This window comes from Mercenaria mercenaria, chromosome 2 (assembly GCF_021730395.1).
Source record: "Mercenaria mercenaria strain notata chromosome 2, MADL_Memer_1, whole genome shotgun sequence".
Lineage (NCBI taxonomy): Eukaryota > Metazoa > Mollusca > Bivalvia > Venerida > Veneridae > Mercenaria > Mercenaria mercenaria.
In genome coordinates, this window is record NC_069362.1 from 105,489,118 (window position 1) to 105,606,570 (window position 117,453).

The 117,453-nt window shown below is 35.4% G+C and overlaps 2 protein-coding genes across 5 annotated transcripts; one reads left to right on the plus strand and one right to left on the minus strand.

Moving 5' to 3' along the window:
- Window positions 1-13,699: 13,699 nt before the first annotated feature.
- LOC123564806 (uncharacterized) lies at window positions 13,700-21,472 on the minus strand. The gene is made up of 5 exons (XM_045358626.2): window positions 20,730-21,472; window positions 20,152-20,310; window positions 19,442-19,759; window positions 18,816-18,906; window positions 13,700-16,854 (listed from the first exon to the last, which is right to left on the minus strand). The coding sequence occupies exons 1-5, from the start codon at window positions 21,291-21,293 to the stop codon at window positions 14,969-14,971; spliced, it is 3,018 nt and encodes a 1,005-aa protein (XP_045214561.2). The 5' UTR covers window positions 21,294-21,472; the 3' UTR covers window positions 13,700-14,968.
- A 17,158-nt stretch (window positions 21,473-38,630) lies between these two features.
- On the plus strand, window positions 38,631-115,025 carry LOC123564807 (Golgi-specific brefeldin A-resistance guanine nucleotide exchange factor 1-like). 4 transcript variants are annotated; one of them, XM_053537429.1, is made up of 37 exons: window positions 38,631-38,912; window positions 54,417-54,590; window positions 58,433-58,564; window positions 64,956-65,074; window positions 65,949-66,057; window positions 66,651-66,760; window positions 67,352-67,669; window positions 70,080-70,256; window positions 70,779-70,880; window positions 71,549-71,792; window positions 72,418-72,638; window positions 73,464-73,562; window positions 75,476-75,670; window positions 76,733-77,006; window positions 84,008-84,132; window positions 84,790-84,992; window positions 86,161-86,284; window positions 86,813-86,938; window positions 87,538-87,620; window positions 91,421-91,484; window positions 92,225-92,400; window positions 93,311-93,410; window positions 94,021-94,197; window positions 94,695-94,952; window positions 95,961-96,076; window positions 96,415-96,812; window positions 97,483-97,646; window positions 98,356-98,572; window positions 100,205-100,395; window positions 100,996-101,149; window positions 102,243-102,373; window positions 103,524-103,625; window positions 104,515-104,628; window positions 104,916-105,084; window positions 105,565-105,684; window positions 106,240-106,524; window positions 112,595-115,025. In XM_053537429.1, exons 2-37 carry the CDS (start codon window positions 54,422-54,424, stop codon window positions 112,825-112,827), a joined length of 6,099 nt encoding a protein of 2,032 aa, XP_053393404.1. In that variant the 5' UTR covers window positions 38,631-38,912; window positions 54,417-54,421; the 3' UTR covers window positions 112,828-115,025. The 4 variants fall into 4 exon arrangements, with proteins under 4 accessions (XP_053393404.1, XP_053393406.1, XP_053393405.1 ...); XM_053537431.1 differs by having other exon boundaries at window positions 106,240-106,293; XM_053537430.1 differs by having other exon boundaries at window positions 106,240-106,559; window positions 112,595-112,812.
- The last annotated feature ends 2,428 nt before the right edge of the window (window positions 115,026-117,453 follow it).

Sequence of the window (117,453 nt, forward strand, 5' to 3'; positions counted from 1 at the left end):
TGACATCAGGTTCTTAGGAGATCAAGCATTTTTAGATGCCTACACTGTTCTAATGAGGAGAAGGAAATGGTATTGAAATAGGATGTTGTGTGAAAAGAAATGATAAACTGACCCAGTTTACTGTTATACATTTTATTGTCATATGTTAAACACTTAAAAGATGTTTAGATGGACGCATGTAATAGTTCATATCTCCGATCTATATGTAAGACTGATGATAATGACGCAACATGAAAATAGAATTAACTCCCTTTCGCTAAAGTGAATATCAGATTATATAAAAAATATGCTCGAAACAAAATTGAATGACTTCCATGAGAACATCGTTAAACATTGAAAGCCTTCGATATAGCAAACTGAAAGATTACTGAAATCTGCTTGGTAACTATTCAGGTGAACGCAATGAAGTTTTGAATAAAGTATCACTGGAAGCTTTCCATGAACACTTTCGGAAATTAATCAGTGATGATTCTGATAGTGCTTTCGCTCCATTTGATATTGAATCAGTTTTTACCTGAATCAACCGTTTACAGCCTCTGAAGTATAAAATATATGTCCAAATCTTGTGAAGGGTTGTCTTTTCTTTCAAATCAGGTAAATGAACAATTTAGTAATATCGATGTCGGAGTGTAATTCAAGATGTATCTGTTATTATGTGCAGATGATACTGTTATATTTTCTGAAAGCAATATGGGACTTCAACAGGCACTGAGTTATATGCATGACTATTGTAAACTGTGGAATTTGTCTGTTAATACTGACAAAAGAACAGTAGTAGTGTTTTCTCGTGGTAAGATAAGAAATAAACCAGAAAGCAAGCTATGTACACTCTGTAATAGATTGCGAAGGGGATAAGAATCACACTATCTTTTTAAGTGTGACAATTTTGTTAATGACAGACAAACTTATATCCCGCAAAATACTTTTCAGAACTCTAACATTGTGAATTAACATAAGCTAATGTGTAGCACCGGTAAATAAAATCTGAAAATTTGATCCCTCGGAAAGCACCGAGAACATGGCAACCAGTGAAAATTGCAGACTCAGTTTGACTGAGTCTGTTCGTCAGCAGTAATGGAAAATGCAACACTGGCCACGCCCCGTTGCACCGGCTTAAGTAGTATTCAATCTTCAAATCTAAATGAGTTGAAATCGATAACCCTGAAGGACCAGAAAATATAACAACACTAGGATGAATTCGAGGCGATTTTTTACTTAAGCACTTAACACCCGCTGTTGTGAAGTAAATAAAAATCTGAAAAGTAGATCCCTCGGAAGCACCGAGAACATGGCAACCAGTGAAAAAAAAACACATAAAAACAACTTAATTAAATAAGGCCAATTTGTAAAATTCATAATGCAGAAATTTTAAGGAACTATCTTCCTTATATATGTCATTTAGCTGAAACTACAAACTTTTAGCCACTCCATAGTTTGTATATTATATTCCATGGTAATCCTGAATTGTTATTGTTATATACAAATTAGTGAACACTGAATACATAAATGATCCAGGATAGCTCGGGATGCAAAATGTTACCAAAACTTTATGTAAATTTATTTAAGATGCGATGTATCCTACCCATGTGTTTGCGATGATGTGTACACGGTTTGGGGTTCTTGTGCGTGAGTGTTGGATCATGAGCCCATAACGGCGATTGAACAAGTCTCAAGTATCTGGCCGGCCGGCCGTGTGTGGGCGTCCTTCGGGGCACAGGTGGAATATATTATTTTTATTCTGATGTGACTCTCCTTAATCGTTAATCTAAGACAAATGTGAAAACTGGCAATCTATTATTCTAAAAGATAAAGTTCAGCTGTTACATTTTACAAAGCAAAAAAAAATCTAATTCTAATTGAGGGAAGATGAATTGCACAGTGGAATAACTTAAAAACCTTAACGTTTTTTTTTATTCTTTTTTTTTTCTCTTTGGGAACTAAATGTGTGGATCATGTCAGAATATCTTTTGTATATTGTTCTTGACACGTTTTGCTATACAGTATTTGTTATTTTATGTTTGTAGTCTCTTATGCCGTCTCGGGCCATTAGATCAAAATAAATCTTGAATCCTGATTTACTGAATACAATTAAACATGAAGACTTGAAATGTTTAATTTTTTTTACTTTTATAGTTTATTTCCGTTTTAGATGATAAAGTATTAAAACAGTGACGAGAAAAGAATAGCAAGGTAAGCTTTTCTATGTTGTCTTCATCAGTTCATTTCTTAGTACCGTGAAAATAGTTTCAAACAGGCTAGACTTTTGATCAGTTTTGTTTTATCCGTTTAGAAATTTGATAGCCCGTTATAAATATTCAGGTCTGTTTACTTTCTAAATTTGATAAAAAGGCAGAATATTAACGTGCATGAACACGAGGGACAAAATAAATCTATGTCAGCCACGATTTCAATTTCGAATGACTCTTTTTTTTAAAAAAAATGTAAGTTTTCCTGTGAATTACGCAATTTACGTGGATTTCGGGACTTGAGTACAATATAGAAAAAAAAACTGTTGCTTTTTTGAGGAGGAGGTGGAGTACTTTAGAAACCGAATATGACAGTACTATATATATGAAAAACTACCAATTACGCTACAGTCCAATTTGTAATCATAAAGCAGAAAACAAGGATATACATGTACATTGTTTGCATTTTTCGGGTGTAAAATAATCATTCTTTTATGTTATATAACTTTCTTCTGTACAATCAGGATAAATTCGGACAGTTTAATATATCTGAAGTCCAGGGTACGAGTCCAGTATATCAAGTATTGTATTGTACAGTGTAAAATAACTTCCTCATTCTTGCTTACTTAGAACTAAAACAGTTCTAAATGGATGTGCGTGAAATTAGCCAGAGCAGCCAGAGTAGCCAGAGTTTAGCCAGAGTAGCCAGAGTTCAGCCAGAGAAGTCATAACTCTGGTTACTCTGGCTGGCCAGAGTAACCAGAGTTCAGCCAGAGTAGCCAGAGTTCAGCAAGAAAAGCCAGAGTTTCTAGGATGTTAAAATGTTCTGGCTACTCTGGTCAGCCATAGTATCCAGAATAGCCCGAGTTGCCTGGATTTTATTTGCTTTGGTTAGTCTGGCTGGCCAGAGTAGCCAGAGTTTCTAGGATTTTAAGAGTAGCCAGAGTAACCTGTTTCACAAAAAAATTTCCGTCTTAGCTAAATTTGATTATGAAACTTAATATGTTATTTCTATCTAAATAGCATGCTTAAACTGAATTTCAAGTTAATTAATATTTTCAAGTAGCTATTTAGAGTAGCCAGAGTAGCCAGAACTCTTGTTACTCTGGCTGGCTGGCCAGGGTAGCCACAGTTCAACCAGAGTAGCCACAGTTCAGCCAAAGTTCAGCCATAGTAGCAAGAGTTTCTAGGATTTTAACATGTTCTGACTACTCTGGTCAGTCAGAGTATCCGGAGTAGCCCGAGTCACCAGGATTTCATTTGCTCTGGTTACTTTGGCTGGCCAGAGTAGCCAGAGTTTGTAGGATTTTAACATGTTTTTGCAACTCTGGTCAGCCAGAGTAGCCAGAGTAACCAGGTCCCATGTTCACAAAAGTTTTTCAGTCTTAGCTGAATTTGATTATGAAATTTAATAATTGAGCCGTGCCATGAGAAAACAAACATAGTGGCTTTGCGACCAGCATGGATCCAGAACAGGCTGCGCATCCGCGCAGTCTGGTCAGGATCCATGTTGTTCGCTTTTAAACCGAATCGGACTTGGAGAATCTGTTAGCGAACAGCATGGATTCTGACGCGCAGGCTGGTCTGGATCCATTCTGATCTCAAACCCACTATGTTGGTTTTCTCATGGCGAGACTCATATGGCATTTCTATCTATATAGCATGTTTAAAACTGAATTTCAAGTTAATTTTTTTAACTATTTTCAAGTGGCTATTTAGAGTAGCCAGAGTAGCCAGAACTCTGGTCACTATGGCTGGCCAGAGTCCAGCCAGAGTTTAGCCAGAGTAGCCAGAGTTCAGCCAGAGTAGCCGAGTAACCAGGATGTCAGTTGCTCTGGCTACTTTGGCTAGCCAGAACAGCCAGAATTTCCGAGATGTCCATTGGTTCAAGCTACCCAGGCTAGCCCGAATAGCCAGAGAAAATACTGTAATACCTATTGCGAAATGACCCTTTTGGTTCTCTCAGGTTTGATTTTTTAGTGTTTTATATGTATCAAGTGATTCATAAAACGGACTTCAAAAAATTGTCTTTTTTTTTCAGACAGCAGCCAGAGTAGTCAAACGTTCTAGGATTTTAATATGTTCTAGCTACCATGATTTCATTTGCTCTGGCTACTCTGGCTAGCCAGAACAGCCAGAATTTCCGAGATGGCCATTGGTACTAGCTACCCTGCTAATCAGAAATAGCCAAAGAAAATACAGTAAAACCTGTTGCCAGAGTAGCCAGAATAATCAGAACTCTGGTTACTGTGGCTGACCAGGTCAGCCTGTTTCATAATTTTTACATAGTCTGGCTACTCTGGCTGGCCAGAGTAACCAGAAATAACTGAAATGCGCACGGGTTCTGGTTACTCTGGCTGGCCAGAACAGCCAGAGAAAATACAGACAAACATGTAAACTAGAGCCATTTTTAAAATGTATGACCCTTTTTCATAAAAAATCATATTATACATGATTAGGTTGCACTAACTGTTGTATATAATTATAATGTAAATAAAAAGTTAAACCTGTTGCGTGTTGTGTGTGTGGTATATGAAGGCTGAAATTCACAAAGATTAAAGCGAACAGGTCTATATATGTCTGGTAGATTGAAAATCTTTAAAACAAGCCTAAAAATATCAAATACAATAACAACAACAACAACAAAGAAACAGTAAGACGTCATGATTTTCGAACAAAGTTAAGAGGAACACGAATCAGAAAATGACACTTTCAAAAAAAAAAAAAAATAAATAAACGGGTATATGCAAAGGCTGTTTGTTTATATACATTGTAAATAATGCTTAGTGTTGAGATGAGCCTAGAAAGAAAATGTTTTTCTGAGAAAATATCAGTGTCAGTATAAAGAAAATAATATTACTACAGATTATTTGATCTCAACAGACTTTGTAAGTCTACACTGGACTGTGATTTAGTGCAGTGCGACCTGGCTGTCATGGTCTTTTGTTTTGCATTGACCCATTCTGGATCTTATTCATGGCATATTTTATCCCCAGTGTATTGTCTCACATTCCTTCTGTTGAAAAAAAATGGCACCAAATTGAAAGTAAAAAACACATGTACCTGAAATATGACATTAAGTTTCATAATTAAACTTAGCTAAGACTGAAAATATTTTGCGAACATGGTACCTGGTTACTCTGGCTACTCTGACTGACCAGAGCAGCCAGAACATGTTAAAATCCTAGAAACACTAGCTACTTTGGCTGAACTCTGGCTACTCTGTTAGAAACAGCCAGAGTAACCAGAGCAAATGATATCCTGGTGACGCGGGCTACTGTGGCTACTTTGGCTGACCAGAGTAGCCAGAACATGTTAAAAATCTAGAAACTCTGCCTACCCTGGTTGAATTCTGGCTACTCCGGCTGAACTCTGACTACTCTGGTCAGCCAGAGTAACCAGAGCTATGACTTCTCTGGCTGAACTCTGGCTGAACTACTTAACATCCCTTACTACTTTCGCACAAGAGAATTTATTGCCGGAAGCAAGAGCAAATATAGCCGCAGTTGCCTCTGAGAGAAAGGGAGTATCTTGTACATGTATGATAGTAAGACCCCCACACATTGCTACAACCGATAAGAGGATCCGCAATCGTTTAATTATAAATTACCTTTATGTTTCGTTTATTTATAATACGTAGATATCGAGTATTTCACACGGACCATCTGCGGCAGGGTGTTCAGTCGTGATTTAGGAAGCATTGCCAATGTTCTTTGCTCACCACTATTCGTGCTTGCCAAGTAATTGCATATATTGGTGTCATACCATAGAACATTCTTTTTAATATACGTATAATGATTTAGGCCTTTTAACAATCTAGTGGGTCGATATCCTGACCGGATTAATAGAGACAAAATTTAACGTTGCATTTAACTTTTTAATTTATTGCACATTAAAAACAATGGAATGAAACTTCGTCCCTGGATAATGAGACGAAATTGAATAGACATATACACAGTTAGAAATATGATGATCTTTGTTTTGAAATAGATATTCCGAAATGGTGATGCCTTTAAAAATATCAAATTCTTATGTTCAGCCTCTGAAAATAGTTCCGTGTCTGTCAGAGTTTGTTTGATTATTTCTTCCTCGGTTTTCGAAAATCATTAATGACTTTCAGTTTTACTGGAACTAGTTTTTCATTTTATGAATGTTGTTTCTAGTAGTGACCATCTAGTAGGTGGCTGGGTAGACTGGCTGTACGGTCTTCACTGGACGGATCGGGTACACGGGTTTCACTGGGTTAACAGGGTAGACTGGTTGTACTGACTTCACTGGACGGATTGGGTACACGGGTTTCACTGGGTTGACGGGATAGATTGGTTTAACTGGTTTCACTGGACGGATTGGGTAAACAGGTTTCACTGGCTTGACGGGGTAGATGGGTCTTATTGTATCGATAATTTTGCCTCCGCAATATCTTCTTGTACATATGGTAGGCTGTAAATACAAGCGAAAATTCAAATACAACTGAATCCATGTGTAAAGGAAAAATGTCTTTCGGAGCATGTCGTTTACCTAATCAACGAGCAAGCTTTTTTATTAATTTTGAAGTAAATTGTATCTAAAATATTTAAAAAGTAGTAAATTACTGTAGAATGAATAGAACTTTCTATATATAAATTAATCTACAGTATTATATCACAAACAAATAGTTGAGTGCTCTAATTTAAATTCTTATTGACCTTTTAAAAGAACACATTTTTAATGAAAATAATACGAGCTTGTGAAACGTGTTCATTAATAATTATTCAGAACTATTTCACAACACAAGCTCACAACACTAGGTCAAATAACAAAATTTCTTCATTTATTTCATAATTCTGTAAATTACAAAAAGTTCGCAAGTTGGATTACTAGTTAATAAATAGTTGTTATGCTTTCCAGTCGGGGTGTTAGTTGTAACAGCCTGTGGTCCGTATGCTTGAAACAGTAAGTGCAAAATTTTGCGGGTTAGAATTGAAATAATAAATTAGATGCGTTCCAAGATTATATAAGAGTACATTAATTATTTTTGCTACATTCAGGTGCTACAGAGCTCATGACAATCTATTTCAATTGCTGCGAAAGTAAAACAGTATTTAGACATACCCTGCCGTATGGACCACAAGTACACGTGTTGCATCCATCATAGTAGCTCTGGCCAGGGTATACCGGGCGTCCCGTATAGTCATAGCAGTAAACTGTAAATAAATAATAGAAAATTAACATATAAATTTGCTTAAGGGTGAATACGTTCTACATGATTTCGACCATGTACCTTTTGGTACACATGTTGCATCCCTCATAGTCAGGGGCGATTCAAAGATTTGTTAAGGGTGTGAAGTTTCTAAGGATGTCTGGGGTAAGCCCAACACTTCCCCCCCCCCCCCACCCCCACCTCGGAAAATATAATGGTAAGTATACCTCAAATGCCGCTATCAGACGTATATTTAACATATTTGAGAATGAATATCTAAGACAATATCATCTTTTAAATTTGTAAATTTTCGGTGAAAGTAATTTACTAAGCTGGACTGCCAATTCTGCTCCAACCACTTCAGTAATTATAAATACCATTTATATAAAGTATGCAAACAGAGCGAGCAGAAAATTTTATTAAAACGACTGACACTTCAATTTTAGGATATCAAAAAAGATCATGCTTGCCGGATTTTAGGTTGGCGCCGCCTGCGCCCACAACCCCCCTTGAAACCGCCCGTGATAGTAGCTAATTAAGGTATAATGGGCGTTCCTCGAAGCAAATAGATATAATATAAAACACACCGAATTTCAATTTTATTTAAAGCTGAATTTGTTTTGCATAATTTTGGAACATGTTCATCTTGACAGACTCCTCCCTGTAGTATTCATGTAACTACTAGTATGAATCGAAACGGAGATATGATAAATTCAAAATCTTGCACTTTTACTGTCGGTGAGACATTGTGTCATTGCCTCGTTTCGAAATACTTGTAGATGTTTTATATAATCTTTTTAGTTCAGTTGGTTGATTTTTGAAGCACGTTATCCATATACAATCTCAATGTAACTTCCTGTTTTGAACCAGACGACAAAGAAAGTAGATATGATGTATTGAATACCTCATAGATCAACACAGAAATTTGCTTTTTTTTCTTGTTTAAAGAAAACTTTTACATATTTACACTTTATTCCGGGAAAATTTGTCTTGCGTTTATCATTGACAAACATTTTAGAAAGTAAATATGTAATCTGCTAGAAGCCCAGACAGGGACCGAGCAAAATAACAGCAGGCTCGGTTTGATCATGCACATAATTATGCGAGGTAAATGAGCCACGCTCACGCCCCCACCCCCACTCCCTAACCCCTCAACATCGACTTAAACTCATAAAGAAGAAAAGTTAAATGAACTCCATTATTCCAAAGACCCAAAAGATATATATAGGCCAAGTAAATAGCAAAATAATTTCATGATGTAAAGACCGACCTTCAAGCATTGTTAAATTGTCTCGTATGTATGTAGAACCTCTCCAACAGCCGATAACACTTACAATAAGTTACCGAGAATTTACATTTAACATTAACGTTTAGAAACCGGAAGAAATTGCACTCACCTTGCTTGATTGATCGTTTTTGCTTCACATACACTGAAAACAAAGAAAGTAAAAATCGTTATTAAAATGTTGAAGTATTGCTGTGTATTCTTTTATTTATAAACATTAAAACTGAAATTCTATGGAGCGCTTTCTGGTATGTCTGCTAATAGTTACAGAATTTATGTTATTTATAATCAAATTTTAGGTAGATGGTATTAATAGAATTACACTTGATAAAACAAAACAAATATTAAAATTAATTTCATGTTTTTCTGTGGTATATTGAAATTAAACAGTGAATGTTTTCCTAATAATTTCACTGCGAGATTATTATTAACCAAATAATAATAATACTTACAGGCTTGCGCTAATACAGAACAGCCAAAAAAGAAGCAGACGACAGCAAAAGTATTCATCTCTCGTAAGAAATTTGGAAATTTACGAAGTAATAAAACGAAGTGAAACTAAATATCCAGTTTTTGAAGACAAAAGTGAAAATGAACATCTCAACTTCATATTTATACCCATATTGAGGGGAAAGTCCAAACATGTTTTCCTCAATACGTAGTTAATACGTAAGCTGTCTGACTGAAAGAAGAAGGCAATAAAAACTAGCGTGGTGTTTTTTTAAGTGACCAATGACATCTGATATTAACGTTGCGGTCATACGAAAGCTGTCAAAATTGTGTCTGTATTAAACGTCACCGTTATAACGTGCAATAGAACAAGCGTTATAACAATTATACTGTCTTTATGAATTTGTTAGGTCGTAAAGTTGCAAACGCATACATTAATTACACTACATCGGTTCGTTTCGGCTTTTTTGTATCGGTTAGGGTTTTTATTCAGTTATTACTTAAAATGTCGTGGTGAGAGTACAGTATACTTTTTGCATTGGTTTGGATTTACATTTTTATTTACTTATTACTTGAGATAGCGTTGTACACACGACAGAGTTTAGTTTCAGATTTAATAAAGAAACTATTTTTATGTCGCACTTCAGGTTCGGGATCACGAAAAAGATAACTTTGACCAAACATCTGGGATCTAGTCACTTCATCGGGCAACGAACTCCAACAAAATTATCTTTATCCTTCCATATGAAAATAAAAACAGAATACGTTTGCCTAGTACAGTACGATGAATAAATACTAAAGTAGAAAAACGTATAATTACACACATACAGTCACGCAAACATCCCATCCTCATCACCACCCCTAGATATTTAATTATAATTATAAAAATGTCATGATCATGCACAAAACTAAATGAACTGAAGTTGTTCATTTAGTTTAATTGAAAACAACACTAAAGAAAACTTATGATTGGTTACGGTTCCAAATCGCAAATATATATTTAGTATGATTCTTCATATGAGTTTTGCTTTAAATAATGTTTTTGTCACTTGATGGAAACTAACATAATCGTTTGCAGACTAAAATTATATTACTTTAAGAGTTACCGTTCGTTGAATAATTCCATAAAACTAGCTGCCTGCTTATAATATATAATATTGTAGATTCTGTTTAAACAAGTAATACTATATTGGACAAACCAAACATTTCTTTATATAATTACTGGGAATTTTTTCAGGGGCATTTACCTTCAAGTTATATGAAAAAGGTTGAAATTTCAATTGATGTGTTTGAGCAAAACCTGCTTGTAAAACTGAGTTTCTGCCTACACAATATCTGTACTGAAAGCGCTAAATCAATTTTTAAATGATTATTCTAACTGGAATTATTATAACTGTTGAATTGTTCAGTGTTTGAAGAATTGTATATAATATTTTGGCACAAGTGACGTCTGTAAAGTACTGAACAAAACACTGAAGGCATCTGTCCTGTTGGCATTAACCGGAGTATATGAAATATTTTTATTTGGGATTGTCTACTTTCACATTGTTGGGATACATCCGCATGTTGCATATGACAATGTATCATGAAATTTGCTCAGTTCACTATATTATCACGAAAAGGCACATGGGTTTATAATGTCTCAACACCGTAAAAATAAACTTATATTAAGATATATTTTCTCTCGATACTGTGTGATTTCTCTTCGAAATTGACAATGTTGTGCAATTTATTTCGAAATATTATGGGAAAACATAAACAAAGTAATGCAGCTGTATTTTTGCACAAACGTTCCCTCATATCAAGATGTTTAAGTCGTTGAAATTCGTCAAATTCAAAGGATGTACTTATTTTCTTTATACATTCTCTATAATTGGCAGTTAGAATGTTCCTCACTTAAGTCACTTTTTTTCCATTTCGTTGCTTGGATGACACTCGTTATCGCCATTTTGATTGTTGAAAGGTACGGTCACCAAAGGCGTGTATGTATATCATGGAAAATTTGAAAGTCTTATTTTCAAATATTATTGCTTCGGAGAACTTTTACCAAAATGGTTCATTCAAACATGGTCGAAAGTGGGCTTGGTAAATTTCCTTGTGTTTTTATCGTTGACATTCAGAGAAGTGGTCTAGGTCCATTATGCCCCTTTTGATTTGCTTCTTTGTTTTGGGTGAAACGCCGTTTTTCAAAAGTATTTCAAATTAACTCCTTAGTCACAAAAGACAGTAATAATAACAACGAGTCAGAGGAGCATTTCACGAGTTCACCAAACCCATAAGATCATTTGGCAGCAAAGAAATCCTAATTTTGCACAAAAATATTGCAGATTCGGGTTGATTGTGTTTCATAAGAGGTAGTAAAACGTGTAACATTACTTAAACCTCACTCTACCATACAGTAGATCTGAATGGACTCCACGATCCCTAAAATAATAACATCGAGTCGAAGTACGACATGGCCAATTACCACGTTAGATCAAGTCTATAAGAAAACTCTTCGGAAACGTAGAACGCAGTCTAGCAATCATAGCATATTTATTCAGGAAAGTACAAAAACACTCACGCTTTCCCTAACACCGGCATCACAAGGTTAGCTTGTGTAAAAAGCTAGTCAGCGGCCCGTTTTTTCTGTTTATGTTTGACGTAACTAAGAATGGAAGATCTGCCATGTACATATACTTGTATACCATTGACCAGTTACGCAAAAGGAAAACTAATTTCTTATAGTAAGAGTCTCTTTTGGTTTATATTTTACAAGCTGGTATTCAGCTGGTCGATGCATTTTGCAATTGCTCACATGGAAAGCAAGGTGAAAAAATCATCCATGGGATTCGCAAGCTTTGGTCTCTTTCGTTGTTTTTGAACAAAAATCCTGGCGTAATACCGTCCCGTTGAGACGGACTAGAATATTTACGTCCCCACATTTATGCGGGGGCATACAGCGTTACTGCTGTCCGTACATCCGAACGTTTGTCCGTCCGTACGTCCCAAAATCTTTGTGTCCAACTTCTCCCACATTATTAACATGATTTGCTTCATACCTGCTTGATGTGCAAGTGACCATAAAAGAAGGAACTTTTGTTGTGACTATTGTTACCGCAATTATGGCAATTTAATAGTTTTGCTTTATAGAGAAAGATTTTAAGTCTCCAACCCCACAACCCCTTTTGAAAGGGTATGCTTGAAAGTTTCACATATGAAGGACTTTGATGTGAAGATGACCATAAATAATGGAATTTTTCTGTGGCTATTTTTTCTGGAATTATGACCCTTTCTTGATTTCGCAATGTAGACCGTAGTGATAAATTTGTTGTGTTCAACTGCTCATACACTTTTTAAAGGATTGATTCAAAGGTGCTCAGATGCACAACGCTATTTGAATACAATTTGATTGAAACTTTTTTTCGAACATCCTTCATGCGAAGATGGTCTGAACTAAACACTTTGCTATTTAGAGAATGGCACAGTATGTAGGGGCATCCGTGTTCTATGGACACAATTTTAGTTTGATGAAATACCGTAATAGAACATAAGAATCCAATAGTAGTTATTAGTATTATTAGGGTATGACATATGTCTTGTCTTTTTTGTGCCTAGGAAAAATATAGAAACTTGGATAAGGGAGGTATTTGAAATAAAACTGTCTCCGTTACACTGTTGTTTTATGGGTTTTTATTGTATATTATATTTTCTCAACAACAAATAATATGTAACAAAACAAAAAAAAAACAATTTAAATGACATTATTTTTATTAATTTCCGACATACGGTCACAACTTTCACATAGTTATTTGCATTTTCTTTAAATTCCCATTAACATCAGTAAAGAAAAACACGATAAAACGAGTACCCGCTAACAGACAAGTGTTTAACTGAACTGCGTGTGGTCTATACTGAACATAGCTTACCCGCCAATTAACAATATATCGTTCTTAGCGTTCTCTATACTTCAAAAGTATTTTTAAGACATGCAGTTCAAACTGTATACTGTATCATATCACAACTATTCTCATATCATTTATCTCCCTTGAATAAATAAATGCATGTGAAATAATTTTCAGTTAGATGTTTTGAGAGTAATATTATATGTTCCGTATCCTGTACATTCCCATTCTTGACTTGTAAAAACTGGAGTAGATTTTATTTTTCGCTCTGTATCTTCAAACCTGATTAAAGCTTCAAGAAGTTTCACAGTCTGCAGCTGACCTTTACAAGGCAAACGCTGAACAAATGTTTGCCAATGGTGTTCATTATCATCCAAATATGCCCCTTTCAACACATACGTTTTCAAATTAGGCAAATCGCATAAATTTATTAAAGGCATCCAAGATTCGTCCTCTCCACTCAGCATTATATATTCTATTTCTTTGAGTTTTGGAATTGTGGCATAAAGGTTGGTAAAATGATATTCCTGTGATCGTTCAATTGTTAGCTTTTTTAGCGTTTCCAAGTTTGGAAGGGAATTCATTATATCAGTACAGTCACAACCAATCCATTCTAAGATCTCCCAGTCATCAATCACTAGCTCATTGAATCCTAAATTTGGAAAACTCTCTGCCATTGCCAATGATACATTTTTAGACAAACCTTCTATGTAAATGGTTTTTAACTTTTTAATCCTTCTTAAGCATAAGAACAATGACTGGTTTTCTAGAATTTGCCAGATGAAACATGATAGTCCAAGCTCCTGAAGATGAGGAAGTTCTGTGAAGCATTCTCCTGCCAAGGTGAAGTTTTCTTCTGTAAAGCCCTGACATTTCAAGCATCTAAGATTAACCATTGATCGCATTGAAAAAAACACAGCACTAGGTAACACATTTGCACAACATAATTTCTCCATCACTTTAACGATACCGTTTACTCTTGCATCTGAAAATTCGTTTTCTAGATCCTTTGCGTCCTTATCGTTTTCTTCCTTATATTCCACTGGGTGATAGATAACATCCGTGAACCGAGCCTGATAGGCATTTGAAGACAGTTCTAGAGTTTCAGTGTTGCATAGATTTGACGTTTTTGTGCTACAGTTCTCTAAAAACTGTTTATTCAAACCGTGAATTTTTAAATGCTTTATTCCATGAATATTTGGCTTAATGTTAAGATTTTTCAGTGGTTCTTTAAAGTCTGTAATTTCGAGAGTCTGAAGAAAATTCGTTGTTTCTATTATATTCAGAAGTTTTAAAAATACTTTTGTAGTAAATCCAATACAGTGTAAAGATATGAGGCTCTCTGAATAATTTAATTTAGTTAAAATATCATAATACAAGCCTTCGTTTTTTAAATCCTTTGCTTGATTTAATATTATACACTGTACTTTCCCCCATGGTATATTTGGAATCATATCTATATTGAGCAAACATACACTTTGAATTACAATGCCGGCACAAACCTCGATTTTACATTGTGTATTTTTCTTACAAACTAAAGACGCAACATCTGATGACTGATTACTAAGCATTTTAGTGACTTGTCCATTATGGCAGATGTCAACGAGATACGCGTTGAACATATGGCATTTTTTGACATTCAAAGACTTCAACGTGAAATTAGTAGAGCTCAGTATGAAAGAAGAATTTTCCAGGTTAACACAGTCAATTTCTTCTGAAACATATTTTTCTCCCTGCCAAAGAATCCTTTCGTTAAATGAATGTATGTGTATTACACATAAGCTCATATCTTCAAGTTTCATATCTTTCAATTTATAATCTGTGAAAACCATTATACAAGACACAAATTTATGTACATAGACTTTTTCCAAGTTTATACACTCTGAAAAATCGAACAGTACATATCCAAGTTTGTGGTCCTTGGAACCTTCTGAACATTTGCAGCTGACAGAAGTTATGTCTAGTTTTTTCAGATTGCAAAGACTCATGGCCATACGTGTATTAGTTTTTGTGCAGCAGTACTTAACTGCATATCTAGTGTCGTTAAGTTAGAAAAATCATATTTTCCGGCAGAAAAACAATCCAGCAACCTGGTCTTTTCTGTTGCTGAGAGACGATTCAAGTGCATCGTAATACATCTTACCCTGTTTGTATTTGTCTTTAACAAATCGAGACAATCTTCAAAATCAGGCGGGTCTACAAAGTCGATTACGTTCAATGGCACACTTGGCACGAGAGTCCCAGATTTTACATTTCTGAACTCTCTCAAGCATTTCAAACGAAATAAGAAAGAAAATTGCCGATTTGTATTGAAGCACATCCTACTATGCTCAAAGTTGGCAACATGTTTCAACATGTCAATGGCAAGTCTGGTGTCTACTCCACAGGCAAACAATATCACATTTTCCGCTTCATCGATTCTGTTATACGTTTCACAGTATTTTTCAAATATTTGAAATGGATTAACTTCGTTGTCATTATATGCAGCCAGATAAATGGCAGCCAGATACTCCTGCAGAGTTTTATGCAAAAACGAAAGTTTAGACGTTTCTAATGAAATACTACCAATGACATTTGTCTTTAATAATACACCAGATTTTACCGACACTTCCAATTCTTCCGGAGTAAGTTTGCTTAGTAGAGCATCCTCACTGAAAACCACTGTATTTATTTTATTTTCAAAGAGTCCTTCAAATGCAATTTTACCAAGCTTCAGAATAAGTTTGCTGTACTGTAAGGAAATTGGTCGTTTCTTTAAACATTCCGGAAGCATATCGGCTTCCTTTGACCATTCAATCTTGACTTGTTCTAGATATGGCACACCGGAGAGCCTTCCATCATATTTTCGTTTCTGTCCATATTTTGGTATTATATTTCGATACCCTTCCTCGTGGTCTAGAATATTTTCCAACAAAGAGGAATAGTTACCAGCCATGGTACTTTCCAACGAACCATCTTTAAACCATTTAAGAACCATAAATATCGCAATAAGAGGAATTTTCATCAAATCTGGAAGACCAGATTCTACATGGAAGCGGCTTTTTACTTCCAGCACAAAGTCTTCCGCACTTTTCTTATTTGAGTCTGTTTGATGAGATTCGTTTTGATTGAGCTTGCTAATAACTTTTCTCGCCAAATCACCAACGTTTCCAGTACTTTTGATTCCTTTTATAATAATGGCTCGATCAATAGTTGCATGACTTGGCCTGATGTCATCCAACTTCCACGGTCTAGTAGTGGTGAGAACAGTACAGTGGTTCATGTCTTTCCGGCCTGGAAATGAAGGGTCCTGACCGAGAGGTGACGACAATGAAGATTCCGGAGCATTCCATTCATCAAGACCATCAATAACAACTAAACACTTTTCGGGCTCTTCCTTTAAAATTTCCTGTGCGTATTCAAATAAATTAGGTGTCTGGGGAAATATCTGGTTTCGAATCATTTCAGCAATGTCTACTTCCTTTGATGCATGTCTTAAAGAAATAAACAACACAATATCAAACTCGTGAATCATTTTTTCGTCTGCGTTTAATTTTGTTTGCGATCCACTTTCTTGTTTCTTTATGCCATTAATCCACGAATATATCAGTTTCAAACACCACGTTGATTTTCCTACACCTGCGTCTCCTAAAACAAAAATGTTCTCAACTCTTTTGTTTTCTTTGTAAAAAATAGCACGATAGTTTGAAACAATATTATTATAGCCCTGTTCGGTGGTTCCTTTTCTTCCCTGTTCATGTACCAGCTGATCACAGACGTTTAATTCCATATAAAAGTCATCCACTCTTGCGTCAAGTTGCTTCAGTAACGGAGATATTGGTATTGTTGACAAGTGTTTCGAATACAAACTGCATAACTCGTTTTTCAAATCTGAAAACGGCATTATACAATGTTCAATTTTAGATATATTGTAATATACATGTATACAGAAAATGAGAAGAGAACATACAGCAGAATTTCGCAAAAAATATTATATGTACACGAATCCGGAAAGTATGTCTATATCTATACATATTAGTTCGATACCAGGGAAAATATTCAGCTTTCTGAATAAAACGCGTACTAGTCTGTGACAGAGGAATGTCTGACTTTAAAATGTATCATTTTCTTTTTATTGTTTGCTGTGTCGTTGATAAAATTCGTACAAATTACAATTAAACTTTGCATGAATGTGCATGCTGCAGTTACATGCAGCCCAGCAAGCCTTTACTAAAAACGAAGTTGTAGACAATGTATATTTGCTGTTCTTTAGCCCAAGTTACAAACTTTCAAGCTACTGTACAACATTTTGGGTAAAAGTATTCAACATGTTCATTGCCACCAAGTTTGGTATAATATGTATATATGACCACTGGCACCGGAACAGAAAGAAAATGCCTCTGTACATGTTATACCCTACCTCTAGGTATTCTATAAGAACCATGGTCATGAACGGGAAAATATACTAACCCGTTTCAATCGTAAATTTCTCAACTTAAACGCACAGTTCGGTGAATGGGTATCTAGTATATTGAACAAGCGATAATTTATCTACCATCGTGCACCAGTCACATTGTCTCGATATTCCATATTGCTGAGTTTATCAACATATTTTATGCTTTCGTCAACGTTACAGAAAAAACTTGCTTGACCTTCCCTATTGAACATCCGGTCTAGAGGTCACGGCAGTGTGCACATGTTTGGCGAAATGTAAACAAACAAAAACAGAATTAAAAAAAAACACATTTTTACAATAAAACTCGAAATGATGAATGAAATTCATCTTGTATATGGTCTTTAATTTGAACTCGTACATTGGTCTGCATCTGTTCTGGGTTTTTTATGCATTTTGCACATTTATGCTGCATTTTCACATTTTAGCGAACACGTGTACTAAAATGACGATTGACATACATTTTCACATTAGCCAATCAGAACGGTTTTGTAATCTAGAACGGAACTTCACCAGGGAAGTTCAAGCAAGATTTTTGTATAACGTTGAAATAACTATAAACTACGCGTTGTTTTTCTAAGATAAGATGTATTGAAGAAATGTGACCGGTACACAATGGAAGATAAATTACCACTTGTTTGATATCCATAGTACACATTTACGGAACTGCGTGTTTTAGGTATGAAATGCGCGATTGAAACCGGTTAGTATATTTTTCCCTTCATGACCATGGTTCTTATAGAATACCTAGGGGCAGGGTATAACATATACAGATGCATTTTCTTTCTGGTCTGGCGCCAGTGTATATGACAATGAAAATGTTAAACTGTGATAAAAAGAGTGTTAGATATTGCTTAATAAGACAAGACTAATGTTAATTGTCTCCATTATTGCAAAAGTGTTGCAACGGTTTACTGCTTTCTGCATCATATATGTCAATATGTTTTTACCACTGGTCACTTTGAGAGTACCAACATTTTATGGATTTTCGGGAGAAAATATTCCTCCTAAAATATGCGAACTAGTCGCTTCAAAAGTTGATAAATATGGCCTCTTCTCAGAATAAAACCAGTGGCATCTGATGTTGTCTTAATCTTATCTTAAGTTGTGGTTATGCAAAACCACACTGCTATGTTTAAAGATCAAAATTACAAGAATGCTTTTAACCTTTACCCTACTAATTTTCTAAAATGGATTGGTCCATCATTCAATTTGGGCAGTACCATTTGTTTAGCAAAGGGGTGATCACTAAAAATTCACTGACTGAATAGCGAACAGTGCAGACCATTATCATTATTAGCACTGGTAGCAAAGGCAGACTCACTTGCCGCCAGCAGGCTAAAGGTTAATATATCAATTCTAAGAATTATGTTAATGTCTGACAATACTTTAATTATACCTTTCTTGTGTTTAAGGTAGGTAAGCCTCTTCTTGTGAAGCAACGTCACTTCATCTGATGACGTTAGTTTCGTTTTCAAATTTGACAACTTCTGCAAGGAAAATATACATGTACATGTACACATTTTCAAAACAAATGTTGGTTCTTCATTTAGATAATGAATAATAATATTTGTAAACACATATACGTTATCTTATATATGTGTAAATAACCCGCCAAAGGCAATTATAAATATAACTAACAAATAACAATTACTGAGAAGGTTAAAAAAGTAAGAATACTGTATGTCACAGTTCAGATCGCATGGCATTTTTCGGTTTTAACGATGACGGACATCTTTCTGTATTTTTCACGGTACAGCGCCTGTATAACAGTCCTTAGATTTGAACTACCTTCGAACTTCCAATAACTTTGTGTAATCAAAGAATAAATATCAACAAGACAGCAAGAAAACTATCTAAATTATAGCTACAAACGAATTTGCATAAACATTTCAGTTCAGTTTGAACATTCATATTAATTAAATGCATTTCAACCACTATAATAGTCAGATACATAAACAAAATGTATACAGTTTCTTAAACGGACATTTCAGCGTATATTTTCGTTTCAATATGAAAACACACCTGTTGGAAATCTATTATTTTCTTTGCTGTATTAGACTGTAACTCCTGCATCTGTGTCATGGTACTTTCTAACAGTGTCTGTCTCTGTTCTAAGATCTCTTGTCTATTTGACAAAGACTGTGTCGTTTCTGAGGATGTTTTCGACAGTTTGTCTAGTGCTTCTTTAAGTTGTTCAATTTGGAGTTTCTCTAGAATTTCTTTTTGTTTCTCATCCAGTTCATCAAGCGCTTCTTGTCTCTTCTCCTGAACCGCTTTCAACGCTGATTCACGAATTTCCCATTCGTCTTCAGTACTTATGATTAAATCTGTTTTCTTCAGCTGAAAATTGCATAATCGTGCCAAAATTATTAATTCATGCTGCCATGTTTGACTTGAAATATCTATAAAGTATGCAGCTTCGTGCTTTAAATAACATGCATCCTTAGTTTGCAGATATAAACATTTAACTTTGGTATAACACCAGTGAGACGATTTCAAAACGTATATATACGTATTGATAACACAAAACAGTCACGTCATTGGTGAAAAACTGTGTCTATATATAACATGCATTCGAACTGGAATTGATATACATTTCACTCTTTTCTTGGTCATTTCCTGCTGTAATGCACTGAAGTTAGTATAAACTAAAGATGATGTTAGTAAGATATCATCGGCCCGCAAAAGCAGGTACTGATATCAAAATATAGTGATATTTAATAGAACCATACTTGTCTGAGTTTAGATATTGCTTGTTTTGCATTTTGGCGTGTGTGTAGTTTTCCTCCGTCTCCGAGCAACTGTATCATAACATCGACATAGCTGTTTAGTTTTCCGGCTGGGAGCTCGAGCGATGCAAGGTGAAGAATCTCATTCCTAGCCTCCCTACTCTGTATTGAGAAACTTTGATTTTAAGTAATCTATATATGTATATGTTAGACTATACGGTTTACGTGAATGCATTAAAATTGTCTGGCTTAAATTACTTTCAATTTTTCATTCTTTTTAAACGTTAGTGATCTGAATCTAGATATCAAGAATATAAAAAAATACTTTAATGTTGATATATATTAATCTCAAACGATTAAGTAATAAAACCTTAAAGGAAATACGTCAAGGAGCGCTGCATTTACTTAAGAAAACAGTAGATGGCAGTATTTGATACCTCTATCCCGTGTTCTTTGTTATTTTGTGATGGTATTAATGCAAAAGGTCAACTGACACATATTTCATTTGTACTGCCAAAAAAAATAAATGACCATTTGGTGATCTTTAATATAAATGTGTACAACACGTTTAAAAGAATTACCTTAGAGAAAACGTCGGTTTTCGGTTCGAATTTGTCAATCGGTGTATCAACACTTTTTTGTATAAACATGTTGTTTGTTACAATACTCAACAGACCCTTGCAGTCGGTGTCGGCGGCGCTAACATTTTCCACATATCCTCCACCATCTATGAAACTCTTTGCAATCTCCCAGTGACTCGTGCACCATTTTGTAGAGTCCGTGTTTCCCCAGGACGGTCTACCATTCATGTGTTGCTGGGCGATTTTATCAAATATTGTTCCACAGACATCATTCGGACAGGGTCTTCGCCTATGTTGCGGGTCGTAACGACAAAAGCATCGATTTCCCTGTCCGCAAGTGCCACGTTTATGAGCTGGAAGTAATATATCAATGGAACATTGATTACAGGTGGCGTCAGGCCGTCTAAGTTCCTTCCGGACCTCCTCTAATATGTTCCTCCATTGAGCTTTGACCTCATCATCTACGAATTCCTGTATTCCATCTTTAAGATATTTTAAAGCAAGACCCGCCTTCACCCAGTCTCTATATCTCGCATTTTTCAACTGCTGTTCGTGTGAATCCATACTAAAACAATGTTCTACGTGTTCATCAACCAGGATCAATATCTTGTAATTTCCGTAAAATCGAGAACATTTTGGTGTTTCTTGTTTTCAAATTATTAATAAAATCTAAAACTGATAAAATATACCAATACTCCGTTATCCGTTCACCCTCTTGATCACCCTATGATCTAAAATAAGCACCAAAAAACCGTTCCGTTACTATATCGATCTCGGGAAAACCCACTTGTCGGTGATATAAATAGACAAACTATCGATCCGTATAATCTGTAATAGAACTAAAGAAAGAACAGATTATGTAGATTTGCCAAACAAGTTTGATTTGTTTAAACATAACGTATTGAAAATAAAACAAAATATCCGAAGTCATTCATAAAATAGAAAAATGACACTGAAGTGTAAGATTAAAAATTTATGGTGCATTTTATAGCCAGAAGCATGTTATTCTTGGGGTTTTATAAAATGTTTTGCAGACTTAAATTAATATTTTTACACAAAAACAAAGGGACAACCAATAACATACTTTATACCGTTAAGATAATTTGATTGCATCATTATTCATTATTATTATAATCGTAGAAAATCAGGCATGAAAGGGATTAGTATATAGTATAGTAGTCGCAACTTGACCGCGATGGTTGACCTTAGGCTGATTATTCATATCGATTATTTCATTAGTATGAATAAGGGGTGCTTAGGGTATCCATGTATATTTATATGCAGTAAGTTTGTATACAATGCACTCCTTTTGAATAATAGGTTGTGCCTCATTATGTATTATAATACAAAGTTCAACCATCGGGGTCAAATTGCATCCACTATAGCCATTGTCATCTGTCCGATACTTTCTCTTCGGCATAGGTGCTTACGGAAATACCCGATTTCCACTTGGAATATTCTGGTCGGGTCTCCTTGGTTAAGGCTGATCACAACCAAAACAAATGTAAGCCTTCGCAGGTCGAAAGTAGTCCAAATATAAATAGTGCTAATCTTTTTACCTTTTCTAGTGCCTTTCTCAATAGCAACGTGTTTACTTTCACTCTACCGCGTTTCAGTATGTATCACTTGGCATTCTGTCGAACATGTTGAACAATTCTCCTCTTTGGCGATCTTATCAGTACATCTACGGCACAAAATCTGATAAGCCATCAGACAGCACAACTGATAAAACCTATTCCTATACTTACATTGATTTATATGGGAAAATGATACATTTACCATAGAAAATGTCATAAATTACACATTTCTGTTTATTTTATTACACTATCCCGGATATTTCCTTAAAAAACAATTTAATACCTTTACGATGGAATATTTTCCTTCAAAATAAGTCAATATTTGGTTGCTTCAAAATTCGTTTGAAAAATGTCTCTCAAATTCAATATACTGTCTATACATATTTGGAAGAATTACACGATAACCCTGTTTTTACTAAGTATTTTTGAAGGAAAAGTTAAAGTTAAATTATCATCCCGTATATATTTGGAAAGTCCTAGTCGTGCACATTCTAGATATATATTTTATTATAAAATAAGTTATTTCTTTCAAGATTGCTTCAAAATTCCTTTAAAGACAGGGTTTCAACGCTTTCTGTATATTGACAAAAACGTGCTAAGTTTTATGATAAGACAGAGCCGTTTTGGAATAGGAATACATATGTATAATCATATAACAGAGTTTAGCATGATTTTTAGGTGTGTTTCGTCCGACAAAAGTTCTTTTAAAAGTTTTTAAAGTTTTTATCCTTTGAAAATACTGAGATATGTTTTAAAAAATTCGAAAATAAAAGTGAAAGCAGCTTTGTTGTTGCATTATAGTAATAACCAAAATAATAATACTAAATATTTATTATGACTTCATGATTTTGACATAGTGATTGGGTGTTTCAGTAAATTAGTTAAATTTGAATTAAGATTTTTAAAAGTGTCAGTTTGGCCAAGTAGCATCCTGTTTCTTGTATACATGTATATCATCGTGGCACGGGACAAGATATTAGCATTGTAAGTTTTATGGTCATGTGCCTAAAATCAGTGTACGCAGAATTTAAATTGTGTTAATTAAATTTTAAAGTGACACGTTTGTTGCCACTGTAATCACGGCATGCATGAATGAAGGTATAACATCGTGACACGTGCCGATGTATGACATAATTGAATTTGAATTTAAACGCGTGATTTATGTCAAAGTAGCGGATTGTATCAGTGTATTAGAATTAAAATGACATTAAGAAAATTGACAAGATATTGGCTATGATTTGTAGTTTTTTTTTTTATTATACGCACCTTGTAAGGAGTTCCAGTTATTAAATAAGATTTAACCATGGAACAACCACTTGTAAAAAAATCTCGCAAAGAAAGAGTTGACTACAAAAAACTTAGTGAAGGAAGTGCTTTTCCAATACATATTCAAAAAAGTAGAACAAGTGTCAAACCAAAAGTGTTGCCACAAACATATACTGTGGAAAGGATTATATTCAAGAAGAAAACACCAGACGTAAGTAGAAAATTTATAATAATTGTCACGTTTGAAACGGATTGCAATAATTGTGAGATAATTTAATGTACACAGTCAAGATAGATCCTTCCTTTACTCATGTGTTTAGAAATAAATGACATGACATAATTTATTGCAGGGTTATTTTGATGCTCGGTGAAATAAGCAGCTTAATCATCATTTCCAAATTGTCTGAAATGTTCCTACATTTTCCGGAGTCTAAATGGCTATGATTATATTATTATGCAGTTCTAAACTTAAATGCCGTTTAAAGAATTAATATGAGATTACAAAATTGACAACAGTTTTCTAGTGCGTGCCGTTTTATGCCAAAAAGATGTTTATCTCTTAATTAGATGTATTAATTAATAGTGGACAGATGCACATGTGTTTCATAATGAATGGGGAATCGACACCTAATAATAACCACCTGTGTTCATTTGGGCCAACATTTTAGGTTTTATTAATTTTTTCATGTTTTACCCTTTTATTATCCTCCCGCCAAAGGCGAAGGGGATATTAGAAATGCTCTCCGTCCTTGCGTGTGTGCGTCCGTCCGTGTATCCGCAACGATCTTTGTCCGGAGCATAACTCCAAAAGTACTGGAGGGATTTTCTTCAAACTTCATACACTGATAGAACACATTGGGAGGAAGTGCAGTGTGCAAGAACAATAACTCTACCTTGCCTATTTTTTGAGTTATTCCCCTTTATCATATTTTTTTAAAATTGTGTCCGGAGCATAACTCCAAAAGTACTGGAGGGATTTTCTTCAAACTTCATACACTGATAGAACACATTGGGAGAAAGTGCAGTGTGCAAGAACAATAACTCTATCTTGCCTATTTTTTGAGTTATTCCCCTTTATCATATTTTCTTAAAAAAATTGTCCGGAGCATAACTCCAAAAGTACTGGAGGGATTTTCTTCAAACTTCATACACTGATAGAACACATTGGGAGGAAGTGCAGTGTGCAAGAAAAATTACACTACCTTGCCTATTTTTTGAGTTATTCCCCTTTATCATATTTTCTTCAAAAAAAATTGTCCGAAGCATATCTTCTTCATGCATAGAGGGATTTTGACATATCTTGGCACAAATGTTCACCACCACGAGGCGGAGTGTCGTGCGCAAGAACCAGGTCCCTAGATCTAAGGTCAAGGTCACACTTAGAGGTCAAAGGATACAAGAATGAAAACCTTGTCCGGAGCATTTCTTCTTCATGCATAAAGGGATTTTGATATCATTTGGCACAAATGTTCACCACCACGAGACGGAGTGTCGTGCGCAAGATCCAGGTCCCTAGGTCTAAGGTCAAGGTCGCACTTAGAGGCCAAAGGTCAGATACAAGAATGACTTTGTACGAAGCATTTCTTCTTCATGCATGGAGGGATTTTGATGTAACTTGGCACAATTATACACCATCATGAGACTCATTATACGCTTCCCTTCTTTAGAATTACTTCCCTTTGTTGTTACTTTAAATAGCTTTTATTGTAACTTTTTCATTACTAGTCGTAGGGAAAAATCGAGACCACTTTTCTGTAGTACAACATGCATGCTACATCCAATTTTGAGGTGTATTTTGACCAATCTCTACCTGGTAAAGACTTTTGTGTGGACTTACAATTTTTTTTTTTTATTTTTTTTTTTTTTAAGATTAACTTCCCTTAGTTGTTACTATAAATAACTTATATTGTAACATTTTTATAATTGACCGTAGGGAAAAAACAAGACCACTTTTCTGTGGTACAACATAGATGTTACTTTCCTGTTTTAGGTGTATTTTAAGGTATCTCTACCTGGTAAGGAGTTTTTTGTGGACTTAGAAAAACAAAAGACTTACAATGATTACTAAACAACCACAAAATTAAAATTCCATTTGCAAATACAGCTGCTAGAGTAAAGAAATTTGCTGTGACGGGCGTATATTGTGACATTCTGGCACTCTTGTTCCCTGTTAGCTTTCCATTCCTTCTTTTTACAGTAGCCATATAGAAAAACATCATAGCTATACTGTTCATGAAAATTAATAAAATTTAGCAGTAAACCACCTCACCACTGACATTCTTTCTTCCACATCTTTAAAACCCCTGATGCGGACCACAACTAAACGGTTCTTCAAAGCTTTACCCAAAATTAATACTTTCAGACACTAACTGCCTTCAATTATAATATGCCCGGCGGGGGGATTAGCCATGTCTAACATGGCTCTTGTTAAAAATAAGGAGGAAAGATAATAATTCTAAAATTAAACTGTATATATAATAATGTAATTCCGTAAGTATTGACCTGGCACTCATGAATATTCCGCATGTTTCCGTAAATTAATTTTCGGTGTCCGAACGTAAACATTAACGATATAACTATTGAAAAGCCATTTATATACCATCGTATCATGTGCAGATATAACTGTGCGGACATAGCGTTTTGCCACTAACCTTATTTATAGGGTTGCGTGTTCGAGTCCTCTGTCTGGCCAATTTGTTTTTATTATTATTATTAATATTATTATTTTATCTGTAAAAGACGGAAAACTTGATACACTTGTCATGATTAATCAACGAAAATCTCTATTATCTATTACCATTCTTCTACGTACATATAACCGTTCTACAAAAAGTCGTTAAAAATCTTCAGGACCGGACAAGCATTCATTCCATTTAACGGACAATTCATAAAATAATATAACCATAGAAACAAACATAAGGAATTATTTTTTTCAAAAATGGTTAGAAAAGAATTCGAAACCATGGTAACGTGTTCTCAAGTCAGAGAGCTTACACGACACCACTGTGCCGTTGGTTATCTAAATTGATTTTTTTGATAAATCTAGATATTTTCAGGACACAAATATCGCGTAAAATAACAAAAACGCCCGAAAATATTAGCGAAGATTAATGAGTGCAAGGTCAATACTTACGGACAATATATAGGTTTTATTACTGATCGGCATGTTCCTATCGCATATAGCGATAACGTGATAAAGACAAAGTAAAGGGAGGTAAAAATCAAAAATGTGTATTTTCTTCTTGACATCCTATATTATTGAAATTATTCCATTATCAGCAAAGCGATTGCATTTATTACATTAAATAAGTCAATGTAAACTTTGTGTGTTATTATCAGTATTTATCTTTTTGGTTTAATTAAAAGGGAGATAATTACAAAATGTGAGAAATATATCCAGATATTTTAGAATGAACATTCACACTGTACCAATTTTTCTCCATTTTGGAACTTCAGTTATGATATATAATGCTTTAATATAAAACTTTTAACTTGAATAGAATAAATAGGAAATACCGGGAAGTAATTTTAATATAAATTATTGTTATTATTATCAAATGTTCACTTTGTGGTGTTATACTTTTATTAAATGGCAGCTGTCTCAGAGCAATGCATGACTGAGTGCTTGAAAGGCCTTCCTTTACGATTCAAAACTGGACATTGACTTTCAAATCACTTTGCCACCACTTATGTGGGGTTAGAATCCTTCAAGTCACGTAAAATTCTTTCAGTTATGTTAGCAAAGCAGCTGTTAACCGAAGATTATTGGTTCTACCCGGGCATCTGCCCATGCCTATAATGGTGGGCGCCTGTGAAAATGTGCCACATTCCTAAATTGTTTTGGTGGGACATAAACCCTAAAATTAAACAAAACTTCATGGCTTACTTCTTGAAGACACTCTTATGTTGTACATAATTATATATGTTAAACGTTTTACATCACATTGACACAGTGTAGGATAAATGGCAACTTTCTATCTGTAAATTGTTGAGGAAGACTCATGTGCCCTTCTTGGCATTATTTCGGGCATATGTGGGCACCTGGTTGAACCGCTGACCTTCCGCAAGCAGGCTGGATGACTCACATGATGACCAAAGCAGGGCTCGAACCCTTAGAGACTATGGTCTAGTGATTTGATACCGACATCCTTCTTCACTTGGCTACAGAGGTACCTTGCTAACTGTACTAGAAGACCAGTTAGATTGTCAAAAATAAAACACTATTTACATTTCTGTAAAATGTAATGTGTTATTCAATGAGTTGATTATGATATTTTTTTTTAAAATAAGGTTCTATATAAATAGAAAGATATTTCCCTTGCTTTTCTTGCATTAATGGTTTCCAGTTTTTAATACACATGTAGTAAATTATTTACATATAACTGAGTATTTAATTTGTATGTCAATAACATCCTTTTAAAATGTAGAAAAAGTTCAACATTAACTGGACCACGATGAATGATATATAATTACAAAAGAGGACCAAAGGCGTTGAATTTGGAAGAATTAAGTAAAGTACCAATGTAAAACTCGGTGATGCTCAGCCAGAGTCAATTTTAACTAGAAATGAAAATATTTATACATATTAGCATGTGTAGTAAAACTTTTCCTCATCTCAGGAATTTCATACACTACTAAAGACACCTTTTAGATATGGTTGCTTACCATTTCTTAATACCACAAGAGGTCAAGGAAGTAAAGGCACTTCAGTTTTGTTCTGTGGCATTTTCTTTCTGGTCACTAGAGATAGTTGACATTTCAAGTAATAGTGAAACCAAACTGGTAAATACAAGATAGAAAGGAAGTAGATTTGAAGATTAATTCCCCTACAAGCTTACTAAGGTCTGACAATGTTATTGCCATATCTACGGTCGACAAGCCATTAATTAACAAATAATCAAGGCCTTCGAGTGGTTTATCGTCTGATTTACCACGGTTCAGAGTTCTGATGCGTAGGTTAAATACCGAAGCATCTGAACGATGAACCGTGGTAAATGAGAGTATAATTCACAAGAAGGCATTGATTGTTTTCATTCTGACATGCTTATTGACATATCTTAATAAATATTATGCTGGACTTCATGTTACCGAGGAGTAATTATCGAACGTCATGTGGCAATTTGACGTCATAGATGACGTCATAATGCTCTCTTATCGTCAACCGTTGTTTATCGCAGAATATACAGAGCTTGATTTCCTTCTTTGTTTAACTGGAAACCAAACCTAGTCATGTTAGAATCTTGCTTTGTTGAATAAATGTTTATATGTATTTAATTGTAAGTGGTAGCGCTCAAAAATGAAATTTTTCTTCAAGAAATGTTATAATAAGGCCTTTTAAAGGACTCTTTCATCGGGTGATTGTAGTACTTAAGTTCCCCTTTTGCAACTGTTAATACTCAGTTGTCTGAAGATATTGGATTAAATAAGACTGAACTCATCAGATCCCGAAAGAACACGTATCAAATGTTTCTGTGAGTGAAAAATATATCTTTTTGTAGTTAAACTGCATATTTTATTTGTAGCAGGCGTTATGTATTAGATTTTGGAAAAGCTGTACTTTTACATGTATAGAGTGTTCTAGTTACAATGATGATGTTTAAATGAAAAGAAAATCAGATAACAACTCTAATTTCGTCACCATTAGCTATATTTGTGTTTTCTTACGCTATAATAGGTATTCACTGCAGCAGTGACTTTTTTCTACATCCTGTCAATTAAGATTTATAAATACAATGTCTTTAAATAATTTATACTATGTTTATAATAATAAGATGAATGTCTTAAGCATGTATTTGGATAGATATACTATTTCTTTTAAAGAATGACCACATTTTACCATTTAAAAATTAGATGTATAAAAAAGACGATTTTCTACCTATAATTTCATTTGAAAATTGTTTTTCATGTATATAAAATCAATACTTGAATAAAACTTTATAGAAACCTTATAAATACAATCCTTTACTATTTAGAAATATAAATTTCCATTTCTTAATTAGAAAAAAACAGGTTTATTTGAAGGCTAGATGAATATATAAGGGCATACTAACTGAAATATAGCAGCCATTTTTAAATTCAAGATGGCTGCCACACCGATGGCCGAAAAAAATGTTACCAATGGAATTCTTAAAAAGTATCACATAAGATTTCATAAAAACATAACGTTTCAAAATATAGGGGTAAAAATCACAGGATTACAATTTGCCACAGACTAAACGCTTTGTTCCAGGCGGATAATAGCGAATAATCGCCGGGGAAAGTTTGGTTAGCCAAACACTAGTAAATTACAGATCAACTTTATATTTCATTACGTTATAACTTTACTGCGTTATGGACAGGTAAATGAAATTCATCTAAATATTAATTTCGTCAGTTTTCACTTTAAAAAGAAAAACTAGTCCACTATACGATCTCGGGGCTCTGCCTGGACGGGATTCGAACTAATACCAGAGTTTATGTAAAGCCTAAACCCCGTGCACCACAATTAGACTAGGTTAATGTAAACATTATTTTCAGAAAATGATACAATAAACTCTGTTCCTAAGTGTCTGTTCATGTTCCTCAATTTAGTGCATGGTGGCCAAGAACCTCCGAATAAAGAATCTGTCTCTACGGATCCTGAATCTGATAAACAAAACAAAAAATTAAGTGTTACACATTGTTTATGGAGTGAGTGATGATAAAAATGGACTCCTAAACACATTGGTCTTGCAAGTACATTGTACCAGATGCTATGTCAAAACATTGAGTTATTGTTTTCATAGTGCAGAGCATACACTGAGCTACAGAGACATACTTAAAGAAGACACATCTTTAGCTGAGAATTAATGGATCCAGAATCTTGTCACGTTATTCTGCTGAACCTTACTGTCACAGTGTGAATGTGTTAATGCATTTAATATACTGCAGATAATGTTGATATGTGATTCAACGCTGGATGGAAAAGATACTTTCCATGCTAAACAAGTTGTTACCTGGTAACAACGATAACTTAACTCTTGCACAATTCAGTACGTACGGAAGTCCGGCAGCTAATGGATGATATTTTTACTTGCTAACATTAGTGATAACGTTGAATTAAAAGCATTTTTCATCAAAAGAATGTGACATAAAACCAACAAAACAAGCGAGAGTTATCTATATGACATCTCATCTGTATCAGAATAACACAAATATTCGTCGAACGTGGTCAGCTTTCAACCAGTCTATAAGTGGAACTGACCCACTATCACTAAGGTTCATCACCAGCCTTAACATTTATTAGAACTACAGCTTTGAAATTGTGTTCACTTATTTAACATCATTAAATTTGTAAGAATTTTTATAGCTCTTTACACTAACTAACTAAAGTCTTGTCAATGTTGACTCTTCTATATAGCAACATTTACTCAAAGTACTTCTTCTCTATTCATACAGATGGCAGGGGAAAAGCTTTACCATTAAACACAACAAACTCTTTACTGTCTTGTAAGATTAACACTTCTGTTACTGAAGGGATCTGCTGAAACCTGGAAAGAAAGCTGGTCATACGGAGAAATTTAAAGAGATGATAAAGTCAAATTCAAATGTGACAGTACCCTAAAATAAATATTAAAACTCGTTGAATGTGCTTGACAGTAGATAAATTTAAAAGGGTATGTTGTGGTTTTAAATGTAGAATATGGTATGTACTTTGGTTGTTATATGTATGATATATGATGCATATTTGTTGGTAAATGTAGGAAATATTGTTGTCTGATACTTGATATACTGTATTTGTATGTATTAAATCGTTGAATATTGAATACAATGACTTACAGAAACTCAGGCTAACTATATTGATCATTCTAGAAAACATCAAGTTGTCAGTTAAAATCCCTAGTAGAGACAAAAGTCATGCTTTTGTAAACCCCTAAATGAGTCTTCGATAGGATTCACATTTGTGATAGACCTTGATTACAATATTCGTACAATATATGCCAGTCCATGGTCATGTATTGCAAACTGGGTAATTTCCTCTTTATTTCTTCTTTGCAATTTGATAAATTAATAAACAAATTTGATTCCCAAATGCAAAATGAATTGTATAAAGAAAAAACAACAAGAGCTGTCACTATTGGTGACAAATGCCTCCGAAGCGTGCCCAAGAATGCTACAGTTCTCTGCGGAAAAAAATCAAACATCATTTCATCAATGGCAGAGTTATGGACCAGACAAGAAACAGACCATGTTAACCTTTAACCTCTAAGTGTGACCTTGACCTTAGAGCTAGGTCTGTGTCTTGCGCATGACACGTCGTCTCATTATGGTAAACATTTATGCCAAGTTATTTCAAAATCCCTTCATCGATGTAAAAGTTATGGACCGGACACGAAACAGACCCTGTTAACCTTTGACCTCTAAGTGTGACCTTGACCTTGGAGCTAGGGGTCTTAGTCTTGCGCATAACACGTCGTCTCATTATGGTAAATTTTTATGCCAAGTTATTTCAAAATCCCTTTTAGATAGCAGAGTTACAGCCCAGACAAGACTTTACACTGACGCACGCACGCACGGACAGTGCGATTTTAATATGCCCACGGGGCATAAAAACTTGCAGTACGAGCAAAATAAAAAGCCATCAATATCTCTGATTTATTAACAGATCATCAACTTGATTGTATATTTCTGTTAGCAATGTGAAAATAAACAAAACATGACAGCTTCTTCTATTTTCTTAGAACAGCCTTGTATTCAGATTGCTTAAAGATATTGGATGTCAATGATTTTTTCAATTTTAATTCAGTTTGGTGATGTAGTCACTAAACCTACCAGTATGTATAAATACCAAGCCTTAACTATACTTCGGATGAAACTGACAACATCTCCACGTGAAATATGGTTGTAACACACAATGGTTTTGGTCAATCAATTGTCTCAAAAGTATTAGCCTTGCCTTAATAATAAAATTTGCAAGAAAGAAATCTTCTATTGAGCTAAACGGGAGGACAAGAGTTTTATAGACATTGTTATAAACACCCCCAGGCCCCAAACGCAATTGTTCCGTCTGGACAGTGTAAATTTAAAACCATTTAATAAAGAGAATGTATCTTTACTGATAGATGGAAATAAGAGGAAGTGCAGAGTGCAAAAAGCATAACTATTTTGAAGAATTTCAGAGATGTTCCCCCTTCTTTTACTTTACTGTTATACAATTTTGGCTGTACAATTGCTTTTGAACTACTATATTAGAAATGTAAAGAAACTTGTCATGATGATAAGCAGATATGAGAGGAAGTGCAGAGTAGAAGAACCATCATTTTGAATTATCTTATTTTTTAACAGACAGTTCGTTTCAGCCACTGAAGTGATACTAAAAAAGTTTGTCGTAGAAGAAAGGTAGAGCACTCTATTCTAAGTAAATATATAATCGTCGCCCTTATTGCATTTACTTCTTCTTTTATGCGATAATTCTGCATCTATTGAAGGGATACTAAAGATACTTCACATAATGATAGTTATGAGAGGAAAAACAGTATGCAACAACAATAACTGATCCTGAATAATTTGTTTCTCTAATTTAAATCCTCTTTGTACAATAATATTTATCCATCTGAAAAGGAGGAGAGATAAAGACTTTGCATAATCTGTCAGTTTGGGGGTCTTAAGTCTGGTCTGGTCTGTCTGTCTGTCTGCCCTATAGCCAAAACTTAACGACCGTTAGTCACAAAATAGCATGGCGAGAGTAATTTCCCTTAAATTGATTAAAATTTGCAGTGTTTGTCCTTTAAGCCGAGATTTAATGCGGATGTTTCTATTTAATCATGTCTATAATAGCATGATCAGGGTTGGTGTCCTTTAATTATTCAAAAACTGCAATTTTGTCGTTCTGCAGCTATGTCTTAGTAATGATTCATCACATTAAATTAATATTTGGTATGAGTGTTTGTATTTGTATTTACTCATATCTATATCCCTGCAATATTTTTTGAATATCAATCTAGTATGACAAGAGTTACAGCCCTTTTATTAATTAGAAACTTCTTCTCTCTTTTTTTGTCCTTTTACAGCCATATATTGGTAATGATTGATTTCACTGATCGAGTTGGTATTTGGATCAGCGTTTTTATTTATTCAAATCTACATTTCTGCCAACTTTTCGAGAACAAATCAGTTTGATGAGAGTAATTGTTCTTTGATTAATTAAAAGCTCCACTTTTGTACTTTTGCAGCAGTACATGTATTTTTGCAACGGCAAGTCAGACTGAGTTGGCATATGTTGTGAATGTTTAGGTATACTCATATACTGTTCCCCTGCAAACTTTGTTAAAATCAACATTGTGTTACTGCCCTTGATATTTGTTACTGATGTCAATTTCATAGTTACTGTATATGAGCTTTAGTGGGTACTATTTTAATGTATATGTGAACTGGGTGAGTGTTTTCAGCAAAATGAACTCTTTTGAATCGTCTTCACATCAGAGTTACTATTCTTAATTTAACTAGAAAACCTACACTTTCTGTCCCTCCAGTGCCAAATCTAGTTATATGAATGGTTTTATATATCAGAAAATACATCACAGCAAATGTTTTCCAATTTGCCCTATTCATATGACAGTGATAATCCCTGAAATATTTATAAAAGTAGGACAACTTTTCACCTACAATTAAGTCTGTATATATTTATTATTTTCATTTCTGTGACCAGTTAAATCAGTAGTGACATAAATTTCTATAACTGACTGAAACCAGGGATACGTCATTTTTCCGCGTATAATGATTCGCTGAATTTGCTTGTTGTTGCAACTGAATGGAATGAAATAATGAATTGATAGCTGGGATGGATGGCAGTGCAAACTTCATTGAAGACTGATTTATCTTAACTTCTTGACTATATCCACTTGGCTTTGGTCATTATTTTTTCTAATCAACATAAAATATATCAAATTCTTGTCAGCACATGTTACATCACAGATTTGACAGAAGTTTGAATATATGATATACATAGTAGAAAGTATTACTGAATCCATTCTTTATATTACCTCCCTATATATGGCTCAGGCAGTATTAGTTCATGTGCAACAATAAAAGTAGTGCTTTTCAAACTATGTAGTTATGCATATTCTCTATTTGGACAGCTGCTAAACACTAGACTCAATTTAATAATATATTATTTGTATAAGTAGATTATAATAAAGATATGTAGATTTGTTTTTTAAAAAAAAATATTACAATCACTTGCTTGTTTAATTATATTCTGATTTCTTGAGAAGATACGATATGACAAAAATCATTAATTTCTTGCTATTAAGGTTAGAAGGGTGTAAATGTTTCGCATTGTATATAGACGTTTGTGCGTGTTTGTGTGCATGTATGTCTGCGTGCATGCGTGTGTGATACATCTTTTTATCAGCTTTTCCAGTATTTCGCTTTTTACGGGACTACTCTGATCTATAGACTGAATGATGAGATGCCTCATTATTAAAAACAATTACCTGTAATAATAATAATAGTTTGTAGACTGTATGAACGTGAGACTTCAAAGTAATTTGTTTTTATGTGATTTTTTTTTTCGTTTATACTTATTTATTTAGTTTGATTGTGATCAATGTTTGAAACTTTTTTGAGTCACTCTCAGGAGTCCACTTTATGGAAAAGCCAGTTGGGTTTGAACCCATGACCTTGGGGTTGAGCTACCAAAATGTAGCCACTAGACCTCAACTCAAGAAGTTGCCCCCTTTCCTGATATTGTTCTGTGTCTGCGCATGTATGATGCAGAACCATTTCTTGCATAAGGCTAACTTAACGCCCTTCACTGCTTCAATACATGCAACAGTCTCTTCCAATTTATTCCATTCCTATGCATTGCTTTCTATCTATCTATCTATCTATCGTTTACTGTCACGAGTGTTATGGTAGAGAGAATGTGAAATAAAAGCAGATAGCATGTTAAGTATGAAAGAAGGTACATTTAAGAGAAAGTTACAAGTATTAAAAACACCCCTAATAGTACAATTAAATTATTCCAGTCGTATTTATCTAACAGGAAACAGCTGATCAAAGTTGGTAACTTCAGATCCGAACAAATGACCGTTACTTCCGGCGTTCCACAAGGGTCAATTCTCGGTCCCGTGTTATTTTTACTTTATATCAATGACATAGCATTATCGACAAACGAAGGTAATATTTATCTATACGCTGACGACTCGACAATATATGAATCTGCTTATGATATGAAAATTGTTGAAATTAAACTCCAAGAAAACTTTTTAAAAAATCGAAAAATGGTTTTTTTTCTAACAACATGCTGTTACATCCATCAAAAACAAAATGTATGCTAATATGTACAAAACACAAACAACGCAACTGCAGCAATTTGAACTTAACTATTGGTGGATCTGTCATAGAAAATGTAAAAGTTCAAAAAGTTTTAGGAATTTATATCGAAAATACACTCTCGTGGGATACACAAATAGATAAAGTATTTTTAAAAGTTAACTAAAAATTGCACTTTTGAAGAGGATTGTTTATTTTTTAACAGAGGATATGAAAAAATTACCCTACAATGCATATATTTTGTCTGTTTTAGATTACTGCTGTACAGTTTGGTATACGGGCAGTAAAGGTTCATTGAATAAGATTTTTGCACTTCAAGGAAGAGTTGCTAGAATTGTTTTGAATAAAGAACTGCAAACAAGTAAATCTGAAATGTTAAAAGAACTCGGATGGATGAAATTTTCTGAACGATGCAAATACCATAATGGAGTAATGATATATAAAACTACAAAAAATCTTGTACCATCTTACATATCTGGTATTTTAGCATTTTCCAGCAATGAAATTTACGGCCTTACATCAGTTGTACATAATGATATTTTAATACCTAAATATCGTACAAATTATATGAAAAGGTCATTTGGCTATAATAGTGCTAAAGTATGGAATATCATTCCACAGAATATCACTTACTTTTTTCAAAAACAAATATAAAAAATATCTATAACACTAGTACATAGGATCTGAATAAGCTGCAACTTTTTTTCTGCCATTGCTATTTATTTATTTATTTATTTTCTTTTGTGTGGGTGAATGTTTATCTGAGTGATTTGACATTTTATTTTTTTTTATGATTGTTATACAAGTATACATATTTTTTCTAATTAAATGGAGTGTTTGTCAAGAATGAATGTTGTATTTAAATGTTTATCACTTAAATTCTGTCTTTTTATTATAATTAGATAATCAGTTTTTATCTATTGTTTGTGTGTTTAACAGTTGTATTAATTTTACAGAATGCCACATTTAAACTTAAGATGTTTAATATGTTCTAACACTGTTAAATATATCTTTATGTAGAGGAATATCCATATTCATGTACTATGACAAATACTTTCTTAAATTATTCATATGTGTTATTACTATGTTTCAGATCCCCATCATTCTAGATGTTCAATAAAGATATCAAGAAACAGTAGTTAATATCCATATTCCTCTATTATGTGTTACCTTCTTTAAATAAAGTTATTATTATTATTATTATTTATTACCTAATAATTTTATTTTGAAAAAGCCTGCTTGAAAGCGTCAAAGCTAGGCATGACAGCAGTGTGATGAGGCAGACCATTCCAGAATACTGTAGCACTTAAAAAAGAGAATTTGAAATAATTTGTGCCAACATGAATCTGGCGGAGACAATAAGGATGCATAAGGCGGATGATCCTAATAGAAGGCTGGAGATAAAGGGGAAGTTGTGTAGCGATCAAGTTATTGTAAATTTTATGAAACATAAAATAAGCCTTGCCTTTAAACATAAACCGGTTTAAGCTCCCCAGTGGTGTTTTTGCCACTGACCGTTCCAAGGCGGTGCCCCACTGTGTTCCTTTGTTTGTTCGTTTTGTCCTCGTGTGTTGGCTTTGTGTGTGCGCGCGCGTGTGTGTGTGTGTGTGTGTGTGTGTGTGTGTGTTTGTGGTGTGCTCGTCTGCGTGCTGTAGGTTTCGTTTTGGGGAGGCTGCGATTTTGGTACGTGGCATTCCCTGTTTGATATTTGTCTTTGTTTTTTTTTGCATCATTTCTACAGTGATCAATGTACCTCCAACTTAAACTTAATTAATTCTAGATACCGTTCAAAAGTTGCAATGTTTCCTTTGTAACGGTTTGAATGTTTTTTTTTCTTCAAGATTCTTTTTTATGGATTTTTTTTTTATACTAATATCGGATTTTTCAATGTCGACTATTCTCTGCCCCCTTCATAGAGGCATACAGACACTAAATAGGAAAATGGCGCGAAAAAAAAGTTTCAAATAGTCCTCAGGTTTTTTTTTGTTTTTTTTTTTTTTTGCTTTATAGAGCTATTTTCCTTACTTTCTTTGCATTTTTTGCTGAAATCACATGACAGATCTATGATTGAAATTCAAGTAGCATTTTCATAATGAAATAATACCATGACCGATTTTGTCATGGAAACTTAGATCGTACACCACCACTACAATTTGGGGTCTCATTTTAGCTGATTTTGCAGTTTGTGTGTTTGACTGAAAATATTTCCTTGCATCAAACATGACCCCGCTTGTCTTCTATTCACCGCTGACAATATTCTTCAAGAAAATATAAAATGCTGCCATGTCATTTTTATGTTTCTTTTCATGTGCTAATATGTATGGTTTGTTTTATATACTAGATCTCCCTGATTGTACAATGCTGTTATAATGTTCTGTCTTTGTGCTAGATGTAATTTTTAGGTTAATTTGCAACAATAATTATTTTAATGTTCATATGTTTTTTAACCATGTCCTTCTTTTACAGCTAGTTTTACTTTTGTTCCTTATTAATTTGTTAACATATAGTTGTATTGTTACTTGTCTTGCCGACTCAAAATAAAATTTATCTTTATCTTTATCTTTATCTTTATATCGATACGTTACAGACACTTAAAATGGGTCCTGATGTGTGCTGCAGCTATTGGAAATATGCCAATTTGATAGAATAAAGAAGAACAGCTATTTAGTGTGTTGTAACCTAAATAAGAAAATTATTTAGTACTATATAACCTTCAGTGAGATGCATAGTTATCTCCCATTCCAGCTCTTTGGTTCTTGAGATAGTAAAGGCCGTTCACCACGTCATTTGTCAAAAGCAAATTTTGTACTGCTGTCACACAAATTTTGTCAATTTTAGCCATTATTTGGATGCCTACTTTCACTTCACTTGCATCAAATAAAACTCGAATAAGTATTTAAATAAGAAAATGTCTTACGGAAAGACATAACAACTGCTAACGACGTGTTAGCCGACACTAAATGTAAATCATATAAATTTTACAGCCCACGCAAGAAGTTGAAGATCTACAGGAAAACTTAATAGAATTTCCTCTTTGCTTATTAAGGTAGGCTTCCTTTTTCCTTATGTTTGTGTATGTGATTGACATTGTATCTGTTGACGCGTCTCGCAGTGACTGAGTCAACTCGTCAATATATCGCTATCAGTTCAACCTCCAGTAGCTTTCTATTTGCCATTTTTGTCTACTCTGTATTCGTCAGTTTGTCCTGCCATTTTATTTCAATATTTGTCATAAATTTTACTATTCCTTGCATTTCTAATTTCTAATATTTGTTAATATTTGAACTGTCAGTTGACAGTCCAATCTAAATCAGGCTGGTCAAAGTGCCCATTGAATCAAGCTATTATCCTGGATGTACCAATTACCGGTGTATTAATGATTGATATTCCACAATACATGACATTTGATTCATATGCTTACTAAAATTAAACTCATTTTCAAGAAAAAAGTATTTTCCTTTCATTAAAAGTTAATTTTATTCACCTGGGAACTAGGGCTGTCATTGATTGGGTCTTAGGCGTATCGGCGATACCGATATATCAGAAGACAAATATCGACGATACATCGATATATTGATTATTAAGTTAGATTAACGACCTATTTGTTCATATGCATACTATATACCTTCCTGTAAATGCTATTTGTAGTTTTATTGCCTACTTTCCATATTTCTGTTTGATTGTGTTGTATTTGTATTTATAAAATAAAAGAAATACATAAAATTAATAACATCTTTCATTTTTATTTTGCCTTCACTCCTTTTTTTGCATTTATCCAAATTTACAATTTTGTGAACTTTAGTTGTTTTTTAGGGTCTGAGTGTTTATTTGGGTAGTTTTTTCTCTCTGTAAAATATCGATTTTTGAAAATGGGAATCGATAATCGATCGACAAAAAAATATCGTTGATACATCGATATCGTTTCTATCGATGACAGCCCTACTGGGAACAGAATTATCGTCAATAATAGGTTATGTTTTGACCTACCATCTTGGATGTTTACAGTTACCTATTATCGGTGGAATTGTGGGAAATAATGCTACTGCATTAAACTTCCATCCAGAAACACAAAAATAGCAAGTAAACACAGCTTAAAGTTCTGGCTACTGGATTATTTAATCTGCTGTGGAGAAGAACAGTATATTATAACATGAATAAAATAAATGAATAATATCACAAACAGCACTTTGTCACATTTTTGTGAAAATCACAGATAAACCAGAATTACCACATTCAGTGGTGATTTAAAGAACTCATCATGACTCCTTAAAAACTTCACAGCACAGCAGTATTTCAGGTGTGTCCAATGACCACACTTATCACACTTTAGCTTGTAACTGTAATGAAATAAACAAAAAACCTTACCACATGCATAACATGCACACAATATTGAATGAAATTTGATTTCTCAGTTCTTAACAATGAAAAGTCGGAAGTTTAGTCCAGTAGTATTGTTCATCAAAAAGGGCGCCAAAAAGCGCATGTGTGAGGCAGTGCTTGATGACGTCATTTACAAGAGGAAACTCCTTCTGTCACTTATTTTCTGGGGAATTATTCATAATTCATCGAGTGTTATTGAAGTTTATCAGTAAAGTACACTGGAAAAACATATTTTCTATCAATTCATATAGAATAAATAAGTAACTTACCCTTAGGAAGGACATATTTCACGGAAGATACACTTGACGAATAGTCGTGTAATTTTGTAAACAAAGGATTCCGGAAGTGCTCTTCAGGAAGTAAATATTCGAGATTTCGGATTGCACCGGTAATAGGTAACCACCGGTAATAAGTGATGTGGGGATACTGCCCATTCGGGCTTAAATTTATGAAAAGAACTTTCAGAGAAGTGTGAAATGATAGTTATATTACATACAATAAAGTTCTAAACTTTGTACATTTTGACTATGTAAGTACATTTATGATAAAAAAAAAATCTTTAAAAATTACCTTGTTTAATGCGCAGATATGTTGGATAATTATTGTTTTTTGCACAGGTATTATGGCCAGTTACCATCGATTCATGCCTTAACATCAAATTCGTGCCCAAAAAACGCAAGAAACATGTTTAAGGGGGAATGGTACTTTGTCAAAATTTAAGATTTGCTGATTGTCTTATATACCAAAATAAACTTGAAGATATTTCCAATTGATATCATCATCTTTTAGAGCAATAAACATTCGTATGACGTTACCATGACGTCGCAAACATGACCCGTTTTCGCGCTTTTTACGTCCGTTAATGGTAGCACTAAAATAGTATAAAACTCGATACTACAAGCGTATTGTTGGCGTCAATGCATTAGATATATATCAAACGACAGAATAAAGCAATTTCTTAGTGATTATTAACATGAACAGGTATTTTCTATCTGAATTTTCGAAGGAGGTTCGAAAACAGACATTTGGTTGTTTAAGAAAATTCAGGAAGAAAATCGATTCTGATCCATTTTGCAAAAAATTGGCCCGTGGAATTTTTGCCAAATTTTTGTATGTGAAAATTCATTATGTTGTTAATATCTATGCCAAAATAGAAAAAGTTCACCGAAGCGTTTTTGTAGTAAAACCGTTTGAACTTGACTACTGCAGCGTCGTTTAAAAGACATGTAATCGTTATGTAACGTTACATGTGTTTATTTTAAATGGCTTGTCATAATTCTACCTGGAAACCTATAAACAAGCAGTTATGAGACATGAATTAAATATTTCAATCTAATCGTAAAAATATTACACATTCATAACATGCAGTATTCCAAAATATTTTCATTGAAAAGTGCGTATCTTTTAAATTACTAGAAGTTCTTGATGTTCATTTCAATAGCCACTTCATGCACCTTTTTCAAACTCAGCTGCTCTCTAAAATAAGTCGCGATAAAATACGGACAGTTCAAAAGGGCTAGAAAAGTTAAGTTTTTGAAGAAAGGGAGTGTCGGGAGTGATAATAAAACGGAGAAAAGCAAAATAGAAGAATCGTCGATTATGCATATTTTGGTAATGTATTTGACAATGGTTGCAAAATATGCGGAAAAAGACTTTACTGAAGCCCGCCCGCTTAGCTCAATAGGTAAGAGCGTTGGTCTACGGATCTCGGGGTCGCGAGTTCGATCCTCGGACGGGGCGTATGTTCTCCGTGACTATTTGATGAACGACATTGTGTCTGATATCATTAGTCCTCCACCTCTGATTCATGTGGGGAAGTTGGCAGTTTACTTGCGGAGAACAGGTTTGTACTGGTACAGAATCCAGGAAAACTGGTTAGGTTAACAGCCCGCCGTTATATGACTGAAAAACTGTTGAAAAAATGCGTTAAACTCAAACAAAGACTTTACTGGAAAAAACCTATTTTCCGAAACTAAGTATGGTCTATATAGTGTACTACATTTTAAAATGTAAAATCTAAAATGCTACGGCATTTTTACGGAACCCCTATTTAATAAACTTGCAGCTGCATTAGGTAAGCATGGGATAATTAAAATACAGATTCAGATTCAGATTTTTTGGGCATATCGGCATATACAATATACCTTTGGCCATTTACAGAAATAAAAAGGATGGCCAAGATATCACAAAATATACAGTAAAAAAAACAACTATAGGTTCTAAATATATATATTAATCATTAAGAAGCAGCAATATCTGTAAGTTTTTCCTTTCTTAATTGCATAGCATAATATACCTATTTGGCTGTATTTCTTATATTTTTATTATTACTTGAAGATAATGTCCTTGCAAATTTATTTATACATGGAAATGACTGAACAATACCATACTTTTTGACGAAGATTTCTATAAATTGGACAGCATACCAGAAAATGATATTCAGATTCTACATTTTGTGTACAAAGTTTACAAACACGTAAGTTTCTTTCAACTCCAAAAATCTTCCACTTTCAATTTCAAGATTATGAAACAAAGCCTAAAACGAGACATTTCTTTTCTATGTAAATCGTTACCTACTACATCTAAATATTTTCAAATTTGTACACCTTTTAAACTTTCTATAAAAACAATTTGGACTGGTTACTTATCACATCATTTCCAGTCTTGTACATACTGGTCACGTAATCTTTGTTTTAACATTGGCATATAATTAATATCATAGTTCTGATTATTCCACAAATAACTATATCCTAAGATATCCATTGTCTTTAACAGCTGAAGCCCAAGTAGATTCAATATTGTTATTTAACAAATCACACTGTTCTATAAAAAATTTTGTGTACAAGTGACTGGGAGTTTTCATTATATTTAACCAATACTTTAGAGATCGCTCTTTACATATAACAGAAAGAGGGAAACGACCAAGCTCACCAAGAACAGCAGCATTGGAAGTCTGGGGACGAACTCCTAGAATGATTTTACAGAACCTTTTCCGCACAGTTCTATCCAATGTGAATTTCGTTTAAATTGTATTAATGATACAATTAAAGGCAGATTTATAGAAACGGTAATAAGACTGTTAAAAAAGTTGATTAATTTTCTGAATCAAGTTTTTACGCTCGTTTCAACAGTATGGCGGGTAGTTTCCTTAAACATCGTTCCTGGGAACGACCAGTACTAAACCCCTAACTTCCGACACAAACTACCAAGTGTTCTCACATAAAGAGCCATGTTCGGTAGCGGGGCTCGAACTTACAGTCCTCCATCAGTGAGAATCTCAGTGAATCAGACCACGTAGGCAGTCCTAAAAGTTGACAGTTTATATATATACGTTATTTTTCTTTTGCAAGCAGTACAACGGAATTTTAAAATTCGAATGTTACGTTAGAATTTTAAGATTCCGCCGTGTACTGTTTGCAAAGATTACACGTCAAAACATTTACATAATGGATACCGTTCTACCTGTTTTAACATATGTTATTTGAGCCGCGCCATGAAAAAACCAACAAAGTGGCTTTGCGACTAGCTTTGATCCACACCAGCTTGCGCAGTCTTGTCAGGATCTATGTTGTTCGCTTTTAAAGCCTATTGCAATTTAGGAAACCGTTAGCGAACAGCTGGATCCTGACCAGACTGCAAAGCCACCGTATGTTGTTTTCGCAAGGCGCGGCTCATTTCATTTAAATATTTCTGTTATTAGTTATTTGTTGCACAGGACGGGGAAAAAAGCCTGAATAGAAACGACTAAATTATGAATTTTAAACATGCCATCACGGACATGCCCCTTCCGTTTACATGACGACATAACGATATAGAATGATAATGTTCGTCCATATGCCGTCCGCGGCTTGTTTCACAATATTGTCTTTCCTAAAATTCAATAAAAAATATATTAAAGTTTGCAATGTTGATCCAAAAAGAAACTAGCAGTATACACTAGGATCCTGGATTATGTACTGAGCTTTTATTTTACACGTATTTTAGAAAGAATAAGTTTGAATAGAATGGCTGTATAATAGGTCTTAATAAATTAAGAATGCTTATATTTTTAATAAAAAAACAGCCAATGAGCGGCAGTAAGCTTGTCTACCTGCCTGACATAACTGAAATACTGAAAGGGCCGTAAAACAGGATTCTATCAATCAAAAAAAACAATAATATGAATTCATTTGGAATTTCCATATAAGCCGACAATCTCGCATGTTATGCGCCCTTTTCCGAGGTCACCGTACCGCGCTACTGGGTAATTTCCTGACAAGTCAACACGATGCTGGTACAAATCATAATTTAGGTTGTGTTTCTGTAATAAGAATGTATATAACGCCGTACTAATCAGTATCTGTTGTCTCCCTTGGCTATATTTTTGCATGAAAACAAAAATGGGATAATCTCGTAAATATCAGCACTAAAGAAATATTATCAATAAATCAATCTATAAATAATAAATTTGCCATCAAAATATTATGTTTGTTTCAAAGCAACTTATTACATAAAATAAATACACATAAAAAATAATATATATGTAAATTTAACACACCCGTGTGAGTGATAATTATCTATGACTGCTATATAAGTTAATAATTTTCTAAAAGTTAGAGTGAAAAAGAGCAATATTTTTATTGAGTTTTTTGTCAATTATTTATGTTAATTTCGTTTTGAAAATTATATTATTATTGACCCTTGAGCCATTGGATATGCTATGGTATTCACTGGAAGAGGTCAATATTGTCCTCCTCCGTTGAATATCACATCATATCCGATGGCTTAACAGTCAATAACTGTTTTATTATATGGGTTCAAGTTTATAAATAAGTAACAAATATTGTTGCAACATATGTAATGTTTGAAAGTAACATAACTGTGTGAAAACTTATCAAAGTTTACACGAAAACAATTAAATATGGTCAACTTCACAGATGCCAAAAAAATGGAGCAATTCTGTAAAAGCTATGGAGCCCGATATTCGTGCTCAGTTGCATAAAGAGGCAAGCAATTCTGGACTGATTTTACAAACATATTTTTACTCTACATTTTAATTGTCCTGAATATTTTTTTTTTTTTAAAAGAACAATTAACAATAGAAAATAATTTCCATTGCAAGCTTGTTTTCCCCGTGCAAAGTGAGTTTCAATAAATCTTGAAGAAAAAGGAGAAGCTGAATTAATACAGGCGCTAGAAAGCATAGTTCCACATATGTATGGAGAGCACCACTTTGCAACCACTGGTGTAAAAATAAGGCTAATAATGTAAATATTCACGTGCTTTCGTCATGTCTTAAGCGACGTTGTTTACTGCGTCACAATGCTCTAATTCAAACGTTGTACTAGAAAAACGCTTCGGTGAACTTTTTTCTATTTTGGCACAGCCATTAACAACATAATGAATTTTTACATACAAAAATTGGCAAAAATTCCACGGGCCATTTTTTTGCAAAAAAGGATCAGAAGCGATTTTTTCCCTGAATTTTCTTAAACAACCAAATGTCTGTTTCGAACCTCCTTCGAAAATTCGGATAGAAAATTACCTTTTCATGTTAATGATCACTAAGAAATTGCTTTATTCTGTCGTTTGATATATAATCTAATGCATTGACGCCAACAATACGTTTGTAGTATCGAGTTTTATACCTTTTAGTGGGTAACCATTAACGGACGTAAAAAGCGCGAAAACGGGTCATGTTTGCGACGTCATGGTAACGTCATACGCATGTTTATCGCTCTAAAAGATGATGATACAAATTTGAAATATCTTCAAGTTTATTTTGGTATATACGACTATTAGCAAATCTTAAATTTTGACAAAGTACCATTCCCCCTTAAATAGTACTATTACAACAATACCCTAATACCTCAAGCTTTTAATATGTTTAATTATGTCTAAAACGGCCCATAAATCCTTAAGTTTGCATAGTTTACAATCTTACGCATTCTAACAACATGGAGACGCTTGACACACTCAAGACTTCAAGTCACGTGATAATGATTGTGGAAAATTACCTGTATCATATACTTACACCGAAAAGTTGCGCTACGCATTATCGTACAAAATGCCAATTAAAATCCAATTATGGATTGAAGTCTGTTCAAAGTAAATTCTTATATGCTTTGAGGTTTCTGTCATTAAATTATGAGGCAGAGTTCCTATGCCTAAACTGTGACCAGCAGTAATGTCAAACTACATCAAAATATCAAAATTGTAAAAAAATCTTTAAAAAAGTAAGAAGGAAATGTTGATGTTCATAGTTCAGGTTTAAAACTTTGCCTTTAAAATTTTGTAAGTAGTTGGGCAGTGTTCTTAGTTATTTGCATTAATTACCACAATGCCTTTCAAAACTTCATGAAATTAACATTAATCCACAGTGATATGAAGAAACTTTTGTTGTGTAGTATAGAACTGGTTTCCCTGATCATAGAGACTGTTGTAGAAAGCTGGGAACCAAGGGGCACAAATTTGATGATAAGCGTTTCAGCGATCCAGACTGTCAAGGCTGGCTGACAAAGATGTGTTTATTTTAAGAAACCTTTTGGATTCTTTCAGTTTTTTGTTGTTCAAACAAAGATAGAAGTGCAGTTGTTGCAGAAAACAGAAAACTGTTAAGTTTACGTGACACGTCTATTTCATAAAGGAGTAACATGTAATTAACCACTAAGGGGCACAAATATATGGTAACATGGCATATTTTGGGGCGTGACTTCTCACAAAAAATTTGTAGAAATCATAATGAAAATACTAAAATGAGAGAAATTCTCTCATCAAAGTTTTTAGTCATTATCTTTCCTGATAAATATTTTTTTCGGAATAATAGATTAATTCCTGCCCCAATGAACAAGTCAACCTTCTAAAACAATTGGGAATTCCTATAGTTTTATTTTTAAACTTAATGTCTTATGTGTGACGTAAACAACCAGTTGAAATTTCTGGTATGTACTACGCCCAATCAGCATGCTTGATACACAATTTAATAATGGCTAATGGCTGCGCCCATGAACGATTCAGGCCTGTATTGTTTCCAAAGTTTAAAAGTTATTTTGATGAAAGATGCAACAGCATTCAAAGTAGTGCTTTCCTGGAAAATGGACAATTGTCAGTGATACGCAGTTTGTGTTTAAGTACGGGTGCGTTTATGGTAACTTTCGCCCCGATAGCGCAATGCTTATTACAATGATTCTATGCACCACTTGTTACGCAGACTTAAAGGCAATTTTTTCCCAAAAATGTTATTTATACCCATAATGATGACAGTACTTGATGATATAAACTGATACAGGGGACTTCTTTTCCAATGTTGTTGTGCAGTAGATGTGTCAGATATGGGGGATAAGATTCTTCCTACATGTATCTGTTGTTTTAACACAAGCAGTGTTTAACATCTGACGGCTATGCCTTCACTCATTTTTAGCTCACCTGAGCAATGCTCAGGTGAGTTTTTCTGATCGCTCGATGTCCGGCGTCCGTCGTCCGTCGTCTGTCGTCCGTCGTCTGTCAACATTTAGCTTGTGTATGCGATAGAGGCTGTATTTTTCAATTAATCTTTATGAATATTGGTCAGAATGATAACTTTGATGAAATCTAGGCCGAGTTCGAAAATGGGTCATCTCGGGTCAAAAACTAGGTCACTATACATCGATATCGTTTCTATCGATGACAGCCCTACTGGGAACAGAATTATCGTCAATAATAGGTTATGTTTTGACCTACCATCTTGGATGTTTACAGTTACCTATTATCGGTGGAATTGTGGGAAATAATGCTACTGCATTAAACTTCCATCCAGAAACACAAAAATAGCAAGTAAACACAGCTTAAAGTTCTGGCTACTGGATTATTTAATCTGCTGTGGAGAAGAACAGTATATTATAACATGAATAAAATAAATGAATAATATCACAAACAGCACTTTGTCACATTTTTGTGAAAATCACAGATAAACCAGAATTACCACATTCAGTGGTGATTTAAAGAACTCATCATGACTCCTTAAAAACTTCACAGCACAGCAGTATTTCAGGTGTGTCCAATGACCACACTTATCACACTTTAGCTTGTAACTGTAATGAAATAAACAAAAAACCTTACCACATGCATAACATACACACAATATTGAATGAAATTTGATTTCTCAGTTCTTAACAATGAAAAGTCGGAAGTTTAGTCCAGTAGTATTGTTCATCAAAAAGGGCGCCAAAAAGCGCATGTGTGAGGCAGTGCTTGATGACGTCATTTACAAGAGGAAACTCCTTCTGTCACTTATTTTCTGGGGAATTATTCATAATTCATCGAGTGTTATTGAAGTTTATCAGTAAAGTACACTGGAAAAACATATTTTCTATCAATTCATATAGAATAAATAAGTAACTTACCCTTAGGAAGGACATATTTCACGGAAGATACACTTGACGAATAGTCGTGTAATTTTGTAAACAAAGGATTCCGGAAGTGCTCTTCAGGAAGTAAATATTCGAGATTTTCGGATTGCACCGGTAATAGGTAACCACCGGTAATAAGTGATGTGGGGATACTGCCCATTCGGGCTTAAATTTATGAAAAGAACTTTCAGAGAAGTGTGAAATGATAGTTATATTACATACAATAAAGTTCTAAACTTTGTACATTTTGACTATGTAAGTACATTTATGATAAAAAAAAAATCTTTAAAAATTACCTTGTTTAATGCGCAGATATGTTGGATAATTATTGTTTTTTGCACAGGTATTATGGCCAGTTACCATCGATTCATGCCTTAACATCAAATTCGTGCCCAAAAAACGCAAGAAACATGTTTAAATAGTACTATTACAACAATACCCTAATACCTCAAGCTTTTAATATGTTTAATTATGTCTAAAACGGCCCATAAATCCTTAAGTTTGCATAGTTTACAATCTTACGCATTCTAACAACATGGAGACGCTTGACACACTCAAGACTTCAAGTCACGTGATAATGATTGTGGAAAATTACCTGTATCATATACTTACACCGAAAAGTTGCGCTACGCATTATCGTACAAAATGCCAATTAAAATCCAATTATGGATTGAAGTCTGTTCAAAGTAAATTCTTATATGCTTTGAGGTTTCTGTCATTAAATTATGAGGCAGAGTTCCTATGCCTAAACTGTGACCAGCAGTAATGTCAAACTACATCAAATATCAAAATTGTAAAAAAATCTTTAAAAAAGTAAGAAGGAAATGTTGATGTTCATAGTTCAGGTTTAAAACTTTGCCTTTAAAATTTTGTAAGTAGTTGGGCAGTGTTCTTAGTTATTTGCATTAATTACCACAATGCCTTTCAAACTTCATGAAATTAACATTAATCCACAGTGATATGAAGAAACTTTTGTTGTGTAGTATAGAACTGGTTTCCCTGATCATAGAGACTGTTGTAGAAAGCTGGGAACCAAGGGGCACAAATTTGATGATAAGCGTTTCAGCGATCCAGACTGTCAAGGCTGGCTGACAAAGATGTGTTTATTTTAAGAAACCTTTTGGATTTTTTCAGTTTTTTGTTGTTCAAACAAAGATAGAAGTGCAGTTGTTGCAGAAAACAGAAAACTGTTAAGTTTACGTGACACGTCTATTTCATAAAGGAGTAACATGTAATTAACCACTAAGGGGCACAAATATATGGTAACATGGCATATTTTGGGGCGTGACTTCTCACAAAAATTTGTAGAAATCATAATGAAAATACTAAAATGAGAGAAATTCTCTCATCAAAGTTTTTAGTCATTATCTTTCCTGATAAATATTTTTTTCGGAATAATAGATTAATTCCTGCCCCAATGAACAAGTCAACCTTCTAAAACAATTGGGAATTCCTATAGTTTTATTTTTAAACTTAATGTCTTATGTGTGACGTAAACAACCAGTTGAAATTTCTGGTATGTACTACGCCCAATCAGCATGCTTGATACACAATTTAATAATGGCTAATGGCTGCGCCCATGAACGATTCAGGCCTGTATTGTTTCCAAAGTTTAAAAGTTATTTTGATGAAAGATGCAACAGCATTCAAAGTAGTGCTTTCCTGGGAAAATGGACAATTGTCAGTGATACGCAGTTTGTGTTTAAGTACGGGTGCGTTTATGGTAACTTTCGCCCCGATAGCGCAATGCTTATTACAGTGATTCTATGCACCACTTGTTACGCAGACTTAAAGGCAATTTTTTCCCAAAAATGTTATTTATACCCATAATGATGACAGTACTTGATGATATAAACTGATACAGGGGACTTCTTTTCCAATGTTGTTGTGCAGTAGATGTGTCAGATATGGGGGATAAGATTCTTCCTACATGTATCTGTTGTTTTAACACAAGCAGTGTTTAACATCTGACGGCTATGCCTTCACTCATTTTTAGCTCACCTGAGCAATGCTCAGGTGAGTTTTTCTGATCGCTCGATGTCCGGCGTCCGTCGTCCGTCGTCTGTCAACATTTAGCTTGTGTATGCGATAGAGGCTGTATTTTTCAATTAATCTTTATGAATATTGGTCAGAATGATAACTTTGATGAAATCTAGGCCGAGTTCGAAAATGGGTCATCTCGGGTCAAAAACTAGGTCACTAGGTCAAATCAAAGAAAAACCTTGTGTATGCGATAGAGGCTGTATTTTTCAATTCTTCTTCATGAATTTTGGTCAGAATGATTGCCTTGATGAAATCTAGGCCGAGTTCGAAAATGGGTCATCTCGGGTCAAAAACTAGGTCACTAGGTCAAATCGAAGAAAAACCTTGTGTATGCTATAGAGGCTGTATTTTTCAATTGATCTTCATGAATTTTGGTCAGAATGATTACCTTTATGAAACCTAGGCCGAGTTCGAAAATGGGTCATCTTGGGTCAAAAACTAGGTCACTAGGTCAAATCAAGAAAAACCTTGTGTATGCGATAGAGACTGTATTTTTCATTTAATCTTTATGAATATTGGTCAGAATGATAACTTTGATGAAATCTAGGCCGAGTTCGAAAATGGGTCATCTCGGGTCAAAAACTAGGTCACTAGGTCAAATCAAAGAAAAACCTTGTGTATGCGATAGAGGTGGTATTTTTCAATTAATCTTCATGAATATTGGTCAGAATGATAACCTTGATGAAATCTAGGCCGAGTTCGAAATGGATCATCTCGGGTCAAAAACTAGGTCACTAGGTCAAATCAAAGAAAAACTTTGTGTATGCGATAGAGGCTGTATTTTTCAATTCTTCTTCATGAATATTTGTCAGAATGATAACCTTGATAAAATCTAGGCCGAGTTCGAAAATGGGTCATCTCGGGTCAAAAACTAGGTCACTAGGTCATATCACGTAAAAACCTGTGTATGCTATAGAGGCTGTATTTTTCAATTGATCTTCATGAATTTTGGTCAGAATGATTGCCTTGATGAAATTTAGACCAAGTTCGAAAATGGGTCATCTGGGGTCAAAAACTAGGTCACTAGGTCAAATCAAAGAAAAACTTTGTGTATGCAATAGAGGCTGTATTTTTCAACTGATCTTCATGAAATTTAGCCAGAATGATTACCTTGATAAAATCTAGGCTGATTTCGAAAATGGGTCATCTGGGTCAAAAACTAGGTCACTAGGTCAAATCGAAGAAAAACATTGTGTATGCAATAGAGGATGTATTTTTCAATTGATCTTCATGAAATTTGATCAGAGTGATTGCCTTGATGAAAACTAGGTCAATTTTGAATATGGGTTATCTGAGGTCAAAAACTAGGTCACTAGGTCAAATTAAAGAAAAATCTTGTGTATGCGATAGAGACTATTTTTTTCAGTTGATATTTATGAAATTTGGTCAGGTTGATTGCCTTAATGAAATCTAGGTCGAATTTGAATATGGGTCATCTGAGGTCAAAAACTAGGTCACTTGGTCAAATCAAAGAAAAAACTTCTGTATGTGATAGAGGCTGTATTTTTCAGTTGATCTTCATGAATTTTGGTCAGAATGATTGCCTTGATAAAATCTAGGTCGAGTTTGAACATGGGTCATCTAGGGTCAAAAACTAGGTCATATCTAAGAAAATGCTTGTTTTATCGCAAGAGACCAAATTTTTGGTCCAATCTTAATGAAAATTGGTCAGAATATTTGTTTCCATGAAATCACTAGGTCAAACATGTTTTACACTGTTATGGAGTGTTTCTTAGGTGAGCGACCTAGGGCCATCTTGGCCCTCTTGTTTAATTTAATATGTGAGAATGAATGTAGATTTTATGGAGGATAGTGTTGTTCCCTTCCAAGAGTAATGTTACAGCTAACTGCCTAGCTGTATATCACTGTAATTTTACAGAAATTTCTTCAAAGAAAAATAAATTTTCTCAAGCATCTACGACAAGCCCTAAGGTTCATTTTTTAACTAAATATAACTTTACCAAGGTCACAGATAGTTTTGAAAGAGACAGCTTCACTGAAAAAGTGGTTAAGGATAGAGGGAAGTCTCAGGATATCTGAAACTTAAATTAATAAATGCTTTTATATGTAGTTAGAAAAATATGAAATGTTTATTCAAATTTAATTGTACACAGTTACACTCACTATATTATCTCTCCTGAAAAAATTAAATCTCTTACTAAAATTTGCCAAGTGAGAGCATTTCTCTCACTTAAGATATTGGCCAAAATAATCTCTTTTGCATATAAACTTATAACAACTAGACTAAACTATGATATCTTTGCAAATTCTGAACCGATTCACGCATTTTTTCAGTAGACCGCCATCTTGACTTTTCCAGGTTATGTTGCAATATTTATGACTATTCTAACATGAATATATATCGTAAGCATTCTTTTGTGTTACCAATTAATACGGACTGTGCCAAAATTATTTACTATACAGTGTTTTTTTCCCCACTAATTTAGGAATGGGGCCGGGGCCTTTACAACTGGGAAAAATGCGTTGATAAATGCCTAAATTGGGAATCGTTAAAAGTCATATTTTTATGCCCCCGAAGGGAGGCATATAGTTTTTGAACCGTCTGTCGGTCTGTCAGTCTGTCCGCAATTTTCGTGTCCGGTCCATATCTTTGTCATCGATGGATGGATTTTCAAATAACTTGGCATGAATGTGTACCACAGTAAGACGAAGTGTCGCACGCAAGACCCAGGTCCGTAGCTCAAAGGTCAAGGTCACACTTAGACGTTAAAGGTCATTTTTCATATAGTGCATTCGTGTCCGGTCCATATCTTTGTCATCCATGGATGGATTTTCAAATAACTTGGCATGAATGTGTACCACAGTAAGACGACGTGTCACGCGCAAGACCCAGGTCCGTAGCTCAAAGGTCAAGGTCACACTTAGACGTTAAAGGTCATTTTTCATGATAGTGCATTCGTGTCCGGTCCATATCTTTGTCATCCATGGATGGATTTTCAAATAACTTGGCATGAATGTGTACCACAGTAAGACGACGTGTCGCACGCAAGACCCAGGTCCGTAGCTCAAAGGTCAAGGTCACACTTAGACGTTAAAGGTCATATTTCATGATAGTGCATTGATGGGCGTGTCCGGTCCATATCTTTGTCATTCATGCATGGATTTTAAAATTATTGGGCATGAATGTGTACCACAGTAAGACGACGTGTCGCGTGCAAGACCCAGGTCCGTAGGTCAAAGGTCCTAAACTCTAACATCGGCCATAACTATTCATTCAAAGTGCCATCGAGGGCATGTGTCATCCTATGGAGACAGCTCTTGTTTATTAAAATGTCACATTTAAGAAACAAATTGCCATAATTTATCATTAAGCATTATGTTAGCAAACTGTCTAATGTGTTTCAAATGTCTAAGGGTTCAGTCTTGTTTGTAAAGGTTAAAAAAAGACATAAATTTAACTTTGGGAATTTTAGCTTTGAAATTGGGAAAAAAAACATACTATTTCATTTTGCCATTGGGATTGGCCATAAAAAAAAACACTGCTGTAATTTTGTTTGTTTGTTTTGGGTTTAACGCCGTTTTTCAAACAGTATTTGAGTTATGTAATGACAGGCAGTTAACCTAATTAGTATTCCTGGATTCTGTACCAGTACAAACCTGTTCTCCGCAAGTAACACTGCACTAATTTAACATAACTGGCTGTTAAAATGCAGCCTTTTGATATATATTGTTCTTAAGGACAGTCAAACAGCACTTAGTTTATATATATAAATATGGTAACATATATTTTTTTTATCCAGAGGGCATGACTTCTCCCAGCAATGGTATCTATATCATCCAGGGAGAAATCTCCCTGGTTGTTACAGCCATGAGAAGAACTTCCAGATGGAGTTCTCATTCTCAGCGAGATGACGACGGCGATCCACTGTTCAGTAGCTTTTCGCAGCTGAAAGATGTACTCAATACCATTACTGGTAAGTGTGATCACTCTTGACAGTTCCAGTTTGGGACTTGAGTTACCTCCATAGATTCACCTGTACACAGATTGTATAAGTACATTCTGTCATATCAGAGGTCCACGTTTTTATTTGCCTTGAAATTATTGTTGACCTGAAAGTGAACCTGTAAGGCCACCCTTAAAAATATGTTCGTTTGCCGCTTCCGACCCAGTACTTCAAGGACTAGGTCGGTAGGTCGGTAATTTTTTTTTTTTTTCAAAATAAGAAATAAGTGAAAGAATCGTCATTATCAGCCTGTTGCTGTTTAAACATTAACATCCTTTCTTTTTGGATGCTCAACACATCAATGAAATATTAAGAACTCGAATGAAAAATATATACTAAACCATTTCAGAAACGGCCGCTGGCCTACAGAAACGAAATAGATTCAAGCTCTGAAGCATGTATTTTCATTTTTTTTTTTATTATTATTATTATATACCACATTTATATAGCACTCTTTTCATATAAAAATACGTTCAAAAGTACTTTACATAAAAACATTTATATAATGTTCAATAAAAAAATGGGAATTGAACTATTATAGAAGAAATTAAAATTACATTACGGTAATAAGATACCAAGCATTTTAAATTGGAAGGTAGGCAGATCAAAACATGAAACAAAAATACAATATCATAAAACATTAACTGACCTATCAAAGACACAGGTCAGAGCAGAATAGAACAGAAGATATCTTACATTTTGAACAGACAGAATTAAACGGTATGATGTCTGCGAAATGCATCACAGCATGCAAACCGTCCCGGATGATTGGGCCAATCCCTACCTAAACGGTCCGGAGAACATCCATGATACATCCCACAGAAAAAAACACCGCCAACATTATTCTGTCTCACTGGAGTTCTTAATTAAAGTAATTAATTGGCCGGCAAAGTACCTACATTTGGTTGTAGATCGTGAACATTTTGTTTACCATTCCATAAAATTTGAACACGACTGCTGACACGAAAATATAACGCATTACACTAAATTTTCTGTAAACACGCGGCCATCATGGAAGGCACGTGCAGTTTTCCCACCAAAATAATTGAAGAAACGTCAGCTTCCCGTTTCATTTGGAAATCCATTATGGCGTATAAGATGGTCCGATATTTAATACAAATTTATAACGCAAATACTAAATTTTCTGTAAACTCGTGGACAATACCAAAGAACATCATGGAAGACACGTGCAGATTTCCCGCCAAAATAATTTAAGAAACGTCTGCTTCCCGTTCCAATTGGAAATCCATTCTGACGTATAAAATGGGCCGATATTTACGCGTTTTCATTCGTTAAGACTGGCTCTTTACAACTTGCGCCCACATTCAACCAAATATTCGGAAAGTCTACCTACAAAAATGTATACTTAGACGATATATATGGATCTAGCAATACGGTTTTGGAAAAATCCTGTTTAGTCAAGGGCATTTTTATTTTAAAACGTACATGTATCATCGGCATGTCCCGACGCCAACAAGGCTTGCCATTTTTTTGACCACGATTTATCGAAAATTAGTCACGAGTTTTTAGAATAATGATATCACGCAGTACATGTTTTAGTAAACATGTTTTCAAACACTTTTAAAAATGATAAAATGAGAAAATAACACACTGTGATCATTTTGGTTACATACGACATTTGTACTTAAAGCCGGACTAACAGTTATTAAGACAGATATGCTTTGGAAACGATAACAAGTATTTCGCAAGTCTCATCTTTTTTTTACAACATCGTAAAACAGCTGAATTTGTCAGTGGTGATTTAAAGTAAAAAAAAGTTGCAGGGCTACTTATCATTTTCTTTAATCTGACGACAAACTAACAGCAGAGTTCACCCTGCAATTCAATTAATGTTTTTTCAATGCTCATGGAAATATAATGTTTTCTTTATGTAAATATTCAAATAAAAAGGATGTTCACGATCTTTAGAATTAGCATTGCACTGATTTATATCCTTATTGATCCTTGATTTTGGTAATCTTACCAAACAATTCGGCAGAAAAACAGACAAAACACGTGCGCAACAGCTTAAACACATGTTGGGCTAGCAATTTCGTGCCATACCTTTGCAAAGAAAACGAGGGTAAAAACTGCAGTCAGTAAGTAAACTGTTTAATAGAGGACTGTCAGGGATCATTATGATACGAGGTTTCCTAGCGACTTATATATTTTCTTCAAAAAAAAACAAAAACGTTTTGGAATGGGCTAGTGCCCTCACAAATATATGAAAGAAATTCCTGTGTCTATGGATGTCGATGATATGTTACTGATACAATGGCACTACGTCGCCGCCGGATAATGAAATGGGTACATGTGATTTATAAACATGCGAATCACAAGGATTCTGTACAATTGTTTTACTACATTGTATTTGTATGGGCAAAGAAAAATTCGACTCGTTTTAAGGAAAAGTAATCTCCATACAGACAATTTGTTCTCAATTCAAGCACGTTTTCGTTTCAGCTTCGTTTTCATTCTGCAACTCTCGTTAGCTGCAATGCATTCTATTTCTTTTCCCTGTTCACTTTTGGTGCATATGCAAAACCATTACAAGTATATGAAATTATTGTCCGAAAATGTCTATATAAATTTGTCTATCAATGGCACGCTGGCGTAGTGGTAAGCTCTCCAGCTTTTACGCACGTCAGCATGGGTTCGAATTCTGCTCAGACCATTAATACTAATTCTATGTAATGTAATTGTATCCATATTACCTGTATCTTTTTTCGTGTACAGGTGACCGTTTTTTTTAAATGTCCGTTTATTGAATAAAACACTTGTCCTACTCGCGAAAATTTTACTATTGACATTTCGTAGAACGGTTTTGCGGAACTATTATGCATGAACAAAGAAGTATAAAATATTTTTATAGCATTTTGGCATGAAAAATAATATTAATGTTGAGTAGTAGGGTAGTTTTTCACGAAATTGAACGAAAATCATGATATTAATGCGTGACAATTTTCCCATCGTGAAATACGAAATGTTATGGTAACACAGAGGACTTCTTCTTACAACAAAAGGGATGGATCTGCGCATGCGATATTAATTAATAAATTAAATGATTATCGTTATTTAATTCATTCACTAAAAAATTAATTACGGAAACACACGGAATATTCATGAGTTCTAGGTTAGTGCATTAAAACGCCACGTGCCAGTTGGATACATGGCGGGAGAAATGGAAGAATTAATCGGTCTCCGCGGATATTATCGACATCTATGCGTGTGCGAGATACAGTAAATAATCGGTGGCACAATTACATTACGTCGGGACATCTTGATTGACATCATTCTTTCGGCGATCAACGACGCTCTCATTGCTATTTAAAGCATGATCCAGACTGCAAATTCAACGAGAAGATACATGACAAAAAGAATATTTAATGAACAGAAATAAAAAAAAAAGATCATACTTTTTTGGTCAAAAATTTTTTTGGACCGGCGCATTTCTTGTGGGTCGGGCGGAAGCGGCAAACAAACAAAATTTTAATTTAGGCCTAAGCTCTTCACACTAACAGTATGAAAATAAAGTATGTGCTTTAATGAAAATGAGTTGTACTACTTTTGAAAGGACAGCTATTGTTATGCTTGTGTACCAGCTAGAGCTGTAATAATGTTTTATTATTTGTACAGTAGTGATTTGCTACAAAACACTGGGAGTGAAAAAATATTCTAAAGTCGCAGTGATTGTTGTTTCTAAGATAGTTTTTGTAAGAGTTTATTTCAAACTTGGAAACAAAATATTTTATAACACTTTATAGTAGATTTATTGATATGCAGTATGTACCAAAAATTTTAATTATTTTCAGAACTCAGTGAAATTGAACCTAATGCATTTCTTGGACCATTTCTGGAAGTAATACGTTCAGAAGATACCACTGGACCTATCACCGGACTAGCACTTACCTCTGTCAATAAGTTCCTGTCTTATGGACTTGTAGGTCAGTATCATCACATTTCTTTGAGAATGCAGTCATAGATATTTTCAAATTCAGACTTTTATGTTCTGTCCAGTTGAAGAGTAAACCTGCCCTTTAATGCCAGTACACATGAAATCATTTTGTATATTTAACATTTCCTTCATTATTTGGTGAAATTGATATATACTTTCGTAGATGTTCACCTATGCTGTGTACCGGTACATATTTGTAAAGAAAGAGCTTTTTGAATGGCCTATAATTGCTATAAATTTGTATTTAGTTATTTCATCTATTTTTGGATAGACTGCAGTGCTATTTTAAGGGAGCACCTGGGTCACATTGACACATTTCTAATACTTCACTAACTTATGAAAAGTCTAGGAGCTAAATATTGTTCCAGACCTTTTATAGTTAAAAATGTTTCGTATTTTAGTGGCAGCTGATCACAGCCATTTCATAAGTCAAAGTTCTCCTCATTTTTAGCTAGACTTTTTGAAGAAAAAGCAGAGCTATTGCACTTGCCCCAGTGTCGCCATCGCTGTTGCTTAAAGTTTTTAAAAAAGTCAAATATCCCTGTTAGTATCAAAGCTTTTGACTTGAAACTTAAAATAGTTAGTTACTATCAAAGTCTACACCAGGAGAAACAATCCCCATCACTCTGATTTGAATTTTGACAGAGTTATGCACCTTTTTAACTTAGATTTTTTTTTTTGTTAAAGTTATATCTCTGTTACTATCAAAAACTTAGAATTTTTTTGTTAAAGTTTTTGATAAAGTCAAATATCTCTGTTACTATCAAAGTTTTTGACTTGAAACTTAAAATAGTTATTTACTATCAATGTCTACACCAGTAGAAACAATCCTCATAACTCTGATTTGAATTTTGACAGAGTAATGCCCCTTTTTAACCTAGAATTTTTTTGTTAAAGTTTTTACCAGTAAATCTCGAATTCAGAGTCAAGCACTGAGAAAAGCTGAGTGTGCTGTCTTACGGACAGCTCTTGTTTTGTTTGTATTTATGTAAGTTATTTAGCTGCAGAATTGTTGAGACTTAATCGAGTGTTTAACTAAACTTGTTTTGTGCATGTTGCATGTATTTTTTCTGCTGAGATGAAAGATAAGTGACTATGTCACTGAACAGAGGATATATTTGTGCTTTGTAGAACCGTGGACTTGATTTAGAATATCAGCAGTATTTCTCTGAACTTCAAAGGCTAAAATTTCAGTAAGAATGTATGGGGCAAGTTACTACTCACATAATTTATAATTTAACATCCAGAAAAAATATCTAGTCCCAGCTTAAAAAGGCAACAAAAGGTGTTCTATTGCTTTGTTGTGTACCACTTAAATCGAATGGGGATTTATATGTATTTTAATTGCATAATTCATATTAGTTTGAGTTAGATATCAAATAAGGCTGTTAAATGTGTACCTTTTTTGCATGTGTTCAACACTCAACAGTCATCTACACATTTCTCATTAAAGATGACATACTAGTATAACACAAGTGTTCAGAGGAACATGCATCCGTAATACAGATTTTAATGAGATTCAACACTTACGTATCAGGGTTCTAGCCAGGATTTTTTGAAGGCATGTTGCTGATGGGTATTTTTGAAAAGAGCGCCGACGACAAAGGGGTGGGTGCGGGATGGATACCCACTCCTGGTGGGGGGGGGCCACCCCCAGAAAATTTTGTATTACTACAACTCATTTTGGTGCATTCTGGTGCATTTCAGAGTGAAAAACACAGTGTTATTTTCAGTGTTTAATAAGCATCATATTACATGCTCAACAAGAACAAATAGAGATAATGTGTCATTAAAAAAATCCTCTGGAGTTTATTTGCTGAATGACAATGTAAACTTATCCATTTTAAGTTTCTGAAAATGTTCAATATTTATTTTACTTACAACAACACAATTTTAGCACTGCACATTAAAGTTTCAGTCTTCTATTACTGTGGAATTTATTTGCTGAATGACAACGTAAACTTATCAATTTTGTGTACTTGGCGTTATCCCCCTTCTCCAGACTATTTAGAACATCCACTCCTAATGTCTTAGCTACATCAACTAAAGGTTTGTGTTTGGTGGTGTGGGGAATTTCCTCCATCAAGAAAAGTAAAGCAGTGTCATAGATGCTGTCGTTACCTCAAGGGTTCACATGTTTTCTTCCCTCGCAAAACAAGCCTCGATCCCACCCCCTGTTTTTGCTTCTGCAACGTCAAATACCACTGCTTTCTTATGTGAGTCTGAGTCTTTATGATTTACTAAAGTTTAAGATGATCGCCTTTATTAAAGTACACTTCTTTGGCCTTCTCTGGTGCTTTACACATACTGAACACAACATACCTTGGCCTGAAATAAAGAATTTAAAACAATTTTGTTTTTTGCATAGCCAAAGGGATCTGTCACTGCTATGATAAGAGATCTAAATGTTTTTTTAATTAATTCAAGAACTTATATCTAAAAAAAAGACACAAACACATAAAATATAGCCCTGTGTGTAAAGCCATGACAACTTAATTTCTAGTAAGTCATCAGCTCTTCCTCCCTATTTTCTAAGTATGCATGTCCAATATTTTTTCCCCAAAGGAATCGGATTTGAAATATAAAATGTGGTCTTCTTATAATTTGTTCAACAACTGATAGTTTGCACTTTTTTTAAATACGTTCACAGATCGCTTGATACATATGATATGATACATTCAATAGACCGTTCAGTATTTTTGGGATTACTTAAAAATGATTTAAATTACCGTTCTCTGAGACTGTCATCCAGGGAAACGCTTGTTTCCATTTTGGATCAATGCCTGATTTCCTTAGGTCATCCGGCGTGGCTGGGTGGGATTCTGAATTTGTGACCGTTTTCTCAGGTGTACCTGGTCCAGGAAGAATGTCATTCACAGATTCGTCTAGCTTTTCACATCTCACTGTCTCCCTCTCCTCTATTACTACTGAGTCACTAACACTGTTCTCCTCCTTCTTGAAACAGTTCATAATTTAACAATGTCCCACTCTGATTTACGTTTATTTCCAGACATTATCAGTAATTAAGTAATACATCCACAATATTTCAAACTTTTCTCTACAAGTTCTATTTTGAAAGTGACAACAGAAAACATTAATTCTGGCATTGTCTTTTCGATATTCTACCCGAGAAAACACAATCCATACATGTGAAAAACATTAATATTACGCCGAGAATTGTTCAAAATCATTTTAACGTGTTGCACAATTTTTGACTAAGTACGTCCCATTGTCTTTTCTAGATTGCGAAAAACATTCGGACAATAATTGTTGAAAGTCATCTGTCATTTCTGATTACATAAAAAATCTTAAAACACCTTCATGTACACATCACAAGATGATTTAAAGGCAGAGCTACGATGAAATTTACGTCACACGTTTCTACATAGGAAGCTGTCATTGGTTTATCGTATATCTTAACTGATATCGCTTTACCTGAACTATCAGGTGAGCACGTGGTAAACTTTCGAATACACTATCGGATTAATCGAGGTACTTATTGGAATGCCTTTAAGACATGTCGCTTTGGCAATTAAGGGATGACGGGGGAAATAAGGGATGTTGAATATACAACTCTAAGCCTGAAGGCATGTTGCACACGACAGGCGATAATAGCCTGGCTAGAACCCTGTGTATACAACAGCTAGATATCCAGCTAAAAAGCATACTGTAGAATCTAGTAAATAAACGCAAATTCGAATATAAGGGCATATCAAAAGTAAGCGCATACGGCCTTACCCATATTCCGTATGGGATAATAAGCACATGTCATGCCCTTACCATAATTTTGTCTCGAAAGTAGGCGCATATCCGATTACTGGTAAACAAACAACAGATGCAGCACAAAGACGTAATTAACGGTTGTATACCGTGATAATTGTTTATTATAAATACAGGCGACAAGTGTTCTTACCTGTTAAATAGCCAATAGGTGTTAAAAGATTTTAACATCTATTGTCTGATAAAACGATAATTGTTTATGATAATCATGCTTTTTGAATAGAAAATGATTTCAGTAAATGAAAGTAAAAGTTTGAATAACAGATAAGTTGTTTGCCTTGTCATAACAGTTTGTCATTCTTTTGTAAATCTGTGAAAAGAATATACATGTAGATAAAATGCTACAATCTTAGTGTTGAACAATAATTGAATGGTCCAAGAGATTAAACATTATTTGTAAATTATGTATTCATTATGCTTTCATTATGTCTTATTATTCTATACCTATTTTATCTATCCAATCGCGAACGTTCATTTGCAACACGTGACCGTACAATATATTACGGTATTTGGATGCACGTGCGTACAAAAATCCTGTATTTTCTGTATTTGGACGCACGCGCGTACAAAAAATCCTGTATTTTCTGTATTTGGACGGTTCAACAGTCCCATGTTAAACATACGATAAAGCCCAAAACGCGTGAAAATGTTCCGAATGTAAATCGGATGAAGTAGGCGCTCTGTGTACAGAGTTTGATTATGCGTCTTGAAATCTGGATTTAATTTGAGAGTGTTTTTTTTTTGTTTACAACACATAAAAACGATTCAAGGGATAACAATGCTATCTGATTTAGATATTAAAACTTTCGTTAATAATCAAAAACTTAGCAATACAGTAAAAAGGATCATCAGATGTTGGAATATTTGAAAAGTCGCTAAAAGAAGCCATTCCGGACGAAACCTAAAAATTGGTATCACCCCTGACTATCTGAATAGCTACCTTAGCATTTTTTGTTCAACGGTTAAGAAACAAAATGGAGAAGATTATGAATGGCAGCGGACGGGCGGTCAGCATCCAAAACATGTCTGCTCTATAATTCAGTTTTCGTCGGCTCTTCACCAAACTTGCTGACAATGTTTGTGGGCATTACATCTCGGCCAATTTCGATAACCAGCCAAATTGTACCAGGCACTCTTTGATTATAGTCCTTGAATTACTCGAAAAACGGGGAATTTAGCCTTGTCCGCTCTTTTAAGTCGAACAGTTTTCATCCGGTCTTCACCAAACTTGCTGACAATGTTTGTGGGCATAATATCTCAGCCAAGTATTATTACCACCCAAATCGCCAAATGGCTGTTGTAGGGAGGTTGCACCATATACGTTTTTTAATGATGATACGCAGAAAAAACAACATTCAATGAATTACGTATATTACGTATGAAGTGAAATAAATATAGAATAAAAAGGTTATTTAAGGTCTAACATTGTTCTGTATAATATATATTTGCACTCATACCAGGCTGGGAAAATACTAGAAAAGGCAGGAATACAATATTCAGTGAAACATTTTTAATTTAAACTATTATTATAGGAAGATAAAATAGATATAGAATAAAAAGGTTATTTAACATTGTACTGTACAATACGAGATATATTTGGACTCGTACCCAGCTGAGAAAACCATATTGAACTCGCCTAGCAGCTCGTCCAATATGGTTTTCTCAGCTGGGTACTCGTCCAAATATATCACCGTATTGTACAGAACAATGTTAAATAACCTAATAATAATGTATGCAATAAAAGGAGGTAGTTCACTGCGCACGTCCATGACCATGTTTTACTTTCGTTTTCTCAACCAAGGTAAGCACTGTCAATAGTCTCAATATATCAAAAATAGGCGCACACGGCTTGTCCTTAAGTGCATATCAAATATAAGCGCATAGTTTTGGCTTAAATATAAGCGCTTATCAAAAATATGCGCATAAAAGTGTCACTAAAATTATTATAAGCGTATACGCTTGGTTTAAACAATATTTATTAATCAAATAGCATATAATTACAATACATATTTACAAAAACTAGGGATCGAGTAGAAAGCTAATAAGCTTTTTTAGAAACTCTTTCCCGAAAACATGTATATATTAAGTTAATACGGTGACAACAATTCATTGTAAAATTCATGCATGCTTGCAGACAATTCTTTTCAAGTTTTAAATATTATATAGTATACGCTTATTTACCAGGTTTTACAGTATTTGTTTTTACTAATGTTATGCACATGCTTGTTAAATTCTGTGTAAATGAAATTCATTTACATACATCTTAGTATTTTTTCACAAGAGACAGTCATTTAGATGTTAATTTTAGTATTCATATATGGCTCTGTTTTACATAAATACCATTCACTTTATGTTTTCCTTTTGTTAACATAATCATATATGTAGTTGAATGGAAAAACAAACACTAAAGAAATTGTTGGTCTTTTTATTACACAATCTAACATTAAAATTACTTCACCATGGTAATACATTTTAGTAGTTATTTAGCATGTGCTGAGAAAAAGAAATATGTGAAGAAAGTTACAATTCATTTGTCAACAAATCCATTGAAAAGAAACTTGTATGTATAAGTGTAAACCCTGATTGATATATATTTTCAGACCCTAGTTGTGAAGAAGCGTGTCCTGCCATAGAGAATATTGCTGATGCTGTTACCCATGCCAGGTTTGTCGGGACCGACCCGGGCTCTGACGAGGTCGTACTAATGAAGATACTCCATGTAAGCATAATGGTAGCTTTAGTGTATTAATTTTAGAAATTTCAAAACAGAGGTGTGAAATCATTGGTAAAATATACTGAATCTGCTATAAGTAAGCCAACCAAAGTCAACTAATGAAAATATCATTATTCTTGCTGAATTTATTGCATGTAGCTTTACTGCAAAATTATTTGATATTATAGCATATTTGAGCCATGCCATAAGAAAACCAACACAGTGGCTTTGCGACCAGCATGGATCCAGACCAGCCTGCGCATCCGCACAGTCTGGTCAGGATCCATGCTGTTCGCTAGCGGTTTCTCAAATGCATTAGGCTTTGAAGGCGAACAGCATGGATCCTGACCAGACTGTGCGGATGCGCAGGCTGGTCTGGATCCATGCTGGTCGCAAAGCCACTATGTTGGTTTTCTCATGGCGCAGCTCATTTCTGTATGAATAAGTGAGCTGTTTCTGTTTACATTTCAGAGACATTATCATTATAAAAGACACATAAAAAAGCATTTAATCTGTAATAAGAGAAAGACTGTTGAAATTGAGTGAAAAATGTATTTCCTGTTTCTACAAAACAGTCTATAACTATCATGACAGTAAGATACAAATATCTACTAGGTACTTGCAGCTATCTGACAGATGCAGATAAGTTGGAGGGACAGATTCAGATGCAAGGGATCCTGGGAAGAGCCAATATTGGCCTCTTAGTCAGGTGAAAGAGCATCTCAGAATTTCCACTCAGAATTTCCAGTGCCTGGAATGGGATTTGAACTCAAAACCTCCCAAGTCTGTAACCATTGTACTATCTGGCCACCCATAAATCTATTAATTATTACATATAATATATATGACGTTTGATCTTTCATGTGTTTTTTCTGTTCAGGTTTTGCGAACACTTCTATTGTGTCCAGCAGGAGTTCTCCTCACCAACGAGTCGGTGTGTGAAATAATGCAGTCATGCTTCAGAATCTGCTTCGAGATGAGACTTAGTGGTAAGATGTTATACAGTGTGTTTATCACAGTATCGTTGGCAATTTCTTTGCTTGATGAGTAAATTAAGGTAGTTCTGCACATAATGAGTGACATTTGATAATTCGAATGTGACGGCTTAACATCATTTTTCTGGAAAACCTAGAGTAATACCTGGTAGCCCTTACAATTACTTACCTGTCCAAAGAAAAGAAAATTTTGACATGTCAAAAGAATCTTCCCTTATCTACTTTATATAACAGTTTCATCGATTTTTGACAATATGTGAAGAAACGACAGCAATTTTCAGTTATTTATTGAACACCCCTTGTATTATCTGGTGGAAGTTTTTGGCTATCCCTCATGTAGGCAAAAGGCCATTGATACTGTACTTCGGTTGACTTTACATTATTTGGTAGACTGTAGCTGTTAATTTTATTCTTGTACTGCTAAGAATTCACGATGGTGAAAAGAAACATAGTCATAAAAAAACTACTCTTTGATCCACCTTTTTATTAACGAGGGTTCTCATTGATACAGTAAAGACTGTTTACAGTGACCAACCTTTGTATATATGTATAAATGTATATAATATTAATTTTACTCACAATTTCAGAGTTACTAAGGAAGTCAGCAGAGCATACATTAATGGATATGGTTCAGTTACTGTTTACTAGATTGCCACAATTTAAAGAGGATCCAAAATGGACAGCAAATATGAAAAAGGTAATAATTAATTTTTGTTACCCCTTCAGAGGAAAGGGGGGCATATTGTTTTACTCATTGTCCGCTTGTTGGTCTGTAAGTTGGTCCCTTCGTAGATCATTTGGTTTCCAGTCAATAACGAGAGGAATGGTCAAACTTCATAGAATGATTGCATGTGGTTAGTGGATGACCCCAATGGTTTTAGGGGTCAGTAGATCAAATGTAAGGTCACAGTGACCGCTAGACTGAAAACAGTTTCTGCTCAATAATTAAAGAATGCTTGGGTTGTCAAGCTAAATAGGTTTTTGAAGTCATCTTGTCAAAAGTCAGGGTCACAGCACACAGAATTACATACTTGCCTCTGAAAGGCCATCATGCCAGGCATATGTGTCTACCAAACAGCTCTTGTATAACAGCGTACTGAGCCACATCTAGGCTCAGCAGGTTATTGTTTACAGTAATTAGAATTTATTTTCTGGGTATGGTACAATGATTAAAAAATTTGGAACAGTTGTAAATACTATAGCTAAGATGTGAAAATAATGCTAAAATTTTTCAACACAGAACTGTCAAAATACTGTATGTAGAATGTGATTGCAACTTATTTTACAGTTAAAGATGAGAACTGGTGGGGTAGACCAGGCTAGGATGGGCAGGAGAAAGAGATCACCTAAACCAAAGCAAAAGAAGAACAAACCTAGTCTTACACCTCAGTCAACACACAGTTCTTCACAAGGTAGTTCCCAGGCAGTGCCTGCTGCTTCAGGGGACTCGCAGACACAGCAGGGTTCTGGGCTGGATTCTCAAGATGGTGTGAAAGAAGGACAAGTTGATGGGGTGAAAGAAGGACAGGTTGATGGAGTGAAAGAAGGACAGAAGGAGGCAGAGATTGAACAAGCAATGAACGAAGAATTAGAGAAGTCTACAGAGGTATTAATCATTTATAAAATTTTGTACACAAGATTCATATTTATCGAACTTCTTAATCAAAAATTCAAAATTCCATGTTTGCTATGGATTTGTTATTAGCTCACCTGAGCACAAAGTGCTCAGGGTGAGGTATTGTGATCACTCACCGTCCAGCGTCCGTCCGTCTGTCCGTCGTCCGTCCACACTTTCCTTTAAACAACATCTCCTCCTAAACCACAAGGCCAATTTTGATGAAACTTCACAGGGGTGTTCCATGGATGGTCCTCTTTAAAAATTGTTCAAAGAATTGAATTCCATGCAGAACTCTGGTTGCCATGGCAACCGAAAGGAAAAACTTTAAAAATCTTCTTCTCAAAAACCAGAAGCCCTAGAGCTTAGATATTTGGTGTGAAGCATTGCCAAGTGGACCTCTACCAACCTTGTTCAAATCATGACCCCGGGGTCAAAATTGACTCACGCCCCAGGGGTCACTTGATTTTACATAGAAAAATCTTAAAAAATCTTCTTCTCAAAAACCAGAAGCCCTAGACCTTAGATATTTGACATGTAGCATTGCCTAGTGGACCTCTACTAAAATTGTTCAAAGCATGACCCCGGGGTCAAAATTGACCCCGCCCCAGGGGTCACTTGATTTTACATATGAAAATCTTCAAAAAATTTCTAAAAATAAACCAGAAGGCGTAGAGCTTAGATATTTCACATGTAGCATTGCCTAGTGGACCTCTACAAAATTTGTTCAAATCATGACCACCGGGGTCAAAATTGACCCCGCCCCAAGGGTCACTTGATTTTACATAGGAAAATCTTAAAAAAAATTCTCCTCAAAAAGCAGAAGCCCTAGAGCTTAGATATTTGACATGTAGCATTGCCTAGTGGACCTCTACTAAAATTGTTCAAATCATGACCCCGGGGTCAAAATTGACCCCGCCCTAGGGATCACTTGATTTTACATATGAAAATCTTCAAAAATTTTCTTAAAATAAACCAGAAGGCCTAGAGCTTAGATATTTCACAGGTAGCATTGCCTAGTGGACCTCTACAACATTTGTTCAAAACATGACCCCCAGGGTCAAAACTGACCCCCGTCCAGGGGTCACTTGATTTTACATAGGAAAATCTTCAAAAAATTTCTAAAAATAAACCAGAAGGCCTAGATCTTAGATATTTGACGTGTAGCATTGCCTAGTAGACTTCTACAAAATTTCTTCAAATCATGACCCCCTGGGTCAAATTGACCCAGCCCCAGGGGTTACTTGATTGTACATAGGGAAATCTTCATAAATTTGCATAAAATAAACCAGAAGGCCTAGATCTTAGATATTCGATATGTAACATTGCCTAGTAGACTTCTACAAACTTTTTTCAAATCATGACCCCCGGGGTAAAATTGGCCCAGCCCCAGGGGTTACTTGATTGTACATTGGAAAATTTTCCAAAAAATTTCTAAAAATCATCAGTTTGACATTTGAAACATGTAGCTCATATTACTCTGGTGAGCGATCCAGGGTCATCATGACCCTCTTGTATTATATGCATTTGCACTTTTAAAATATTGCAGAAGCTGTTCATCAGCAGTTTTTATGCCCCCAAAGGGAGGCATATAGTTTCTGAACTGTCTGTCCGTCCGTCGGTCTGTCAGTCTGTCCGCAATTTTCGTGTCCGGTCCATATCTTTGTCATCGATGGATGGATTTTCAAATAACTTGGCATGAATGTGTACCACAGTAAGACGACGTGTCGCGCGCAAGACCCAGGTCCATAGCTCAAAGGTCAAGGTCACACTTAGACATTAAAGGATAGTGCATTGATGGGCGTGTCCGGTCCATATCTTTGACATCGATGGATGGATTTTCAAATAACTTGGCATGAATGTGTACCACAGTAAGATGACGTGTCGCGTGCAAGACCCAGGTCCGTAGCTCAAAGGTCAAGGTCACACTTAGACATTAAAGGATAGTGCATTGATGGGCGTGTCCGGTCCATATCTTTGTCATCGATGGATGGATTTTCAAATAACTTGGCATGAATGTGTACCACAGTAAGACGACGTGTCGCGCGCAAGACCCAGGTCCGTAGCTCAAAGGTCAAGGTCACACTTAGACGTTAAAGGTCATTTTTCATGATAGTGCATTGATGGGCGTGTCCGGTCCATATCTTTGTCATTCATGCATGGATTTTAAAATAACTACGCATGAATGTGTGACACAGTAAGACGACGTGTCGCGCGCAAGACCCAGCTCCCTAGGTCAAAGGTCCTAAACTCTAACATCGGCCATAACTATTCATTCAAAGTGCCATCGGGGGCATGTGTCATCCTATGGAGACAGCTCTTGTTCATAAAAAATTTCTTTCCGTGTTGTTTTAGAATTTGAAATTTGATAATAGCAATTTGCAATTTGCTTATTTTTAAGGTATCGCAGGATTCTGGCATGGTGGATACGGTATCTCAGACAGCGCAGGAGAATGCAGGTCAGGAAAGTGATGGAAATGTAGATCCTGGGATGGCGTACGTCAAGGCATCCAGGGAAAGTATTGCCACCACACCTGTAGAGGGAACAAACATCATAGATATTGTACAAGGATTCCAGGTAGGAAATGGAAAATTATTACATTTTGTCTGCAAATGGGAAAATTGCCAACAAGAATACAATGAAAAATTGGTAAAATATCAGAAATTAGACATCTTTGTTTTATTAATTGATTTTATTGGAAACTTTACCTTTCTAAATACAGTCCAATGTCCTTTGCTTGAACTCAGCTGGCCTTTGGTTACGTTGGTTTGCTGATTTTTCAATAAGTAATTGAATTTAACTTACCTGAAAAGCATCAGCAAGCATAAATATTTAATGTAACTACTTACATTTACTACATTTTTAAATCATTTCATAATAATTCAATTATTTGGTCCCTTTTTGCAGTGTTAGCAAATACTATTCTTAAAATATAAACCATCTGTTACAAATCTTTTAATTTAGAATCTGACCTTGTTTTAAAGTTTTAAATTGACGGACAATCTGAGGATTTTTAAAAAAAATTTAAGCTTAAATAAAGCACATAGATTATAGCATGATGTTGACATAGTTAGTCAGCCTTGAGCTTTGTTATTTAAGGATGCAGCACAAGATGATATTGAGGTCATTGGTGCTTCTCAAGCTGGAGAAATTAGTGAAGAGGGTCTCTACTGTACATCGGGTTCAAACACAGACTTAAAGGTATGATAGAGCTTAGGTGCTTGGGCTTCTAGGGCCATAATTATAGCCCCAATATGTAGGTCAGTTGTGATAATTGGCCTGCAGATACACGGCTTATGTACTTTGAAAGACAGGCATGATATTTCATTTTGAGAAGTCAAAGGATACAAGAAGAACTGATAACTGGCAGCTGGAAAATGTTACTCATGAGGTTCAAATTTATGGCAAAAGATTCTATCAAAGTACACAAGAGAAAGCTGTTTCCCCATACATGTTTTAACCCTTAAATGTCAACGGGGGAAACTCCTCACAGTCCCAGCCCTTTGTGACCCCAGTCTCTACTTTCTATGCCCCTGTAAGAGAAATGTTTTGGAAATAAAAAATTAAAGTGCTTATACAGTAGTGATTCTCTCAAAGAATAGCCTAGTTGCAGCCATTTCTAGATGTTTAGATTGTATTTACGTAACTATGTCTGTTTAATTATAAGAGCTGAAATAGTTGTATATTAAAAGCGTTTTGTTTGTTTTCTCAATGACAGTCTCACTGACAGCTGTTACGCACTAAACAGAATGCTTTTAAGGGTTGTATTCTTGTTTGTTTGTGGAAATTGTATGATCTTACAGGTTTAATTAATGATATAAGATGAAAGAATCGGACTTTGAATTAAACAAGATTGTTGATTTTTCTAGGACCACATCTTTCTGACGATTCCTGGCGAGGACAGTTTGGTACGTTCAGCAAGCGAAGTAAGTTTACCTCAGTCGGAGACGTGGGAAGAGGATTCTGTCACGTCTTTCCCATCTACAGCTGACACATCAGCACCATCACCAGCTGAGGGTTTAGCTACAACACCAACTGATGCTCCAGATGGTGGTAATTTTGTGAATCCAAGAGGTGTAAGGTTTATACCCCACCATCATCATGGCCATGAAGGTAAGGATATGGAGGTTTGTTTACCTTCACAGAAAGTTATTTAGATATGTATATTGGTAATTGATTCTAATTTATTTTAGATATTGTGAAACAATTCTTTCAGTTTACATTAATCGCTGTGGATAACATGGCCACAAGGGTATGAAAGAAGAGAAGTGAATTTCCTTTTTAATGCTGATTGCCAAAATAGGGGAGCTGCTGGTGCCATTTTTCAGTCTTGAGTATGATTTGGCCAGGAGTGAACCCACAACCTCCTGCACCAAGGTGGTATAATATAGATACTGGTACTTCATGAATAGTGAAGCAAAGACAAAAGGGAATTTATTATCTCTGTATTATGATATAAGTATAATAACGTAGGAAGATATCACTTCTCACCTTTGTATTGTACCACTCATATCATATGATAACTGTGTTGGGTTGCATTTGTTAGAATACCATCATTGTAATGTGTACTACAGTGTCAAATGCTCACATTGTATTGACTTAACTTGGATTTTAGAAAAGTTGGTTTATGTCACTCTTAGTTTGCGGATATATGTTAACGGGTTGACACATTTCCAAATCATGTGTTGCATGTTCGAAAGTGATATATATACATATATGCATGTATGATTAATTTCAGGGTCAGTGCCCCTCATACCATATGGTTTGCCATGTGTACGAGAGTTGTTTAGGTTTCTTATCTCCCTCACAAACCCACTGGACAGACACAATACTGATGTGATGATACACATGGGTCTCAGCCTGTTGACCGTTGCCTTGGAGACAGGGGCTGACCATATCGGGCATTTTGCATCACTTGTATATCTAGTCAAAGACGACATGTGTAGATACCTTTTTATGGTAAGAATTTTCATACACCGGCCCAATTTTTCCAATTATATAAGCTTTGCTTTTCATATTCTTGGTTGTCTGCATACAGATAACAGCTGAACAAAGTCTTTTCATTATGATATATGTTTGCGAGCAAATACAGACCATACAGTATGCATCCTGACTGTAGAAAAATTTCCATGTAAAATATTGTAAAAGATTGATTCTTTACAGATATTAACAGGTTGTATTAAAGCAAAATAATGCAATAATGCATTTCTTGTCATTGCTTAAGACTGCTTACAGAAATATTGGCTCTGTTGTTTGATCCAGCTTTTGATTTTTCCTTAATTTCTGTTTAAATATAAGGCATTATCATATATATTTTGCATCATTGTAAAGAATTAGAAGGGCAGCAATAAAAAAATATCAAAAATATCTTCATTAGTTTTTAGTTTACCATTTGAAAAAAATTATTCCGGTATGTTATTTCATTGTAAATTTCTGTTTGAACACCAAAAGTATTAAAATTCCTAATCTGATTTTATATAATGATACATTGTTGTAAAACATTTAGGATATCCTACTTAGCATAAAAACTATCTACATAAAAAATACAGAATTTAAAAAAAAAAAAGATCCTACTACCACACTTAGAGACCTTCAGAATAATATACTTTTATCTGGTTCTTACAAGATAAAGCTACAGTTTGCCAAAACTAAAAAAAAAAAAAATACACTGGGAAGAGATTGATGGATCAAACAATAGTCTAAAAAAGTAGCATTCTTAAAATTCTTATACATGAAGTAATTCTGATTTTCTTAGGTTTAACTTGAGAATTTCTGTATTTTCAGCTTGTCCAATCAGAGAGGCTGTCTCTGTCTTCTGCAGCATTGAGGGTGTGTTTCCTGTTGTTTGAATCAATGAGAAGTCATCTTAAACTTCAGCTAGAGGTAGGAGTTTTGTAACATGTTTACTGTGAAGCCTCCGTGGCTGAGTGGTTAAGGTTGCTGACCTTGAATCACTTGCCTCTGTGGTTCGAGCCTCTCTGGAGGAAATAAATTCTTCCTGTAAAGAAGATATCCAGCTGGCTTACGGAAGGACAGTGGTTTTACCAAGTTGCCTGCCCATGATGATAATTTTAAATGCAGAGATGGGCACCTGGGGTCTTCCTCCACCTTCAAAGCTGGAAAGTCACCATATGACCTATAATTGTGTTCTTGCGATGTTAAACCCAACAAAAACAAATAAACAAAAATTGTGCCACTGTAGATTTATTAATATTCATTATGGTTTTATTAGCTCACCTGTGACGGAGTGACAAGGTGAGCTTTTGTGATCGCACTTCGTCCGGCGTCCGGCCATAAACTTTTACTTTACACGACATCTCCTCATAAACCGCTAGGCCAATTTCATCCAAACTTCACAGGAATGTTCCTTGGGTGAAGCTCTACAAAAATTATTCAAAGAATTGAATTCCATGCAGAACTCTGGTTGCTATGGCAACCGAAAGGAAAATTTAAAAAAATCTTCTTGTCCAAAACCACAGAGCCTAGGGCTTTGATATCTTGTGTGTAGCATCATCTAGTGGTCCTCTACCAAAATTATTCAAATTATCCCCCTAGGGTCAAATATGGCCCCGCCCCAGGGGTCACATGGTTTATTTAGACTTATATAGGGAAAACTTTGAAAATCTTCTTGTACAAAACCACATGGCCTAGGGCTTTGATATTTGGTTTGTAGCATCATCTAGTGGTTTTCTACCAAGATTGTTCAAATTATCCCCCTAGGGTCAAATATGGCCCCGCCCCGGGGGTCACATGGTTTATATAGACTTATATAGGGAAAACTTTGAAAATCTTCTTGTACAAAACCACATGGTCTAGGGCTTTGATATTTGGTATGTAGCATCATCTAGTGGTCCTCTACCAAGATTGTTCAAATTATCCCCCTAGGGTCAAATGTGGTACCAAGTTTTACATAGACTTATATAGGGAAAAAAGTTAAAAAATCTTGTCTGAAACCACAACACTTAGACCTTTGATATTTGATTTGTAGCATTGTCTTATGGTCCTCAACCAAAATTGTTCAAATTGTACCCCTTGGGTGAAAAGAGGCCCTGCCCTGGGGGTCTCAAGTTTTATATAGACTTATATAGGAAAAAACTTTAAAAATCTTCTTGTCTGAAACCATACGACCTAGGCTTTTGATATTTGTTATGATGCATTGTCCATGAATGTGACCTACTGACTTTCTTAATATTTTATCATCAGTTTGACATTTGAAACATGTAGCTCATATTACTCAGGTGAGCGATCCAGGGTCATCATGACCCTCTTGTTTCCACTAATATTCAGGAATAATGCCACTAGCGAATTCACAATATTTGTGAATATTAAACTGCGACTTGTCCTAAACACAAACACTCAGCAAATAAGATGCTATGAAATAGCTCAATAAATCACATGCTAAAACTGACCAATCTATGGTACATTGACACCTAAACAAGAAAAGATTACGGTCGATGGTTCCCAGGTGCCTGCTGATGGTGAAATAATGCCAGTTAATAAATGTAAATTGGAGATAGGAGAGGAAAAATTTTCAGGCTATCATTTTCAATTGAGCCGTTAGTTACGGTTTGGTGAAAGTATTTAATATTGCTAGCATTACATTCTCATGCTTAAATGGCTACTTTAAGGGGGATGTGATAATTTTTTTGAAAATTAAATAAATGGAAAGTTTATTTGTTCATTTGGATTTAATTTCACGGTTTCATGCAGCCACATAATCCTCACATATTAATTCTGTACAAATACTAATGTTTTAACAGTATGAAATTATGTTTCGCTTTTCTCTGTGTTTGCAGATGTACCTCACAAAACTATGTGATGTTATTACATCCGATCATCCAAGGATAACATATGAAGTGAGAGAACTTGCCCTTGAAGCCATTGTTCAGTTGTGGAGGATTCCTGGACTGGTTACAGAATTGTATCTCAACTATGACTGTGACCTCTACTGCACAAATTTGTTTGAGGATCTGACAAAACTTTTATCAAAGGTATAATTCTAATACTGGGTTGAAACATTTCAATCAATTCTTAATATTCTTTGGTTATAGGCTCATGTTGTGGTAACAATAATATAGCTAGGCTGAGCCACTCTAAGGCAGTTTCTTCAGTGGTATTTGGAGAATAGATGAAAAAACTAAAACATTTTCGTTTAAGGGAGTATACCATTGGATGGTTTCAAAAGTTCTGCTGTGGTGAATTTTAGTTTGTTGCTAAGCTCTTGCTGAAATGTAAGGAGCTGCTTTGGCAAAATGGTTAAAGTCGCTGAGTTAGAATCACTTGCTCCTCTCTACCATTTGTTTGAAACTTTGCTTGATGTGTAGAATTCTTTCATGTGAGAAAGCTATCCAGTGGTTCTACCCAGATACCTGCCCATGACTAAAATAAAGCCTGTAAGGGCACCTTGGGTCTTACCCCACCATCAGAAGCTTGAAAGTTTCCATTTGAACTATAATTGTGTTGGTGTGACGTTAAACCAAAAAAGAAAACTTGCTGAAAAACAGAGTTTAACGCTAGCAAGAATATGTGACATTGAAAATTTTGATGGCCTGTGATAACTTTTCAAAACTAAAATACCTTTAAGATTGAAGATAAGTCTTAATGTTGGTAGTACTGTGCTGAACTGACCTATTATAGTTAGTGGAGTTTTACATTTAAAAAAGATCAGGTACAATTTATTGCATGATTTTGACTGAATTCCAGGTAAATTCAAGATTGTAAATCTAAAAGTTTAAGATTTATGTAAATAACAGGATTAAAGTTTTGTAATTGTTTTGTACCTGAAATTTAACTCCTGCTTTTTAAATGCCCTGTGCTTGAGATAAACTGATGAGACTGTCAAACCTGTATATAGACATGATTTTGAAAATGGTCTATTTGCTAGTAGTCTATAGTCAAAGGTTATTTCATTGTAAATATCTTAATTGAAAATGAAACTGAAGTCTTTAATGATCTTTCTGTCCAGATGTCTGTGTTCATATATGGTCTTTAGCACAGTGTTGATTGTACAGACTTGAACTGTTACAACTGATGTATAATTATTTCAATTACAGAATGCATTCCCAGTGTCGGGCTTATTTTCCACACACCTGTTGTCTTTGGATGCTCTGTTAACTGTGGTAGACAGTATAGAGCAGCACTGTCATAGTCGCATCCTCAAGGCCACTACCACTACCAGTCATACAGTAGACCAGACAAAGAAGGGCACAGATCAGGAGGGGTCTGTCCCAGGGGAGGGGGAGAAGGATGAATCTGGAGTTGTAGCTCCTCCAGCAGTAGGCTCCACCCCTGGTCAGAAAGCAGCACAAAGTAAAGACGTAGCCTCAGGTAGGTAGGATACTGGCAGTGAGTAATGTTTAATATGGGAAAAATTAGTGAAGGCACAGTCTACTAATGTGTGTTCTAGAAAACCAAGATATATATTACATGCAAAAGAGAATTATGACTCCCTTGCTTAATTACTGATGATAGTTAATGAGTGTTAAAAATTCCAAAGCTATAGCTTGACAATGTATAATTGGACTATTAGTGAACAAGTCATTTCAAGACAGACACTGATGCTGATGGTCAGGTGATACTGGTAACAGTTCTGTGTTGATTTTTCAAAAAAAAAAAAAGATTAAATAAACTAATGAAAAGTTGGGCGGTTTTTTGAGCCTGCTTGCGGTGAGCTCGATATAGTCGTCACTTTGACATGCATGGACCAATCTTTTTTATATTTGGCATGAATGTTTACCTCAATGAGAAGGAGTGTCGTGTTCAAAACCCATGTTCCTATCTCAAAGGTCAAGGTCACAATTGGAGGTCAAAGGTCAAATTGAAGTTTGTCCAGAGCATTTGTTCTTCATGCATGGTGGGATTTTGATGTAACTTGGCACGAATGTTCGCCATTATGAGACGGAATGTCATGCGCAAGAACCAGGTCCCTAGGTTTAAGGTCAAAGTCACACGTGACAGCTGGCAGGCTCTACATTCTGCCTGTGGGCGTACTTGTTATGTCTCCCACCACACAGTGGTGTGTGAGACATATTGATTTACTCCAGTCTGTCTGTCTGTGTTTGTGTGTGTTTGTCTGTCTGTCACCAAGCTTGTCAGCACTCTGTCGAACATTTCTCATCCGATTTGCACCAAACTTAAACAAAATGTGTTTGACCATAAGACCTCACCCAAGTTCGATAACTAGTCAATTCGGTCCAGGTGTATTGGAGTTATGGCCCTTGAATTACCAAAAATTGGCCTTTTTACTCTTGTCCGCACTCTAAGTCGAACATTTTTCATTCGATCTTCATCAAACTTGACCAAAATGTGTTTGACCATGAGACCTTGGCCAAGTTTGATAACTGGCCAAATCGGTCCAGGCATTTTGGAGTTACAGTCCTTGAATTACCGAAAAATCGGCCTTTTTACTCTTATCCGCACTCTAAGTCGAACATTTCTCATTCGATCTTCATCAAACTTGAACAAAATGTGTTTGACCATGAGACCTCGGCCAAGTTTGATAACTGGCCAAATCGGTCCAGGCATTTTTGGAGTTACAGCCCTTGAATTACCAAAAATTGGCCTTTTTACTCTTGTCGGCACTCTAAGTCAAACATTTCTCATTCGATCTTCACCTAACTTGAACAAAATGTGTTTGACCATGAGACCTCGGCCAAGTTCGATAACTAGCCAAATCCGCCCAGGCACTTCTGATTTATGGCCCTTGATTTACTGATTGGATCCACTCGTCCAGACCATATAATTGGATCCACTCGTCTAAACCATCTAGAGAAACTAGACATTTTTCATAGGGGCAGTTGTGGGAGACATGCGCTTTTCTCAAAAGCATCTCTAGTTATGCCCCCCTTCAAAGAAGGAGGGGTATATTGTTTTGCAGATGTCGGTCGGTCGGTCGGAATGTAGACCAATCCGTTTCCGGATGATAACTCAAGAGCGCTTGGGCCTAGGATCATGAAAGTTGATAGGGAGGTTGATCATCACCAGCAGATGACCCCTATTGATTTTGAGGTCTATATGTCAAAGGTCAAGGTCACAGTGACCCAGAATAGTAAAACGGTTTCCGGATGATAACTCAAGAACACTTGGGCCTAGGATCATGAAAGTTAAAAGGGAGGTTGGTAATGACCAGCAGATGACCCCTATTGATTTTGAGGTCAGTATGTTAAAGGTCAGGGTCACAGTGACCCTGAACAGTAAAAAGGTTTCCGGATGATAACTCAAGATCGCTTAAGCCAAGGGTCACGAAAGTTGATAGGAAGGTTGGTCAGGACCAGCAGATGACCCCTATTGATTTTGAGGTTAGTATGTCAAAGGTCAAGGTCACAGTGACCAGGAACAGTAAAATGGTTTCCCTGCAATAACTCTAGAACGCTTGGGCCTAGTGTCAGGAAAATTGATAGTTAGGTTGGTCATGACCAGTATATGACCCCTATTGATTTTGAGGTCATTAGGTCAAAGGTATAGGTCACATTGGCCAGGAACAGTTAAAACGGTTTCTGATCTTCTTATCCAAAACCATAGGGCCTAGGGCTTTGATATTTGGTATGTAGCAAAATCTAGAGGTCCTCTACCAAGATTGTTCAGATTATTTCCCTGGGGTCAAATATGGCCCCGCCCCGGGGGTCACATGATTTATATAGACTTATATAGGAAAAAACTTGGAAAAAAAACTCTTGTCCAAAACCACAGGGCCTAGGGCTTTGATATTTTGTATATGACATCATCTAGTGGTCCTCTACTAAGATTGTTCAAATTATTCCCCTAGGGTCAAATATGGCTCCGCCCTGGGGGTCACATGGTTTACATAGACTTATATAGGGAAAAACTTTAAAAATCTTCTTGTCCAAACCACAAAGGCTATGGCTTTGATATTTTGTGATGTAGCATCATTTAGTGGTTCTCTACCAAGTTTGTTCAAATTATCCCTCTAGGGTCAAATATGGCCCCGCCCCAGGGGTCATATGGTTCATATAGACTTATATAACTTACATCATTCAAATTTGGACCACATGTATAGTTTTGAGTGGCAAGATGAACCTTGACATGAGTTGACCTTGATCTTGACCTAGTGACCTACTTTCACATTTTTGAAGGTACAGGCTTCAAATTTGGACCACATGCATAGTTTCTTGTTCCAAAATAAATTTGACCTTGATTTTGACCTAGTGACCTACTTTCACATTTCTCAAGCTACAGCCTTCAAATTTGAACCACAAGCATAGTTTTGTGTACTGAAATGAACTTTGATCTTGAGATTGACCTAGTGACCTTCTTTCACATTTCTCAAGCTACAGCCTTCAAATTTTGAACCACATGCATAGTTTTGTGTACCGAAATGAACTTTGATCTTGAGGTTGACATAGTGACCTACTTTCACATTTTTGAAGCAACAGGCTTCAAATTTGGACTGCTTGCATATTTTTGTGTTCTGAATTGAAATTTGACATTGATTTTTACCTATTACCTACTTTCACATTTCTCAAGCTACAAGCTTCAGATTTGAAGCACATGCATAGTTCTGTCTACCGAAATGAACTTTGACCTTGAAATTGATCTAGTGACCTGCTTTCACATTTCTCAAGCCACAGCTTTCAAATTTGGACCACATACACATTGTTTTGTACCGAAATGAAATTTGACATCGATTTTGACCTTGAGCTAGTCTTGAAATTTGGAACATTCAAAAATGGCTCAGTGGATGGTACCAAGATCACTGTTAGTTAATAGGTTAAATGTCAAGGTCAGATTAAACCAGAATGGTAGAACTTTTGATTACAGTGAGCATATAATTTCTGTTCTTTGCGAAATTACTGAATGCATCAAGGGGGGCATTTCGTGTTCGACGAGCTCTTGTTTTCATCTAGAGTTTCAGTGAAAAAAATTAATGTCTCTTTAAATGTTCAGTTTTATTTATCAGGTATTCTGTTTGGGTTATTTTTAGCTCACCTGTCACAAAGTGACAAGGTGAGCTTTTGTGATCGCGCGGTGTCCGTCGTCCGTCGTCAGTCCGTGCGTCCGTCCGTAAACTTTTGCTTGTGACCACTCTAGAGGTCACATTTTTCATGGGATCTTTATGAAAGTTGGTCAGAATGTTCATCTTGATGATATCTAGGTCAAGTTCGAAACTGGGTCACGTTCCATCAAAAACTAGGTCAGTAGGTCTAAAAATAGAAAAACCTTGTGACCTCTCTAGAGGCCATATATTTCACAAGATCTTCATGAAAATTGGTCAGAATGTTCACCTTGATGATATCTAGGTCAAGTTCGAAACTGGGTCACGTGCCGTCAAAAACTAGGTCAGTAGGTCTAAAAATAGAAAAACCTTGTGACCTCTCTAGAGGCCGTATATTTCATAAGATCTTCATGAAAATTGGTCAGAACGTTCACCTTGATGATATCTAGGTCAAGTTCAAAAGTGGGTCACATGCCATCAAAAACTAGGTCAGTAGGTCAAATAATAGAAAAACCTTGTGACCTCTCTAAAGGCCATATTTTTCATGGGATCTGTATGAAAGTTGGTCTGAACGTTCATCATGATGATATCTAGGTCAATTCGAAACTGGGTCACCTGCGGTCAAAAACTAGGTCAGTAGGTCTAAAAATATAAAAACCTTGTGACCTCTCTAGAGGCCATACTTGTGAATGGATCTCCATAAAAATTGGTCAGAATGTTCACCTTGATGATATCTTGGTCAAGTTCGAAACTGGGTCACGTGCCATAAAAAACTAGGTCAGTAGGTCAAATAATAAAAAAACCTTGTGACCTCGCTTGAGGCCATACTTTTCATGGGATCTGTATGAAAGTTGGTCTGAATGTTCGTCTTGATGATATCTAGGTCAGGTTCGAAACTGGGTCAACTGCGGTCAAAAACTAGGTCAGTAGGTCTAAAATTATTAAAATCTTTTGACCTCTCTAGAGGCCATATTTTTCAATGGATCTTCATGAAAATTGATCTGAATGTTCACCTTGATGATATCTAGGTCAGTTTCGAAACTGGGTCACGTGCGGTCAAAAACTAGGCCAGTAGGTATAAAAATAGAAAAACCTTGTGACCTCTCTAGAGGCCATATTTTTCATGAGATCTTCATGAAAATTAGTGAGAATGTTCACCTTGATGATATCTAGGTAAAGTTCAAAACAGGGTGACGTACCTTCGAAAACTAGTCAATAGGTCAATAATAGAAAAACTTGTGACTCTCTAGAGACCATATTTTCATGGATTTATGAAATGGTCGAATTTTATCTTGATAATATCTAGTCAGTTCAATGGGTCACTGCGTCAAAAACTAGGTCAGTAGGTCAAATTAAAACTTTTGACCTCTCTAAGGCCTATTTTCATGGATCTTATAAATTGTCTGAATGTTCACCTTGATGATATCTAGGTCAATTCGAAACTGGGTCACGTGCGGTCAAAAACTAGCAGTAGGTATAAAATAGAAAAACCTTGTGACCTCTCTAGAGCCATATATTGCACAAGATCTCATAAAATTGGTCAGAATGTTTCACCTTGATGATATCTAGGTCAAGTTCGAAACTGGTCACGTGCCATCAAAACTAGGTCAGTAGGTCAAAAATAGAAAAACCTGTGACCTCTCTGAGGCCGTATTTTCATAGATCTGTATAAAATTGTCAACGTTACCTTGATGATATCTAGGTCAAGTTCAAAAGTGGTCACATGCCTCAAAACTAGGTCAGTAGTCAAATAATAAAAAACCTTGTGACTCTCTAAAAACCAATTTTCATGGATCTGTAGAAAGTTGTCTGAACGTTCATATGATGATATCTAGGTAATTCGAATCTGGGTCACGTGCGGTCAAAAACTAGGTCAGTAGGTCTAAAATTAGAAAAACCTTGTGACCTCTCTAGAGGCCATATGTTTCATGAGATCTTCATGAAAATTGGTCAGAATGGTCACCTTGATGATATCTAGGTCAGGTTCGAAAGTAGGTCACGTGCCTTCAAAAACTAGGTCAGTAGGTCAAATAATAGAAAAACCTTGTGACCTCTCTAGAGGCCATATTTTTCATGGGATCTGTATGAAAGTTGGTCTGAATGTTCATCTTGATGATATCTAGGTCAAGTTCGAAAGTGGGTCACGTGCCTTCAAAAACTAGGTCAGTAGGTCAAATAATAGAAAAACCTTGTGACCTCTCTAAAGGCCTTATTTTTCATGGGATCTGTATTAAAATTGGTCTGAATGTTCATCTTGATGATATCTAGGTCAAGTTCGAAACAGGGTCATGTGCGGTCAAAAAAAACTAGGTCAGTAGGTCTAAAAATAGAAAAACCTTGTGACCTCTCTAGAGGCCATACTTGTGAATGGATCTCCATAAAAATTGGTCAGAATGTTCACCTTGATGATATCTTGGTCAAGTTCGAAACTGGGTCACGTGCCATAAAAAACTAGGTCAGTAGGTCAAATAATAAAAAAACCTTGTGACCTCTCTTGAGGCCATACTTTTCATGGGATCTGTATGAAAATTGGTCTGAATGTTCGTCTTGATGATATCTAGGTCAGGTTCGAAACTGGGTCAACTGCGGTCAAAAACTAGGTCAGTAGGTCTAAAATTATTAAAATCTTTTGACCTCTCTAGAGGCCATATTTTTCAATGGATCTTCATGAAAATTGATCTGAATGTTCACCTTGATGATATCTAGGTCAGTTTCGAAACTGGGTCACGTGCGGTCAAAAACTAGGCCAGTAGGTATAAAAATAGAAAAACCTTGTGACCTCTCTAGAGGCCATATTTTTCATGAGATCTTCATGAAAATTAGTGAGAATGTTCACCTTGATGATATCTAGGTAAAGTTCAAAACAGGGTGACGTACCTTCGAAAACTAGGTCAATAGGTCAAATAATAGAAAAACCTTGTGACCTCTCTAGAGACCATATTTTTCAATGGATTTTCATGAAAATTGGTCAGAATTTTTATCTTGATAATATCTAGGTCAGGTTCAAAACTGGGTCACATGAGCTCAAAAACTAGGTCACTATGTCAAATAATAGAAAAAACGACGTCGTACTCAAAACTGGGTCATGTGGGAAGAGGTGAGCGATTTAGGACCATCATGGTCCTCTTGTTTCTAGTACAGCAAAACGCTAATTAATCTAGAACACAAGGGGATGATCAAAGCTCTTGAATTATCCAGGGTATTGAGATCTCAAAACATAGAAAATATCAGGAAGACAGCGGGGAACCATATGAAATGCCTGAGTGAGCACATGTGCTTGAGACATCAATGCTCGGGCTGGCAATGCTCCATTATTTCTGTCTTTAAAGTCATACTTGTGTATATTTATTCTATTGATAATTTTCTCTGTTAACAGATAATAAACCTGGAAGCAAACCACGAGAGACGAGAAAAGGTCCATTTATCAGACCTAACAGAATGAAGGTTACATGCAATCTACCAACACAAGAGGATCTGTTTGCACTCAAACAAAGAAAAAGGGTAAGATTGATTTTTCAACTGTTTTGTCTTCGTTAGTGGTTTAATTATGATCCTATGGAGTTTGGACGTGCTGTATTTCAGTTTAGGAAGGGTCAAAATCGAAAAACGTGTAAAAATGATGTTTTAAAACATTGTTTGAAGTTGAATATAATTTGTAATCCTGTGGAACCATTTAATGTCATGGTTTTGGCCATAACAGTTAATTTGTGGAGATAAAAAATTCATGGATTTTAACTTTTGAAAAATATAATTAATAGGATTTTTTATTACGTGAGTTCATGCAGCAATGAAATTCATGAAAAATTAGTTCCCCGTGATAAGTTATAATTTCGCAGTAATAAAATGTCTTTTGTTCAAGCCTTAATAAAAGATTCTTGAACTGCTACGTATGGTTTTTGTTACATTAATTTGTAACCTTCAGGATTATGTAGTAGGTATTGCATAATTGTAAGTGTCAATTTTGGGCTAGTCACATGTTCTTAATGATGATTTGACTGCAGGCAATATATTCAAATTCATTCATCCTCCATTTCACTTGAAGTTGTCAGTGACTTACAGAAAACAAGTCAGTACTTGACCCAACAACATCGGTTTGGCTAACTCATACAGAGAAAAATATTGTTAAACACCCATATCAATGCAACAAACTTTACTCAGGTATACCATACTGGAACAGAATATTTCAACCAGAAGCCAGCCAAAGGTATAGCGTACCTACAAGAGCAGGGTCTGTTGTCTGAACCCCTGGATCCAGAGGAAGTTGTCAGCTTTATCAAAGAGAACCCAAAAATTGATAAGAAAATGTTGGGAGAATACGTTACCAAGAGAAACAATAGCAAACTGCTGGAAGTATTTGTGAAGTAAGTTATTATGTCACCCACCACACAGTGGTGTGGGAGACATATCGGTTTACTCCAGTCTGTGTGTCTGTCTGTCACAAATCTTGTCCGCACTCTTTAAGTCGAACATTTCTCATCCGATCTTCACCAAATTTGAACAAAATGTGTTTGACCATAAGTCCTCGGCCAAGTTCGATAATTAGACAAATTGGCCCAGGCACTTAGGAATTATGGTCCTTGAATTACCGAAAATATGCCTGTTTACACTTATCCGCACTCTAAGTCGAACATTTCTCATCCGATCTTCATCAAACTTTAACAAAATGTGTTTGACCATAAGTCCTCGGCCAAGTTCAATAACTAGCCAAATCGGCCCAGGCACTTTGAAATTATGGCTCTTGAATTACCCAGAATCAGCCTTTTTACTCGTCAAAGGTATATTTGTAGTGAGTAAACAGTATATAAAGACTGACTTACTATTTAGATGATTAGGCAGTTGTGGGAGACATGCGCTTTTCTCAAAAGCAGCTCTAGTTAGTTGTTTTGCTTTCTTTGCTTTTATACATACCAACTGTTTAAACCACCTTTTCTGTAACAAATTTTTTCCTTGATAAATGGAAGACAATACCACTGATATCATACTATTCCTCATTCAAAAGGACTCCAGTGTTTGATAATTGAAACTTTTTAATTTTCCAAATTTCCTGATTACTTAAAGTATGAAATAGGTTTAGATTGTCTTTTTTGACTTATGAACACCAAAATGTTATATTTTCATTTTGACTTTATTTGTCCCTTGATTGCTGAAAAACTTGCAGGATATCTTAGCATAATAGCAAGCTTTCGTGTTTGAAAATTGTAAAAAGTTCGAAGCAATTAATTTTTCAAAAAAAATCATGGACAGAATTTTACGAAAGGAAAAATCCATATATAGCTGCAGAAAAGAACATTGTGAAATTTTATTGGTTTCTGTTACATATTATAATACAGATGGAAGAAATAGCCAGAAAAAAAAACAATAAAAAAAACAAAAACAAAAACAAGTAAGTTAAACAGTAATGTTAGCTGTGGTTTATTTTTGTCAGATAAAGACGAGAGGAGTGAACATATCAGTTAACATAAAGCAGATTTTTCTACCCTTGATGGATGAAATGAATGCTTGTGATTTCTAGATTATAAAACATTTCAGATCATTCCATTTCGAAGATCTGCGTATAGATGAAGCATTGCGTCAGTACTTGGAAGCCTTCAGATTACCAGGAGAAGCGCCAGTCATTTCTTTGGTCATGGAACATTTTGCTGACCATTGGCATGTATGTAAACAGTGATTTAGTGCAGTGCACCAGACTTAACATTTTTAGTTGTATGGTGAAAAACACCACTTTCATGGGAGATTTGGAGACCTGTCTCCGAATGCAGACTTTCCATTGGTCATTTTCAAATTTGTAACAACCAGTCAAAACTAGAGCTTAAAAGACTGGTCTCCATACTTAATTTTATAACCTTTAACCCAGGGCACAATAACAAGCTTTTAGTTCAGTAGAAAATACCCTGTTATATCATAATGGATTATTCTTTTCACAGGTCTGGTGCTGTGAAAACAATGGCAGTTTCAGTATTTTATGTAATAATTTGAGGAACCATTCTAAGATAATTAGGAAACAAGGGTTAATTTCAAAAGCTGAACAAAAGATTTTTGATGTTCAAAATTGATTAAGGTCCTAGTTTATCTATGCCAGCTTTCAAATAAATTTCATTTACATCGGTTGTTTCAAGCACTAATGCCCAAGCATTCAACATGAAGAGAGAAATATTCAACTATACGTTTCTTAATATTTCAGAAATCAAATGGGGAGCCGTTCTTCAATGCTGATGCAGCGTTCACCCTGGCTTATGCTATAATAATGTTGAATGTTGATCAACACAACCATAATGTTAAGAAACAGAATATTCCAATGACTGTTGAGGTAAACAATTTTCCTCTTGTACTTTTTTGCAGAAATCAAATTTTAGGTAAATGTAATTTTGTTAGTATTTAACGGGTAAATGATTCATGAATAGCAAATAATACAATGGTTGAAAGGGTTTGCGTAGGATTTTTATTATGGATTTCAGTAAGTGTGTGTCGTATTGAAGCTTTCACAAAATAAAAACATACACATTTGTAGCTGTTTTAAAGTCAAAATTTATTGTAAAAAACATGTACATTTACTTGTAGTTATCCACTTGATGTATTTTACAGATTTTAACAGGTGTTTGCTATTAGGAATTTTATCATTTGCCAAAAGTTGGCATACAAATATTGATATCTCAGTGTCGCTTCTGTTACACTTGCATGTGCTTTTCGCATTATTCATAAAGGAAGCATATATATATTTGATAAATCCTGTATGTTGGCATTGCTTAAACTATTAGATATAGCTTATAAAAGAGATTTTCTCTTTTGATTAAGAAAAGAACTACAGTATTTTGATGGATAAATACATAGTAGGATAGCAAATAATATGCACATTAGGTATAATGGCAATAAGCCTTACTAGGTATAAAGTCTCTGTTTTACTTGCAGCAATTCAAGAAAAATCTGACTAAGACAAATGGAGGGGAAGATTTTGAGAGTGAAATGCTTGTGGAAATTTATAATGCTATAAGGTAAGTTAATTGTTGTTAGGTAAGCTGATGTATGATTTCTATAGTTACTCACATCAGCATCTTTTCTAGGAGAATGTTAGTGAGTTAACTTGGAAGAAAGTGCAAGACACAGAAGACACTCTAGGTTCTGACATGGTATGTAGCATCATAGTGGGCCTCTACCAAGATTGTTCAAATGATCCCCCTAGGATGAAATATAGCCCCACCCAGGGGGGTCACATGGTTTATATAGACTTGTATAGGAAAAAAACTATAAAAAAAACTTCTTGTCTGAAACCACAAGACCTAGGCTTTTGATATTTGGTATGTAGCATTGCCTTGTGGTCCACTACCAAGATTGTTCAAATTATTCCCCTAGGATGAAAAGAGGCCCTGCCACTGGGTTCCCTAATTTAACATAGACATATATAGGAAAAAACTTTAAAAATCTTCTTGCCTGAAACTGCAAGGCCTATGCTTTTGATATTTGGTATGTTGCATTGCCTAGTGGTCTACTACCAAAATTATTCAAATTATGCCCCTGGGGTGAAAGAGGCTCTGCCCTGGGGGTCCCAAGTTTTACATAGACTTATATAGGAAAAAACTTTAAAAATCTTCTTGTCTGAAAGTTCAAGGCCTATGCCTTTGATATTTTGTATGTATCATTGCCTAGTTGATCTCTAACAAGATTGTTTGAATTATGCCCCTGGGGTGAAAAGAGGCCCCACCCCAGGGGTCACTTGATATATGAGTTATATAGGAAAAAATACTTCAAAAATTACCAGATCATATTTCCTAGACAGTTTAATTATATTTACCTGATGACACCAAGTGATAAGGGTCACCCGATTGTGACCTTGACCTATTGATCTACTTTCTTGTTTTTAACTCACCTGAGCATTGCTCAGGTGTGTTTTTCTGATCACTCAGCGTCTGTCTGTCTGTCGTCTGTCTGTCCGTCAACATTTAGCTTGTGTATGCGATAGAGGCTCGAAAATGAGTCATCTGGGATCAAAAACTAGGTCACTAGGTCAAATCAAAGAAAAACCTTGTGTATGCGATAGAGGCTGTATTTTTCAATTCATCTTCATGAATTTTGGTCAGAATGATTGCCTTGATGAAATCTAGGTCAATTTCAAAAATGGATCATCTGGGTTCAAAAAGTAGGTCACTAGGTCAAATCAAAGAAAAACTTTGTGTATGCGATAGAGGCTATATTTTTCAATTGATTTTCATGAAATTAAGTCAGAATGATTGCCTTGATGAATTCTAGGTCAATTTTGAATGTGGGTTATCTTTGGTCAAAAAGTAGGTCACTAGGTCAAATCAAAGAAAATCCTTGTGTATGCGATAGGGGCTGTATTTTTCAGTTGATCTTTATAATAATTTAGTCAGAACGATTGCCTTGATAAAATCTAGGTTGAGTTTGGTTATTGGTCATCTGGGATCAAAAAGTAGGTCACTAGGTCAAATCAAAGAAAAACCTTTTGTATGCGATAGAGGCTGTATTTTTCAATTGATCTTCATGAAATTTGGTTAGAATGATTGCTTTGATTAAATCTAGGTCAAGTTCGAATATGGGTCATCTGGGGTCAAAAAGTAGGTCACTAGGTCAAATCAAAGGAAAACCTTGTGTATGCGATAGAGGCTGTTTTTTTTTCATTTGATCTTCCTGAAAGTAAGTCAGAATGATTGTCTTGATGAAATCTAGGTAGAATTTGAATATGGGTCATCTGTAGTCAAAAAGTAGGTCACTAGGTTACATCAAAGAAAAACCTGGTGTATGTGATAGAGGCTGTATTTTTAAACTGATCTTCATGAAATTTTGTCAGAATGATAGCCTTGATAAAATCTAGGTCAAGTTTGAATATGGGTCATCTGGGTTTAAAAACTAGGTCACTAGGTCAAATCAAAGAAAAACCTTGTTTGCGATAGAGGCTGTATTTTTCAATTGATTTTCATGAAATTTGGTCAGAATGATAGCCTTGATGAAATCTAGGTCAAGTTCGAATATGGGTCATCTGGGGTCAAAAACTAGGTCACTAGGTCAAATTAAAGAGAATACTTGTTTATACTCAAAGTTTTTGCTCCAATTTTAATGATAATTGGTCAGAATATTTTTTTTCCATGAAATCACTAGGTCAAACATGTTTACACTGTTATGGTGTATTATGGTGTGTTTCTCAGGTGAGCGACCTAGGGCCATCTTGGCCCTGTTGTTTAAGTGTACAGCCTTGAAATTTGGTTGACATGTACAGTTTTGCACACCGATCTTAAAACAGACTTTCAGTGACCATGAATGTGACCTACTGACCTACTTTGTTTTTAGCTCACCTGAGCAATGCTCAGGTGAGTTATTGTGATCGCTCAATGTCTGGTGTCTATCGTCTGTCTGTCGTCTGTCAACATTTAGCTTGTGTATGCGATAGAGGCTCTATTTTTCAACTGATCTTCATGAAATTTTGTCAGAATGATTACCTTGATGAAATCTAGGCCAAGTTCGAAAATGGGTCATCTAGGGTCAAAAACTAGGTCACTTGGTCAAATCAAAGAAAAACCTTGTGTATGCAATAGAGGCTGTATTTTTCAACTGATCTTATGAAATTTTGTCAGAATGATTACCTTGATAAAATCTAGGCCAAGTTCGAAAATTGGTCATCTAGGATCAAAAACTAGGTCACTAGGTCAAATCAAAGAAAAACTTTGTGTATGCGATAGAGGCTGTATTTTCAATTGATCTTCATGAAATTTGGTCAGAATAATTGCCTTGATGAATTCTTAGTGAAGTTCGGAGATGGGTCATCTGTGGTCAAAAACTAGGCCACTAGGTCAAATCAAAGAAAAACCTTGTGTATGCAATAGGGGCTGCATTTTACACCGGATCTTCATGAAATTTGATGAGAATGTTTGTCTGGATAAAATCTAGGTCGAGTTTGAATATGGGTCATCTAGGTTCAAAAACTAATACACCTGGTCAAATTAAAGAAAAACCTTGTGTACCCAATAGGGGCTGCATTTTACACTGGATATTCATAAAATTTAGTCAGAATGATTGCCTTGATGAAATCTAGGTCAAGTTAGAATAAGGGTCATCTGTGGTCAAAAACTAGGTCACTAGGTCAAATCAAAGAAAAACCTTGTTTGCAGTAGAGACTGTATTTTTCAATTGATCTTCATGAAATTTGGTCAGAATGATAGCCTTGTTGAATTAAGGTCAAGTTTGAATATGGGTCATCTGGGGTCAAAAAGTAGGTCGCTGGGATAAATCAAAGAAAAACATTTTGTATGCGATAGAGGCTGTATTTTTCAATTGAGATTCATGAAATTTGGTGAGAATGATTGCCTTGATCAAATCTAGGTCAAGTTTGAATGTAGGTCATCTTGGATTAAAAACTAGGTCACTAGGTCAAATTGAAGAAAATACTTGTTTACACTTAAGAGACCACATTTTTTGGTCCAATCTTAATGAAAATTGGTCAGAATATTTGTTTTTATGAATTCATTAGGTCAAACATGTTTACACTGTTATGGTGTGTTTCTCAGGTGAGCGACCTAGGGCCATCTTGGCCCTGTTGTTTAAGATACAGCCTTGAAATTTGGATGACCTGTACAGTTTTGCACACTTACCTTAAAACTGACTTTTAGTGACCATGAATATGACCTACTGACCTACTTTCTTGTTTTTGAAGCTTTAGCAAAGAAATTTGTTCAAACAAGCAACTTAACTCAGGTGAGTGATATAGGGCCATCATGGCTCTCTTGTTATACATGTAAACTTTTCTCTGTAAAAAGATACATATTATGTGGGGTTTTTTTTTCAGGAGTGAAGAAATTGTTATGCCATCTGAACATACTGGTTTAGTGAGAGAAAACTATCTTTGGAAGGTCAGTACTTGTCTGTTGACTTACGTAAGGTATTGGTTCTACCCAGGTGCCAGCCCGTGATGAAATAATGCATGGAGGGGTACCTGGGATCTTCCTCCACCATAAAAGCTGGAAAGTCACCATTTGACCTATAAATGTGTCGGTGCGATGTTAAACCCGACAAAAACAAACAAGTTGGGAAGAGAGTACTTGTGTCTTCCTATCTAGAACAGGGCTAAGGTTGATCTTTGGGTGAGGTGTATGTTCTTCATGAGAATGCAGTTTGAGATTGAATTTAAGGGGTATACATTCCTCCATGTGTGCTTTATGTTGAGAAGTTGCTGATTTTTATGAAACATGGCATTAGTAATACTAATTTAGTATAACATATACTACAACAAAAAGTTATGTAAATTTTCAGCAGTGAATTTCCATTAACATTTATCCTGCTGGCCGCAAGTGATTCTGCCTTTACAACCAGTGCAGATCAAGATCAGCCTGCACATCCATGCAGACTGATCATGGTCTGCACTGTTCGTTATTCAGTCAGTAAATTTTCAATAATAAATGGTACTCCCCAAATTGAATGATGGACCAGTCCATTTTAAAAGTTCAGCAGGGTAAAGGTTAAAAGGGAAGTTACTGCAACTCAGTCTTCATTGACTTTAAAATCTTAAGTCTAAAGTTTAAATTCAGAACATACCTGGTACACAGCCTAGGACATGAAAATCATTTGCTTTTGTTTTTATGAAACTTTCTAGGTGTTGTTGAAGAGAGGCAGTACCAAAGAAGGTGTCTTTACCCATGCCCCTACTGGAGCATTTGATCATGATCTGTTTACATTGATCTGGGGACAGACAGTGGCAGCACTGTCCTTCGTGTTTGACAAGTCGACTTCAGATGAATCTATTATCTCAAAGGCTATATCAGGCTTCAGGTAGGTGAAGTAACGTTTTATTTACCTGCTCCTATTTATTGGAGTTTATTTGGTAGTTTAAGACTTGGCTCAGACAAATCATAATTCTGTTGTCTTATTGCCTTAGATTTAACTCTCACAGAGACAATTGCTGTCAACTTCTTCAGTCAGAACTCGAATGTATGAAAAAATTTTCTTAGTACAAAGTCAAATGTTTAGGTCTCATTACATATTTATTCTTTCTTTTTTTTGATAGTTCAGAATTGCTAAGATAGAGTTTGATGTGCAGAAGAGGCTATTATGATTCTCATACAGTTATTTTTCCTTCACCTGTAATTTGCTGGAGAGTTGTCAGTTACCTTTGTAGAACAAATTAGTACTGGTACAACATGTAGGAAGGTTGTTGGTTCTACCAAGGTGCCCATCCATGCAGAAATAATGCCCAGTGGGGCACCTTGGGTCTTCCTGCACTAGCATAAGCTGGGAAGTTACCATATGGCCTGTAGATGTGTCAGTGTGTTGTTAAACCTGATAAAAACAGATACAAAACAAAAAATACAGGAAGGAGCTGTGAGGCTGAGTGGTTAAGTTTACTGATTTTGAATCATTTGTCTGTCACCAATGTGGATTCAAAACCTCAATAAGGAAATAGAAGTCCTTCATATGAGGAAGCCACCAAGCTGCGGTTCTATCCAGATGCCTATCCATGCATGAAACTATGCGCAGCAGGATACCTTGCGTTTGTTTTCACCATCAAACGCTGGAAAACCACCGTAAGACCTAAAATTGTGCCGGTATACTTGGAACTCACCAAAAAAAAGAAATGCAGGAAAACTTGTTATAAACAATGTATTAAATTAAAATACTGTTGTAAATCTATTAATCTTGAGTTTGGTATTATTTAGACTTTTTTTTGGTTCCTTTTTAACAGGAAGTGTGCAATGATATCGGCTCACTATGGAATGAGTGATGTCTTTGATAATCTAGTCATATCTTTGTGCAAGTTTACAACTCTGCTTAGCTCTGTTGAGGTAAGATTTTGTCATTTAAAGTAAAATGTATGTTTTCAGATCATGAAATATTTTAATAATTGCCACATTTCTGTTATTTTGTGATGCATTTAAATACTGTTAACTTACACTCCATATATTGAACCTGTATTTTCAGTAAGGTTAATAGTCAGTCCTACACTAAGAGCATGACTGCTAAGCATCAGTAGGGATAGAGCAAATCTGTGGATTGTGGGGTCATGAGTTCAATCCCAGAGCAAGGCATATGCTCTCCTTGATCATTTGATAGAAGTCATTGTGTCTGAAATCATTTATCCTCCACTTCTGATTTATGTAGAGAACATATGACATCAGTTACTTTGCAAAGATGTCAGTTGTGAAAATAATGAAAATAAAAATGGAAAAAAGAAAGAAAGAAAAATATTTGAATGGATAATTAACTTCAAGAAGGTCTGACAGCAATTCTGTATTATTTAGAAGCTGGATTTTCAGTAATTGCATGTATGGTTGGTTGTTACAGAATTTTCATGCAAAACTGTTGTTGATTTGTGAACAGTACAATGACAATATATATTGAATAAAGGTTTTCTAGTTGGACTTTTCCTGAAAAAAAGTTTGCTTCAATATATAGGCACCAGAGAACATTCCTATATTATTTGGTATGAACAAGAAAGCCCAGCTGGCAGCTAGAACAGTGTTCAGTCTAGCACATAGACACGGTGATATTCTACGAGAGGGATGGAAGAACATCCTTGATTGTATGTTACAGTTGTATAGAGCTAAACTTCTACCCAAAAGTATGATAGAGGTAGGTATACAAAAATATGTGATATTATTATTGGTGATAAAAACCATGTCAGGACAAGGATATACTTGGTATAAAAAGCCGGGAATGAATTTTTGGTCACAACAGATCAGTTTAAAGAAATTGATAGATTTTGAAATATTTTGACACTGTTCTTCATATTGCATGAGGTGAAGAGCGTAACCTTCAGCCACATATAATCGAGGTTAAAGTTATACTTTGCGACTTTAAGTAAGATAGAGAATGGCAGCATTATTGTATGTTTTCACCTGGTACATCAGTTTACAAGTATGAGAGATTTTGATATAACTTAATATAAAAGTTTTCTTCTCAAAATGCTATTTCATGTGAAAATGTGTGAAGAGTATTGGAGCTGAAGTGATATGATTTCATTGTTGTTGGATATGTTTTTCACCTCGATAACCTCCAGTACAAACTTGAAATACTGCAGAAATATGAAATTAAACTCTACTAATTAAGGGTATGTATTTCCTCTGCAGGTTGAAGATTTCTTAAATCCTACTGGTAAGATATGTCTGATAAAAGAAGAGAGTACCTCACACCAGAGGTCTGAATCTGGCTTCCTGAGCAGTGTATACTCTTACTTCACACCAGAGCCGGCAGCCAGTAAGGGTCCGAGCCCAGAGGAGGAGGAAGCTACAAAGCTAGCAACAAAATGTATACGTGACTGTCAACTTGAACAATTGATTGTGGATAGCAAGTTCTTGAGGGAAGAGTCACTTCATGAACTAATAAAGGTAATTGTTACTAATGATTTAACTCTATAGCCTGTAGGACCTGGTAATGTTGCATATTAGTGGAGAATATTTGAATGTCGGGTACTAGGTTATAAAGTTTGTTTGGAGACCAGTCTAACAACTCCCATCATCTTGACTGAGGAGTTTGTGGCTGAGCAGTTAAAGTGTCACTTTCCCCTTACTGTTATGAATCTAGAGTCCTGCTCAGGTCATGGCTTGTGGAAGCCATGTAGCAGGCGTGCTGAAAGAATTTGGCTCCCTGCGGGTACCTGCTCATACCTATATGTCCAGAGAGGCAACTGGGGTCTTCCTCCACCACTAAAAGTTGAAATGTTAACACATTACCCAAATTTTGTTGGTTTTGACTTAAACCCAACAAAAACCATAGTCGTGTGACTGGTTATCAGAGCAAAATCCAGAAAATGGTCATACGCAAGCTTGTATTTCTAGATTGATCCCCAAATTGAGTTGTATAATCTTGGAGCAGGGGGAGTTGTTTTCAGTGTTAATGATGTCCATCATTCTTAGTTATCTTTGAATATGTATGTTTAATGAATGAAGTTTCTTTCAGCTAATAAATACTTAATGAAGACAGTAAAATGAGCATTAGCCATCAGAATCTTGATGTTTTTATTTGTTTGGTCTTTCCTGTGCTGTACTAAAAGGTAACGGTATTAAGGAAAAAAATTCAATAGATAAAAGTAGTAGTAGAATCACATGGAGCATCAAATAGATCTGTCACAGTCATAACCACCACCACTTGTGATTCAAGGGAGCATTGAGCATATCATGCACAACCAAAGTCACATATTGCAAACCCAAGCCACCCTTGAATCCACACTGTGGATAGGTCAGCAGAATGGCTGCTATTTAGTATGGTACCCTAGGCTGTTTTCAGCATGTTATGTTTAGTTTTTAGGATTAATACAGTTTTACTGTGTATTTAGAAATATTTTGACAATACATGTTACTTAGGTCTCTGCTCATAGTGTTTTATTTATATTTCAGGCACTGATATTTGCATCACAAGGAATGGAAGCTCATGATTCTATGGGAACAGTTTATGATGAAGATGCTGCTGTTTTCTTCTTTGAACAGTTTATTACTTGTATACTTCAAAACAGGTTTGTGTCTAGTCAGGATATATATTGAGGTCTTTAACAATTTATTGAGTTAAACCAGTTTTATTTGACAGCCCTCAATATATGGCTATAAAAAATGGAATTCAGGACTAATTTTGCAATGTCATGATTAGAAATTAACACCAGTTGGACAACATAATTATTCGATTAATATTTTTCTCTTGAACTGTTAGATTTTTTTTTCAAAAGCAAATTTAATCACCATTATTAACATTTCATTACCCCTCTGACAAAACTTTTAATAATAAAATATGTCATGTAAGCTTTATGCTATGATTACATTCCCAATTTGGCATTCAATGGGTTATCTTTTCTTTCAGGGACAGAGTTACCCCAATATGGCAGTCAGTGCGTGAACATATTTATAGTTTGATAGTGAATGCCACAGAACACACGTTCATGGTGGAACGAGTAGTTGTTGGACTTTTACGTATATCAATAAGACTGTTACGACGAGAAGAAGTAGCACCACAGGTGCTGTCTTCCATACAGATTCTGTTAATGATGAAACCGCTAGTGATACATGATTTTCACATCAGTGAACAGGTGTCATACGGATTACATGACTTGTTAAGGACAAACGCGGCAAACATTCATTCCAGTCACGACTGGTACACGTTATTTATGCTTTTAGAGGTTGTTGGTGCTGGAGTGAATCCTCCACCCGTGTTACAAGTGAATAATGGAGTTAATGTTACAGAGGGTCTTATAGAAGCAGGTACGTGTGATAGAAATACACCAAGAATTTAGACCAATTTTAATTTTTCCTAACTTTTTCTAACTTTTCATCGAAAAAATGTGTTTCCAAGTTGAGGAATAATTCAAAAATTAGAACATTGTAACAAGGAAGTAACCATTAATTTGAATAACTACTAGTTCTTAGAAGGAAAATACTGAATCTGAGAGAAAAAGAGGGTTAATAAGACATTAACTTTAGATTTATATAATATAACCTTTGTTGTTTAACACAACCCTTACTTTAACACCTCTACAAAGGCAGAGGGGCTTCTCTGGCCATGTAATTAAGGTGGCTAACTTATAGTTACTCATCCCTCACCACTGTGGGTTTGAAACCTCACATGGGATGTAGAATTCTTTCATGTGAGAAAATATCCAGCCCACTTGCTGAAGGCCAGTGGTTTTACCTAGGTGCCTGCACTTATCATAAATAATGCTAGGGTGCGCCTGGGTCTTCCCTCAAGACGAGAAGCTGAAAATCACCAAGTGGCCTATGCTAGTGTCAGTTTAATGTTAAGAACTGACAAAAAAGCTACAGAAATAGCTTCATTCCCATTAGATTGTTAGTATATTTAACTCTGCAGAGCAGCATTCTGTAAAACAAGCATATTGTAGTTTTCCTAGTGATGTTCACTCTATGTATTTTACAGGTGCTCAAAGTGACAGTGAACTACCCAGTAATAGTAGTGTGATATCTGGAGGTACTGACAGGGGATACACCTCTGACAGTGAGTTGGAGACCCAGTCACGTAATAGAACCACGCCTGCTGACTTCGAGGTGCGGGCAGTACCTGAAAATGGCAGCTGGATGCTGGTAAGCAATTTTATTTTAACGTAATAAACATGATTCTGAGGTCTAGAAATATCCACTTTTCATAGAAATATGTTGTGGGGTTTATTTTCAAGCCCACTTGCAGAAGCGAAGACATAGAACTTTGTCCAAATGGCTGTTCGGTGTATGTGCATCCATCTGGATTTGTTTGTCCGGACCATAACTTTGACATGCATGAAGCAATCTTGTTTATATTTGGCATGAATGTTAATCTCAGTAAACGAAGTGTCTTGCGCAAACTCCTGGTAGTTACCTCAAAGGTCAAGGTCACAGTTGGAGGTCAAAAGTCATGTCAAATCTTGTCCGGCCCTTAAATTTGACATTTATTGAGGAATCTTGTTTATATTTGGCATGAATGTTTAACTCGGTGAGATGGACTATATCTTAAAGGTCCAGGTTAGAGTTAGGGGTTAAAGGGCGGGCTCGACATGATGCCCACATGCATCTAGTTTTGTATGCTTGGTGGTAAAATATTTAAAATTGTTATTATAAATAAGTTGATGTGTTTCATGAATGAATTAAAACTTCCTCATTTTTCATATTTCTGTCATCAGCCTTTCTTTCAACACGTACATAAAACAAAACTTAAGGAAGGCAATTTACCTGTAGCGTTGAATTAGCAGTATCTTAGATCTACTGTACTATAAATAATAAACATGGAAACCTGCAAAATGTTGTATTTTCTCTGCAGGTAAATAAAGATGAGCAGCCATATAAGAAACTTACACCAGTGAATCAATATAGTATTGAACTGAACGAGCATGTACAAATCTGTGATAGTAAATCTCTGTTGAAATCCTCTGAGACCTTGTCATTCCTGGTACGAGACGCGGCACATGTCACACCACTCAACTTTGAAAGCTGTGTCCATGCAATAAGAGCATTTGCTGAGGCTTCATTAAATGGGGGTGAGTTTCAGTTTTGGCTTTTGTAAACTACTATGGTCAAATCAAATTCAAGTGAACTGTTACTTAAAATTTCTCTTTTTTTATTGGCTCACCTGTCATGTAGTAACAAGGTGAGCTATTATGATCTCCCTTTGTTTGTCATCTGTCCACAGTTTCTTGTGAACACAATAGAGACCATACTTAGCAATCAATTTTAATCAAACTTGCACACAACTTGTATTGGCATAATTTCTCTGTTCCTTTCGAAAACTGGCCAGATCCATCATGGGTTCCAGAGCTATGGCTCCTTAAAGGGCCAGAATTTGCTGTTTTTGGCTTGTGAACATGATAGAGACCAAATTTTGCAATTCATTTTTATTGAACTTAAAATTAACTTCTATTGGCATAATATCTCTGTTCCTTTCAAAAACTGGTCAGATCCCGTCATGGGTTCCAGAGTTATGGCCTCGTTAAGGGCCAGAATTTGCTTTTTCTGGCTTATGAAGAAGATAGAGACCACATTTTGCAATTGATGGTTATAAAACATGCACACAACTTGTATTGGCATAATGTCTCAGTTCCTTTCGAAAACTGGCCAGATCCAGTCATGGGTTCCAGAGTTATCCTACGCCCCTTAAGGGCCAAAAATTGCTATTTTGGTTTTTGCAGCCATATAGAGACTTCATTTATGGTTTGATTTGATACAGACTTGAACAGAATGTTTATCTTGATGATCTTTAGGCCAAGATCGAAACTTGATTATGTGGGTTCAAAAACTAGTTCACCAGTTCAAATCAAAGGAAAAGCTCATTATCACTCTAGAGGCCATATTTATGACCCTATCTTCTTGAAACTTGGTCAGAATGTTTATCTTGATGATTCCTGTGCCTTATTCAAAACTGGGTCATATGGGATCAAAAACTAGGTCACCAGGTCAGATTAAAGGAAAAGCTTGTAAACACTCTTGAGGCCACATTTATGACCATATCTTCATGAAACTTGGTCAGAATGTTCATCGTGATGATTTTTAGCCAGAGTTCGAAACTGGGTCATGTGCATTCAAAAAGTAGGTCACCTGCTTAAATCGAAGGAAATGCTTGTTAACACTCTAGAGGCAATATCTTTGACCCTATCTTCATGAAACTTGGTAAGAATGTTTATCTTGATGATTCCTTTGCCAAGTTTGAAACTGGGTCATGTGGGGTCAAAAAAAGGTTACCTTTCAAAGGAACAGCTTATTAACACTGTAGAGGCCACATTTATGACCCTGTCTTTATAAAACTTGGTCAGAATGTTTATCTTGATGATTCCAAGGCCAGGTTTAATATATGGGCAATATAGGGTCATCATGACCCTCTTGTTCAACTTTCCTGCTAGTGAAGCATGTGTTAGGAAGAAGATGAAAATATGATGGTAATGCAAACCTGAAAAGCATTTTAGACGTTGATCCTTTTACTGATGTAATATGTTTTAAATATATGTATATATTTGACAGAGACAACAGTTTCTTCAATACTGATTAAAAGGACAAGTAATTTTTGTTGTACAGTTGTCACCTGCCAAAGTAAAGGTGGGTGCCAGAGTTGTACCATTCCTACATACTGCTTTCTTGGAAAATTTAGGTACTTGCAAACAAATTGTTTTAATTTTCAGGTCACAAAAAAGTAACGGTTTCGCCAAAACATTCAAAAGATAGAAAATCTAAATATAAACAGAAGAAACAAGCAGCTGCACGTATGAAAAAATCCCATTCTTCACCGAGTCAGATTCAGATGACAACAAGTTCTGATGAGGAGAATGAAGCAGAGGGATTGGATGCTGAACTCCATTCGCTTTCCATACAGGTAAACTTCCGATTAGAATAGTTTGACAGCATTTAAATGTCCAAAATAGATTACTTTTTGCTTACCTAAAGTCTTCTTTAATTTCTAAACACATCTGAGTTTAGACAAAAGTTTAAGACTTCTTACAAGTGAAAAAAATTGGAATCATTGTCACAAGCCAGAGCTTCCTGTTGTGACAAATACACTTAGTACTGTTCCAAAGATGTTCTATTTAAAATGGATAATGTCAATTGAAAACATAACCTCTGTGCCATTACATGAGTAGACCAGATGGTCCGTACAGAAGTTTCATTACCTCTTATAGACCTTACAGTTTTAATAACTGCCTTTTTGATTTTGATTCCTAAAGGCTTATACCACATACAACTGTGGTAAAACTATCAGCTTGACAAAATATTTCTAAGCATTGATGAAAGGTAATCAGGTCATTTTATGACAAATGAAGATCTACAGTTGAGTGGGACATTCGTGAGCAATTTGGTTTCTCATTTCAGTCACTTGCCCCTCGCTTGTGAGTTCAACCATACTTGGCTCATGACCTAAACAGTGTAAATGTGACTTAAAACATGACCAGTTAACAATTTGTATATTTACTTTCAGTTGTTAGATCTGATGCACACATTGCATACCCGTGCTAACAGTATATATTCCTCATGGGCAGAGGAGAGCCACGATCGTGCTGATACAGAACAGGTTATAGTAGATGCTGGATCTGGGTCCCTTTGGATCAAATGTTGGTGCCCACTTTTACAAGGTCAGTTTTAGTACATGTAATTGACTACATATTTATTGTGACTTTCATGTGACTTCCATGTTTCTCCTCAGCGATATATGATGATTTTGTGTCGATTCGCCATAATACCCAACTCACTCACTCACTTCATTTTCTGATATATAGAGGATATTTGTTTGTTTCAGTGAAATATCAGTTTTATTTCACAAGTGAGCATCAAAATTTGATATTTTCACGAGTGGCGTAGCCACGAGTGAAAATGACTTTTTTTTGGTGCTCACGAGTGAAATTAAATTGATATTACACTGAAACAAGCAAATTTTCTTTTCATTTTATGTGTAAAACTCTATTTTTGTTGCGTAATTTATAAAAATGTCGAAAATCGCGGGAAAGATCAACAGAAAGCATAACACAAATGACGTCATTTTAACGACGTCATCGTCATTATGGTCCCCGGTATTCATAACGCCCGGTATACAATTTGACTTCAATTGCGACGGAGGACCGGAACTAGTTCGGCAAAAACAGTGAAAATAAAATTGATAATCTACTGTTTCAAAACTGTGGATTATCACTTTTATTTCACTGAGAAAACTCTATAATTCACTGGAAAACATAAAATAATAAGACATATTTGCTCCAACTTCAATTTATGTTTGCTACAATTATCATTATTCTTTGAAAATCACATCATTTCACTTGCATAGAATTTCATAGTTTTTTGTGAGAAAAAATATTTTATGGAAAAATGAATTGATGAATTTCAAGATTTCAAGATAGGATATATTGGAGCTTCCATTTTGTCATTACAGTACATTTCATTTCTAGGTTCATTCATGAAAATCATGATTTCTCAGTATTTCTGATGACAAACAAAACACATTGTACTGAACACTTGTAAAGGTCAAAGGCTGAACCTTAAACTGCTAATGGTGTAAATAGTATAAACTTTTTATTACTTCATGCAATCTGTTAAAAAAAGTTTCGTCGGGAAAATAAAAAAAAAAACAACAGATGCTCGAAGTTACTAAGTGATTGTAAGATATTTCTCTACTGATAGCACTTTCAAAAGGATAGAGTAGTTATTGTATTACTAGTGTAATGGTATTGACAGGTATTGCCAGGCTATGCTGTGATGCAAGACGACAGGTCAGAGGTCAAGCTTTGACCTATTTACAGAGAGCACTGCTTGTCCATGACCTTCAAACCTTGTCTGCTGTAGAATGGGAGGCCTGCTTCAATAAGGTAAAGATATTCAGTAAATATATAATACTGGAAGTACTCAAAATAAGATATGGTTTACCTTACGGATTGTGATAGAAGTTTCTTCAATCATCTTTTTGTACCCAAAACTTAAAGTTGTCTGGAACTTTCTCCTTATTTCCTTTCATGATATTTCTAATTAATTTTTGTTTTGAACATTATTTTTATGCCCCCACTTTGGGGGGAGGGGGCATATAGATTTGCCCTTGTCCGTCTGTCTGTCCTTCCATCCTTCCGTCCCTCCGTCTGTCCTTCCGTCCTTCCGAGAATGTTGTGTCGGGCATAGCTCCAAAAGTATTTGACATAGAGTCACAAAACTTTACAGGAATGTTGGTCAGCATGTGTAGTTGTGCACCTGGGGGTTCGCGTCCGGATTCATTCAGTCATGTAGAAGTTATGGCCCCTGACTTTGTAAAAATTGGTCATTTTAGTGTTGTGTCGTGCCTAGCTCCAAAAGTATATGACATAGAGTCACAAAACTTTACAGGCATGTTGGTCAGCATGTGTAGTTATGCACCTGGGGTTTCGCGTCCGGATTCATCAAGTCATGTAGGAGTTTTGGCCCCTGACTTAGTAAAAAATGGGTCATTTTAATGTTGTGTCGCGCATAGCTCCAAAAGTATTTGACCTAGAGTCACCAAAGAATACAGGAATGTTGGTCAGCATGTGAAGTTGTGCACCTGGGGTTTCGCGTCTGGATTCATTCAATCGTGTAGTAGTTATAGCCACTGACTTAGTTAAAAATGGGTCATTTTAACGTGTGTCATGCGTAGCTTCAAAAGTATTTGACCTAGAGTCAACAAAGTTTTCCTGAATGTTGGTCAGTATGTGCAGTTGTGCACCTGGGGTTTCGCATCCGGATTCATTCAGTATTGTAGGAGTTGTGGCCCCTGACCTGGGAAAAAATTGTCATTTTAATGTCATGTAGTGGGGGCATCTGTGTCCCATGGACACATTTCTAGTTTTCAAAATGATTTAACAGATTACCATTTTTGCTAATGGTGTGACAATTGGTAAGTGTTTCATTTGGACAAAAAAAAAAAAACAGCTAAGTTTCATGAACATAACAAATTTGCAGTTGCTAGGACATTCGCCGTGCAGTATGTGAAAAACAAAAATGTTTCCATTTCAGATACTGTTTCCACTGCTGACCAAATTGTTAGAGAACATAAATACCCAGGATCCTTCAGGGATGGAAGAAACTAGAATGAGAGCTTCTACTCTTCTCTGTAAAGTAAGGTTATACAATTATTTTCAAGTCTACCCACATAGTTCAATAGAGAGTGCATCAGTCTATGGATAATGGAGCAGTGAGTTTGATCTCCGTGAAAGGGGTATGTTCTCTGTGAAAATTTGATAAAAGACATTGTGTCTGAAATAATTCGTCCTCCACCTCTGATTCAAGTGGGTGATCCATGTTTGTGTCTGACTGCCTAGTGAATGAATTGCAAATGAACTGAAGGGTCATATATTGTGTTTATAGTTTTGTCATTGAAACATTTATTTGTAGTTTTGTTGTCTAAAATTTATATCAGCACAGTGTCCTGGAACTATTTTTTGAACCAGGTTACATTGAAAAAGTGAGGAGGATGAATATAGAAATGAGGCAAGTTTGAAATAATTTTGCTCATTGTCATACTACAGCCAAAGTAGATTCTAATAAAACCAAAAGACAAGTTTTGTTAGGTAACATGGAGATCATTTAATGTTCAAACTATCCTTCAGTATATACAGATATTTACCAACTCCTTATACTGCCTCAGTAGCCATGTGGTAGAGCACCCTCATCAAGTGTGGAAGGTTGCAGGTGCACTACCTGGCCATGTCATACAAAAGACATGAAAAATGGCACAGTTAGCTGCCTCACTTCACTTGACCCTCAGCATTAAGAGGATAGTTCTAGGACTGGTCAGCCCATTGTCAGTATTATGTGACTGGATGGGGTATCATGTCATGTGTATATGGTGTGATGTTCCAGTGATGTAGTGCTATAAAGATGGGCATTGTGCTTACTGCTACAAGTAGACAGCATTGTCTGTTTGACTGAAAAATTACTGAAAAAGAAGCTTAACCGAAACATACATACACAATACCTACTTCAACTTTGCTTTCTGTATTTTCAGGTATTTCTGCAGCATTTGAGTCCATTGTTGTCTTTGAGTACATTTACGGCACTTTGGCTTACTATTTTAGACTTTATGGATAAATACATGCATGCGGACAGAAGTGACCTGCTGGTAAATTTTTTATGTAGTGAACTGTTAATATTTCAGAGAATCAATTTCTTTGTTAACAAGAGCATTGTTAAAAGGAAACAAAGGTGATAATGATTTTTAAACTACACATATTCTTTACTGTGTTACTAGAAGCTTGTTTCGTTAGTAAAATGGAAAAAATAGTTGTAAAAATCATTGACATTTCTTTTGAAAGGAGATAAACTCAAAGTAAAAGTATTGTATAATGCTGTCTTAAAACGATTATAGTAGTAATCTTTAAAACTACTTCCAAATTTTCTACTCTTCAGGCTGAAGCAATTCCCGAGTCACTCAAAAATATGTTACTTGTGATGGATACAGCAGGGATCTTTCAGACTGGGGATGACATTGACTCCCAGCTGTGGCGTCTCACCTGGGATCGTATCGATACATTCCTACCTCATCTCAAAGGGGAACTCTTCAAGCCAGCTGATCATGGTATCACTTCTGTTAATGAGATTTACTGTAAAATTGGATCTTTTTCCCAGATGAAATTTTTTTTTTGGCTTTTTAAAATTGGCACTGGTGTTCATGGTAGAATGTTCATGATGTATGGCCAGTTTGCTATCATACAGGACTTTTTGTATTCATAATAGTTTTTTTTCCATCTTCAGTTAGCAGATATAAAACATCCCTTGCAGAAATTTCTAATTTTACAGTATTTACATTCCACAACATCTTCTCATACTTAAGTAATCTCAGCCATATTCTTTGATAAAGAGATATGAGGAAATAAATGTCTGAAGATTGCTTTGTCACCACATTTCATAGATGGTCACTGTTTAATTACTTCATTCATACATGGTGTATTTTCTCCAAAATTTGCATCTACAGTTGTTTGAGTTTTTTTTCTCACAATTTTAAGAAGAGAACTTATTTTGTAAATACTTGTTATAAAAGTTGATCTATGTCTTATAGAACCATGTAAGCTAGCTATGGATCGTGAGGAGACACCGACTCCTGAGCCAGAGTCAACTCCCTTGTTGTCAGGGACAACACCTGACCCTGCAGTAACGTCTGAACCGGCAGATGGTAAAGGTATGTATATATATATATGTGAATACAGCCATATAACATAGCAGAGTAGCATTGGAATAATGCAGTAGAGTAGCAGTTTGATAGAAAGAGATGTATACAATATAATGATATTGTTAATTAAAAAGATATTTAAAAAATCATACTTATTATAATATTCAGACTAGAGCATTCTCCAGCAGTATCGTTTGTAATGGGATTTTGAATTGGGGAAAACTTTACAAAAATGAATTGATGCTATGACCTTAAGAAAGTGAGTATACACAGTAAAAGGAGGGTGCTAACCTCTCATTACATGTAAAATTATTTTTATAATCAGGCATGATATTGCTGGATAACTGCTGAAACATATCAGTTTTAATCAAGTAAACATATATTCATGATGGTAATCAGAAAACTGGTTTTGGTCACTAATTACATTTGTATTTACTAGATATTTTACATTGCTTGTATATTCACTATAATGCTTTTTACACTGTGTAACCTGTGCGAGAAGTGCCAGGAGTTAACAATTTCGAAATTCTAATATTTTGCTGTGTATTCATTAAATCACTAAAGCTCCAGTCGATGGAAGTCATGTATCACCTGAGAATGATCGGCTTAGTTCACCAGGTAATGCTGAAAGTAGTTGCCTAGCAACAGAAGAAAACTTGCCGTCTGCCGCTTCATACTTTCTGCATACGCCTTTACCCACAGTTCCAAGCTCTCACATTGCCACCACAACTTCTAGTCCATCAAAAACAGTATCGTCAGAAAAAACAGTTTCAAGTCTTTCAAAAAGTACTAGTGAGCCAGTCTTGAGCCCGGGCGTGCCCCTGCTGCTTAATCCAGAGCTTATGAAAGGTACTGGCATACATATAGTGTCCCCGCAGGTTCATGTAAGTATAAAGCTAAGTAGTATCCCATAATGCCTTGAGGGTCTATGGATACCTGCCGACTTGCTTGCCAACCTGCATGACATTTATGGTAAACTGTATGGATGCTATTAACCTTTACCCTGCTGTATTTCTAAAATAATTCATTTTTAGCTCGACTATTCGAAGAATAAGTAGAGCTATCCTACTCACCACGGCGTCGGCGTCACACCCTGGTTAAGTTTTTCGTACCAGTCCACATTTCGACAAAGTCTTTTGAGATAAAGCTTTGAAACTTTCCACACTTGTTTACCATCACCATGTCCAGTTATAGGCAAGAGTACATAACTCTGTCAAGCATTTTGACTGAATTATGGCCCCTTTTGACTTAGAAATCTTGGTTAAGTTTTTCGTACCAGTTCATATTTTGACAAAGTCTTTTGAGATAAAGCGTTGAAACTTTCAACACTTGTTTACCATCACCATGTCCAGTTGTAGGCAAGAGTACATAACTCCATCAAGCATTTTGGTTGAATTATTGCCCCTTTTTGACTTAGAAATCTTGGTTAAGTTTTTCGTACCAGTCTACATTTTGACAAAGTCTTTTGAGATAAAGCTTTGAAACTTTCAACACTTGTTTACCATCACCATGTCCAGTTGTAGGCAAGAGTACATAACTCCATCAAGCATTTTGGCTGAATTGTGGCCCCTTCTGACATAGAATTCTTGGTTAAGTTTTTCGTACCAGTTTATATTTTGTGTGAAGTGTTTGACATATGGCTTTGAAACTTTTATATCTTGTTTAGTATTATAGTCTCTATCAATAGGCAAGAGTACATAACTCTGTCATCTTTTTTGGCTGAATTATGGCCCTTTTTGAACTTGGAAATTGGTTCTGTTTTCATATGTGTCCGTGTTTTGTCAAGACTATTTGACATATGGCTTTTAAACTTTAAACACTTGTTTATAATTATGATTTCCATCTGTAGGCAAGAGTACATAACCCTGACTACTATTTTGGCTGAATTATGGCCCTTTTTGGACTTTGAAATTTTTGTCAAAACTATTTGAACTGTGGCTTTGAAACTTTTAACACTAGTATTTCAACATTATTTCCATCTGTAGGCAAGTGTACAGAACTCTTTCAGCTATTTTGACTGAATTATGACCCTTTTTGGACTTGGAAATTAGTTAAAATTTTTTATACAAGTTCATTTTTTGCCTAACATATAACTTAACATATTTGCCATCATGGTTACACATTGCCATTTAGTGCAAGACTAATCGAAATCCACAAATACAGGAACATTTTTTGTTTAATCCATTTTTTTCTTTTGTGTGAAAATCTATGGAAATATTTTGACCCCATTCTTCAATCAATTCTTCGAATAGTCGAGCGCGCTGTCATCCGACAGCTCTTGTGGGCAATACCAATTATTATTCGAGGTGGTGTTCACTGAAATTACCAACTGGATACCGAACAGTGCAGACCCTGATCAGCCTGCACACACGTGCAGGCTGATCTTGGTCGCAAAGGCAGAATCACTTGCCACCAGCAGGCTAAAGGTTAATCAGTGGTAATATTTGTGCCAGGTAATGTCCAGATACTGAATATTTCAAGTCTTGTTTATAAAATGAATACATATTTACAGTTTCATTTGAAAAAAATCAAACTTGTAGATGTAATTATTTTTGAAAATAGACTGTATCGTTTTCATATTATTTTCAAATGCTTAATGAAAATCATAGGCATTAGCGTGGCACAAATGTAATGATATGTGGGTTAAATAATTGGAATTGTTTACTTTTTCAAGTAATTAATATGTTAGAATTTTGAGTTTCAGTACTTGCAAACAAGAATTGGTGCATTGTTATGTCTCCTAATTTGTGGGGGAGACATTGTTTTGATCGGTTGTCTGTCTTTCTATCCATCACAAATTGGTCTGCTCTGTATCTTTTACCAAATCTACCTTTCCATCACAAAGTTACTGACCCTCTTTCAAAACTGTTCAATCAAACTATGGATCACAGATGAGCAATGTTCGGTCGTAATGGCCCTATTGTTTTGAAAAATACTTTCTAGTAAATCTTTCTTTCTAAAATTATAAGAGTATTTACATGCATGTGTGGGAGTAATAGTAACATTTCAGTTAAAACTATAAAAGTTCTAATGAATATAGATAATTCACTGAACATAACTTTAATAGTTGAAACTCGGTATCTTCAAACTTTGCTTTAGTTAAAAAAAAATAAGTAAGTCCCATGAAAATTTCATCTGAAGAGTAAGTAAAGTACCATAACTCTCTTTAAAGGAAAATTTAAGTCCAATAAAATTCCATATGTACCTTGTATTTGCTATTAAATAACTCAAAATGTGAAAATTGGGACATGACCAAAACAGTGATGGCATAGAGGCAAACGCTCATCTGACAGTCAAATGGAAGATGAGATACTGGGTTTCTGCTGTATGACTGAAGTCCAAAATTATTAGGATAAATTTTTGTGCACTTGTGTAATTAAAAGGAAAACAAATATGCATGTCTTATTTCTCTGAAACATAATGTGCTAGAACAAAGCATTTCAAGTTAAAAACTAAAAGAGCTATATATAAATGTATTTTTAACAAATAGATTCATTATACCTGTACTGTACTAATATAGTATACAAACTAATCAGCTAGTTGTAACACATTGTACAAATTTTACTTACTTTGGTATACTTGCACAATTTATGTGGTACTGATATAACCCATTATATTGCATATTATTTAGAAGTTAAAAATGGTGGAAGTATTAAGTAATTCTTTTGTCCCAAAATTTTTGTAGGGCTCATAGATATGTCCCTGTCAGTCCATTCAAATTTTAGTTGTGCATATCTCAAAATGTATTTGACCTAGAGTCATCAAACCTCACAGGATTGTTACTCTGAATAATTCAGCATGTTTTGTTTTGCAGTGTTTTGAACAGGATTTCACACAGCCAGATCAGAGTTATTGCCCTTGACTTAGTCCAAAAATATGCATAAAAAGGACTTTCAAAGTTTGTGTCACTTGTGTCTCAAAAAGTATTTGACCTAGGATTATGAAACATAATAGAATACTATTCAGCTTGTAAAGTTGTTAAGAGATTTCACACAGCCGGAGTAATGGCACTTGACTTTGTCAAAAATGCTTAATAGGGCATAAAAGATTTTGTTGCACCTGTCTTAAAATACATTTAACCTAGAGCCAAGAAACATCATAGGATTATTATTCAGTAACTGAAATTGTGCATGGGATTTCTGTCCGTCAGACCACAGTTATGGCCCTTGATTGTCAAAATTATGCATTAAGGGCATACAAGTTTACGCATGTATCTCAAAAAGTATTTTACTTAGTGCCAGTCATAAGATAATGAGGATTGTTAATTAGCATGTGAAGCCGCACACCTGGTGTTCTGCTTGGGATTTTATTCTGCTAGACCAGAGTTATGGTCCTTGACTTAGTGAAAAATACACATTAAGTGCTTAAAGTTTGTGATGCATACATCTTAAAAAAAAAATATTTACTGTGCAAGACCAGAATTATGGTCCTCGACTTAGTTGAAAAAATGCATTCAAGGGATAAAAGTTTGTTTCCCATGTATCTCAAAAAGTGTTTGATCTGGTCATAGAACATGAGAGGATTGTTACATAGCATGTGAAGTTGTGCACCTGATGTTCTTTTTGGGGACCATGTATGGTGATGGGAAATGTGGGCACCAGTGTCCTATGGACACATCTAGTATATACTTCATTTATTACATATTTCTTCTTCAATTTTATTTTTATGTGTGGTCACAAGTTTACTTTAATACTAGGGGAATATTGCCACTCTTATCCTTTCCACCTTTCCATTACATGATTAAAGTTAGTTTTGCTTTAAATACAAGTACCTTTACTGTTAGTGAAGGAAAATGCACACCTGTAAATGGCATAGTTCAGCAAGGTGATAACTAAAATGACACTTTCATACTACTTCAGAAAACCAATTGTCTTATTTACAGTATGCTTCTTATTTTGCATTCTTAGAATACAGCATTTTATTGTGCACCTCCCCCACTCTTAATAACTGGAGTGGGGTATTTAGATTTGCCCTTGTCAATACCTTGTACAGATGTCTTTCTGTCTGAATTTGTCTTGTACTTTATCTCAAAAAGTACATTACTTGGAGTCATCAAACCTTACTGGATTTTTAATCAGCATGTAATGTTGTGCACCTGGGGTTTTGTTGTGGATTTCTCTGAGCTAGGCCAGAGTTATGGCCCTTGATTAAGACACAAATAAGCATAAAAAGGTTTAAAAGATTGTGCCCCTTGGATTTTGTCAGGGATTTGACTTACCAGCCAAGAATTACGGCCCTTGACTTAGAAAAACCAATGCTAAAAGGGCCTAAAAGTTTGTGTTGCATGTATGTTGAAGTATTTGACATAGAATCATGAAACATTATGGAATTGTTATGTAGCATGTAAAGTTGTGCCCCTGATGTTCTATTTGAGACTTCAAATGCCAGATCAGAGTTACAGTCCTTGATTATGTGATAAAATATGCATAAAGGTTTTAGAAGATTGTTTCACACAATTCAAGAAGTAAAAAAGGTAAAGGTAAAGGTCTTGTTTATTATAGTGTCACCCCTACTGAAAGGGCCAGCCAATTTGGCTTATGAGACACCTTTATTGTGCATACCAATTACCTCCCAACTCCTACCACTATGCCAGGCGGATAGAAGTCGGTAACCATTCATTTAACTAGCTCGCGGCTCACGAACTGGCCATTTCGGAACGAGTCCCATGACAAACATCCCCCAGACGAACGATCCCCATGGGGCTCGAACCTTCGACCTCCCGATCCTGAGGCGGATGCCTTATCCACTGGACCACGGTGACCTATAATTACTAAACCATATAGGAATATTATTTGGCATGTGAATTTTGTACACCTAGGGTTTTGTTTAGATATTCACCCTGCAAGATCAAAGTAATGGCCAATGACTTAGTAAACATGAGCTGTCTCCATAGGATGACACATGCCCCCGATGGCACTTTGAATGAATAGTTATGGCCGATGTTAGAGTTTAGGACCTTTGACCTACGGAGCTGGGTCTTGCGCGCGACACGTCGTCTTACTGTGTCACACATTCATGCGTAGTTATTTTAAAATCCATGCATGAATGACAAAGATATGGACCAGACACGCCCATCAATGCACTATCATGAAAAATGACCTTTAACGTCTAAGTGTGACCTTGACCTTTGAGCTTCGGACCTGGGTCTTGCGCGCCACACGTCGTCTTACTGTGGTACACATTCATGCCAAGTTATTTGAATATCCATCCATCGATGACAAAGATATGGACCGGACACGCCCATCAATGCACTATCCTTTAATGTCTAAGTGTGACCTTGACGTTTGAGCTACGGACCTGGGTCTTGCGCGCGACACGTCGTCTTACTGTGGTACACATTCATGCCAAGTTATTTGAAAATCCATCCATCGATGACAAAGATATGGACCGGACACGAAAATTGCGGACAGACTGACAGACCGACAGACTGACAGACCGACAGATGGTTCAAAAACTATATGCCTCCCTTCAGGGGCATAAAAAGAATGAGTTGAGGGGTTGAAAAGGTGTGTAGCACGTATCTCAAGAAGTATTGACTGGATTCAGGAAACTTTATCAGAATGTTGTGCAGTTTGTAAAGTTGTGCACCTGAGATATTATTTTGGTATTTAACCCCTCACAGTTACGTTCCTTTCTCTCTCTCTCTCTCCACACCCTCCCCCCCCCCCCCCCACCCCACAAAAAAAAAATACAGTTTTATCTTATGTTTCTTGTATCCATACCCCCACCCCTACCACAACCATCTCTGATGACTCCTAACCCAAGGTTATATGAAAGTTAACTTAGTGTTGTATTGTCAGTAACACGTGACTGTATGGTGAAAGGAAGTGAGGGCACCAGTGTCATATGGACACACAGTTTTCAGAGTAAATTTTAATTTAAAATTTAATCATTTTGTAAACTTCAATTTGTTTTTCAGATGGGGCCCAAGTCCTCGGAGGGCAGCCAGTCAACCAGTCTGATAACAGAGGACCAGTTTTACTGAACAACACAGGCAGTCCTGCCCACTCCAGTCCTGTCAGCGCAAGCCCTGTCCACTTGAGCCCGGCTCATTCTGCCCCAGTTCACTCAAGCCCAGTACACACAGGCAGTCCAGTTCATAGGGATCCAGCACTGATGAATTATCCAATGAACAGGGTGCATCAAATATAAACTCGAAACGATCAAAAATTGTCTATAAAAGGATAAAACTATATTTGAAGTGTTCAGAATGGTTACAAGAGTTTTTTTTTGTTTTTTTTTTCCAGAAAAAAACTTGATTATATTTTTGCTTTAAAATTTATAATTGAATCTTAATCATTTTGTTTCACTTCCAAAGGGAAGTCAAAAATAAAAGCCATATACTTGAGGGATTTAGTATATTCAAGGCTGCAGAATCCCATAGAGATACCTGAACACATGTAAAATGTTCTTTCACTTACCTCTGTGAGTAAAAGACCTTGACCTTGAGCTCTCGACCTTGATATTATGACCTTAAACTGGATACTAATCTTGACATTTGTGGTAGTTGATTGGTACCAAAAATTTAAATGGTTCTTTTGTTTGTCATGTTGTAAAGGTTGATTGAGTTGTGATATTTTTGTTTCCATTTTTAATTTATTTGTGCAATAATGTACATGTATATAATGAAACTTGTATATTACACAAACTGTATAGTTTAATTCTGTTTTATAGAATTTTGTATGTTTGGTATGCTTTTCTCAATAGGATTTTAAAATCATTCAGTTTCCTGCAGTTGTAGTATTGAAAAATTAAAATTTTGAACATGTGTTTTTGCAATTACGCTTTGCACATGCACATGCTTGCTTTCCTTTTAAATGTTGTTGTTGGTCCCAGATTTAGAAAGTAAGTCCCTCATTTTACATTGTTTGCTGATCACTTCATCAAGATCTCAGTTTTTCAACTTGTGGGTCCAGGAGTTAAACTTGAAACTAAAAGTAGGTGCATCAGTCTGTTTTATAAAGATTGTAGTAAGTTTAGAATAATACACTGGACAACACAAACAATATGCCATTTAAAATTGCCCAAACTTGGTAACTAGTTAATAATAACATTATAAACTATTTTGAATTAAAATATCTCTTTGAAGAAGTGACAGTTTTGGGGGAAAATGCTTTCAAAGAAAAATATAGACAGGACTATGTTAACAGATGGTCTATCATATCAGATAAAATTGCACAGTTGGTAGGTAAACAGAAAAGGGAGATTGACAGACCTTTCAAGTCAGGCTATGCTTTTACCCGAGGTTTGACTATACATACTTGTAGCTTGGTTGGTCACAAAACAGTTTGGGGAAGTGGGGAGGTTATTGAGAGTGACTACAGGTTCATAAACTCTTCAGATTATACATCTGTAAGTAGTGATATATACTTGTTGTTTTAAGATTTCTTACTTAAAACAATAACATAAAGTGCTAAGTTTTTGTTAATACTAATATGTTCTTGTATTTCCTTGATATTTAATAGAGAGGAGAACCAATCATTATCATACTGCCTAAAAATATATGACTTCCGTTTCATTTATTTATTTTGTTGTGTTTATAGCCACATGACACAATTAAAATCATAATGCAACTTTCCCCAACTTTCATTAGTGGAGGAAGACCCCAGGTACCCCTCCAGGCATTGCTGGGTTCCTAGGTAGAACTACTGACTTTCAATAAGGCAGCTGGATGTTCTTGACAAGAATTCTTAAACCTAAGTGAGGTTTAGAACCTACATCCATAAGGGGGAAAATTCCAAGTCAACAACCTTAACCATTCCACCTACGCCTTCCATGATTGGCCAGTCTTACTCGTTTGATAGGCAAGGCTGACATAAATATTTCCATATTTAAAGGCTAACCGAAGTTTCATTTTGTAGTCCTGCAGTTGGTCCATTGCTAAAAATTTGTTGCAAAAATAAAATCACACTTTATAAGGAATTGCCATACATATGGGCACCATGGCATAGACGTGTGTTACATTTTGGATCCAAGAATTGCAAGAGTTAAGGACCCTTGGACAATATTTGTACAGACTAGTGATAGTATGGGGGTATATATCGCGTTCCTGTAGAGCTCTAGGTTAAATATGTAGTTTCAGTTTATTGCATTGGCAACCGAAAAAGTTACAAAGAAAATATAGTAATTATATTATTAATATTGGCCATACTAATAGGTAGTTCTTCTTGAAGTAAGCTTCAATGGTTGTTTTACATGTATATATATTCTTGTTTGTGTTTGATCTGTATGTTCATTGCTGTAATTATATACATTAAGTTGATGAAAAGATTTTTTATTTGTCTGAATTGTGATTATATTGTCATTGTTGAAAATTTATTTATGGATATTTAAATAAACTGTCACAGTAGTGCAATATTTTTGTTTTTAAATCCACGGTGATATGTCAACAGGGCCACATACAGTGTTGGACTTCCTATGCGCAAACTCAATGGAACTGGCAAAATTTGTTTGAGTTTTCAGTAGTTTGAGCCATTGAATATTTAAGATCACCTAAGGATTTTGCCAGGACCTGACGACAAGTTTGAGTAAATGAAGTTCAACTGTATTCCAGTGCACTAAGTGGGAAACTAGAATTGTATCCATAGGACAAGAATACCTCCACATACTGTGCCATTCTTTATGGTCATATTCATGTTTGTGCATCTGAGCAAATCCATTCCTTCAAAAAGTGTATGAGGGGTTGAACACATCAAATTTTTTCACTATGGCCTATTTAGTGAAATTAAGAAAGGGCCATAATTCTAGAAAACAAGAGGGTCATTGACCCTAAAGTGGTCACCTGTGTACAAGGCTTCAAGTGTGTTTGTATAAGTACAGAGCTGTTAGCCTATATTATATACATGTCACACACACTTCAACCTAGGGCAATAATTTGAACAATTTGGGTAGACATTACAAATCTGATATCACATGCCAAATATCAAGGCTCTAGCTATTACTGATTCAGAGAAGAAAAGTGACCACACCCCCTGGCAGCCATGTTTTTTGACAAAAACAATCTTGGTAGAAGGTCATACAAGAACCATTTGTGCAAAATTATTTTAAAATCGGGCCAGCAGTTTCATACAAAAAAGATTTTTAAGTTTCCACATATACATATACGGAAAAGTGACCACGCCCTCTGGCGGCCATGTTTTTTGACAAATCTAAATAATTTGAACATCTCGGTAGAGGGTCACATTAGGACCATTTGTGTAAAATAATTTAAAAATCAGGTCAGTAGTTCCACACGAGAAGATTTTTGAAGTTTCAACTATTTACACATTGGGAAAAGTGACCACGCCCTCTGGCGGCCATGTTTTTTTGACAATACGGTATAATTTGAACAATCTTGGTAGTGGGTAGCGTAAGGACCATTTATGTGAAATTATTTCAAAATTGGACCATCGGTTTAGGAGATGTTGTTTGAAGTTTTTTCTATTTTTAGCTCTGGCAGCCCCTATGTGCAACCAAGTGGAACCGTTTGAATAATTTAGGTAGAGGACCACCCAAGGAACATCGTTGCCAAGTTTCATCAAAATCCATTCAGTGGTTTTGGAGGAGATGTCGTTTAAACACAAATGTTGACGATGAACGACTTGACGGACGACGGCCACAGCGTGATCACAATAGCTCACCATGAGCACTTCATGCTCAGGTGAGCTAAAAATAGCCACATAAAAGTCCCATTATTTACGGTCATCTCCACATTAAGGTCCTTCATCTTGACACATCTCATTATGAGGAACATTTGTGCCAAGTTAGTACAAAATCTCTTTATGGATGGCAGGGTTATGGAACAGACACAGTGTGTCGGACAGATGAAAGGACACGGCACATTTATATGTCCCACTTTTTTTCTTCAAAAATAAAAGGGGGGATAAATATTTAGGTTTATTAAAGTTATTTCAATAACAAGAGGGCAATGAAGGTCCTATATCGCTCACCTGATCTACTGACCTAAAGATCATCAAGATTAACCATGACCTAGTTTTGACCCCACATGACCCAGATTCTAACTTGACCTAAAGATCAACAAGATTAACATTCTGACTAAGTTTCATGAAGATATAGTCAAAAATGTGGCCGTTTGAGTATTAACAAACTTTTCCTTTGATTTGACCAAGTGACCTAGTTTTTGACCCCACCTGACCCAGATTTGAATGTAACCTATAGATCATCAACATTAACATTCTGACCAAGTTTCATTAAGACACGGTCATAAATGTGGCCTCTACAGTGTTAACTAGCTTTTCCTTTGATTTGACCTGGTGACCTAGTTTTTGATCCTACATGACCCATATTCAAACTGGACCTTGAGATCATCAAGATTAACATTCTGACCAAGTTTCATGAAGATACAGTCATGAATGTGGCCTCTACAGTGTTAAGAAGCTTTTCCTTTGATTTGACCTGGTGACCTAGTTTTTGAACCCAGATGACCCAATATCAAAATTTTCCAACATTTTATTGAGGGTAACATTCTGACCAAGTTTCATTAAGATAAGGCCAAAATTGTGACCTCTGGAGTGTTAACAAGCTTTTCCTTTGATTTGACCTGGTGACCTAGTTTTTGAACCCAGATGACCCAATATCAAAATTTTCCAACATTTTATTGAGGGTAACATTCTGACCAAGTTTCATTAAGATAAGGCCAAAATTGTGACCTCTGGAGTGTTAACAAGCTTTTCCTTTGATTTGACCTGGTGACCTAGTTTTTGAGCCCAGATAACCCAATATTAAACTCGTCCAAGATTTTATTAAGGGTAACATTCTGACCAAGTTTCATTAAGATTG

Coding starts and splice junctions, on each gene's coding strand:
- LOC123564806 (XM_045358626.2), bottom strand. CDS start 21,293: ATGGATTCACACGAACAGCAGTTGAAAAATGCGAGATATAGAGACTGG. Junction 20,311..20,729: donor AAACCGACGTTTTCTCTAAG/GTAATTCTTTTA, acceptor TTCTCAATACAG/AGTAGGGAGGCTAGGAATGA. Junction 16,855..18,815: donor CTACCTTAAACACAAGAAAG/GTATAATTAAAG, acceptor TGCCGTTTTCAG/ATTTGAAAAACGAGTTATGC.
- LOC123564807 (XM_053537429.1), top strand. CDS start 54,422: ATGACTTCTCCCAGCAATGGTATCTATATCATCCAGGGAGAAATCTCC. Junction 94,198..94,694: donor TACCCAAAAGTATGATAGAG/GTAGGTATACAA, acceptor TTTCCTCTGCAG/GTTGAAGATTTCTTAAATCC. Junction 94,953..95,960: donor CACTTCATGAACTAATAAAG/GTAATTGTTACT, acceptor TTTATATTTCAG/GCACTGATATTTGCATCACA.